General features: G+C 42.2%; 3 protein-coding genes and 1 long non-coding RNA gene across 17 annotated transcripts; 1 reads left to right on the top strand and 3 right to left on the bottom strand.

The window, feature by feature from the left end:
* Positions 1–10,514: 10,514 nt before the first annotated feature.
* Positions 10,515–27,523, bottom strand: ZBBX (zinc finger B-box domain containing). Of its 5 annotated transcripts, none has more exons than XM_088171064.1 (18): positions 27,201–27,523; positions 24,301–24,366; positions 23,518–23,605; positions 22,909–23,022; positions 21,624–21,723; positions 20,488–20,536; positions 20,249–20,358; positions 17,583–17,757; positions 16,615–16,735; positions 16,008–16,141; positions 15,700–15,803; positions 15,265–15,368; positions 14,649–14,680; positions 13,948–14,225; positions 13,137–13,296; positions 12,517–12,672; positions 11,466–11,598; positions 10,515–10,764 (listed from the first exon to the last, which is right to left on the bottom strand). In XM_088171064.1, the coding sequence occupies exons 3-18, from the start codon at positions 23,583–23,585 to the stop codon at positions 10,689–10,691; spliced, it is 1,914 nt and encodes a 637-aa protein (XP_088027190.1). In that variant the 5' UTR covers positions 23,586–23,605; positions 24,301–24,366; positions 27,201–27,523; the 3' UTR covers positions 10,515–10,688. The 5 variants fall into 5 exon arrangements, with proteins under 5 accessions (XP_088027190.1, XP_088027189.1, XP_088027193.1 ...); XM_088171063.1 differs by having other exon boundaries at positions 27,389–27,515; XM_088171067.1 differs by having other exon boundaries at positions 13,137–13,290; positions 27,389–27,513.
* Positions 27,524–29,255: 1,732 nt separating this feature from the next.
* On the bottom strand, positions 29,256–60,676 carry LOC148222705 (uncharacterized). Of its 2 annotated transcripts, XR_015805787.1 has the most exons (6): positions 60,543–60,676; positions 59,848–59,933; positions 58,575–58,673; positions 54,752–57,923; positions 34,230–34,313; positions 29,256–32,219 (listed from the first exon to the last, which is right to left on the bottom strand). It is a non-coding gene; the product is annotated as an uncharacterized LOC148222705 (long non-coding RNA). The 2 variants fall into 2 exon arrangements; XR_015805786.1 differs by lacking the exons at positions 29,256–32,219; positions 34,230–34,313 and adding an exon at positions 48,352–50,917.
* A 22,538-nt stretch (positions 60,677–83,214) lies between these two features.
* PDCD10 (programmed cell death 10) lies at positions 83,215–95,655 on the bottom strand. Of its 7 annotated transcripts, none has more exons than XM_088171060.1 (9): positions 95,554–95,655; positions 94,644–94,716; positions 88,895–89,101; positions 88,245–88,298; positions 86,850–86,967; positions 86,068–86,194; positions 85,659–85,737; positions 85,273–85,355; positions 83,215–83,700 (listed from the first exon to the last, which is right to left on the bottom strand). In XM_088171060.1, exons 3-9 carry the CDS (start codon positions 88,988–88,990, stop codon positions 83,619–83,621), a joined length of 639 nt encoding a protein of 212 aa, XP_088027186.1. In that variant the 5' UTR covers positions 88,991–89,101; positions 94,644–94,716; positions 95,554–95,655; the 3' UTR covers positions 83,215–83,618. The 7 variants fall into 7 exon arrangements, with proteins under 7 accessions (XP_088027186.1, XP_088027185.1, XP_014740044.1 ...); XM_088171059.1 differs by having other exon boundaries at positions 88,895–89,109; positions 95,554–95,652; XM_014884558.2 differs by lacking the exon at positions 94,644–94,716 and having other exon boundaries at positions 88,895–89,109.
* SERPINI1 (serpin family I member 1) lies at positions 95,625–140,152 on the top strand. 3 transcript variants are annotated; one of them, XM_014884550.2, is made up of 9 exons: positions 95,625–95,808; positions 119,429–119,697; positions 120,985–121,215; positions 123,678–123,872; positions 124,678–124,882; positions 131,826–131,923; positions 136,779–136,865; positions 138,057–138,146; positions 139,381–140,152. In XM_014884550.2, exons 2-9 carry the CDS (start codon positions 119,448–119,450, stop codon positions 139,455–139,457), a joined length of 1,233 nt encoding a protein of 410 aa, XP_014740036.1. In that variant the 5' UTR covers positions 95,625–95,808; positions 119,429–119,447; the 3' UTR covers positions 139,458–140,152. The 3 variants fall into 3 exon arrangements, with proteins under 3 accessions (XP_014740036.1, XP_014740035.1, XP_088027183.1); XM_014884549.2 differs by lacking the exon at positions 95,625–95,808 and adding an exon at positions 107,114–107,208; XM_088171057.1 differs by lacking the exon at positions 95,625–95,808 and adding an exon at positions 118,255–118,484.
* The last annotated feature ends 3,171 nt before the right edge of the window (positions 140,153–143,323 follow it).

Raw genomic sequence — 143,323 nt, 5'->3', positions numbered from 1 at the left:
ATTAAGCCATTTGCTTTAATACACACACCAGCTGAAAACACATGAACACAGGGTTAAGCATCTATAAATATATCCCTGCTCTTGCAATAGGTAATCTTCCCATTTTAAATCCACTTTCCCTATAAAAAATGCACAACAATCCTTCAGTTTCACAGTCACACATATTCTCTCTATCAGTACAATTAAACCTACTCTGATTTTCTCTCTATTTTTCCTTTCCCAGCTCCCCTCACCTTCTAAAAAATATCCTGAAACTCAAGTTTAGGGTTTTGTCTACTGGAGGCTGCATTTCTAATAATCCAAAATAAGTAAATCACCCTCATTGGATAGAAATGGACACACCTGAAGCTGGAATTGTACAGAATAGTGTTTTATGCATCCTGCAGGAGCTTTTAGTTCCTGGCTGCCACACACACACACCAAAGAGCAGCAATTGATTATTTGGGTTTGCTGACCTGAGCTGGATCCCAAGAATTTGGAAGGGAGCAGAAGGTGCCAGCCAAAGAGGGGCCCTGATGGACAAAACAAAGGCTGGAGCCAGGACCTGCTGAGGGACAGAGGCACTGCTGAAGAGCAGGGAATCCTGACACCATCAGGAGAACCTTCCCTGGCTGCAGCAAGGGCTGGGCTGGGGGAAAAGGCCTGGAGACCTCAGTGCTGGGGACCACAAATTTCTGTAACAAGTGCAAAAAACCAGAAAACTCACCATTAAAGTCCAACTCTGCTGTGCAATCAGCCACAGGCTTTTGTTGCCTCCTCTCCTCTCCCTCCACGTGTTCATTCCCAGTGCAGGACAAGAAGCAAAGTCTGAGGAGCAAGGACAAAATCCTCCCGTAACAGAGAGGAAAAGGAGAAGGAATTGCAAATGCTGATTTGCTTTACCTTGCAGCACACTGCACCTCGATGAGCACTGCTGGAGGGAAAGGGAGCCAGGCTGGTTGGAGAACATGGAAAGAGAGAACAGAAATGTGGGAGGAAACTGGGCCAGGTCTCAGCAGTGTCCAACACCCACAACAACACTTTGCAGAGCAGATTTTGGCAGCAGGAGTTTATTCAAAAACCAAGGTAAAACCATTTGGCTGTTTGCTGTCAAAGAGGATTCCTGAAAAAGCGTTTCTAATCAAACCAATACCTTCACTAAGCAAAACAAACAGAGCCAGCTACAACACTCCTCAGTTATCTTTATTTAATGTGAACCTCAGAATGGAGCAGCTGCCACGTTCAGGTGACAATCTGGTTGACGTTTTGACACATCATTCACACTCAGAGCATTGTTCTTCTCTTGGAAGCAAACAGATTTTTGCTTTAAATAACCCACTTCATGCAGTGATACTTGCAGGCACAAAGCCTTGGGTGTCATTCATGAAAAGAAATGCTTAGCTGAGTTGTAAATTACAAGACAATGGAATTTGAATCAAAATGAAGAGTCAAAGATTGAGTGGATGCCACCAAAAGGAGACATTAAACTATTTTTCTTTTTTTACTAAGAAATAGCCATGGCACCAACCAGGATAATTAGAATTTTCAGCATGTTTTTCCTCCAGCACTTGTTGAAGCCCTGGAAAAAGTCACTGGCATGAGTGAAATGGGCACCACCAGCAGCCTGTGCTCTGCATCCCGAGCTGCAGTGCTGCAGAACACTTGGAAACAGGAAAGCTCTGCCAGAGGAGGATTCACTCATGTCCCATTTAGCCTCACCATAAGAAAATAAATGCTGCCAGTACCAGGCATGCAGCTCCTTTATGCTATTTCTGTCAGGGAAAAAAAATTCTGAGAGTGTTTCTTTGTTAAATTTAATTTAAATTCGTGCCTATATCCATATTTAATGTCTCATTTTGACTCAAATCCTCCTGTCCAATACTGAAATCTTACTGTGCTTTTGAAAATCACTCCAAACTGACAAAGAGAACATTCTCACCTGAAACAAAGCTCATGCCAAGCCTCACCAGGCTTAGTTCCCTTCCTTTGCTTGTTTACATTCACACAGAGACAATTTAGGAAATCAGACATTTTTTGAAAGTGTTTCAAATGAAGGCCTGTTTCCCTTTGGAGAAATTGAGACTTGAAAGTCACACAACAACAGCACAGGCAACAATGCTGGGCACAGAATGGGGCTCTCAAGAGAAGAGAAACAAACCTGCTCAGCCCTTTTAGCCTTTCCAAGACCATTATCCAGAGAACCCCAGCATGGCTGGGGCTGGCAGGGAGCTGAAGCTCATCCCTGCCATGGCAGGAACACCTTCCACAGCCCAGGCTGCTCCAAGCTGGCCCTGCTGCCTGTCTGGGAGGAAGAATGCAAAGGAGATGCCATCAGGGATTCAGAGTTTTCCAATGGAGTTCTTCCCCATCCTTCCCAAGAGATTTTACCTGGGAAGGACACCTGGCCCTGCACATCCTCCCTCCCTGGGTGAGCTGTTAATGAACATCACTGCCCTTAGCTGATTCCTGCCTTTCCAGCCTGCAGGAGCAGAATCCCAACACGAGCAGGAATCCCTGCAGTGCTGTGACAGTGACGGGCTGTGCTTTGGCAGAGCATTTAACACCCTTAATACCTCGGGGTGAACCACAACTTTTGCTTTGTGTTTAAATTGATCAGCTCCTGAGGCTGCTCTGGCATCTGAGACCAGGGCTTTTTTGGATGACATGCTGAGAGCACAGCTGTCTGGGCAAGTAATCTGCAACTAATAAAAACTCTGCAGTTATTTCTTGTTCTGATATTTGACTAAATGAAGAAAAAAAAAAAGGCTTTTGTTGAGCAGCAAGCATTTTATTTTGTTTAGAAAATTGTCAGGAATGCAGCCTCATCATTCTTCAGCTGCCTTATTAAATGGAGATGCCATGCAAAACAGTCCTGATAAACACCCTGCAGCCAGATCAAAGTCCTGGAGTGAAAAATAACCCCCACTGCTGTAAATTGTCTGTCTGGTGTGATTTTCTAAGCACTCCCCACATGCTGTGCCACAAGCCTGCTCCTAGTGCTGCCTCCCAGTTCTTATTTCTGCAGCTCTACCTTGTAGGAACCATGCAAACACAAGGGATGTTAATGTTGGAGTCAAACATCCCAATTTTTACAGGTTCAGTAGCAAACGCTTGAGGGAAGAGGAAGGGAAATGGTTTACTTTGAGATGATTGGGATATTCAAAGCATTGTACACATAAGTTATATAAGCAAACTCATCAACTTTCACAGAATTACACTGCCAAATAAATTCAGGTAGAAAGATTAACATGAAAAATATTCTCTGGGAAGCTATTTTGACTTTCCAAACAGACATCATGCAGCATAAGAAATGTTATGTGATGATGCTTTTCCAGGAAAGTTCAGCAAGTTTTAATTTGTACTGCAGAAGGGAATTGCAGATCACTATAAAACACTGTCTTTTGAAGTGCTGTACATTATAAATGTCTGGTAAATTATGAAAAGATACTTCATGTCCCCAGTGCAATTCAGAAAAAAATAAAGGGTAACCATCACATTCCTGTATTGGTTTTTGATGAAGTGAACAACATTTGAAACTCCTCAGAACATTAAATCTTCTCTTTCACACAGTTTGTAAAACGTCAAGATGATTTCCAGTACCCTTTAAATCCAAGTTATGGTCTAATTTCAAAGTTTCTCCATGAAAACAGGTTCTTGCCAACCAAGCCTAAAAATTCTTTGTAAAATTCAAGCTGGCTCAGCAACAATAATATTCATAACTCTGAATGATATTTATCATTATTAATCTGTTTTAACTTTGGCCTGAGCACTGTTGTCGTGGTTGAGCCAGGCCTTAAACCTTCAGCCTGTTCCCTGATCTAAGTAGTTCTTATTCAGACAACAGAAAACAGCTGCAATTGCTCAAAAACCTCTGTTAACAATGAAAAAAAAAAAAAAAGCAGAAATATTCCACAGAAAGAAGGTTATTGGCTCTGTCATCCTACATTTCCTACAAACAGGATAAATGCTGATTTGTTTGATTTAGCAATGATTTAGGATTTTTTTTTTTTTTTTAGGATGTCTTTCCATATTGGCCATAAAGCTTTCCAGCTTAAAAACTAAAAAATCTCATCAGCTTGCTTAGTATTGCCAGGGAAATTGAAGTGTGGTGCTATGCTCCATCAAAATGGAAAATGTGGGGTTTGTATTTCCCCCATTCTCATCTCAAAGCCACACAAGGCACAAATCCAGAGGGGTTGTGGACTTCTCATCCCTGAAGTGTCCAGGGCCAGGCTGGATGGGGCTTGGAGCAGCCTGGGACAGTGGGAGGTGTCCCTGCCATGGCAGGGGTGGAAGGAAAAGGTTTTTAAAGTCCCTTCCAACCAAAAACACTCTGTGATTCCATGAAAATTCCATTTTAAAAGAGCCACATGAAGACCATTTTCACATCCAGTTTGAGTTTTCCAACTTTTGGCAAGAGGGAAGATTAATTTCCAATCAATCTCTTATTAAATACTGCATCTTCCTGCATAGGAAGTATTTATCTACCTACAACCAAGCTGAAGATTTTATTTCCACCCACAATAACCCTGCAAGCACTGCAAATAAGCACAGGGAATTTAGACAGCAAAATGTGAGAACTTTTGGCCTGACAATGACAATGCTTCCCAGCAATGAAATTTTGCACATCTGGGAAGTTATTTCAGTAGTTATATCATAACTTTAAACAAGAAAAGATGGACAGGGAGTTGTAAAATTTGGGTAATTTGAAAAGGTTTTAAAGCAGAATTCAAGCCAGCCACCAGCTCACCCTGGGCTCAGAGTCTGTTCCCTGTACCAGAACATTTGTTTGAAGATTATTTCCTCAGCTCTCTTTCTCAGGCAGTTTATTAGCCTGAACCCTGTGTCCTACACCTGAGGAAGTTTATAGCAGTTGAAAGATGTTGGAAATTATTTCCAGGAGCTCTTCTCTTAACAAACCATCCACAGGAGTGCAGCTCCTGGCACTCCAAGCCCCTCTTTCCAAATCCTGGCTGCTGCAGTGACTGAGCAGGGGCAGGCACTGGATCCATTACAGGGATGAGCAAAGACTCTGCATTAGAAAGGACATTTTCTAAAACGGATTCCAGAGTCATTTCAACAGTGACAACAACAATGTCACTGAGAACAGGATGTGCCTTTTCACTGGCAAGCCTCCCACAGGCTTTAGCAAGAGCAGATTGGGGCTGTCCCTGCATGTTCTGAAATTCCATCATCCACATTTCAGCCATTTGCATGATCTGTGCTGAAGGGGAGGCCAGGATATTTGCTTTTTACCAAGTAGTAAAAAAAAGGAAAATGAAATCAGAGCCCTTCTCCCTGCTCTCATTTTGACCTCCTTCTGAAAAAATACACAATAAAAGCAACTTGTCATCCTTTAAATGGATACAAGCCCTAAAAGTCACCTTAAAAATGCAAAAATACAGACAAGGAGATAAAAATGGGGAGGGATGTGCAGGAAAGGAAAGGTATCTAGACCTGCAGCTCTTTCTGATCTAAAAACTGTTGTCAGAACTGCGTTCTCTCCCTCCTTTCTCACCTGATTCTGAGGCCCAACATTTCTGAACACTGGGTCACCACACCTACTACAAAACAGCAGCAGAATGAAACTTTGACCTTTATTAACAGGTTGGCCAAGAGAGAAATAACCTGTGCAAGCCTAATGATTGGAATTAGGCCAGATGATGAAACCTCTCTGACTCAAAAGTTGCTGTTTTGTTTTTTTTAAAAAAAAGCTTTGTTCTTTCTATTTGTAGCCAGTGTTCTTACTGTGACCATAAAAACTGGTTTTACAGCACTAACAGGTAAATGCAAATAACAGCAGCTGTGTTTCAAGCAACATATGATGTATCTATTTGATAATTTAATAGTAACTCTAATGTAATATAAGTAGGAAAATTAAATATAGTCGAGGAGAAAGTAAATTTGTATTTGGCAAGCTCCAGCAGCCAGACAAAAATAATGCAACAGAGCATGATTTTTCCAGGCTGTTCCAGAGCACTTTAAGAAAAGTGTTCACATTTTTCAAACTGAGCCACATTCAATTAACTTCTCTTCAGGTTTCCCTATATAAATGATTCAAACTTACAATTAAAAAAAAAAAAAAAAAAAAAAAAAAAAAAAAAAAAAAAAAAACAACCCATAAAATAATTGTCAAGGCTTTGGTGCAGAAGCACCATTGGTAGAAATGGTTTGTGGGCATCACACCATGGGCCACTGTATTTTGATAACTTTCCATTCCTCTCAGCCATTGCCCAATTCACAGCATTTTAAGGTTATAAACAGAATTTTGGTAGATCCAAGCATTATTCCCAGCTCACAATGATCACTTCTCCATCATTATGCAGATGTTTGTTGAAGGGTTCTGCATCCACTGCCATTATTTTATGGCACAGAAAGCTGCCTACAGCAGGAAATTATGGAAGGCCTCTCCCAATGGAGGAAAGAGTTCCTTTAACCAAAAATCAGCACATCTGCAGTAAATTTAACACAGAGAAGAACCACAGCAGATAAAGGAAAACAAAATAAATTGATGGAGTTTTATACTACTTCATCTTGCAAAGTAAATATTACAACTAAAGTAGAAGTACCACAAGAAATGCTGCCCAAAAAAAATAACCAATTAAAATTATGTTTGCATCCTTCAACACAGACACTGGGTGATTTTTGTTGCATTATGTTCAGAGAAATAGATGATAGACACACACTGGGACAAATCCTGCAGGATTTGCTGAGGTGTTTTTGTTAGGTTTGGAGCTTATTTCCAGACTTTTTAGTTACACTAAAATAGAATCTAATTCATGTCTAACAAGGTTTCACAGCTCCTTCTGATGAATATTTGTTCCTTAACTCCTCTGTGGTAGTTCCTTTGGAAATCAGCATTTGAAATTCCTCAGTTTTACTGAACTAAATCACAGTTGTACTTTGAGGGTCTTTACATCCCTCAATATATCGAAAAATCAGTTTTGGTTTTGGAGGTTTCCATTCCTTGGGCTTGTTAACTGATCTGTATTATTAACACAAAATAGATTATTATGTTTCCATCCCTTACCAAAAGCATAAGCATATTAAACAACCTAATTAATCCTAATTAACTACAAAGTCACGGAACACTTCTCTTGACCAAAATAATTTAGAAATGCCCTTGTGTTGATGGCTTGCAATTTGCAGGATTCATTTTTGAAATGAAAAAGACAGATGTATTTGTCACTGATGCAAATGGTCTGGATAAATTAAAACTAATTGAGTTTATGTGTTCCTGATAATTAAATGAGATGCATGTAAGCTATATTATGATGGAGGAAAGAACAACTCTTAATTTTTATAAATGAGATGCAGCAAATGACAGCATCTTAAAGTCTATTAAAGGGTAAAATCAAAGGGTAAAATGGAGCTCTGCTCTGGAGCAGGGAGCAGAGACCTTTTCAGTGTTTTCAGTGGAATTCATCCCTTGCTGGTTGAAAAGAAACATCAACAGAAAAAACTCAATTTTCACTGTCCAATTTTTGCCCATCCCCATGTGCAAAGGCAGCTGAGAAAGGACTTTGTGGGGTTTCTCTGACTTGGAGGAGTGGCCCTTCTACATCAAAATAGCAAAGTCTGGCAGCCAGACAAACAGCTAAAATACTTCAAGGACTCCCTGGTAAGTTGGTCTGGATTTTGAGTACAAGAAACATTCATTTGACACCGTGAATCTGCTCATTAATGGGAATTTGATTGTTTGATGAGAAGCAACCACACAGACGTGGGTCAGGATCTGGCATCACAACACAGACCTGCACAGTGCCAGGCTGATAATTCAGCAGCCCCTCTGATCTCCCCTGAATGCACAAAGACAGCTTGGTGAACACAAAGGGAAAAGCACTTTGGGAATTCTAGTATTTGGAATCCTGGGGAATGTGTGTTGTTCCCCTTTACATCACTGTATGTTACACTGAGAACAGAAAATGGCCACATTCAAAAAGGCAGAGACATGAGCAGGTGGAGTCTCCCAGGCTGCTTAACAGGAATCCTAAAATACTTTCATATATAATGAATGTGATGTCCTCTCTCAAAATCCAAACTGATGGCCAAGTCATTTCCCAGGATTTCTGTTTGATACAATCACGTTACCAAAAGTCAATGTACACAAAAAGAAACTCATCCCAGAAGCTCCAAAAAATAAACTGGTCTTTAATTTTCCCCCTCCTTCTTTCTCTTTCTCTAAATGGACTGGAAGGATGATTTTTCAATGAAAATCCCTCAACACTTGGTACAGATCAGGAATCTCTATGACAGGCACAGGTAGAAGTAAAAATAAAATCTACAAGATAAAAGTTACCATTATCATCTGTACATTGCATTGGCATCAAGAAATCATAAAACGGTTTGGGTTGGAAGGGACCTTAAAGGTCATGAAGAGAATGACATTAAACCACATTCATCATAATAAACAGCTTTCAACACTAGATTTGTTCTGTTAGCAACAAATGTATCACAGAACTGCAGCAATTCAGATGCTCTTTTTGGTCTTCTGTTTGGGGTATCAGTTCCACCGCTATCACTTCGAGAGAAGGGGGAAAAAAAAACAACACAAAATATCTTCAAATGTTTTAAATCAGGAATAAAAAACTGAGATTGACTAAAATCACCACTGCCTAAACAGAGATCACTAATATATTGAAGGGAGCATATTTTTAGCCTAAATGTTGGAGGTGTTATCAGAAACATTTTTTTTTTCTTTCAAGCAAAAGGGATGGGAAGAGTAAACTTTGAAAATCAGATGTTGAAAGCACTCAGTGACTCTGGTTATCTCCAACAAGCCCAAATTTAAAGGATTACCCTGCCTGCTGAGGGCTTGAGGCACACACTGCAGCAGCAGCTGCTTCATCAGTTTTCCTGTTAAAAAAGGTTGGGAACAGCATGGAAGCAGTCAGGCTGTCTGTGCCAGTGAAATGAGTGTAATAGGAATATTTGGAAGAGTAACTGAAAAAGAAAGGTTACATTGATGAGAGAAAAGCACTGGCCTCCATCTCCAGAGTAGAACACCTGCTTTGTGATTTTATTCTCCCAATTTCTGGCAAAGAACTGCTGTAATAAAACATCAATATATGGTAAACTCTATAAAGAAAACTGAGGTGGAAAATATGCCCTCACCTTAAAGACAAGAAATGAGGCAGGAAATCAAATCAATGGTCTGTTCAGCCTGATGCCTCTAGTTTGTATGAATTAGGGTGGCTGAAGTACTTTTTCCTGTAAAAGAAATTGTTGCAAAGATTACAGTGTTGTCTGGTATTAGTGCAGAGCTGCTGGAGGGGCAGATAACACATCAGAGTCCTGGGGCATGGGGAGAATCCAAACCAGAGTGGGCTTAACTGCCAGAAACCAAATAAGAGACTGGAATGTTTCCACTGATCCATTAGTGAAGGGCACCTGCCTCCTCTGAACACAGAAAAGCAGAATTTAAAGCTTCTCTTCCTAAAGGAAAGTTCCTGTGGACACAAATTTCTATGAATCTTACAGCCCTGTCAGGCAGCTCACCCACAAACATTTAAGAATAATTGTCAGGCAAAAGCTTTTAATTAATCCCACTTTCATCATTTCCCACCACAAAAAGACAAATCTTTGTCCCTGCTGTTGATACACTTTTATTATCAAAACTAGGGAAGGAGGAGGAGGAAGTTTTCCTTAAAAACCACAATGGAGGAATGAATTAAAAAAAAGGAAAAAGTCAAGCACACAAAGGGAAAGAGAACTGTAAATCTAAGCAAGCTGCTGTGTCTGAGAATCCTAAAGATGTTAGCAAAAGATACCATTTAGGTAATTTCAAAGCCACTCAATTACTGGGTACAATTAAGCATCTCCTCAACAAGAGAGCAGAAAGTCCCCAAACCCTCCTTACATCAAAGCACCACATTGGCCAAATGACCTTTTACAGAATTATACTAATTGCATTAAACCTTACACTTTCTGGAGAGAAGAAAGAAAAAAGCTTTTTATACAACACAAATACAGCAAGTTCAAAAGGACAGTTGGGGCTGTTTGTTAAAATTAAAACCACACAGGATGATTTAAGCTGCATTTCCTCTTTGTTCTTTTCATTATCAAAGGCCTGTAAGGCAGTAACTTACAGCACAGCTGGATTTGCCTGGACACACTGACCTGGAACTGGAATTTTGGAGCAGGGAAAGAAAGAGAATTCACTCCCAATTGATTCTGAGCAAAAGCTGGCTGCTGGTCTGGGCTTCCTGCTGGAGTTAGGAAGAAAGGAGTGTGGCAGGAGAAGTTAAATGTACAATGGAAAGCTGGCAAATTCTATTCTGCAAGGTGCAAGTGCTTTCCAAAACATGTGACAAAGTGTACTTGACCTTAGAGACCCCTCCTGTGCTTCTCACCACAAACCTGATCATACAGAGACCCCCAATTTATCCCATTAATACCCCTGGGGTGGCACCCTCAGCTTGGCAACACAAAACCACATTTGGAGAAATAAAATTCCACCTGCAGGCAAGAAAACTTACATTGAATTAAAAATAATAAATAAAACAAGCCTTAAAAATAGCAGCACAAGAGCAGTTTTCTTTTATTTCTTCATAGTAATAAAAAAGCCAAATCAAGCTATTTTCAAGAAGTTTTAATGACAACTTTACAGAATATTCCTTAGTAAATGTCTTGAGCAGCATTTAAAACATTTCTTGATCTTCTTGGCTCTGAATCACACAAAGGTGGAGACTGAACTGAGCTCTCCATGTTCACTGCAATGCCAGAACCTGCTGTTTGTCCTCCAGAATTGCTTCCTCAGCATCCATTTGGCTTTCCTCCCAGTCCCTTGAAAGAAACACACCCCAGTGATTTCCAGCACCTCCAATTCCCCAAGGTCTCTGCTTTAAGCCTTGCTGACATATGTTCACATATGTTGAACTAAAAGGCACAAAAATAGCTTTTACTGGAGTGTTTGTCAGTACAAGCTACTCTCATTCAGCTTTTCCATCAGTTTTTGTCACAAATCTCTGAATCAGCTCTAATCACACAGCATGGAGTTCACTTCAGTGCTTCTCTGACTCTTGCTGGTTATGAGATCCCAGTAAAAAACCAGTGAGACACAGAACTTCAGGAACCTCCTTTTTTCCACTCATCTCCTCAGTGTCCAAGGCAAAATAAATATATGGTGAGCTAGAGGTTATTAGCCCACCTCCTCACAACCTTTCAAAGCTACCTCCCAACTCAAGAATGCAGATGATTTTTAAGAGATTTACCTCACAAATCTCAGAGCTAATGCATTAAAAAACCCACAATCCCCAAATTTATCATTTGGAGTGTGAACAAAAAAATGCATCTCTCAGTTCTGACTGAGCTGCCTGAGAAGGGGCTTGGAACACCAAGACACCACACACAGGCCATGCTGACATTTGTAATTAGCAGGTAATGCACAATTAGACAGTCGAGGCTGGTTTTATTTCAGTTCTGACATGGCTGGCATCTTTATAATCAAAAATATCATAAAAACACACCCAGCAAGTTGAACTTACCCAAAAATATCAAATGTGTCGTGATCTTTCAGCTCCAGGGTGTTCTGGAAATCTGCATTTCCAAAGATCTTCTCCCAGGCTCTGCTGGAGGAGGTTCCATCTTCACAAGTTAAGTCGGAATGATTTTCAGGGTCTGAAATGTTTTAGGAGCAAATATGAGCAAAAAGATGCAGTATCTCCACTATTAGCTGGAAAAAAAATTCACAGTATTGAGAAAAACTTGCCATTAAAAGTCTCAAATCAACTCTAGCCGATGAAAAAGATGACTACAAATTAAGATTGTACTTATCAATATATTTGTAACTTCTTTATTAACAGTTATCAATTCACCACCTCGTACCTTCAGAAGTACCTTTCAGAAAAGAAATACATGATTTAAGTATTCTGCACAATGCCACAAATTTTGTGTGAGTGGAGACACTGAATGATTGGAGAAAGCTCAAAAGTTTGGTTCCTTTTTTTTTTAAATTTAAACTAACATGAATAAAATATAGACCCTTTCCAATATTTTCCTGGGATTCAAAATTGACAGCTTCGATTTCTGCACACAGCATTATTTAAATTAAAATGTCAAGCCGGTTGCTCATGATGTGAGAAATAATGCAGAGCTACATTTCTTGGGTTGAAATTGAGAAAGGTAACACAAAAGTGCAGGTACAGTTATTACTTGTGTCCCTGTTTCTTGGACTTCATATAATCAGACCTGCTTCTGTAGCAGGAAGAAATCCTTTATTATATCACTCCCAAATTGTACCAGAGACTACCAACACACACAGATACAGAAACTTCTTCCACAGAGTTTATTCTCTAAATATTCAAGCCAAGAGGGGAGTAAAAGGGCAGCAGCAAAGCAGAAACCAAGACAAATAAAAGGAATTATTGGTGATAGCTGAAAAAAGGTAATTTTTAACTCCAAAGCCTATTCTCACCAAAAAAAACAAAATACAAATACACAAATTAAGATATAAAAATTACAAATTCAACAGAGTGTCTCCATTTCACACAAACAAAATTTACCTAATTAGGACCTGAGAACTGTGGCTGTCCCTACCTGGCCATGGCATCCATGCTGCCATCAGAGGAGAAAGTTTCTTTTGAGCCTGGACAGCATTTGCAGCTCTGTTCTGTTGACTTTCCAACACACCTTGGACTACAGAGTCATCAGCATATTCACTTAAGCTCCTTTCAGAAACCCACTGCCCATCTCCTGAAATCAAACATTATTAGAGGAAATTATTTACAGGTTTTGTGTTAATATGTATTTACTCTTCCTGTATTTGCTGCATTTAATATGTGAATTAAAGAAGCCATGCAACAAATTTTTTACAGGTATATAACAGACTAAAAGCTTGATTTCAAGATATGTATTTGATCAGATTAATCATGCTCACATGTTGTTTCATATACACCATGAAAAGCAATAGGAGCCTCATGGAACCCTATTCTCAGAGGATAGATTTACATAAATATTACAAATAATTATATAAATAATTATATACATGTATGGCACTCGATTCCCTCCAGGTAGGGATTTTATTTTATCCTTGCCCAGCACCACTTGTGTGACATGACTGTCACCCTGAAGTGACTCTTACAGCAAGATGAATGGAAGGGAACTGAAAAAAGATGCTAAATATGTCTAATTTTGAGGATTTATTCACACAGCAGTACCTGGAAAAGGGATCCTCCTGTCCCTAGGGCTGGAGGCAGCAGCCAGGGAAGAAGGTGCCTCCAGCTTTTCTTGTTTAGGGTTTGCACCTACAACAAAGAAACCTTCAAGTCCCTGATATGATGCAGAACCACATTTCTGTCTTTTGGCTGCATCCTGTAACTTGAATAAAACACAGAGATTAGAAACAAGAGAGGAAGCAGAAAACATTTTAAGTTGCCCCTGCAAATTTAGATTAATAAAATGTTCATTTCATAGAACTTGGACTGATTTTGACAGCTAGCTGTAATAGATATTCATGAGGATGATGTTTTTGCTCAAGATGTGATTTAAAATCCTAAAAACTTCTCATGTTCTGAGATTTTGAGTCTGTTCTTTCACTGGGGACATGAAAAGCAGATTTTCTTTGTGTTCACTTTTGGGTACATAAAGGAAGGTGATCATTGTTTAACTATGACTCCAAATCAATGTCCCAACCTCTTCTATCACTTTTTGTTTTTAATTTATTTTCACCACATGAGGATCTGAATAATTTGTTAGATATGATCACCATTTTTTGGTCATTCAGACAAGAGCTGAAGTACTGTTAATACAAACACGGGAAGAGCTGCTCCTCCAACACCTTTCTTTTAATGTCTGAGATGAGTTTGTTCTCTTTTCCTTTTTCTGAACATTAACAGAAAACTGGCAACACAAAGTAGAGGTTTTCATCCCCTACATACCAAATAGAGCAGGCAGTGACAATCCTCTAAATCTAAAGCAGATAAAGCAGCATCCTTCATCTATTTAGCAATTAAAGACATCAGAACTTACAGCTGAAGGTTTTGTAATTACAGGCAAGACCAAACTCTGGCTATTGCAGACACTGCCCAGTTCTTGTGGCTCTCTCCTGCTTTCCTGCAGCTCTGTCTCATGGAGATCTCTGTTGCTTTTTAGTTCAGTTCCAAGGAGATCTTTGCTCATTCCTTCAGTGAGGTCAGAGATCTCCTCAGGAAGTTCACAGGAGCTCAGTGATGTTCCCCCAGCCTTGGGTTCAATACTCTCCTCCTGCACTGCATTTACCTCAAGAACACTGCAGACAATTGGTTTTTCTATAAGAGTACAATAAAATCATGGAAATAGCAATATTCGTAATGGAAATGAATATTAATTATCACCTCCAAGTCCACTGTTTTCTTCATAAACTCAAAATACAAAATCACCATTAAAACTGAATAAAGGCAATTGTGGAAATTTAATAAAATTTCCTTAAGAGCATTAAAAGGTTTGAAATTCATCCTATCAGGCTGTGAATGAGTCTCTAAGTTGGTTTTCTTTGTTTTACATGCTCATCACAGTGCTCACACAGCACATCAAATTGTGAAAATTGTGATAGCCCAGAGAATAGTACATAATTTAATGACCTTTAATTATTTTTCAGACCACTTAGTTGACCACCCCATCCTATATGAGAATGATAAACTGAACACATTTATGTATTTCCAACAAAGAACTTAATAACTTTTCACATTTACCTTGAGAAATTTCTTTAGGAGAAACAGGATCACTGTTGAGAGGAAAAAGTAAAAACTATTAAGTGTCATCTGAGGAAGTTAAATGGAAAGACTTCCCCATTATCCTCATTTCTCTTTTAAGGGGCTAATTCTGTGTTGTTCTGGTCTACAAATGCTGAGCTTTGCTAGAGGAAGGGGAAAAGAGCAGAAGAACACAAAAAAGCAAACCAGGTCACAGTAACTCAACTAAATGTTGAGACATCAGAAGAATTGCAGGTGTATCAGTTATTGTTTTTGTCTGGAATTACAAGGTTAGTTAAGCAAGAGTATCTTCAGCACTGATCCATGGTACAGTCTGTATGTGAGTTCCTGCTCCTGCTGAGGTAAGAGCTCACAAAAGAGAAATTTTACTAAAATTCAGGACAAGCAAATGCAAAGAAATGCATTTTATGTGAATTAGGATTTCAAAGTGATGCCTCTCCAGTTACAAGCAATTAATATTCCTTAGTTGCTTTAAAACAGTGTACACCTAACTCAAATATAACTGCCTGCAAAGAACAGCCCCCATTGCTTAGGAACAAACCCCAAAATTGGGATTATTTCCTTTTCTCCCCCACAATCTCTGTATTTCTGATACCTTCCACACTCCAGTGGGTCAGCTTCTCCTTGCTTATTTAACCCCACAGCTCCAGTTTCCTCCACTGAAGAATGTGAAGATTCTTCCAAATCCTTGCTAGGAGACTGAATAAAAAAAACAAAAAAAAGAGACCCACGTGCAGCAACAGATTAAATTTTTTAAAATAAATAAATTTTAAAAGTGCTGAAAAGCTGCCAGACTTTATTTGGGTATAAATCCCATATAGTGCAGGTCCCCGGACACAACAGAAAAAAAACATTACAAGGAATTTTTGGAACAGTCAATTTTCCACATTTATATGGAAAACAAACAATGCAGCAGTATTTTTCCTTATTGGAAGTTATTTAACTCTTGCTACTTTAAATATTTAACAGATCAAGACTTGAACAAATCAGTTCAGCGCTGAGATTCATGAAGTCTTTTATCAGTACTCACATCATCAAGGAACTCAATTTTCAAAGAGGACTCTGCATTTTCAGAAACAGTGTTGGATTCTTCAACTCTATAAACAGATGCCCAGTATTTCTTCACCTCTTCATCTGTGAAATAGAAATTATTTCATGCATTTCAGTTTTTCCTGTTGAAAGCACACTCAAAAAAATGCAACATTTTTTTGCATTGTGAAAAACCACAAATTTCTCCTTTTATTATTGCTGCTTTTAGCAGAAACTGGTTAAGAGTGGAAACGTTCAGCAATCATGGCAAAGAAATCTCAAGGAAAAGGTATTTTAGATGGAATAAACCTGTTAACTCCTCAATGTCATCATCATCATCTTCTCCTTGTCCCCCTCCTCCAGCCCCAGCCTGATGAACACTCAGGACTTGCACAGGCTTTGAATCTTTCATGCAACTTGCAAAAAATTGATCGACAGGAGTTCTGAAACAGGAAAAAAAAATAAAAATCAATCTTAAAAAGTCATATTTTTTTTAATATATCACCAAAAAAATCCCCTAACTCCTCCTAATTTCATTGCGGTGACTTTGCTCCTCAAGAACTCATAAAACAACCCTATAATGCCCATAAAAGAATCCTGAATATTTCTTTTCTCTATAAAACTCCTGTAGCAAATGCCCCAAAATCAAGCAACCAAATATCAAAATCAGTCTTCAAATTCTACAATAACCTGTTAGCAAGGAGAATCTCTCTAAACACTCACTCTGCAGGAATTCTGAACTATGAAATGATCAAGTGATCTAATTAAAATAATTATTTTATTAAAAATAAAGCCCCTTGTATACACTCTCCTTAACCCTTGATGTTATATCTAATATCTTAAAAGTTTCATCTGGATTTTTGTTAATTCAGTATTTCTGAAATCTTTCATTAGGACCAGCAAATTCAACAAATACCTTCTGTATTTCTTGAGCAGGAGTTTCTCCATGTAGCTCAGGCCATCCTTCTGGAATTCCACATGGATGGGCTCCTTCAGAGCACCAACATTGGTCTGTACCTCACAAACCCCCACAGGCTCTGTCAGAATTATTTTAAAATATATATATACAGCTGTTCAGGCTTATAAACTTGATCTTTACCTACATTATTCTTGAATGAACATCACATTTGGGTCTGTGCTTAGCTCAGTCTTTGCATAACTCCAAAATTTAAATGGCCAGCAATATTATGTTTACAGAACACATGCAGTAATGGGGGCAGCCACAAAAACTTATTTATTACAGATTACTACACTGGAGCCATAGAAAGAGTGGGGGCATGGAAATCCATGACTCCACAGATCAAAATCCCACAGAACAGAAAAAAATCAGTTTAATATTATTTTGTACAAAAAGCCACAGGAAAAAAAAAACACCATCCGTGGACTAGAGAAACAAGACACAGATTGGATTTGCACAAATCCAATCAGACCAGAGGAATTTTCCATATTTTTCCATACATACTTCAGCTGATTGCAGCTTTTCATTGGGACAAAGAAATATTAAGAGCCTGTGGAAGGCAAGCAGAAAATGTACTTGGATAGAACACACAAAATCCTGAGCCCTGCACATTCCTTGCCTCAATTTAAAACTGGTTTTATGTTTGAGCACTGCTGTTCATGCTCAAGTGACACGTGAGACAAAAAGCTATGGGAAGGTACAGGGACATGGGCCAGAGATCATTACAAAAACTGAGCTAAATACTCTGCATATCATTAAAAAAAAAAAACCTCCAGAGATGATTGTAATTAATAAAGGCACACTGAGAAAGAATAAAATGGGTTTTCTTAGCTTCACATAATATCTGCCCTCACTAATCTATAATCTAACTTCCCCAAGTGGCTCCAACTGTGTTTAAAATGTCATTAAACCAGAACAAACCATACCTGATGGGACCCCACTGGCACATGGATCTCCTCCAGGATCACTTTTACCTTTCCTCCACTGAAGCAAAGCTTCCTGAAAAGACTTTGCAGACACCTCCTCATCAAAGGCACCACTCAGCAACAATCCTTTGTCCTGCTTTCCAAGGTTTGCACAGGCTGGTCCTGAGGCTGGTTCCTAAATCAGTTCCACAAAATTACTGATAAAGTATTTCTGACTAGCAGCAGCATTTTTAGCGTCAGTGTGGAACTGCAGCACTCAATTTTCTGGGCTCAGCTGAGATACCTGGTAATCAAGATCACTGCCAATTTATGTGATCTTGCTCACAATTAACTCCAAAGGTCTACCAAGAGCTAAATAAGAAAAAGTTTTTATTACCAGACACACAAACTCCCTACTTTTAAAGGTTTCTGGTATCAGAGAGCAGTGGCCATGGACACCCACATCCCATGTACAGGAGGGATTACATGAGGCATTTAATGCAGCATATCTCATTTAAAGGGATTTATGAGCTCTGTGCTTTACTAATGAAGAGCTGCTTATTGAAGCTTCTCAGTGGCCAGGGGCACATCTGGAGAGGTCAGCAAGAGGAAAATGGTCATTTAAGGGGCCAACTGGGATAGCCATTAAAACAGCAGTCCAGGGAAGTCCAAACTGTAATTGATGAGCTGGACTGAAAACAGCTACAAAACACTCCTACACTGGGACTTTAGTGATATTTCAACCTTTATTAGAACGAAGGAAATTACTGTGGAAGGTTTTCATTACCAACTCTTAGATGATTATCAAGCAAAACCACAAAATAATTTGTGTATTTATGGGAAAGATGCTTTGTCTACACATTCTCCACGTGAGGGACCTGTTCTTACCACAACAAAGCAGCAAAGGTACAGGCAGAGAGTAATGAGAGAGTAAAACATCAGCACACACAAAATCGGGATGTTTTCCCAACTCTTTCTTTCCACCTGCCCTATGCTTTAACTGATCCAGGGACTGATTGCCCATCCAATAGCTCTTGTGATTTGCACAAGCAGTAAATGGTGGCTGTTAAAGGTGTCTGCACGTCCAGGGCATTCCCCGATCGTCCCGCTGCAATGCGGGGTGACACCGTGTGAACACGGGATGAGCAGGGAGCAGCTCCAGCGCTCGGCTGCCCCTAAAACGGGGCCAGAGAACCGCAGTCCAACTGCTCCCAGCAGCAGGGATTTCCACTCCCGTTACCCATGGCTCGGGCTCCATCGTTCCCAGTTTCGGGATCCCCCAGGATTTCCACTCCCGTTATCCATGGCCCGGGCTCCGTCGTTCCCAGTGCCGGGATCCCCCGGGATTTCCACTCCCGTTACCCATGGCTCGGGCTCCATCGTTCCCAGTGCCGGGATCCCCCGGGATTTCCACTCCCGTTATCCATGGCCCGGGCTCCATCGTTCCCAGTGCCGGGATCCCCCGGGATTTCCACTCCCGTTATCCATGGCCCGGGCTCCATCGTTCCCAGTGCCGGGATCCCCCGGGATTTCCACTCCCGTTATCCATGGCCCGGGCTCCATCGTTCCCAGTGCCGGGATCCCCCGGGATGCGGGAGCGCTCCGGGATGCGGAGCGGCCGGAGCGTCCTGCGGGGCCGCAGCGCCCTCGGGCGGCGATTCCCGGCACTGCAGCGGCCCCCGAGCTCCGGGATCGCTCCAGGGCCGGGAGCGCTCCCCAAAAACCTCCGGGAAAAACAAAACACAGCGCACGGTCTGCGCCGTGTTCTCTGTTCCCTGAGCGTTAATGATATTGGGAGCACGGAAGCAAAATCCCCGTGGTTTTATTGGCAAGTTATTTTAAATTCCAAATCGGCACGTATTTTTTTCCCCAAAGACACACACAAAATATCAGTTCCTTTTGAGGGTTAGCAGCTGCAACTGGTTTAATAAAATAATGGAAATAAATCTCATCATGTATTACAGGATGGGGAGAGGCATGTCTCTAAGAGAGATGATACTTTTTTAAAATAAAAATGTTCTTCTCTTATTCAACAGTGGAACTTCTCTACTCACATTGGTTACTTTAAAAATTGAATTGTATGAGGCTACACCACACTTTGGACACGGGGTTGCCTATTTATTATTTTTTCCTGTTTGTAATTCCTATTTCCTACTTGCTAAAAGGCAAAATACTCTTATTAAATAGAAATCACCTCATACTTGATAATAGAAATTTCCACCCTAACACAGCCAACAAGGTGCCAGCTTGGAAAGCAGTCAGAATTCAACATGTGCCCTGAGCTTTATCTAAGGATTTAAAATTACAAAACCTTCATGGACCACTTAATTTTGCCCCCTTTTCTTGCAACCATACATCTTATTTTAATCACAGAGAAGTGTTCCTCAGTTAAGGATGAGATCAGCCTTCTTTAGTCATGCCCACATGCTGAGTAAATTAATAAAAATACAGTTTAAATAAATTCTGCAACTGCTACCAGTGGTCACAGATCTGATAAAAGAACCACTTATTCTGTTTCCTTGCACTCAAGGAGATCAGTCTGTAAAATTTCTCTTTACTTTATGGGCACTAAGTAATTATCAGAGAGAGAAAGAAAAATGTATGTCTACATACTGACACACACACACAAAAAATCTTCACACATTCAATGATGTTGCTTGAGAGTGATTTTTAAACCATTTACTTACCAGTAGCCCACCCTTAATTTTAGGTGGTCCACAGGCCATCCCCTTCACTCCCAATTTTTCATGAGCTACAACATTTCCTCTTTCAGGCTTAACTGTTTTTTTCACTGGCTCTGGAATAAAACAACAAAAAAATCTCAACTAATCCAGTGTTCCACTCTCTGATTTCTTCATTGTTTAATTGCAGCAACCTCTATCAGAAGTCTGTTCAAGTTTTATTTGGTTAACAAAAATGTCTTTACCTTGAACCTGGTTCTTGAGTACTTGCAGCTTCACTTTTTCTGGAGAAAACTAGAGGAAATAATAATTACACATAAGGTTCTAATGATAATGAAAAAAGAGTAACTTGTACAGAACGAAATGGTTTTAGGGAAATAGCAGGGCATGCATTTAAAGAGAAAATTTCATTTATTTCTCATGACAGATGTGAAGCCCAGGACAAGTTTCCCTCCCAAGACATGAACTATTGTCCACATGAGCCTTCCATGATCTAACATTGCAGCAATTGATAATTTTCAGCATTTTTGCTCCTCAGTTTTCCACTGCAAACAGAGTTCACCCCGCAGCCTCACTGCCCCTCAATCACCCCTTATTTTAATTTTGCCCCTTTTTAAATCCTGCCCCGTTCATCTCCTCAGCCACCCCAGCTGAAAGCTGAAGTCTTTGAGGCAGAAGCAGCTCTGAGTTCCTTGTCTGAGAGAAGGGGGAAGGGAAAGAGGTGGGTAAAGAAAACATTTTCATTCTGATCCTCTCCTCTCACAGGTAAGGAAGCAATTTTATTGAAGTTTTCATTTTCTGCCCGTTTAAGAAAAATTGCCACAGACTTTTCCAAAAGAAAATAAGTACCCCATTTGTACATACTGAAAAGAAAACAGATTTTTCGAACATTTAGCAGGAAATTTCTACATCACTTTTATTAGGTCTGAACAAGGATCTCATAGAACAAGAGGCAATAAAATTGAGTTAAAGAGAAGACTTTAACTGTGGTCTATTTTATCTGTGAAGGCAGAGAATTTGCACCCAAAGCCTTTCAAGTATTTCAGATCCAACATGAGCAGCAGCCAGCCAAAGGACAGGCTCCTGATGACTTCCACCACCACCAGTGCCTCTCTTACAGGATTAAATCTGTAGGAACAGTGATAATTTGCTGTTTATTGCAACTAAAACCCAAATAGATCACCCAACAAAACTTGATGTTCCTCCAGCTCAAAGGAAATCAGAAGCTTGGCATGGAAAAATAAGCAGTCAGGAATTTTACTCAGATGGGACTTAACCTTTTGGTTTTACAGTATTTGAAATTTTTCTGTTCTGCAGCATACATCCAGTTCTAAATCTTGTTTTATTTTAAATAGCTTTACTTGCAAATATGGTTTCCTACCTTTTTCCTGTTGTTGTCATTATTTTGTGCCACAGCTTGGGCTTGGGTGGTCCTTAGTGGTCCTGTCTGCCCAGATTTCCAGTGATAAGCACCTAACTTCCTACAAACCAAGGCAAGAAAAATATTCAAAATTAGGCCTTCTGCAAGCAAGAGAAGGAAAAATGGTTTTTCTTCAGCTTGTTAAATATGAATAAAACATCACAAAAATAAAATTCTTGTCTATAGAATCATCAATTCCCCAAAGCACAAGTAGTCCCTTCCAATGAAACCTGCTTCATGTCTACTTTAACAGCAGTAAATACAACAAATGTGTAAGAAAGTACTTCTTTTAAACCATTAAATTGGTACAAATATTAAATTTAAAAAAAAAAAATCTTATCAAGTCTCCAAGGCTGGTTTCAGAAGAATAAAAACACAAGTACATTTTGTGTGAGCCTTCATTGTCCAAATTTACTCCAGGACTTCATCCAGCACTGCTAAAAATGCAGGAATTTTCCTTTCCAGCCCAAACCACTCCATGATTCCAATGGTGCAAATGCCAAAGCCTCCTGTCCTCAGAACTCATTACAGCAACCCTATCAGGGTGTGCAGGTACAAGGCCTTGAGAAGAAACCAAGAGCAGCTCCACGAGAATAACATGGACACAAAAGTGCCACCCATCACCTGGAAAACACTGCCCCAGCAGTGCCAACAGCAGCACCCAGGGATCCAAATCCAAGGCATTTGCATTCCCAGTGACAAAGCACAGCAGCAGAAAGTCAAGGAAAAGGAAGCAGATGTTGCAGGATTTTGCCAACATTGAGAGTGACTCAGATTTAAACTTCACTCCAGCTTTTGCCTCATTACACCGTGCTCGGTTCCAAGCCTTGTTTGCCATCATGCAGAATTTGCCTCTCCAGGAAGCCACACAAATGTAAAAGGGGATTAAAGCCAAAATAAAGCATCCTCTGCAGAAACCTCAGAAATAAACAAGGGTGCAGGAGAAACTACTCTGTCTATTGCTTGAAAACTAAGGTGACAAATCCAGTCAAAAAAAAGGAGAGGAGGGAATAAATGAGGAAAACTGATCAAATATCATATGAGAGTTGAAAATTAACAAAGTTATAGGGCAGCAAGTTTATCATTGGGATGAAAGACTGTAGAGAAGAGACTGAACATAATTGTGAATCCCAAACTCTTCAAGAGATCCCATGTGGGGAGTTGGAGGTGTGGAGGGAGCATTTCATTGGATTCCTTTTTTCCAAAGGGAAATTGAACATATTTTCCAAAGAGAAACTGAACCCACCTCCTCTCTTCTTTTTCTCTGCTCATGTTTGACTGCAGCTGCCATAATCTCTTCTCCATCTCTTTGTTTTCTGTTTCTAACTGTGCTTTCTCCAACTGCAATTCCTTGACAGTTCTGGAGGAAAGAGTGAAATATTCATTACAAATCAACTGGAAGTAAGGCACCTGAAGAAGTTTAAAGCAGAAAAACAGAAGCTGGAAAACTTGTCATTACAGCCATGTCCCTCTTCTATCTCCCAGCAGGACTGAAAACAGCTCTGGAAAATTTAGGGCAGGTCAAGTGCAAATTCCAACACAAAACTGATATAACTGTGCCTGTGCTGTACTCAGAAAGGTTTGGGGTTTAATTGTATTAAAATAAACAATCTCCTGATTTCTTTAATATGTTTGTATTTTCCAGTAGATACACAGGGTTATAAAACCCCTAACTTAATCAGAACATAGACTACAGCCTGAAAAAAGAAAGGCTTGTGGATGAAAGCACAGGGAAAATGCCAGAAAAGAAACACATGATTTTTCTTGCTCTTGCACTCTTCTAGTTAACGTTGCATTAAAACTTATTAAAATTAGGAAAACGCATCTCAATCCCAATCAGATAGAATGCACTTACTTTGTTTTTAATCTCATTGAGGTTCCAGCTTTTGAGCCTGGGAGAATTACAAAATCATTGACATTCATGATGCCCAGTATAACTTTTCCTAGAAAAGAGAATTTCAATGATCTACAGTTAGAAACCTGTTGAAATGGGAATTTGATTGAAATTAAAACAGTAAAAAACTCATTACACATCCAAAAATATTCATATATAGAGGGAAATGGAGCACAAAACTTGTTTATATGAAGTGCCAATAAAATCCTAGAGCAACTCAAAATTAAATTTAACTGGGGAAAAAACCCTTTTTTATTACATTTATGATACCAGGGAAAAGATTTTCTTGGCTGTTTCATTTGGGCAATTCCCTAAAGTTCAGTGCAAGCAGATTAATATTAAAAACACAGCTTTCTTGAACCAAACCCATAGAAAGCACCAAGGAGGAGAAAATTGTACCAATGGCTATGAAGTCAAACCATCTCACCGGGTTTGGGAAGATGAATTCCTTCTGTAACAGACAAATTGATACAAAGGAACACAATAACTCAGCAGAGTTAATCCCTCCTCTCAAGACTTCAGTGGTATTTAGAATAATTTCTTTTTTTTTTTTTTTTACCCAGGTTGTAAAATAAAATACTCTTCCAAAAAGCAAATTCATACAAGGTTTAAACTGAAGGTGAACACCCAGACCCTTGCTGGGGTTTGTGAGATAACTACAGTTCAGTGCAAAACTGGGCATTTCCTGCTGCTGCTGGCATGCACATGGAAAAAGAAATAAAAGTTGACAGTCCAGAGACTCACAGCTGACAGGGTGCTTGGAAACTCCTCTGCAGCTCGTGGATCTCAGCTTCCTGGGGAGAGCAGCACCTAATGAATGATAAGGAGAAGCTTAGGATTGGAAATATCCTAAATGGAAAACTGCCTGCTCACAGGTAAACCTGAACTCGAGCATTAATACAGATAAAATGTGTCCAAATATCTCCACCCACGAGGCCAAACACCTCAATGGCACATGCAAGTTAACACACCTGGTGCCACAAAACCTAAAATGCAACACTTCAGTGCTGACAAAGCATCAGATTTGTGCAAAAAACAGATTTCTTAGAGTGTCAGAAAACCCAAGCACTCAATTCCAACATCATTTCAAAACAGTAATTTCTTTATCACGTTCCAGGATTAAAGAAGATTTCATTAATTTTGAATAGAAGAAAGCTTTTCTCTTGGCATATGTGGACTGGCAGGACCAGCACAGCTGGACAGGAGGAGGTCACACACTGGATTTGAGGTGGCCCAGAGGCTACTTAATAGTAAAAACAGAGGCAAATGACACAGGTCAGCTGAACAAGCTCAAGGAGGGAAAGTAGCTAATAAAAAAGTACCATTTATATGAGTTAACTTTAATATATTCCACTGAAAGCAAATATTTAAAGGGATAACTTAAAAATGCAGTAATATCAGAGATAAATATCAGAGATGCTGTGTGAGAATATCAGAGATAAAAAGCCCTACAAAGTTTCAGGAACATTGAGTGAGGAAAAAACAGCATCAAGTTGTAGATAACAGGGGATAGAGATACACAGTTATCAACCCCCTGAATTATTCTGAGAAAATACAGGAATTCACTGAACAGCATAATCCTGTGTGGAATAAAAACAACTGTTAAACACTGAGACTGGAAGAATCCAAGTTAAACAAACCCCAGGGTGAAATGCACACCAGAGCCTGAAGGGCATCCTGAAATATCCCTGAGCTGCCAGGGAAGTGCAGCAAAGGCAAGCCCAAACTCCTCAGAAACAGACTTGGAATTTAAATACACAGTGGAGTTTCCCCTTTCTGTCTGGTTTTTGTTTAATGAATCCCTTTTCTCTCTCTAATAGAGATCACAATTTGCCAGCGAGGCAAACACTAAAGCAGCTCATCAACATAAATAAATCAAGCACTAATTAGCCACATCCTTTCTGCCTGCTCCTCTGCCACACTGGTACTCAAATTTCATCATTCCAGCAGGTTCCTCTGTGCTCATAACGGATGTACAGTTAAAAGTAACAAACAAAAACTGCTGTTTGGGCTAAATGAAGTTTGAGTCAACTTTAAAGACTGCATAGCTAAATAAATCCAAATACCACATAGCCTGTACTTGAGCTTAGCTCAAATCTCTTCCTAATCAATTTAAAGACAGGTTTATAACTCACAGACAGCTGAAGATGGGTGTAGTTTATTTCACACGACAAGAGTTTAACTGGGGCAGACTAAATTCCAACAGCTTCCTCACATCAATAAATCCATAAAATCCAAGGGGATACTACTGTCTATGCAACAGCTCACATCCAATTATCAACACCATGAATGTGGATTTCACACTACACTAAGTTCCATCCACTTACCAATAATTCAAACCAAACTATTTCCTTTGAAGATTTAGTCCAAGTGCAATAAAGAGTTTGTCTAGCATCACTCCCCACCCATTTGCTGTTAATTACAATGACTGAGACTTCTGGTCCTTCCAAATATTTAACATTATGCTAACTACCTTAAAGAAAGAGGGAAAATAATTATGTTAAAAACATAAGAAATAAGAAAAAAACTATATCACATAAACTTTAATTCAGGTATGCTAAAATAATCCCAGCCTTTCAGAATAAAGTCATATTCTCCATGCCCCAACATCTGTGACATTTCATACTCCACTTTCTATTTTTAAGCCAATTATCCATTTCTATGTGTAATACCATACAGCACACAGAGAGTAAGACCAGGAAAACAACATGAAAACAGCTAAATACCACTTTCCCTAAGTCCTTTTACCATGTTTTGCCAATTTCATCATGCTTTGGAAAGATACATAACCCATAGAAATAGGTGTTCAGTTTACAGAGTTACCAAGATAACGGATCTTTACTGTTGTGGTGGTTTGAAATAGCTTGGTTTTCAGTTAAGGAAAAAAATTATAGCAATTGAGGAAAAAAAGCACAGTCAAGCCACTACAACTTAACCAAGAGCTGTAATTTCAGCTGCATTATAAATAACTTCAAACACAAAGGCCACGAGCAGGATGGTCCAAGCCTCTCCAGAAATCTACTAAAAAACCCAAACAAACAAAAAACAAAACACCAGGCAAAAAAAAAAAAAAAAAAAAAGAAAAAATAAAAAACCAAAATGCAAACCAAAAACCCTTACAAAGCATGTTCCTCAATAGAAAAATCTTCTTACCCACACTATGGAGCTACAGCCACTGCCCTGCGAGATGCAGCAGCTGTGCCCCAAGCAGATGGGGCTATAAATAATAAATGTGGTGATAAATAACAGGCGGGGCCATAAGTAACAGATAAGGGGATAAGTAACCTTAAAACAACAGGTGGATAATGGCAGCAGGGTCAGTGTTTGCCTTTAAATCCCTCTCCAGCCCCGGTGTGGGATGGGTTGTGGGTTGTACTCGGTCCCGATGGCAGCTCTGGGGAACAGAGCAGAGCACAGGGCAGACAGAAATAAAGGGGTAAAACAGTAAAGCCGAGGGGTTGTTCCCGTGTCTTTTCAAGCTTGATGAAAAGTCAGCGGCACAGGGAAGAATGAACTGCCCGGAACTGTAATTTAAAATCTGAAAGGTGTGAGAGGGGCAATAAAGAGAGCAGCGCCAGGGCGAGCACAATTGTGCGGGTGCGGGGCCAGGGCACAATTCGGGCACATGACACAACTTAACTTACACCTGCCCGGGTACTCTCAGCCCTCCTTGGGCACCGGACGCGCCTGCTGGGCCGGAGCCTCGGCTCCTGCGGGGAACTTATGGGGAACTCCAAGGGGAACACCCCGGCCGGAGCTGGGAACTGAGGGCTCAGCCCAGCCGGTGCTCGGGAAGAGCTAAGAGGGTGTTCTGGGGGAGCTGAGGGCTCACCCCGGCGGGGGCTGTCCCGGTCCCGGTCCCGATCCCGGTCCCGATCCCGGTCCCGGTCCCGATCCCGGTCCTGGTCCCGATCCCGGTCCCGCCGCTCCTCGGTCCCTGAGCGTGGCGCCGTTGCCATGGCAGCGCGGGAGAGACCATTGGGCGCGGGGGGACACGAGGGGAGAGACGATTCCGTGCGGGGGACGCGGAGCTCGGCTGAGGGCAGAGCTTCATTTATCACAGAACCACGGAATATTCTGGGTTGGGAGGGACATTAAAGATCGTCCAGTGCCAGCCCTGCCATGGCGGGGACACCTTCAACTTGTTGATGCAGCCCCGTCCAGCCTGGCCTTGGGCAGTGCCAGGGGTGGGGCAGCCACAGCTTCTGTGGGCAGGCTGGGCCAGGGCCTGCCCGCCCTCGGGGAAACAATTCCTTCATAACCTAAACCTGTCTTCCATGGCTTTAAAACCATTGCCCCTTGTCCTGTCACTCCGGGCCCTTCTAAAAAACCCCTCTCCCTCCTTTTAATGAGCTCCCTCCCATCTCATTCCAACCTTTATTCCCAAACTTCTCAAAACATCCCTCTGTTTGTCTTTGAATCCAGGTTTTCTATGGTTTCACTTTAGTGTATTATTTACTCACCACTCTGGAGGAAGCAATCTGTTCTTCTGCTCATTTAGTGCCGAGCTTTAAGTAGCTAAAATCTAAATCAACCTCGCTGAGCTTCAAATGGCTTTTTTTACAAGTTATCCCATTATCCACCTTAACCTGTAGTTAGTGCTCAGGACCCAGAGAGCTAAACACCCTTATGATGTTTAATTTTTCACAAAAGCTCTATTTATGCCTACCTCGTAGATTTGTGCAGTTGTAGGTCCATGCATCACACCTTGGCTCTTTCAGACCAGGTATTTATTTATGTTTCTGCCAATAAATGATAATTACCCTGCCACCCCCTCAAAGGAGAGCTGCAGTGCATGGCAATATTCAAGTTTTTATCAGCTATATTCTTGCAGTTTATTTGCTTCGAGTCTTGTCCTTCCAATTTTGGTGGCTTGACCATTATTTATAATTGATGCTCCTGGAGGGGATAAACAGCCTCCACAGGAAAGCTGGAGTTTCAGGAAAAAGCACTCCATGATCCAAGCCAGGATTTAATAAGGATAAAGTATTATCTGTTTCAAATTTATGCACTCTAAGCTGTATTTCATTTGGCAAATTTGCATTTGTCCCATATGTATTCAGGCTAGGAGGCACACAATAACTTACACAGTTTTTCTTCACTATATAATCTGTCTGGCAGTAATTTTCCTTCATCATCCTGGTTACAGCACAGTTTTCAAGATTTTTTTTTTTTTTTTACCCTGACAGGCAATTGGAGTGGAGAGCCTGTGGAAACACATATGGATTTATGGATTTTTTGATCTTGAGAAGGAACTCAAGTAGTTTGCATAATGTGTAATCAACCTGAAAATATTCTGTATTCTAGACCTTACCTGGAGTATTGTTTTGTAGCATTACAACATGTTCTTCCCTGTAGGAAAATCATGTTCTTAGCAGCCAGATGAATACAGTTTTTAATATTCTATAATAATGCCTTACTGAAAGGCATCCCATTGTACATGGGATACCTGTTATTTTCAAAGAAAATAGAGGCAGTACACTATTCTACATAAATTATGTTACAATACTCAAGACTAATTTTAATAATAAAGTTTCTGCTAGGAAAAATGTGATTTTAGATGTAAGATAATTTTCTGCAGAAAAACTGGCACTCAGCATCCAAAACTTAAATGATTCATACTGACTTTATGAGCTTTGGATCAAGTACTTCAGCTGGAAGAGCATCAAGAGCCTTTTTTGTTGAGGTTGTCCCCTTAGATTTCCATGCATGGGAGATGAAGTAATGCAGGATTTGATGCTGGCATTCTTTACATCATCGTATTTATAATTAGATTATTTGACTTTCAGCCATTTTATGTGTCTCTACCGATGCTCAGTTGTATTTGTTTGTTTCATTAACCAAGATCTGATTTTCATAAGCATAATTCCCTATTTTTGCAACCAGCTTTCACAAATGTAGATTACACAAAGAAGTCAGCGCTTGCCTGATTTCTCCTAGAATCACTTTTATTGGAAGTAAATGTAAAGTTTTTAAGGAAAATAAGAACTGAAATTCAACTCAGATCCATCTGGTGGAGTTGTACTGTAAGTTATAAACCTTCTGTGTTCCTGTTGCCATTCTCTTCCTTTGTTCTCATACTGCTCCTGACAAAAAAAATGAACCAGATTTATTAACTTTGTGGGGCTTTTCATCCCTATTAAAATATTTGTAACTGTTTTTGAAGCTCTGTATTTTCAGCCACTGTTAGAAAGAGCTCCTGAGCACGGAGGTGAGTGAGGAACCGAGGGACTGACCAAGGGTGACTTTTAGGGGCTTGTACCAACCCACATTCCTGCTTTGATTTGCAATCCCTTACGTTTGTTTCAGGCTTTAGATGAGCTTCCAGATCAAAATTTCTGAGCTTGCAGGGCTATGAGTTACATAAATACTGGGAATGAAGAATGATCAGGAAATACAATTTAATTTTCCCACAAGCTGCCTTGGATCACTTTCCACAAACTTTCATGCAGTTCAAATTCCACTTTCATGACCATTTACCAAAGGCCAGTTTTAAAATCTCATAAACCAGAATCTGCAGGAAATGAACTTTAAATTTGCTCTGGAACTTCTTGTTCTTATGACCAGTCAAGAAATAGAACTAACATCATTTTACTTACCTGATGACTTTCAATAAATACATTTTCAATAAAAGCAGGGTATTTTCAGTCCTCAGGAGGAGACTGTGTTACTTATTAGTTGTGAATTATTTGCTCCATTTTGTCCATACAGCAAGAACCTTGTTTTCTTTCTTCCTCCCCTGTTTTTGGCTGCAGAGGCACACGTGGAATGACAGCTACCAATCACATGGAGATGTTTTACCTTTAGTCCCTTCAGATCCCATTTAAGATGGTCTGGAGTATTAAAACTATTTAAATTTAGGGGAAACCCTGGACAGCTTAATCCTTTTTGCTTGATAGCAGAGGGCTAGTTAAGTCCATTGTGGAGAAAACCCAAGCAGGGTTTGATTTACTGCCAACATTTTCCTTCACACTTCCCAGAACAACACATGAAATTGCCATGTTCAGTAATTTTTTTAGCATTATTTATAAAAAAAAAAAAATATTTCCTTGCTCAGCCAAAGCTCTTGGTTTGATCACAAACCTTGGGCTCAGCCAAGCACAGGCAGAAATGAACTCAACACCTCCAAGCATCAGAGTTCCCCTGATGAAAAGAGATGATGTTCACCTCGAGGTGTGCAGTGCACACCAGGTCATTAATCTGTGCCTTGAGCTAAAAACACACAGTGACTTTATTGTCCCTGCTTGACCCAAAACTCGACCAAAAGTATCAAAACTGGAGCCAAGTTGGAAGCTTTTTGTGAGGCCAGGTGATTTTTCAGGTTTCATTGCCACGCTTCAGGCTCTGTGACCTGCAGCCTGCACATCTGAAGGCAAAACAGGCTGGCACTTCCAAGGAAAAGCACTTTTACAAGGAAAAGCAGTAATAAATGGGAGGATTATCTCCAGTGCTTCCAGTGAATACAGCTACTGGGTAGTGTTTTATTTGTTCACTTTATGAGGATAAAAAAAATGAACTTGTTTTAAGCCATTCAGGTTTAAGACAGGCTTTATCTCGCTGGTTGGAGGAAAAGATTAGCACTTGTTAGAGCCTAATCTGAATGATATCCATTTATAAATAGGGCTTCAAATTGTATAAAATATTTAAACACGATGAAATGTAAAGAATTAAGACAACTGAAGTCTTCAGAGAGAGAAAAAAAAATGAAAACCTGAAGATTTATCTACAAAGATTAAAGCAGCTTTAATGGCAAAGCCCTAAGAAAATAAAAGAAAGTATCAGGAGAAGGAAAACAGAAGCTTTTGCTGTGTCTGTACAAGGCAAATTAAGTTATAGATGTGGTAAAATGGCTTAAGAAATTATAAAAATGTAACCATTTAACTGCTGTTTCGTAGCCAAAGGCATCACAACCTTTTACCTTTGTCTAATCCTTTGTTTTTCTGCATCTTTAGACAGTCTTTGCTTTTCGTACAGAAGAGTGTTAATGCATGGAGGCATTCTCAAGTTTGTAAAACAGAAACGGCTTTTTAATTTTTTTCCCCTCCCGAAGAGTAGGAAAGAGATACCATAACATCGTTTGTGTTCAGGTGTTGTGGTGGAGCACAGGGGAGTTCCTGGCTGATCACAGGGTGAGGCAGGTTACAAACACTCTTTCCACACTTCAGCTCTGGAATTTCCACCTCTGCCCACGACCATCCTTCCCTTTGGCTCAAAGGCTTCCCCATCTTGAGTGAAATGGTGTTTTATGCCCAACTCTCAGAGGAACCTGGATTTTTTCCAGCATTGCAATTTTCCAGGTGTGCTTGTCAGGTGTCCCCACCAAGCTGAAGTCAGCATGGCAGCACTGAACTCAAAGAGAAGGATTTTTCCTGGACATGCAGGGACTGGCAGCTGGGTTTTTATGGGAGGCTGGGCTGAATTTGCTTTGCTTCTCCTGGCCTGATCCACGATGACACATTTGAAATGCCCAGGGTTATGCAGATGTGAGCCTGGACTCTCCTTGCATCCCTTCTGCTGCTGCCCAGGCTCACAGCCCTGCTGTTCTTTCCTGATATCCCGAATTCCTCAGTGCTGCTTTTCACACAGCCACTGCAAGACCTTTCCATGATTCGCTCTTAATTCAGCTCTCAGACAACTCCCGGCAGGATTAGGGCAGCTTTTACCTAAACACAACAGAGAATTGTGTAGTTTGAAGAGTCTAGTTACCTTCTCCTTCCATTTTCACAACTCTAGGACCTCAGTTTTTTCCCATTCCACAGTGAGAAAAACCAAGAATCAGGGATTTGTTTAAAATACCATGCACAAACTTCCTAGAAAGATTGAAACTGAGAAATCCTCAACTGAACTTTATCTATTGGCATTCACTTGGCATGGTTAGTGACTGCACCTCACTTTTGCAATTCATCTCTGTAATAGATTTTCAGGGCTTCTTCAAAGCCTTGCCAAGTTATTTCGGGTGTCATCATCAATATTTTCTTCAAAAATTGGATATGAGAAACAGTAAATGGGCAGTTTATATGTGAATAATGATTAGCTTGAGCAGCAATACCAAATCATTTCCCATAGCCCTGTAGAAATAGTTCAATGATTCCACATCTACTAAAGAGGGTAAGACACAAAAAAGGATACAGATCACAGCCAGTTTTACAGCCAGAATGCCAACAGATCATCTTTTAAAGAATTTTCACTGGAATTGCTTATAAATATGAGGAAATGTTGCTTATTTAGCACGTCTGCAGGAGAGAGAGAGAGATACTTCCCCCAAAAGGAGCTTTTTAATATAATCATTAAAATAATTCTGTCTTGCAAAAGTTTGCAGTTTTAGTAGAATGTGTACGAAATATGATAAGGATGGTTTGGTCTGCTTGTATTCAATTCCTTTTTGTAGCTAAACCACTGCAGTGGCTTCTTGAAACATGACAAATCAAAAGCTCAGATCCTGCTTTTCTGGGCTGGCAGGGATATCAGCCCCTAGAAGTGGCATTGCTGTCATTTGTGATTTGCTGAAAAACTGTGATCAACAGGAAAACCTTACTGGGGATGCAGGTGGGACAGAAAAGGGGTGGGAGCAAAAGTCTTTTGTGCATCCTCCAAATCTTTGTGGTGTTAAAAAAAGGACTCCTCATTTTTTGGTTTAAGTTGCTGGGAAACTTTCCATTATAAAACATCTTTGCAAGTTCTGTGATAAAGAAAGGAAGGTGAGAGGGGATGTTAAGGGAGAAATTGTTCCCTGGGAGGGTAGGGAGGGCTGGCACAGGGTGCCCAGAGCAGCTGTGGCTGCCCCTGGATCCCTGGAAGTATCCAAAGCCAGGTTGGACAGTGGGGCTTGGAGCAGCCTGGGACAGTGGGAGGTGTCCCTGCCATGGCAGGGTTGGAATGAGATGGTTTTTAATAACCCTTCCAAGCCATTCTGAGATTCTGTGAAATCCTTGAATTTCTTGCTGCAGGCCGTCAGAATTCCAAATGTCTGGAGAAATGAATGACTTTTATCAATTCTGTACAAGTTTGCAAAGTAAAAACTTTGAAAAGCTTTTTCTCCTCCATGAATTTAATAACAGAAATGCTCATTTCATGTAGGCACAGAGCTCCTTGAGTGGAACCTGCAGCTCTGGATAAGCCATTTAAAGGCAGTGACAATCGATGGCAGAGGAAAATATCTCAGGAAGCTCATCTGAAGCAATGACTGCAAATTCTTTCACTCTATGCAAGAATTCCTTCCTTGATTTCATTTTAAGAACTACAAGTGTCAATATATCCACCTCCCACATAGTCTGCTCTATATCCCTCCAAAATAGGGGGAAACTTTATCCCTGGATCATCTTAATGGAAGAGATCTCCCAGCAGTGCTGGGTTCCTATGATTTTACATTGTGATTTTGGCCTTAAAGTATCTCAGTTCTGTCTGAACTCTGCTGGAGATGCCCGAGCTCTTTCCCAGATGGAATTCCTGCTGTGCTTTTCACAGAAAACTCCTGACAGGATGCCATAATTGAATGTAATCATTGTAAACACTGGTACCCCACAGGTGAGCCCTCTTTCCATGTAAAATCCCACACAAAATCTACTCCTTGTCTCACAGCTACATAAGGGGTGTTTAAATGACATCCCTTGCTCGTGGCTCCATCAGAAGTTTAGGGAGAAATTAGCACATGGTCAATGTTTGAACAAAAATACCTTCATAGTGCAGATGTTGTAGCCTGGTTGTTGGGTCATTACCAGGCACAGGCAGAAATATCCATCAGGAAGTTGCTGACAACCCTGCAAATAATGAAGGAAAGGATTCACTTTGTGATACAGAAAAAAATCAACAAAAAAATCTCAAGCAAATAAAACCAGCTGCTGGATTAAGAACAAAAATGAGAAGGGGGGGGGGGTGGGGGGGTGGGGAATGCCTCCAATTTAGAAGAGCTTCACTGGAGTCCTTTTTCTTGTCCCAAAAAGCAATAGAAATTCATCATCTCTGCTGGCATGCCAGTGTTAGAGACTAAAACATTGGTCCTGCAAATAAATACAAGTGAAGGTCTTGCTGTTAAAATTTCATGTAAAAATCATTCCAGCAAAGGAATAAGATCAGATATTTTCTTCCAGTTCCAGCAAGCTGACAAAGGAAAGAATTAGATACCAAGTCACAGCATGCATGAATTAATCAATATGGATTTCAAATGCATCTCTGTGAGAGCTGCAATAAGAGGAGCAGACAATTATTGCATGGGCAAAACCAAGCTGCTACAGAAACAGAATTCTTATTCTGACATTTAAGTTTCTCATATTTTTTTACCACTTAATGAATAAAAATTGGACTTAACTATTAATAATGATATTTTAATTTCAGAAATTAGACTTTATAAGCTGTATATATCTTAAACCCAGTGATCTTTTTCAGCATTCCCAAAAAAACCATGGGGCCTACATATGCAAAGGAAAGGGGAATTTATTTAATGCTAATCATTACTGTGACCTTTGGGTTTTCATCAGTTGCTAAATGGCCTTGGCATTAGAAAATACCACAGTGATAGGTAATGTCACAGAACATTAACAATTCCATTTTTCTTATCAATTAAGCTGACCTTACCTACATTTACTATTTATTTGAACAAGAAAAATCTAAACACATCATGGATATTACAGTCCAACTACCACAGAGTTCTCTAAATGCTTTGTCTTACCCAAAGGCATTATGGATGAATTTCCATAATTCATTTCTGAAGACACTAATAAAAACAGCAATTATGTAATCACTAAAAGCAGGAAATTTTCTTTTCTTTTCTCTTTTCTTTTCTTTCTTTTCCTTTTCCCATATGCTACAAATGATCTGCCATTTATTCAAACCCATAATTCAAGAAATAGCTCAGTTTTCACTTCAGAAACCAGCAGATCTTTTTTCATTAAAGACATTTTGTCAATAATGGTAGTGTGGAAAGGTGTGGGGAATTTTCTGTCTCCTCTCAGCACCCCTTTGGCAAATGGAAAACATAAAATAATGGACATCTAAGTGACAGTGGAGATGTTCAAGAAGAGGGGTTCACAACTGAAAATGTGCTGGTTACAAATGAGAATTTGATACTGGCAAACTCTATCATAAAAATAAAGTTAAATTACCTCCAATTCCCTCCTAGCATCCTTGCTGGATGTAATAAATCATTGTTCAGCTTTAAAACAAGTTGAAAAGCAGATTAAGGACCAGAAAACTAAAACAGAAATGAACTTAAAGGCAAAATTTACATTTCCAAGGTGTAACACAAAAACAGAGACAACTGTCAGGGCCCAGCAGTCCTGGGTGTCCTGGAGTTGGAATTTCTTTCCATTCTTTATTTTTAATTAAATTATGAGAAACAACCATGGACATCCTTGCAACTTCTTTGTCAAGTCTTGTATTTTTACACTGACAAACAACAAAAGATATTGGAAAGAAGTAAAATTGAAAAATATATATTACTTAAGATTGTTTTTTTTCTCTTCTTCCTCCTGAACTTCATTAAGCCAGGCTCATCTGGACTGTAATTCCTTTGTCCTGCCACTTCCACAGCTGAAGTGTTTGGGCTAAGCTGAGCTCCTCCTCTTTTTGGGACTGCTGTAAAATCTGATCATTCCCATGATTGTGAGAAAAATGGCTCAAATAGAGGCAAAAAGGTTTGCCCATTGATAATGATGAAGGCAGTAATTAATATCTGATAAATGTGGAGAACCCCCATTTATATGAAAATAACAGTTCTTGTTCTCTGGGAAAAATGCAGCATCTCAGGAAAAAAAAAAAATGAGGTTGCAACATGGCCAGGTCCATCCTTCAAGCACTTTTCCAACACAGGGACTTTGCTTGGTGAATTCCCAAAGTCCCAATTCCCCCAGCTTTATAAAACATCATTCTGCATGGCAAGAAATGTATTTAAATGTAAAGAAAATCTCTGATGTTTTTGGAGCAGCTTGGAGTTCCTGTTCCTTCCCCATCAGCTGTTTGTGTGAACAAACCATGGTGCTGCTGACTTCCAGTTCCACTGGGCAGTGCCCTGAATCCGTCATGGATCAGAAATTCATTGCAAAGCAAATATTTAGGACGTGGGGGAAAGTGGAGAATGACTGGCAAAAAAAAAAAAATATTCTGAAAAAAATAAAAAATGTAGAGGATTTACCATCTGTTTTGTTTTCCATCCAGGTACTTCTGGGCTCTGAACAAGCTTTTGTGCCTTGGAAATTCACCAGTTTTCTGAAAAAAAATCCCTTGTTGCTATGGAAATACCATCCCTTCCCGATGAATCCTCCTTGAAGGTGGAGGACATTGGCAAGAGTAAATGTAAACTTTTTGGGTTTTGTTTTTTTTTAATGATGTGTCAGACAAGAGCGGCTGGAGCAGGGAGAATTCCTCACCTCCCCAAAAAATCACTCGTGGTATCATGAGCTGCGTGTGAGGAACATGAAGTGGCTGCGGGATGGGCTCGTTATCCATCCCCAAAACACACCCGGAGTCCCCTGGAGCTGCTGGCACGGCTGCTGTGGAGAGCAGGGCTGAGCTGAGGGCTGGCTCTGTGCCCAGAGCTCTGTTTTAATGAAACACGAAGTTGAGAGGGATCAATAACGCTCTCCCATCCCAAACAGCCCGTTCGAGCAAGCTTTGGGAAAGGTGATGGGCAAGGAAATTAGATGTCTGTGAAAACTGGCAGCATTCCTGTCAGGTTCACACCACGGAGGCTGCCTTGTCATTCCGTGGCAAACCCCAGCAGGGGGATGGAGAACAGAATGAAAGACAAGAGTGTGTGAAAAGAACATGAGAGAACACCACTCTTTTTTCCCCTTGCCCCTTGTTTTTTTCTCTCTGCCTGAATCCCAGCAGCCCCCAAATGAAATTCCCCCAGATGTGACCCAGCCAGAAAGACAGACCTGGTGATGTTCAAATGTTTTCCCCCAACTCAGAGCCCTCCCATAAACACAGCCTGATGGCTGCTGAGGCTGCTGTCCACCCTGCAGGAGTAAAGGGAGAAATAAAACGAAGCCACCCCTTCAGAATTAAGACCTAATCCATCCTCCTGCAGCTCAGACTCGTGCAGTGATTTATGACCAAATTCCTGCCGCCCCTACCATGCACTCACCATCACAAACAGGCTCAGGGACCACTCAAAAAAATTAAAACACAGCTCAGCATAAGCATGGCAAATCTGTCTGTTAACCTTATGAGTTTCTTCAAAGGGTAATACCCAATGAAAGTAATTCCAAAAACAACACATGGAAAAAAAGCAATTTAAAGATGGTGTGCCAGTGAGATCTTGTGGTTCTCTAATAAATTGATGTCAGAAGCTGAAATGTTCCCAGAATCCCAGAATCCCAGAATGGTTTGGATTGGGGCATTAAAGATAATACAGCTCTACCCCTGCCATGGCAGGGACACCTTCCACTGTCCCAGGCTGCTCCAAGCCCCACTGTCCAACCTGGCTTTGGACACTTCCAGGGATCCAGGGGCAGCCACAGCTGCTCTGGGCACCCTGTGCCAGCCCTGCCCACCCTCACAGGGAGGAATTTTTCCCTAATATCCCATCTAAACCTGCTCTCTGTCAGTGGGAAGCCATTCCCCCTGGTCCTATCACTCCAGGCCCTTGTAAATTGTCCTTTTCCATTTCAGCTCCTTCCAGGTACTGAGAGGCTGTGATGAAGTCACCTCAAAGATTTCTCCTCTCCAGGCTGATCAATCCCAATTCTCCCAGCCTTAGAGCAGAGCTTCTCATCCCTCTGATTATCCTGGTGCCTTTTCCCAATACTGGGAGCCAGAGCTGGGGGCAGCTCTGCAGGTGAGGTCTCACCTGAGCAGAGGGGCAGGATCAGTATGGGCAGCATGCTGGAGACACAGGTGGGGTTTTTAAATCACTTGCACGTTTGGCTGATTTTACTGAGAACATTCCTATTTTGAAATCTTCAGCTATTTCATTCTGATTTTTTCTTTGTGAAGCCTGAGCCAACTGCAGTTCCAGAGCACTCCCACTGATGTCACCAGCATTTCAGCTAAGCTGCTTTATGCCACTCCATCAGTTCAGTTTGTTACAGCTTATTTTCCCCCCTCTCTTCAGCTGCCTGCTCATCTTACTCCATTCTTCTGAGAGTCCTTTTTGCAACCTTTCCAGGCTGAATCCATTCAGTGTTTTTGGCTCCCTGCAGAGAGTGCTCTGCTCAGACCATCTTGTACCAACCTGAGGAGAGCCCTCAGTGCCAGGGACACCTGGCAGCACTCACAGCCCTGCTGCTTCCTGCAACTTGTTTATTCAAATATCTCTTATGATGGAGGAAACAAATTGTAACAGCTACAAATCACCTGCCAGAGTGACCAGACTTGCATCATAAACCTTTGCACAGTCAATACTTGAGAAGAGCCAAGTGGTCCCTTGGTAAGTTAATTTTTTTTGCAAGTTTAGAAGGAGCTGTGTAGGAAACAGTGGTTCAAACCAGCATTCAATGTGCTGAATACTTTTTATTCCAAGTCCAAATCAGTGACTGTACCTGACCTGTTAAGAGTGTATTTGAATGATAAAACCAATTAAAACAGATTTACTGCCTTTCTAAGATTCCCTTTTGAGATAGAAATAATCTTGCTTTTAAAACATGAATTCATCTGTTCCATACAGGTTGCACACACTGAAAAAGTATTATCAAAAACTGTAGGATTGCCTTTTGAAGTCATTTTTTAATCTTTCACTGTCTGCCTTACTTGGCTGAGATAAGTCAGTAGAGAACACTTTTTAGGGAAGGCTGAGAAGAAAGTGGAGCAACAGCAAATTTCTGACATGGGACCAGAATCTGACACCAGAAATCTCTTGTGGTAGGAACAAATCCTCCCAGGAATTTTAGTGAGGAGCTCATGGGTGCAGTTTGTACACGCAGCAGCCCAGGGCTCAGATCCTCCCCTGCCTGCTCATGCCTGGCCACAGAACACAGCCCGTGGGGACCAGGCTGGTTTGGGACATTTGGGATGCTCAGGGGAGCTCCACATCCCTGTGCAAGCTGGAGCTGAACTCATACCTTCCAATGCTTGACTGCCCTTCCCATGAAGAAATTCTGATGTCCCTCCTGACCCTCCCCTGCTGCTCCAGGTCGTTTCCTCTCACCCCATCACTGCTGGCCTGCAGGAAGAGCCAAACCCCTTTTCTTGAGTTATTTCCTACATTGATTTGTTGTTGTTACCATGTGAAAAACACTTTAAAATAATAATCTCCTTGCAATTTGTGGCAGTAGCAGGAAATCCTTCCCAGAGAGCAGCCAGCAGCAGGACAGGAGTTACTCACCATCATCTCACAGCTGCTTTAAGGCTTGTCCTTTGTCCCCACTGCCCCACTGGAGCACTGGAGCAGCACCAAGGGGGATGAAGAGCCCCATGGAGATCCAGCCCCAGCCCTGGCAGCACAGGGACAGAGCCAGTGTCCACAGGGACACCCCAACACCAGCAACAGCAGAGCTCTGCTGTCACACACTGGCATTGTCACACTGGTTATTGCACTTTTCCCCTGGCAGATGATTGAAACCAATTAAATTATTGGAACCAGGGAAGTGATTTATCTTCAAAGTAATGCTCTTGCCTGAGAAAATTAGATAAAACTACTGACTTTTCTGAAGTTTTATTGCTCCATGTCTTTACTCATGGAAGTTGCCTACGTCTTTTTGGGAGTTATCTCTGACCCAGAGCAGGGCTGGGTGTAAATCAGCCTTCTAATGAAAACTCCTGTATCTGAATGGGTGCCAGATCTAATCCCACAAAAATCCATGTCAAGGAAAGTTCAAATTCATGTTTAAGCCTTTTTCTTATCAGTATTATTTGGCTTAAGGAGCACATTCCTTTAAATGCCCCACTCATGGACACAATAAGAGAGTTCCTTTCCTCCTGAGAAAAAAGTTCATTGATTGTCTCATTTCCCTGATCTGAGTAGCAAATGTTGCATCACTCTTACACACAAAACCAAGCCCTTACATTATTTCAATTATTGAGAAACACTCTGTAGCAAGTAGAGAGTGGCTCTCATGGCAAATACAAACCTAGACTTTCAATTGTGTAGTGCCCCCCTTCAGAATTTCTAAGTCAAGATGACTAAAATTCTGTCAAAAATTTAAAGAATAAGAATTTTTTTTTTTTGGCTGATCCTTGGAAGGCCAAGTGAAACTTTCCTTTTGAAAGGCATTCAGATATTGACTTAGAATTCCACTTCAAAAGGATCACCAACACCCATACTCCCTTTTCTTCCATTCAAAGAACTGCCACAACATATTTATTTTCTTTCATGGGGATCTTATTTATTGCTGGACAAGCAGGATACAAAGAAATAGGATCTCTGTAATGCCTTAACCCAGAGTATAAACGTCAATCACTTCAGGGAGCTGAAAAGGGGATTTTAAAAGCATCTCAGCAGCTCTTGGGAGAATCCTGCCCCAAATCCATCCTGCTGTTTATCACCTGCACTGTCTGAAGGCATCAGCTGAAAAGGAATAAAACCAATGGGACTCTTCCCATTTGCTTTAATGGACTTTGGATCAGTGCCCAAGCACATTAAGTTTCAGAGATAAATATATTTTTAATTCAATCAAGTTTTCCAAAGGTTCTGCCGAGATCAATCAGGAACTCAGTGGTCTTGTGGGAAGGAGCTGAGTCCCACACACAGCTCTGCCTTCTCCTAAAGCTTAAGCAAAAGTAACCCAGATTTAGGCACTGGGAATACCAAACTCCACTTAAAATATTTAACTTTCCTCTGTTAATGGCTGTCTCTGGCTGCTGTTGCAGCACTGAATCCCCATCACTGACACATGAACTGTTCCCAAAAGCCTTGGGAAGGAATAAGGTGCACAACTGCCTGGAAAAGTGTCACACCTCTCCACTGGTCGGTGTTAAAGCAGGTTTGCCTTGAAAAATATAGACTAAAACAAGGACACAGATAAGCTTAACATGAAAAAAAAATTGATTAATGCACCAAGGGCCACAACAGGCAAGCAGCAAACACTGGGCTGTCAGGGCTGCCTTTGGAAGAAATTAATGGAAGGAGCAAGGTTTCAGTTTAATGGGATTACAAGACCTTAAGAAATGCTCATTTCTGTCTCAATTTACCTGACATTTTTGTTTACCTTGCAACCTCTTGCAGCAGAGTTCAGAGCTCTGCATTTATACCTGATACATTACACAGGGCTGGTGATAATCTTGTCCTGCGTGGCTCCCACCAGGAGCTGCTCTGTCCTGTGCCCTTTTCCTTCCTCCCCATGGAAGAAAAGCCAGAAGCAGCCTGTGAAATCCCCCTGAGTCAGCACAGGGCTGGGGCTCAGCCCAGCCTTTACCCTGCAAATGCAAACCCATCCCTCACTCCATCACCAGCTGAACGTGAACAAAACAGCTTTAGGCTAAAAGCAATCTAATCTGAACCAGAGAAATATTGTGACATTAAAAGCACTGGAAATATATGATAGAACATCTAGAAAGCTTTTACTCGGGATGGGTTGGAGATAAGGCTGTTGTCACTCACAGGAGGCACGACAAGCTCAGTGTGACTCAGTGATGGATGACCCAGCCTGTGAGTGCTGGGTCTGTACCAAAACATTATTTGTGGCCTTCTTGCAAACATTCATTGTCACTCTGCCTGTTTTAAATCTGAGCCCGCTCAAGCTTTAAAGGAAGAGAATGCCATAAATATTGGGTTAGAAACTTCTGAAATTGAGCAAAAAAGCTTTTCCGTGCATAAAGGTGGTGCTGGTTTAAAGTTCAATATATTGCCATCTCCTCGGAAAAGAAGTTGTGGGAGAGTAGGAGTTTTCTTTCTTCAAGAGCATAAAGGTTTAATTTTGAGCCCTGAGGACAGAAATAATCAGGCCTAAGCCCCAGGGTCAGGCAAAGCTGTGTCCCATTTGCACGTCAGCCCTGCACAGCTGCTCTGGGGCAGGTGTGTGACAATGGCTTTCCATTCCTGCCAGGCACGAAAGGCCATCACTACAGCAGATCAGTTTTTAAAAATTGGCCTCTGCCTGGAACTCCTCAGGTTTGAAATTAAGTTGAACTGATACAGAGGAAAATGTTCCGTGTGAGCATCAGGCAGTCAGGAGGGAAGGTTCCAGTGCTCTGCAGCAGTGGCAGATGCAGGTGACATCTTTCTGTCACCTCCAGAACAACCCTGGGACCCCACAGAGCTCAGCCAAGCCCCCCCTGTGCTCCCACCCTGCAGCTCTGCCACCTCAGTTACACACCTGGGGCTGGGAACTGCTGCTTTCATTTCCCTGTGCCATCGGATTATTTTAATTATCTGACTCAGAGTTAGAGTTTCTCAGAGCAAGGATAATTTTTCACCACTTAGAAAGCATCAAGCATCTACTCTGCCTGTAATTGAGGTCCTAAAGTCGTTAAGGCAATAGCACAGGAGAGCTGTAAAAAATGATCAGGGAAAATACAGACAGAAGAGATAAAATGCAGCTCTAGGAAAAGGAACAAAAGTACTTCAAAGTTCTATTCTTCGAGTCTTTGGCTTAATTCATTAACTCTCCTCAACTTGCTTTACTTCATATGAACTCCCCATGCCTGGCAGTGCCCAAGGCCAGGTTGGACACTGGGGCTTGGAGCAACCTGGGATAGTGAGAGGTGTCCCTGCCAAACCATTCCATGATTCCATGGCTCTCACATCCATGGCACTGATGCTAAAATGGCTCTGAATTAATGAACACATATTTGACATTACCCATTATCACATTATTCTGCAAATATGTTCTTGCAGGGGGAGATTTTATTTGCTTGGAAGTTTACATGATACTGGGAAAAAAACAAAACAACAGGCTTTGACCTTGTACACATTTCTGCACTAAGGATTTACTTTTTAAAAGCATATGTAAACCTGAATAGTCCTCCTGAATTCAGCGTGACTCAAATCTCTGCAGGATTTGGTCTGGCAAATTACACATGCAAATTATTCTACAAGAGGATATTTTGCAGATTGACTTAAACTTGAGAATGAGCCAATATAGTAACTATTGCAGTAAGATATGTAAATTGCTTTGAATAAAGCCCATTTTCGAGTAACAAAATATTTTCTAGGAGAAATGAGATGACAAACACTCAAGCAGATACTGCAGAGAGCAGCATCTCCTGAGCAAAAGCTGCCTCTGAGGTGGGAAAGCAGCTCATTGTTTTCTTCCTAAAATCTGACCTTGCTGCTTAATGAATAGCAAAGTTCCCGGCAGAGAAAGAATTAAAGCTGGAGTTTTTAGAGAAAGTACCTCTTAAAACATTTCTGTCAGTTTAGGCAAGCACTGAATCCCCAATTACTTTCCCCAAATTTATCCAGAACAGGTATTAAGGTGGAAAATGGAGGAAATGAGGTTGTCTACAGAGATTTCTTGCCCTTCAGATTCAAAGAGGAAATTAGAGTAAAACAGTGCCAGAATAGTGGGGTTTTTTTCATACTGAGAGACACACAAGTATTTTTTTCCTTTTTTTTTAATTTGAAAAGATCCATGATTGCCATGATTAATGTTTTGACACCACCTAATCCAATCAAGCATCCAGCTCAGCTAATTCCATTTGCATGTGGCTTCCCTGATGCACAGGGATGGGTTGGTACAAGTGGGGAGTCAGGCTGGGGGTCAGCACTTCCTTACTCTGAATTAATGACATCAAACCTTGGGGACAGCACAATCCTGGGAAGAAAAGCCCTGCAAACACCAGGTTCTTCTCTGGGCTCACACTTGCATTTGTTTTTTCAGGGTTAGAACAGGAAACTCAGGGGAAACCTTAAATTTGGAAGTGAATAACTGACGAGTAACTTCACTGCACTCCAACTATTTGGTTTAAATCAGATGAGGATTTGATCACTCACAGTTTTCAAATATTCCAAGAACATCTGAATGCCTGGAAACTTCAGCTGGATTTCAATCAGGGAAATTACTCAAACCACAAGAAAAAAATATAGAAGTGACCTGTCTGATTTTGGTTCCTTTGATGAAAAACCCAGAACAAGCTGTAGAGGGGATCCTAGTTAGGATCTAAGGGTTGTGTAAGGATGAGATCCCAAGTAATGGCTGAAAATGTTGCTCCCCCCAAAAAAAGGAAGCACATTGGAAAAAATTTAATGTCACACAGCAAAGACAATTTCCCTGGATCTGCATTCTGGGTACACACCTTCCTTTGGAAGGGGAGGTTTCTTCTTCTGCCAGCTCTGCTTGCTGCTTATTTCTTTTTATTTTTCCTCCACACTCACTGACAGAGTTGCTTCGCTTGTTTTGTTCAGGATCATGAATTTCTTTTGGGAACAGGCTCTTCTCATCAAATATTGCTTTCAAGGCTACAAAACAGGAGTGCATTCCACATCAAAACCAGGGGAACATTTGGTGAGGTGCACTGTGAAAATCAGGCTGCAGGAAGAATTTTAAAAAATGAGAGAGGCAGAGCTCAACCACTGCCCTGCTCCAAGAAAAACATTGGATTTTATGCTTCCACTTCTGTTGACAGGTTTAGATTTTTGGGGGTTTTCTCCCAGTTAGGGAACTGAGAACTGTTCAGCCCTAAGGGCCACAGTGTGTCCATCTCTGCCTTTGAATTCATTGGCCAGGTCTAGCAAATCTGATGGAATGGAGCCATGGAATTGTTAAAGTTGGAAAATACCTTTAAGGTCACAGAGCAAGCCTCATGTTCACCATTGGACATGGAAGGGTGAAGATCCCAGGGAGCAGAATTCCTGCAGCACAGGAGAGCAGGGGACTGGGTGGATGAGGAACATCCTTGGGGATGTTCCTGGGCAATCTTCAGCCAGAGCCAGCACCTTTATTGGGCACCCAAATCAAACCAGTCCATCTCAAGGGAGAAATCCCTGGCAATGTGCCTTCACCAGTGCTTTTGTTACTGCTGATTCCATTTTATTCCTTCCCCACTTAAACCTTTGCACTTAAATCAGCTGCAGATCCTGAAACACCCAAAGAGGGAGGCCTCCCACCCTGCATGTGCTACCCTTTCCAAAACTTCTCTGTATCCAGCAGAACTTTGCTTTTCACTTTTTCGCAGGGGCAAATTAATCTCCTGCTTAACTCAGGGAATGGCTTTTTCCCCCCCTCCTCCTCCTCCAAGTCTCCATTCCTTTAATTTATTAGAACTCCAATCCTGAAATTAAGTACTAAAAAAAAAAAAAAAATCAAATTATCCTCTACTGAAACAAGAGCTCTAAAACTATTCCCTGCAGGCCTGCGTGACTGAGCAGGTTTAGCCTGCAGCCATTTATTTACATGGATACAGCAGGATGATCTCCAAGGATTCCTCCAGTCCCGGACAAGATTCCTTCTGCTCACATGCACCAATCCCCCCTGCTAAAGCCAGACTAATTCATGAATAAGAATAAATGCTATTCACTGAGCTGTTCCAATGACACCTGGTAGTCTCTCAGGAGCAGTGTGGCTGCGAGGGCTGTGCTGCTTTCTTTGGGAAAGGAGCCCGAGGAGTCGGAATTTCACACACTCGGATATTGGGAACGAGATGATGAGCACAGATCTAAAATTGCTGCAGCCACTCCAGCTGAGAGTGCACTTGCATTTAACAAGCCAGGAAAGCAGTAGGCAAAGGCTGGGTTTGATGCCCCAGTGGTTGTTATCACTGCAGAGAGCATTAAATAAAATCAAATCAAAAGTACACAACGCTCCTGGAGTCCTGCTCATTACTGGCCAGGCAGGAAATGATGCCCTGAGTGCTGAGGGGAGAAACAGCCAGAAAAACATCGCAGACAACTTTTTGTCCACACTCTGGAATCTCACCTTCCAACTGTAATTACAGGCATTTAGCTCTTGGGAAAGCTACAGGACTTGATCTATTGATTTGTCTAAATTTAGGACGAAACTTGCAATGATTTAAAGGATTAGGATTTTAAATGTGTGAACTGTGTTTCTAGCTTCAGTTAATTAAAAGGTACATTAAACTAAAAAAAGGCTAATTAATACATTACCAAGGCTTAATACTTATTTTCAGATACAAGATAGCCATTTAAACACACCCTTAGATGAGAAAACTTTTGCCTGGGAGTTGTTGAAGTTAGCAGCAAGAAAAGAATCCGATACAGATTTACTGCTGCCCTGATCCTAAAGGCAGCAGGGTGGTTTTAATGAGCGATGGTTCAGAGCCTCAAAGAGCAAATCAGCTCCCAGTGCCCACATCTGCAGCACAGCCAGAGCAGGAAAAACCTCAGATTCAGTGTGCTGGAGCCAGGACTGGGGCCACAAGACTTTCAAATAAAAACTGGCCTGATGTGGGATTTGTGTGAACAATCCAGCTGTTCCCTCTCTGTAGAGGTCACTGAGAAGCCAAGGCCCTTTAGAACTGAAATTCAGATCTGCCAACAGCTGGGCTTATTTACTTTGGTAATGGGGATATTCACACACAACCATCACACTCCACTCGAGTTTGGCTTTTAAAATTGCACTGCCCACATAATTTTAATGGCTTTATCCCTCATTTATCTCTCATTTTGAGCAACTCTCAGTGACATAGAAGCGCCAGACCGATTTTTCTTTTGTTTGATGAGGGTGAGGTTTGGATAATTATAACTAAATTAGTGAAGAAGCTCTGAAATGCTGGAATTGTCTGCATAAAAATGAGACTGTTTACACCTGGCCTTGCACAGAAAAGCAGAGTGTTACTGCTATCATCCTTACAGAAAAATAACATCCCTTTGTCAGATAGAAATAGGCACTGATTAAAAAATTCACAGCTCATGTGACGATTAAATCAGCTTCAAAGTGTTTAATTTAGAGGTTGCACACTTGGCCTTGCTGAGTCAGCTGCAAAGTGTCCAACACAATCGGGTTCTTTCACCTCATTTCTTTCTGGGAGCTGAGCTATCGACCTTTGAAATCCATCTGAGCCAGAGTGGACGTGTCTCACAGCAAATCTCCAAATTCCTGACCCTGGGATCTGCAGCCCCTGATCACCTCAGCCCTGCAGGGTGGGCTGTGCTCGTATCCTTCATCCTTCCCACCATGGCAGCTGGCAGGTTTGGAGAGGAGCTTTTCTAAGGAATAGGAAGAGCCAAGCAAAACTCCAAAGGATGCAGAAAGCCTCCAGGAGGATGCAAGGACACTGATGAATGCACCAGTCAGGTACTTTAATGCATCCAATTAAGCAGCTGCACAGACCCTGTCAAGTGGTTTCCAAATGGACCGAGGGAAGTCTCTCACCTTATTAAACAGAAATCACCTGCTGCAATCCCCAGATGTAATTTTCCTCTCATACTCCCATGTATTTCACAAATTAAAATTCTTTTTCTTCGGTCAAACCCACTCAGGAGCCAGTGTCCCAGACTCACGTTTTCAATTAACCTGTGAAGTTTGATCCAGTGCCTGATGAAGGAAGTTCTGATGTTTCCATCAAATTCAGGGGGTTCTGGAACATGCCTTTACAAAATAAGGAAGTGTTGAGATAGGATTAAGAGTTTCACCACTTACTTGAAGCCTCAAATCAGCTGCTAAGCAATAAATCTTGGACTTCTCTATTACCTTCATCTCATTTTAGCACAGATGGTAAAAGCTAGTGACCTTTATATTTTTTGTCTTTCTGTGCTGAAAGCTGGAGTAATGAGAATATAATGAAGGTCTCTTTATTTTCCAGCAGCCTGGGAGGACACAGATTTTCCCAGCACTGCTCCCCTGTCTTTTCCCCAAAGTATTTCTCAGGGACAGGAATAAAGTCAGACTCATTCATGCCATCAGTCTCCTTGAGGGCTCCAGCACTCAGTGACCTAAACACACCCTTCAAATCCAGGAGAACCAAAGGGACTTGTGCTTCTGCAACTTAAATTATCTCACCTTTATAACACTGCTCTACCAGGCAGATAATGCAGTTACAGGCAAAAAAGTGTTCAGAAATTCTAAATAGAGTAAATACATGTTTTATTTGGGTTTTTTTTTCCTCCTTACTACCTTTTAGGGGAAATGAAATGTTCCATTTCTCTCCTAAAACCAGTGTCCACTTCAGTTAAAAAGCCCAAACTTCCTGCTCTGATGGGATTCTTCCCAGCTAAGATGAACACAGGTAAGTGCAGTAAGTGCTGGGAAACTGGGCCAGCCTCATGAAGATAATTAATTGTGTTAATTACTGCTTTGTTTTGTGCAAACAGTTCCATCCCGAGAAAAAATTCAGGTGCAACACATCATTTGTTGCTGAGATATTTGGATGCCACTTGAAACAGGGACACCAGGGCTCAGTTTGATCCCATAGCAGAAGCAGGGATGCTGTGAAATCAATTGTAGAACTGTCAGCTGAGCTAAAGCTCTGCTTCCTGTTGGTCACAGCCCTCGTGGAGTCCCCAAGGGCAGGAAAAGGAAGGCAGTGTGTCCCTCAAGGTCAGGCTGGGGAGGATCCATGGGGATGGATCCAGGGGCTGTCACCTCCCTGAGCCTGCCCTTGGCTGCAGTCAGGTCTTGCTGTCACCTTCAGTGTTTTCCTGAGCTTTAAACTGCAGAGATCCATCTGTATTTGCAGAGCATTTGTGGGGGGGAGACTGTTCATATATGCACAGTTTATATATTTATTTAAAATATTGATTTAGTTATAGACATACAGCTAGTTATAGAGAGATGTAGAAATACAGCTTGGAGCAGAGCTTGAGGAAAGATTGCAGGATAAAAGGATTCTTTTGCCTGCCAGCCAAGGAGGAGAGCCATGGAATGGTTTGGGTTGGAAAGGACTTTAAAACTCCTCTCATTCCAGGCAGGGACACCTTCCCCTATCCCAGGGTGCTCCCAGCCTGGCCTTGGACACTTCCAGGGATGGAGCATCCACAATTTCTCTGGGCAAGAAGTTTTCCCTCATCAGAGACAGCCTCTGCTTCCACAGGAGGATGCAGGGATGGGACACACAGCCATGCAGCTTTTGCCATCAAACACAAGCAACAAATCCAGTTGCAGCAATTCAAGGTCACACCAAGAACCTTTTAAATCCAAGAGAAAGTTTCTTCCCCATTTTGGAGGGTTTCAGACCAGGTGAGGGGCAATCTGCAGATCAGATGTGACACAACCTACTCCTACAAATACAAGATGTTTAGCAAGTCAGCCAGAAATCCAGATTACATAATAAGGCTTCTAATCATCTTTTTTTAATGAAATTTTAATTATGGAAAAATTAGTAACTGGTCTAGAGGTTTCTGCATTGCCATAAATGTCTCCAAAAAAAGCACATGCTCTAAGAAACACCTCACACTGCTGCAGAGCTGGAAAGTAGGACATGTTGATGGGATCCCAAAGCAATTTTTACTAAAAGCATTATTTCTGAGGAATCTGGCTCCAACAAAAGAGAGAATCCCTTGTGAGGCCACTTTCTAGTAAAATATTTACAAGAACACCCAAAACCTCGTTTCTTCCTCGTGTGCTTTTAGTAAAAAATGTGCCAAAAGTGGAACAAGTTCATCTATTTCTCTTCCAGGCACTCTGAAAACTCAGAGAAGAAACTTTCTGCCAAGGGCCCCCCTGTGCTGGGAGGTGGGAGAAGGGGATCACACCTCTGCTCCTGGCTGGGAACAGGCAAAAAATGGCAATTCCTTGGGAAAATGCACCTATTTGGCCATTTTCTGTTTTCATATCAGAATAATAAAAGCTACAGTGCTGGGCCCAATTCGGGTGTGATTTCTGACAGCTTTATAGAGTGAAATCAAGGGAGAATGCTCTGGAATTGCATTCTAGATTGAAAATATATGAAAAGTGCTTTTCACTCCACGTTCTTTTTACTACTGCTCAGTCTTCAGCAAATATCCCATAGAGAATTAACCCCATATACAACAAAATCACCTTCAATTTTAATTCATTTTAATGATTCAGATGATGGAGCTGGGAAATTCCATTTCCTCTTTGCCCATCACAAGATGGTTCAGTTCCTAACTAGAGAGTGGGAAAGCCAACCTAAGAAAGCAAGAATTTACTTAAAATCTAATTTCTGTCAGGTTAACAGACAAGTGGTTCAAATTGGAGGCAGCTTAAGTGTTTCCTTTTAACATCAATCTTGGCTTCTATCATCCTCAAAAAAAAATTGGTCTGAAACATCCTATTTTTTGGCTTTTTACCTAATTTTGATATGTCAAAGCTTACCCCTGCATAACCCCCCCTTGTATAAGTTACTTGCAAGTAAAATAACTATCTATCTCCAAAATTAGGAGATTTCTCATCAAAATAAAAGGAGTTGCTTTTCTTCTTGTCTTCATCCTCATCAGCCTTTGTTCTTGTACTTGTTTTTTGTAGCATCCTTCCTGTGAAAGACAAGCAAGATTTTCAATTTGCTGATTTTCTTCCAAAAAAAAAAAAAATACGGAGGAAATGTTTGCTTGAAGCTTGAATAATTTCTTGTAGTCTTCAAATAAAATCAGCAGACTCTCCTACAGATAAATATATCAGTTGTCATCCTTTTCCTGGAAGAAAAAAAGAGAGGAAGAAAACACATCTCTCCCCTGAGACATCTGCAGAGCCATAGTATTTATTTCTGCCAGAGAGGTTCTTAAAAGTGTTGTTTTTAGAAGTCAGGATAGCTCCCAGACCACAGCTGCCTTTTATTTATATTTCATCTTTCTACCCAACTACTGCTCAAGAGGGAGAAGCTGTTCCTGAGATATTCCAGCCTTTTACTGGAGCTGTACAGAGAGTGGGGCTGGGACCTTCTCACTGGGACCCAGAATGAAAAAACTTTTTTAGGGAGGAAATACCCAGGGGCAGCTTGGAAGCTTCCCAAGGTGCATAACTTGCTGTTATGATTGAGAAGGGAAAAATCTCCTCCTGCTCATTTTATGTGTGTGGGAGTGGGAAATAGATTTTGTTGAGCTGCCTGCTGGGCACTCATTGGAGTGAAAGGGATCCTGGACTTCCCTCAGCAGCTCAGACCTGGAGTTTGAAGCTTTGCTCCGTTTTTCCCTTTGCTAAAACCAAACCAAACGAAACGACACCAAAAATTAAAGCCACAAGTAAAACCTGATTGATTCGCCCTTGTCCTATAGGGAACAAAAATAAGTGGGCTGATTTCTTTGCACTCTAGCTGTACTTTCCATCATTTCACGTGCCTGATCCATCAGGACATCCTGACTGCCTTGCCCAGTGGCCATCCCAGACCCAGCTCCAGCCTGAGCATCCCACCCTGCCCTCAGCCCCCTCCCAGGAGTGCTCAGCTTCCATGGGAACACAGATTTCTGCTCCAGAGTCCCCCTCAAACACCAAATGGGCTGAGCAATTCTGCACTGCAGATTCCTGAATTCTGCCTCTGCTGTGCACATTGTTCGAGTCATTCCTTAAACATTGACTGGGACAAACCTGAAAATCAATTCCCTCCACAGGAAATACATCCTGCAGGTGGCTGCTGGAAGGATTCATTTCCCTGCACAGTGCAAAATGAGAGTTACAGCAGGAAAAAAAAGCTCCTTTCAGAACTGTTCCTTTATTTCCTATTCATGAATACAGTGCTCCAAAGTAAATCTCACTTTGTAAACAGTTTTCTTTACAGGACTAAAAGTACCTGGTGAAACTGAATGTAGATGGGGAGGGGGAAAACTATAAATCAGCAGCTTAATGGACAGATTTCTTTGAGCATAGTAAATAAATCTGCATGTTTTCCAATTGTTTTACAGACACATGGTGCAGGTTCAGAGAATGGCCAGGAGAAACAGCACAGGGTATATTTCACTTTCTCCAGACAGAAATCAGCTGCAGATCCCACACAAACCCAGAATGTGCTGTCACATACATCCTGTGCAACCCCAGTGACTTTAGGACAATTCCATGGGCTGGAAGCTGCACACATTAGGATTCTATGTTTGTTGCCAGGCTGGGTTTAGACTATTTAAATTCCCTGTCAGGATCAGTTATGGTCAAATCATTTCCCATAAAAAGAGAAATGGATCCATAACGAGACTTAATGCTTTGTTGTTTGAAAAACTATTTCAACACACTATTAAAAACTCCAAGGACTCTAATTGAACTGGTTTTTTAAGGAGGAGACAATTAAAGTTTGCTGCATAATTAATATATCACAGCCATTAATAACCCCTAAATGATCCCTAAATTTCATTTTATTCATTATGGACAAATTGAGCTGACTCATTGTACAGGAAATACTTTAAAACACCTGTCAGTGAAATATTCCTTCCACCATCTAGAAAGAAAAGGCTCCTAACAGCTCCCTGAAATTGGTGTCACTCATTAAAATCATCTTCAGACATTGTGTGCCTTCCACAAGTCCTCTAAGCAGGATCACGGGGCTGCTTTAGTCACTGCTTTATCTCCAGGAGATATTCCCAGCTTTTATCAAGGAGCTTGTGTTTGTAAATAGGCAGCACAAAAAGCCACAGCTCATTTCCCCACTTTTGTACTGAGCTGCTTCATGAATCCCAAGCTCTTTTGAGGAGAATTTGCACATTCACACGGTTTTATTTTAACGAGCTCAATCCTGCTGAAGAGATTCGGATCCCGGAGATGAATCAGGGAGTTTCATTCGCTGAGAGATGATCAAACTCCACAAACAGGGCAGCAGATGGTGGCCAGGGGAGCCTTCCAGGCCCTTCTCTAGCCAGCACAACGCTGGGATTTGCACATCCCAGCCACCACATCCAGGAGCTCTCTCCCCTCTCCTGTAAACTGGCCTGGCTCCTTTTGGAGAGATGGAGAATTCAAGGAGTGCTTGGGAAACACTCCCAGGCACGTGATGGGATGATGGGGATGCACAGCCCACCCTGTGATCCCTGCAGCTCCATTCCAGCCCAGGGTATTCACAGAGCCATGGAAGGGTTTGGAAGGGAATTTAAAGCTCATCCAGGGCCACCCCTGCCATGGGCAGGGACACCTTCCAGTGTCCCAGGCTGCTCCAAGTTCCATCCAAACTGGCCTTGAACCCTTCCAGGGATCCAGGGGCAGCCACAGCTGCTCTGGGCACCCTGTGCCAGGGTCTCACAACCCTCACAGGGAACAATTCCTTCCCAATATCCCATCTAAACCCATTTTGTCAGTGTGAAGCCATTCCCCCTTGTCCCGTCCTTGTAAAAATTCCTTTTCTATCTTTCTTGTTGACCCCTGCAGGCACTGGAGGGCCACAGTGAGGTTACCCTGAAGCTTCTCCTCTCCAGGTGAACAATCCCAGCTCTCTCCAGCAGCTCCAGCTCCTCCCTGTGCTGGGACAGGGCTGGGGCAGCTCTGCAGGTGAGATCTCACCTGAGCACAGGGGCACAATCCCCTCCCTCATTGCTCCCCACACTGGTGTGAATTTTGACGTTCTAGGATTCCACAAATCCCTATCACCCAAACGTTGTGCTCATGACCTCTGGAGAGGTTCTGTGGGCCTGCAGAGCCCCCAGCACTGGCAGCCCCTCTGCAGCAGCCCCCAGCAGCAGGGTGAAGAATAAAGCCCTAAAAGCTCCACAGGCTGATTGTTCCTTTGACATATCAGTGACATTCACAGCACCATAAACCTTCCTCATCTGAAATATTTAGCTCCTTAGCAGCAGTCAAACAGACAAGCATCCAGCCTGGCACATCCACACCATAGATCACTAATTTATTTCTTACAGCCCTCCTGGGTGCTGTATGTGCTGAGACAACTGCATTCCCAGAAATGGGCATAAATATCTGTATTTATTTTCTCATCATACTGGCTGGGGAGTTGGTGGGGGGAGAGAGAGAGAGCCAGAATAAGAATCAGACCGAGAAAATGGCCTGACAAACACTCTGGGTGCACTTCCTCCAGCAGAGTGCTCGACATTATTCCTCATCTGCTGTGCCACAGCTCAGAGTGGGCCCTAATTATGGATTTCCAACTGGCATTATGGTTATTATAGATTAGATGTTCGTCTGTAAAGACTGTCAAACCAATGAAATTTTCAGGTTTTTGAGTAGCCCCCAGGGCAGGGCTCTGCAAGGCTCGCTTTCCTGAGCCGTTAGTTTTATTTATAGTCCAGGACTAAACAAGGCAGGAATTAAGGGAATGCTCCTCGCTGAAGGTAATGGCATGGAAATGCTGATGTAGGTCTGTGACAGCAGACAGGAGCAATAGCCTTGAGGAAATATTGAAAGCGTGGAGCTGAGCAGAGCAAGCTGCACCTCAAGGCTGCTTTTTGTCACTCTGACAGGACAAAGTTGTAAATAATCCTCCCCACAGTCTGCACTCAATTATCAGTAATTTAGTGGCACCTAGGATATGATATGCACAGGAAAACACAGCACTCACCTCGAGTTCTCAACAAAATCTCATGCATGAGTCGCTTTCTCACCTGGTTTGGGTTGCAGAGGCTTTGGAGGATTGAAGCACAGATTAAAGGTTGGCATTTTCCAGGCTGCTATTCCAAACAGCTTCTCCACCATAGCTCCTAGGAGCAACATGAAGTTTAAATGAATCAGCCAATCTTGAGCTGAAATTACAGCATAAATAAATAAGTAAATAAATAAAATCTTATCATATACACATGCTCTATTAAAGTTCCCCTTTTTAGGGCAAAAAGAACTTGCAGATTCACATGGGTTTGATGCTGGTCACTGAGAAAAAAAATAGAGGGGGAAATGTGATTTTTATAAAGATAAGATTATTAAAATATTGCTAAAAGTTTTCTAAGGAAATGGGAAATGGGTCTTAAAGGCTTTGCCATCCTGTACATCACCAGGAAGTCCCACTGTGGGTGCCATTTCTCACTGCCCTGTTAGACCTGGAATAAAGAACAATTTCAACGCTCCCAAAAGTCAGGACAGCAGCTTTGACTGTGGCTCCTCTCAGTGCCTGTGTAATTGCCAACTCTATTAGCAAAAATTGAACTTGCAGTCATCAGGTTCACAAAGCATCTGAGTGAAAGGCTGGAATGCTTCAGCTGCTGCCTGTGCCACAAGGAGCTGCTAAGGAGGTGCCCCAGCTGAGCCAGGGGGTCACTGAAACACCTAAAACACCCCTGAACAAAGGGAAATCAGAGAGGGGGAAAGATTACACAGAGCACTGCGTTTGAAATAGTTTAAATTTTTTGTGTGTGTACGTTGCACTGCTGTGCACAATGTGCTACACCAAAATGTTGATGGCTGCAGTGATAGGCACCAACTGTCCCTGTTAGTCCCTGCACTGTAAATCACACACATCCCACACACCTCGGGGGAAAAATGCTTATATTGGGAAATAAAAAACAGAAAACAAACTCGATATCAATGTACATTTGTCCTTGATATTCCAAATGATCCAGGATCAATGCAGGCTGGGGAGTGGAGGGATGGGGAGTGGCCCTAAGGAGGATTTGGGGGTGCTGGTGGATAAAACCTGGCCATGACTTGGCCTGGCAGCCCAAACCCCTGCCCTGGGCTGACCCCCAGCCTGGGCAGCAGGAAAGGGGATTCTGCTCCTGTGCTCAGGTAAGACCTCACCTGCAGAGCTGCCCCAGCCCTGTCCCAGCACAGGGAGGAGCTGGAGCTGCTGCAGAGATCCAGGGGAGGCTCCAGGATGAGCAGAGGATGGAGCAGCTCTGCTGGGAGGAAAGGCTGGCACAGCTGGGATTGTTCACCTGGAGAGGAGAAGGCTCCAGGGACACCCCAGAACCCCTTGCAGTGCCTAAAGGGGCTCCAGGAGAGCTGGAGAGGGACTTTTTATCAGGGCTTGTGGCCACAGGGCAAGGGGCAATGGTTTTAAGCTAAAGGAGGAGAGATTCAGGCTAAATATAGAGAAGGAATTATTCTCTGTGAGAACTGGGATTGCCCAGAGCAGCTGTGGCTGCCCCTGGATCCCTGGAAGGGTTCAAGGCCAGTTTGGATGGAACTTGGAGCAGCCTGGGACACTGGAAGGTGTCCCTGCCCACAGCAGGAATGGGATGACCTTTAAAGCCCCTCCCAGCCCATCCTGGGGTTCTGTGATTTGCTCACACCTGGCCAGTCCCACCCTCAGTCCCAGCCAGGAGCTCCCTGAGAAAACAGGGACAGATTCCCACTGAGCCCTGGGGCACTGAACATCCTCCTCTCTGGAACCGTGGCAGCAAAATGCAGCACCCAGGGTACAAAAAACACAGATCCTGACCCCTCTTCCCCTCTCCAGCCTGGACAGACAATTGCTTCCCATTATTCAGCTGGAAGGCTGTAATTAGCCTCATAAAAGATGCACAAATAAACCAGTCACAAACAAATTAATCCGGTCACACATTACTACTTCACAGGAGTGTGTTATCTGTGCTGGTTTAAACACGATTATTATTTCTAACAGGTCGAGCTGAATTCTGAACAGAGTTGCCATAAAAGTTCTGCCTGCTGACAAATCAAAGGTAAAGCAGGAACTGCTCCAAACCCAGCACTGAACTGACCCCAGCACGTTCTTATCACATCATGGCTACAGGGACCCAAACAGACACAAAATTCATACCAATATCTCATAACAGCTATTACCAACAAAGCACAGTGACACCCTGACCTCAGAGAGACTCAGGTCTATGTCCTGGGACAGAAATCTTCCCCATTAGAAGAAGTGTGGGTGCTTTCCCAGTGATCCATGCCCAGGAGGATGCCAGCACTCACACAGAATTCTATGAAAGCCAAGGAATCTCCAGTGAAGCTTTTCAGTGATAAAATTCTTTCCACTCCTGTTTATCTATCGATTGGAAAGAGACAAACTGAAGCAGACAACAAAATTTATATCTCCCCAAGGAGTCCCAATAGCAGGATTATATCAGATACAGGTGGACATGGCACAGCTACAATCAGGGAAAACAGATGGCTGCCTTTCCACCAATGGGAATTTAATGCCTGATAGAAATAGGAAGCAGAAATAATCACTAACAAAACTCTTATCTTTAATTTCACCATTTGCTTTTAGGGAGAAAAAAGGGTGAGTCAGTGAAGTGATCCCAGCTGAAAAGTGACAGTGTTCAATAGCTTGGTAGGAGTAAAAATACACTGATCTTCACCAAAATAGAGACCTTTAGTCCTGTTTCGTGTGCAGAATACAAACAGAATTTAGTCTGTCTACAACAATATTTTACAGACTGCAACAGAGTTTTGGTGCCTTTACATCACCACTGCATTTCTACTCACCATGCCAAATAAAGCTTCACTTTAGGAGCCCAAAGAATAAAGAAAAAATATATCAAAACAAGCATTTAGATGATGCAGTTTGAACGAGGTGAAGTTTAGACCCAGCTCTCTGTTGAAAACAACATAATGATGAACGTTATTCTTGGTTCACTGCAAACATCACAGACCCAGAGGTTCAGAGGGAGTTTTGGCTACTCAGGATCCACAATTCCTGTGCAGGCACATGTGGACAGCTGCAGTTTGTTCCCATCCCTGGCAGCAAATGGGAGTTGTTCCATAAAACCAGTAAATACTCTAAGCACACACCTCTGGCACTAAAGGCATTTCCCTCCCCTCACAGTGCACTGCCAATACCTGGTGTTGAACCTTGGGTGTTTTCCTTCCTGAATTTCAATCCTAAAAGGCAAAGATATTTGTTTAGAGAGTTTGAAAATGGACAAGGACACAAAAGCAATTTATGCCTTTTTATTCCTCGTCTCACACTGAACAACTGCAGTGCAAGTCTTCCCCTTAGCCAGAGCAACATCTGCACTCGTGGAAATCCTAACTTTACAAATATAATGTTTGGAAATTATGCCTCAATATTTTTCATAAGAACGGCATAAAAACCTAGCAGAGAAGTGCTCTTTATCATTTCAGTGCTTTGATGATCCTGAACCATTTTAGAGTGCCCTTTCTTGTCTACTGCAAGGCAGAGAGAACAAAGCCTTAGGAAGTCAATACTGAGTCAATCCAGTGCAGTAAACACCTGAACATGGACAGATCCATGGCTTGAAATGGGATTTATTGAGGACAATGCTGCCTTAATTTGCAAGAGATCTGGGAAGGCATTTCTTCAGAGTGCTGCAGCTTTTAAAGCAATTTAGTGATGTGCAGCCAGACCCCAAATCTTCTCCCTGCACCAAGCTGCCAACCAGCCAAGGGAGTTACTCAGCTGAGAGGAAATCAGCCTTTGATAGATTTTTATATCTTAAAAAAACCCCTGCAGCAAACAATACATTTCAGCAATCTATCTTTGCCTGGTTTTTATTATAACATGTACAGTACCTGTACCAGCAGGTCACACTTTTCATCCTCTTTAGTGCCAGAATCCAATGGGTCTGTTCTTTCCAACACCAACTTTATGGTGACAATGACATCAAACTGCTAATTAAGAAACAAACAAAAACAAAAAAACCCCAAAAAAATTTAATTAGCATAGGCAGAGCAGAGAAATGCTCTGTTATATTCAGTCGATAAAGCAGTGAAAAAATAAAGCAAAAAGTGTATATATAAGCAAAGAAAACCAGGTAGCTGCTGTGGCTACATCACACCCTTCTCACCATGGATTTTTTAATCTGTATAACAATTTTCCCTGGACTAGTCCAACATCAAGCTAAAACCCAATAAAAATAAAGTCTGTGCCTTGCTCTGCACCAATATTTGCTTTTCCTAGGCTGTTTTTTTGGTTAATTTACAGTCTGGCTCCTGCAGATTAAAACAGCTTTTGAAAAGATAAGTGTGGGGAAACATTGGTAGCACATCTCATTTAAATGCAGTTTAATTCATGCAGTGATAATTTATATAGACAGGACTTTGAGATAGGAAGTATTTGCCATTGTAAGCTGGAATGCATTTCACCTGCTGGAATTCCAACATATGCATATTTCATGGCATGAATCGATTTCAAAGGTGTTGCACGTGTTTGTTTTATGTCTGTGAGGTTCAGGGAGGCTCCATCTTCAAGTTTTATTTACAGGACAGGAAAACTGAGATAAGGAATTCCCTTGCTGCACCATCCCTGCTGGATTCACTCAGCCTCAGCTTCTGGACAGAAATGTAAAATTCTGACTGTTCCTAAAATTTGAACTTCCAGATTATTCTTTGAAGAGCATCACCATTGCACCTGCTTTATCATTATTATTTAAAGCAGGGTTATGGTTTTGTAATGAGCTTTTTCAAAGTGGAACTGGAATGCAGGTATAATACTCAGAAGACCTGATGAGACCTAATGTTCTAAGGCAGAACTTTTGTATTTAGACAAGCCCTAATGGAGCACTAAGAGAAGCCTCTTTTCCAGGAAATGCATATTATTATTACCATTTATTAGGGCTTCTCTGAAACAACCTTCCTCTGAGAGCACTTCTAATTAGACAAAGCCAAGAGCTTAATTCACATTAACCTCAGCTCCAGCATCCTGGATAATGGGGAAAGGCAGAGGGGCACAGGCTGGGTCTTTGTACAACAAAGCAACGAGAATGGAACATTTTAAAAGAGTTTTCATTAGGGAGAGAAGATTCTGCCTGTGAGGCACGTCCAGAAGCAGAAATGCATTACCAACCTGTTAATTGTTGTTGTCTTTTAGCACACCAGCACCTGGCTGCAGCCAGGCAGGGGAGGCACAGAGCCCACTCCAAAACCTTCATCCTGCAGGGATAAATGTCTGAATTAATCCAGAGAGAGCCGCTGATGCCAGCTCCCTCTCACTGAGGATTCTCCCCCTAAAATCTCCTGCTGGGGTTTCCTAGAGTCTCAAACAATGCAGGGTTTTGTGGGGACTGCCAAAAAGGGCAGCAAAACCCACGGAGGTTTTGTAAGGTTTCTGGCACAGCCTCTCTCATTTAGCTGGAAATAACCGAGTTAAAATCAGCAGGATTTCTACCATATGTTACCCAGCCCTTGAATCGAGGATTGCAGGTCATGGTTTTTGTGAGTGACTTGGGGTTTAGATGAGTAATAAAATCAAACCCCATTTTCCCAACAGCATTACAGCTTCAACATTTTCCTGAGCAAGGCAGGGGAAAAACAAAACCCTGTGGTTTGGCCGTTTGGTACCGGTGTGGATGAAACTGTGAGACAGGAAAATACCTTGAAAGGCAGAAAGAGAAGGGATGGGGCTTTCCCACACCTTTGCAGCTCCACTGGTCCTGCTGGCACTGAGGTGCTGACCCTCAGCATCCCCATGACAACATCTCAGATTTCCTGCCCACTGCCAGGCAGCAAAGGCAGCAGCAGCTCTGAGCCTCAGCTAATTACCTGGGGGACAGCAGGAACTGCTGAAATAGAGACTCTGCCTCCATACATCTTCATTAAAATCCTCTCATCCATTTGTGCTCTGAACATGGGAAAGGCTAAAAGCTGAAATGCAAATCACGCAGCACTCAGCATTGATTTTTTATTTTTTTTTTTCCCCCCCCACCTTTTCAATTCATTGAAAAGATTTCTGATCCTGCAGTGTTGGAGCTTCCAAGGGGACAGCTGGGTCACTCCTTTGGAGCAGCAGCAGGGGCAAGCAGGGCAGCACCACAAGTACAGCCCCTGGAAAATGGAATTTAGGGAGACTGAGGAGACAGCAGCTGAATTGAGAATTCATTGAAAAGATCACCGTTAAAAATTAGGAGAAGTTTAATTTAAAATCCATCATTGGGGGTTTTTTTTCAGCGTTTTGGTGCCAGGACAACAAACTCCTCGTGTTGTTTGCTGCAAGCTCCCATCAGAGCTGGGCTTGCTGCTTTCCCTCAGTGCAAAGCCAAGGAATCATCATTAAAACGTGTGATTTTCAACTGCACCATCACAGCCATGATCCTTCCTTTATGATTTAAAACTGCCAGGCACTTGGTGCTCAAGAGCATCCCTGGAAGTGTCCAAACCCATGGGATGGGCTGGGAGCAGCCTGGGACAGTGGGAGGTGTCCCTGCCATGGCAGGGGTGGCACTGGGTGGGATTTAAGGTCCTTTCCAGCCCAAACCTTCCGTGGTTCTGTCATTACCTTCCAAATTCTCTTCACAAAAGCTTCTCACTATTTCTCGGGATTTTAAAATACCAAATTTAAATGTTGTATTTCTTCCCGGTGCCAGTCAAACCTGAGAGTTTATCCCAAGGTTTGCAGCCAGCACATAAAACAAAACTGCTGAGACCTCACAGCACAAACCAATATTTGCTCCTATCATTTAAAGCCATGAATAAAACACTGATCTATTCTAGCAAAAACTGGTCAAAGCCATCAGGAACCTCTTCTTATATCCTTGTAAAAATTCATTGAAGTGAGGCAGCATAATGCTGCCCTTTAGAAATTCTTATTTAATTACTGAAGCCCATTTGAGAAGGAATACACTTCATACTTGCCCAATTACAAAGTCTGCTTCTGCCCTTAGAAACAATCTCAAGCAGAGCCAAAAACTAAGCTCTGATTATAATTAAATTTCCTTTTTACATAAATGTTGGTATTTTCTGCATTTCTGTTGGTAGCTGCATTCTGAGCTCTCTGCTGATTATTATTGGATACTGAGAGGGCCCAGGGTGCTCAGAAATGAAAGGAAGAGGGGGAAAAAAGGAGAAAATATTATTTGATATACTAAGGAATCATGCACTTTTGCAAAAATATGCTGGAAAATTTATGGGGGATAAATATAAATATTTTTAAAATATAAAAAAAATCATGGGAGCTATCATAATATTCATAATTTCAGAAGGTTTAATACATACATCTATATAGAGATAAATTTTATGAGCAACTAGAAGAAATAAGAGCACTGAAAAGTACAATTGCACAAACATGAAAGGTTAAAAAATATTTTTTTTAAATTATAAAATAATGAAAAAACACATTGCAAGGCAAAGTAAAGCAAGAGCAAAGATAAGAGGAAAAGCAGGGGGGAATGTTGGTTCTTTGGAGAAAGATTTCAGCAACATCAAGGCCAGAATGCTCATTATTTAATTAGTCTCATTAAGGATGTCAAGCAGGGAGGTAAGACCAAGGCCAGGAGGGTGAGGGCTGTCCCTGGGATGGGCTGGAGCACAGTGGGAGAAGGGGAATGTTTGCAGATCTGAGCACTGAACCCCAAACCCCAACAGCTCCCACTGAGCCATGGTGGAAAACAGCCCAGGAGCAGGAAATTAAAAAAGACAATTGTTCTCCCTGCCTGCCAGAAAAGGGGGGGTAGAGCAACATGACAGCATTATTTCCATCCAGAAAAAAAAATAAATAAAATTATTAGGAATAACATAATGCTGGGAATAACATAATGCTGGGAATAACATAATGCTGGGAATTAAACCATGCTGTCAGGAGCTGCCAGCAGAGGGGATGGGAGGGGAGCAGTGGCCAGGACGCCTCAGCAAGAACAGAGCAGCACTGGGCATTTCATAAACCTGGGCTCTAGACTGGCATTCTGCCCATCTTTGCCAAGATTAAACTCTCTCAGGAGGGCAGCAGAGCAGGTGGGTGGTCAGGGCTTAGCCCCAAGGGCAGGGGCAGCTCAGCATCCTCTTGCCAGGCAGGTCCCTCTGGTGGTCCCAGGTGCCACCTGGGCCATGCACAGGGTCTGGTGGCACCACCTGCCAGCAGAGACAAAGTTAGAGATCAGGTGTAAAGGTGGTGTCTGCACCACCCAATCAGTGCCTTGTCTTCATTTTCTTCTGTCCTCACTCAGGGTCAGGATTTAAAACACAAAGCAGATGAATTTTCTCGTGTTTGGGCTGGGTTGTTTATTAAATTTTATCTAAAGTACAGAGAGTTCTGCAGCACTTCCAGCCACCAGCTAAAAGTGAGCAAAATGGAGCTGGATCCAGCTGGTTCCAAGGTCTTTGAAAGCCAAACAGTCCAATAGAGAATTAACACCTCTATTATTGATACTTTTGACCCAATAACCAAACTCCTGTGACCCTCAGGGCAGCACTGACTGTCCAACCAAAAACTGCCTGAAATCATGGAGAAGAGGGAAGATAAACACCAAAAGAGACAACACCCAAAATCCTCCACCTTGTCTCATACCTATTTCTATATTATAAAACCTCAAATTCCAAACCCTTCACCATGTGCAATCACACATTTCTATTTAACCACACACCCGTGATTTTAACTCCAGCACTCAGATTTGGAAGCTTCTCCAAGGCCTCAGGTCCAAAGCAGTGTTCTCCTGGGGGTCAGTGCCAGAAAGCACAGAAAGCTCAAAAATCCCAGATTTCAACAATCAGGATTGTTTTAAATGCTGTTCTTTCACAGAACACAGGAGTTAAGGATACATTTAAATATATAAACATGTACACACAAACATTCGTATTTACAGTGCTGGAAAGAGGTCCAGAAAATCTGTGGATCAGGGAGATCTGTGTGGTTATTTCAGCTCAGAGGGGACTGAGGGAAGCTGTGACAACAATCCCCAAGTACCTCCTGCAGTGCAAGGAGGGAATTACCCATTTCCTGTGTTTTGGGTTTTTTTTAAGAACATAAATCTAGAAGAAATGATTAGAGGAATTAATGAAGACTGCATTACCTGAAGTTTCTGATATGTTAGAACAACTTTTAATGGCCCAGGGCTGCCTCCTGAGAGCCACTTGTCCTCTGTGGCCAGCATCCAGAGGCTGAGGCAACTCACTCAAGATAATCTGAACAAGCAGTGTGAGAGGACAGTTCATCTCTAGCAATGAAAAAATGGGGAAAAATAAGGAAAAAATTCTAAATTCTAAGAAGTGGCATTGAGAAATGTAAATTGCTGTTGCAGGTAAAATGCACAACAGCCAGGAAATGTGGTTGTACCCCAATAAAAGTCAGAAAGGTTGGGAAATTTATTCATTAATGGACAGTTATGGTCACAGCACCAAAAAACTTCTGGAAACTAAAGTTTGATTATTGCTCTGGCGAGATTTAGTTACCAAAGCAGTAAAAGTCAAGATTTTCTTGCCCTAACAAACATTTCAGAGCCAAGTCACCAGGCTGGGCACTCCTGTGGGGGTTCTCCTACCCAAGCTCACACTCAGGATGCTGAAGGCAGCTTTGATTTGAGCACTAAACTCCAAACTTTTCTCCCCAGCAAACCCCATTTTCCTGGATGAGAGGTTGCACAAGGCTTTCCTCCCCCCTCTTAAGCAATTTCAAAGAGGTGTTTTTAGTAGCACATTTATTGGCAATTGCCACCCATTCAGTGTCCAGCTGCACAGTTAAACTCGCCTTTTAAACCTTGCAGGGAGTATCCCAAGTGAAAAAACTCAGATTTTTCAGATTTCTCTGAAATCTGCAGATTTTCCACGGGTTTCTGTGGGAAGGGAGCACATCACCCAGCTCTGGCTGAGCTCTGAGTGTGGTGGCATTCCCAGAAATGAACTTTGATAAAATCCAGCTCTGTGTCTAGCAATGGTTGGTGTTGAAAATGCCCAACTCAATAGATGGACAACAGACACTGCTCAGTTCAAGAAAATCAGCATTTAAAATAGGACTATTAAATAGCAGAGGAGAAAATAAAACACAGGACAAGGAATATCAAAGACCAATAGACCAGTGAGGGTGAAAAACACACATTTGCAGCCCAGAAAACACAGGTTTCACAGGTACCTGCCCTAGATGTATTTATCATCTTCACAACCATGGTTCCAGATACTAAAAAGCAAAAATAGCTTTAGTAATAAAAAGCACAGGCCACAGGGCAAGAAAATAGGTTTAAATCTAGATACTAAGAACTCTAAACCTCAGAGGGAAATAAATCTGTAATCTAAATCACATCCATTTATAGATGGGAGACAGATTTGCTCTATAGAAGGAGCTGATTCATCTAAATAAACTACCAGGCTTGTATTTACAGCTCTACTGAGATGACTCTGTTCTCCTTCACGTGGGTATTACTTTATTACCAGCTTTCTTGGAGCAATATTTCATTTCAGAAAAATGAACTGAAAGCCCAACATTTCATGTCAAACCCGGGGTGCTCATTCCAGACACGATTAGCTGTGGCATTTAAGCATCTCTTCCCAAACCAACATGAACCAACCTCTTGCCTTGTGAATCGTGGGGTCCTGGGATGGTTTGGGTTGGGAGGGACCTTGAAGATCACCCAGGGGTGGCCCTGCCATGGCAGGGACACCTCCCACTGTCCCAGGCTGCTCCAACCCCAATGTCCAGCCTGGCCTTGGACACTGCCAGGGATCCAGGGGCAGCCACAGCTGCTCTGGGCACCCTGTGCCAGCCCTGCCCACCCTGCCAGGGAACAATTCCTGCCCAAAATCCCATCCAGCCCTGCCCTCTGGCAGTGGAAGCCATTCCCTGTGTCCTGTCCCTCCATGCCTTGTCCCCAGTCCCTCTCCAGCTCTCCTGGAGCCCCTTCAGGCTCTGAGCTCTCCCTGGATCCTTCCCCTCTCCAGGTGAGCACCCCCAGCTCTCCCAGCCTGGCTCCAGCCCCGTGATCCCCATTAATGAAACAACAACATAACTCCCCATCATCAGAGTTTAAAGTAACCTTTTCTTAGAGTTTTGGGAGACCTATTCAAGAAACGTTTGTTTCTCTAACGTGAGAACTCTCTGTCCGGAGGGATCACATTCCCAGTTGTGCTCTCAGCCAGGAGGACACGGATGCTTTGACAGCAAACTCCATCCCCTGCTGCTTTTCTCCCCCGCTTTAATCAGACCGTGGCACTGCTGCCAAGCCCCCTTTGCACCAAAACCATGGCAAAGCCGCCATTCCCCATCCCAGCACGCCGGGTTTGCCTCTTGGAGAGGGGACGGGAGCTGCAGCAGCTGCTGTGAGCATCCCCTCATTGGGACGCGCATCCCGGAGCATCGCAGCACAAACTGCATCCCGAGAGGGACCGGAGCCCGGGGCTCACACAGCCTGCAGGCATCCTTCGCGACAGGGATTTCCCCAGGGACACCGAAATATGGGGGTAAAGCGGAGTTTTACACCTGGAATTCTGTACCTGGAATTTTGTAGCCGGCAGCCACGCGGAGGCTGGAGCTCCTCAGGGATAACCCGAGTCCCTTGAGGGGATTTGTTTGTGCTGGGGCACACGAAGGGTTTGTGTGGCTCTGAAACACCGAGCCTTGCTCAGAACTAAGCCCCGCTCAGGCAGGAGGAGGGTGCAGCTGCGGTGCCAATTCCGTCAGGAATGAGGGAAGCAAAGTCCCCACATTCCTCTGGGGGAGTGCCACAAAAACATCACAATTAGGACAGAGAGCAGCTGTGGCTGCCCCTGCATCCCTGGCAGTGCCCAAGGCCAGGCTGGACAGGGTTTGGAGCAGCCTGGGAAGGAGTCCCTGCCATGGCAGGGGTGGCACTTTAAATGGATGAGCTTTAAAGTCCCTTTGAACCCAATCCGGTCTATAATTTATGATTATGAGATAATTTCCCATTAAAGTAAGGGCTTGTTTATTTTCACCTCTCTGACATCTCTGAAATCCTTTCCATTGACACACTTTTTTTTATATTATTATTTTTTTTTCCCCAGGGAAATGCAGAAAAATCAGTTTGCCTTTTTTCCCCCCTCACCTGCTTCGAGACCGACCTGCCCAGGATCCAACCCCAGCTTTGCCTCTGACCTGCTGCCAGTTTCCTGCTCCATTTGCAGGAACATCAGTCCATTATTAGGGGAGATAAAGGGGCACCTCTGAGCTTCATTAGGATAGAGAGAAGAATGGGATTTCAGATCTCTGAGAAGAAACCAGCAATCTTCTGGGTGCACAGCTGATGCTGAATGCCCCCGATCCTCAGCACCTGTGAACATAACAAAGAAATCACCAATTATCTCCAGGTTTTGCCTCAGAATGGGATTCAGGAACAAATAGCTCACACAGCAGAAGGTCTGCCTTGCTTATTATTTTCCTCATTTGCAACTAAACACATTTTGGTAGGCTCTATAAAGAGTTGTTATTTGTTTTGTGTCAACAGCCAGGGTCCTGCTGTACTATTATTCATTGCATAAACACACATTTATTCCAGCAGTATCCTGCTCCTACTCCAGCACATTTTATTCTCTGACTTTCACGTTCCCTTACAAAAGCAGAAGGGAGCTGCAGAGAGGTTTGCAGCACTTGTGTATCTCAGCTCATCCATCACTCCCATTCCCTTCCCCACAGCCTGTGCCTTTCTCATGTGACGTGTCTGCATTAAAACCTATTTGTTTTATAATCAGGTGCATGAGAGGCAGCAAAGCCTTTGTGTCTGAACTCTCTGGCTCACACACTCAGAAGGAAATCAGAATTACCAGAGGGAAGCTGGAACATCAGCACTGGCAGAACTGATTTTGCAAGGGTCTCCAACAACCTGGGAATATCAGGCAGACCCCTTAGGAAGAGATCCAGTAAAAATCCCTGTGGGATCATCCAGGGTCTGATGCAGGAGGCTGGGGTGGGACTATCATGCTCTGCTGTGCACATAAATGAGCAGGCAGCTCTAAACCAATATTTACTGGGTATAATATTGTGAAGAGCTCTCAGTGAGCTGATGGATGACAGGAAATGTCCTGTTCTGCAGGGGATGGGATCTCTGCAGCATTCCTGGGACACGGGGCTGGCAGGGATCAATAGCTGGATACAGACAAGGAATGAACCTGTAATCAAAGAAATCAAGCAGGGTTTGCCACACACCTTCCCTGGATCACATTCTGCAGTCCAGAGGAGACAGAGATTTTCACCTCATGAAATATCCCATTTCTCAGGAAATGAGTGGATGACATCTTTCATTTATTATATAAATGTAACCATCTTTTACAGTGGTAATAATATATAATGTTTCTTTTCTTTTAATTCCACCTTCAATTATGTGTAATTTCACCCAGCTTATTTTCCAAACTCCATCTTCTTTTTTCTTCAAGGTGATTTATCAGATGAAATCACAGCCACCCTCTAACTGATGCAATAATTCACTCTGATGGGTGACACACACACAGGTGAAAAAATATTGGCACAGTACACAAAGTCATCTTAATAAATCACGGTAAATTAGTAGGGAGAACTCATTTTCAAGCTTTTAGCAGAACAATTAAGATGAGATGAGAGTGGAAAGCAAGAGCTCAGGGCCAGGTTGGATGGAGTTCAGAACAACCTGGTCTGGTGGAAGGTGTCCCTGTCCATGGAAGGGGTTAAATGAGGGGATATTTAGGTCTTTTCCAACCCAAACCATTGTGTGATTCTGTGAAACTCCTTGGGCAATCCTGAAAAACAATTCTTGTAAACAAGATTCTCTCCATACCAGCACGAGTACATTAATATCACTGGCTGCTCTTGGAATAAAGGCATTTAAGGAAGAACTAAGGGCAACTATAAAGCAATTCAAGAAATTGATCCATACAGAAGCAGGCACATAATTTTAAAAGATATCAAACTTCACCTGCAGGCTGGTAGCAAGGCCATTAAGGAATTTCCCCATGATGAACTGCACTCAGTGGGAATTAGACCTGGAGCTGTTGGATCCTGTGAGCTCCCCAGTGCTCCTGCTTCCATCCCAGGCTGCTCACAGCCTGCACTGTGCTCCTGGACACCTGCCAGCCATTTTTGCATGTATTGGGTGGCTTGGCAGAGAGCAAGGACATGAACTGGCCAATGCACAGGGTGATGGATGCTCAGTCCTGGAGGAGTCCAGTGGCATCAACACTCCAAGGAGTGGGAGCTCCTCTGTTCCTGAATGGACCAGGGAGGGATCCAGCGAGGGGAAACACTGCCCTGCCATGTAGCACACAGCTTCTGGAGCTGGGGTAAAGAGTGAATGCCTGGGAGCCACCACTTCAAACCATTCCTCATTCATACCATTCCCATTTCTGACAAATACAGCTCTGGAGGGATTTCTCCTCCATGACCTGAATTTTGTCCGTGCTACTGCACACTTCCCTCAGCACAGCAAACCTGGTACCAATGTTTACAGAAACACTTCCAATTCTCCCAGAAATGCACAGTTATTCTATGTATGATCACGACAGGTTCAAAATGCACTTTCCACTTAAAACAGCTTTCCACTTAAAACCCAAATGCATTTGTAATTTTTGCTCTGCAGCCTGTGCAGAAAGACAAATAAGGACGGGCTGAAGCCTGATTGTTGCTCTAGGACTCAAATCTGCAAGGCTGTAAGAGGCATTTATGAGAAGTGGTGTTTCATGAGCTTGGTAATTTGCAGTTTGTTACAAAGACAAATTCGTTTCTGACTAAATTGTATTGTAAGTCAGGCTCCTCAGGGAACATCTGACTAAAAGGTGATGTTAAAGTAATTTCCATAGCATCAAACTATGAGACAAATTATAAACTTCATAGAGGAGAAAAGTGGGGGAAAGGAGCAGGAGCTAAGATGGAACAAATTTCTTCATGGTAGAGCTCAGAATGGGGAGAGCTCAGATAATGCTGTGAAAACTGCAGTGCTAAGGCTGCTTGAAAAACAAGCACAGCCTTGGATTTTCAGCTGTTTGACAGTGACTGACTTCTTCCCTGAAACCATTTTTCAAACCATCCTGCAAAGCCAAGGAGGGGACTCCTGGCAGGGACAGCAGCTCAGCTCAGCTCGGGAATTTCCCTGCTCTGGGATCTGGCCCTGAAGCTTTCTCATCCTGAACAAGGCAAAAAGCAAATCTCAGTAAAGGATTCAATCTGCAAGGGATCAGCAAGCAAAACTGCTCCTGAGTAAGGGGGAGTTCTGAGGGGAAGGAGCATCTGATCCAGTGCAGCATTGCTCCAGGAGCTGTGATCCTAAAAGGAGACACAGCTCAGACCTGACACAGAAAGAGCTGGTTTAGAATCCCGGGATAGTTTGGGTTGGGAGAGACTTAAATCCCATCCAGTTCCCATTCCTGCCATGGCAGGGACACTTCCCACTGTCCCAGGCTGCTCCAAGCCCCAATGTCCAGCCTGGCCTTGGGCACTGCCAGGGATCCAGGGGCAGCCACAGCTGCTCTGGGAATTCCATCCCATCCATCTCCACCCTCCCAGGGAACAATTCCTGCCCAATATCCCATCCATCCCTGCCCTCTGGCAGTGGAAGCCATTCCCTGTGTCCTGTCCCTCCATGCCTTGTCCCCAGTCCCTCTCCAGCTCTCCTGGAGCCCCTTTAGGCTCTGAGCTCTCCCTGGATCCTTCCCCTCTCCAGGTGAGCACCCCCAGCTCTCCCAGCCTGGCTCCAGCTCCAGGAGTATCTCCATGGCCTCCTCTGGACTCATTCCAGCAGCCCCAGGTCTCTCTGGGGACTCAGAGACAGCACCACAGGTGAGGTCTCACCTGAACCCCCTCCCTCACCTGCTGCCCATGCTGCTTTGGACTTGAAGAGGAAAAACAGAACCTGGACTTTCCCATCAGGGCACTTATCAAGGCAACTGCAGCACAGAGATCCCATCCTATTAACAGTCCTCACCTGGCAGATTTTTGCATTTTAACATTCTAATATCCCTGCTGTGGCTGTTTTCCCTATGAGACAGAGGGGGCTTCTTCCAGGAGACTGAAAGGCCTCAGTGTGTCCAGCTTGGGTGTGACAAACAAGGGGGTGACAAAGTGTGGGAGTCATTGAAGGCAGCCAGCACAAATAGAGAAAAGCCTGTTTAGTGTAGTACAATGATTATAAATGTGAGGAATGGTATGCAGCAAGGATGAGGGCAATTTATCCTGAATATTAGAAACAGCTCGAGCAGCGAGACTGAATTCATGTTCTGAGTGCCAAGGGAAAGGACTAAATGACATGAGAGAGCTCCTTTTCCTCCTGTAATTCCCATCACCTCATGATTCAGTGATAAATTCCCTTCCTGCCTCTGCATTTCATTCAGGTCATGCACAGATACAAACCTCCAATGCCACTGCAGCCTCTGATGCTGGGAGCAGCAAAATACAGAGTCTTCTCCACAAGTTAATAATCTCTCACTTTGCTCCTGCATCAATTGGATGTTTTCTTGCTGTTTGGTAATTTCTATTTTCTTTTTACACCACTTCTTGCAGCTGCACCACTGACAAGCTGCTCTAATAAGAATTGCATATCTAAATTATTCAGGGCCAATTTATATTTATATATGTAACTGTACCACTACTGGACTTTTACCTGACTACATTTTCCCCACAACCTTTATTAGCCAAAAATATAAATGAGTGCCTTCATAACCTCCCTCAGCCTAGGAAAGATTTACCAAAAAACCTTTATGTTTACAAATAATACAAGAAAAAAGGGCAAGAAAATACAGTTTGTCTTCTGCTGCTCACAAAGCTAAAATTGCATTTACCAAGGAGCCAAACCAGCTTCTCTGAGAGTTACACCCATGCCATCAGGTCTTAAAGACCCTAAAATTATCTGGATTATTAGCAAATCTTAAAACACCCATATATTATTTTTAATTATCAGCACAAAATAAACTAAATTGAAATAATAGTTATTGTCAGGTTTTAAATCTAGAGTGAGAGCTTTGAAGTTGGCACAGAGGGGTTCAGACACAGAAGATCAGTCCTGATCTCACATTTAATACTGGTGCAATAAGATCAGTATTGGAAAAAAAATAAAAGAGTCACATAAATATTTAGAATTTTAGGCAGAACTGCCAGTTCTGGAGCTGTTCCTGACTTTCAGGGATGAAGCAGATCTGCCACTGCTCGCTGGAATCTACAGCTGGAGTGACAAGTGGGAATGTCATGTATTTTATTTAGCTCAAAAAAGGGTAATTCCAGCACTTTCAGTGCCATGGGGAATCCACAGTGGTTATTGCTTCCTCTGTGGGACAATCACTCCAAAATATCAATTAATTCCAGTTCTAACAACAGGGGTTGGGTTTTGTTTTGAGCTTTGGACACAAACTCGTTTCAGCCAATCCACTGAACAGAGCTTTGGTTCCTTGGTCCATCCTGGTCTGCTGAAACTGGCTGGAAACTTCCCTGTCTTTTCAGGAATGTCCTAGGGATTATTTGTTAGAGAATTATATCTGTTATTATATCTGTCCTTCTGCACACATTTGACCACAATTTCTGCAGTTATTCTTTACCAGCAATTTTTGTGAGTGCTTGCTTTGGGCAGAGGACAAGGGGGCAGTGGGGAATGAAGTCAGGAACACAATCCCAGCTCTTCAGGAAAAGTTCCTACCTATCCTCTTAAATGCTGACTCATTTTTCTGCTAAATACCAATGAGAAATAAAGTGCAATTCAGCTCCATAATACTTGTCTAGAAAAATCAGAGCTAATTCTTGTATAAATCCATGACTATTTTCTTATTGCTGTTTCTACAAGTCTGTGTTTTACATTATCAAGTTACTTTAGACTGCAAATGATATATTTGAGAATAACTTTTTTTACTCATAACACAGAGGATCTCTGCTTTATAAAATGTAGATACACCCTGATTTTTGAAGGTGCTGAGCAATCCCTGCTAAGTGCTTTGCTCTCTGTAAGAGCAGAGGGAACAACTCAAGAGTCAGAAGGAAACAGATCAAAATCACTTTTCTCATCACAATGTATAAAAAAATCTTCAAGCTGAATCAGGAGTTTTCTTCTATTAGGTATATTTTAATTCAAATTTAATGAAATGAAACCCAATGCCTAAAATTTAATTGTTTTTTAAAAAGGATAAAACTTTTTTTGCAAATGCTGAGCTAAGTAATCCTGATTTTTAAATAATTTTCTCCCCGTATACACACTTCTATTTTTCTAGTTAACTACAAGCTTTGATCCATTTTTAGAGCTAGATGCAATCTGTCCAAAGTGACACTTTTTATTCCAAGAGAATTTTGTGCTGAAGAAGCTCCCTTAGCTCTGCACCAGAGTGGAGCTTCAATTGATCCCTACATTATATCAGCACTCCCCCAGCCCCCCTCTGAGCAATTTACAATTTCCAGGAGCTCTGTAGGGGGATGAAGGGAACTGCTGCTGTCTCACAGCACCATGTGCACACACAAAATGAGTTTATTTTACCCAAGTGCTTAAGCACTGGCTCCACTTGTTCCCCCCAGCCCTGACTCCTGCGGCCAAATCTGTCCCTGAGGAGGTGAGAAAAGCCCAGACATCCCCCCTGCCACACACACACACACCCCTAAAATAAATAAAAAATCAATTACAGCAGTCAAGGAGGGGAGAAGCAGATTCCTGGCCCCAGCCAGTGCCCAGCCAAGGCACAGTGAAAATATTTGCAGTGCCTCGGCTGCCTTTAAACCTCCTCCCTTAGGTAGAGATAAGCCCCAGGTATTTATAGACTTGATCTCATTTCCTGTCCCCACTGAGTTACACAACGCTTCCCAAGGACTCACATTCCACCTTAAGGCCTTTTGGGCTCTTTTTCCCTGCCAGGTGTCCAGCAGAGCACAGAATTCCTCCTGGGCAAGGAGGATGTGCCAGTGGCAGGAGCCAGCACAGCTCTGAGCATCACTCGGCCACCACAGCTCCATCCCACAGCCCCAGCAGCTCCTGGCCCCAGCAAATCCTCCTTTTGTCTACCCCAAATATTGAAGGAGAGATTCATGATCTCTCTTCTGACCTTGAATAGGTTTTGAGTGAGCCAAAGACTTAATCTCTCATCACAAAAAGATTAATCAATGCCCCTGATCTCCTTAGCAGCGCTTCTCTGGTTCCAGTTCCAGTCACGACATTCCTGCTGAGCCACACCTCCACTGCTCCATAAAACATTCCCCTAACTCTGCCGAGGGTGCTCCATGGGCTCTGATCCAGAGGAAAACCACGGGAAGCTTTTCACAGCTCTCACACCAGTGACCACCATCGTTCTTTGACCAATCCATCCCTGACATGTTCCGTGTGTACCCAGCCAGGTATGGGACAAAATCAGCCCCTTTTCCAGCATGGGACTCTCAAAGTCTCATCCTGAGGTGCACCACAGTCAGGCTGCTTAGAAGTATTACTTAGGAGTGCCTGTAGTAAAGAGAAAAATACAGTAATTGCTAATTACTACATATTAGGACAATGATTTGCCAAGATAGGGACCACATTTTCATTTTTTATGTTCAATAAACAAGCCTTAAAATCAAGAAGAATGCTAAAGAATGCTGTTGTAACACCTGATCTTTAGAAAAAAAACTACAAAGCTCAGAAATTCTATCTCTGAGGTAAATAAAACTCTTTTAACCATATAGAGGATGGGCAAGACCCCTTTTTGGGTTCCCATTCCTCTCTCTGGCAAAAGGGAGCTAAAACATCACAGAGCACCTGGAATAAAGCAGACCTGAGCCAGCGTTGCCTATGGGGAGGATTTGTGTGCAGGTCAGGATGCCACTGCTCTGGCCCAGCAGAGGAAGGAGCAGGTTAAGGTACCTGAGCATTTTCCTGCTCCAGGAAGAAAACATTCAGCAGACAGATGATTGAAACATTTAATATTTTCGCCTTCCACACAACCATTTTCTACAAATTATGACTATTTTCCTCCAGTATTTGCTGTTCTGATTTTCTCCTGGCAATATAATCCATGCAGAAAATTCTCTGAGCTCTTTAGCTAAAAAGATACTGACTTATTTATTTTACCTCAATTCTGAAATATTTAGAGGATACCATCTAATTCTGGAGTGTTCCCACTCTGTAAGTGATTTGCCTTTGCTCACATTAAATGTTTCTCATTCCAAACACTGCAGCACTCTAAAGTGTGACATTCCCTGCCTGCAAGGCTTTCCTTTGTGCTTGGGGAATGACATTACTATTATTATTATTATTATTATTATTATTATTATTATTATCATCATCATAATTATTATTAATAATATAACGATAATAATGATGATAATAATAATAATAATACACAGCAATGTAGTTGAAATCAGGGCCCCGTTGAGTGCAATCCTTAAATGAGGAGCAGGGAGGTTGAGGCACAGAAAATCCAGCAGGCTGATAAAGGTCAGGGGAAGTTTGGGATGGTGGAACCAGGTTCCTTTTGGGACAAAGCCACCTTTGTCCTCTGCCAGTGGGGGATAACAGATGTGAAAGGGGCTGGGTATTTATTTCTGAAGTGCCAAACTGATGAGCACTGGAGCACAGAGGATGGATTTTTCACAATAAGGTGATCCGTGAGAAAAGGAAAATTAGTCCTCTCTGAAACTGCAAATTACAATTTTATTTTTTTTTTCAACGTAGCATTGCCTTTTGGGGGATGTTCTGCCTCTTGGGAAGGGGTGGACACAGCAAAGATACAGCTTTAGGCACCACAGGCACATCAGTGCTCTGCTGAACTCCAGCCTAGGGAGACACTGTGGGCAAGCAAGAGCAGCAGCTCCAGGGCCACCAAAGCCAGAGCAGATTTCCCCACACACTCTCCTGCAGGAGCATCCTCTAGCCCTGCTGGAAACAGCTGGAAATCTTTTCACACCAACAGCAGCAGCTCTCAGGAATGATGTTCCAGTGCCACACTTGGTCTAAGGAAAATTTCAAACCTCATTTCAGTACTTAATTACACCATTTCCAACACTGTCCTTCTGGTTTTCATGCTCCATCCCCCATAGTGTGAGTTCTCCTGTCCAGTTTTAAGTTATTTCATGAAGATAAATCAGCCTAAAAGCAGCTTTTTACCATGGAGACTGACAGAGAATTGTAAGTGTATTATGTGTGAGAGATGTAGATTGAGTGTTGGCTTTTCTAGCTCTAACAGCTCAGGGATAAAATTCATATAAAATGATCCCTCTGCTTTCTGCTGCTAATTCAGCTACAAAAATCTGAGGGAAGCAGCAGCTTTTACAACTCCTTTGCTCCATGGGAAGGGGAGATTTCAGCAAAGCAGGGACAGTCTTGCAGCAATACCATCCCAACAACAGGAACCACATATAATCTGTATAAAACCAAAGTTCTTACTCAGCTTCCACTGTGGTGAGTGACCCCAGGTTTATGGATTAATATGGGCACATCTTGAGACATTATTTAAAGGTTTAACTAATTTGTAATCATCATCCCCTGGCCCCCCACCAAAAAACAAACCCCACAAGACTAACACTCACCACTTGGAATCGTTTTCAGAGGTCAAGAAAATAAATGTTAAGTCCATGTTTTTCATTAATTTCTATCACGTAATTCTCTTCCAAATGGGTTTTGGAAAAAGAGAAGTAACAAGCCTTGCCTGTGAGGCACACAAGCAGCAGGAGGTACAAGGTTTTGAATTGGCTTTTAAGAAGTCAGAAAACCCACAAAGCTGCCAGCTGGTAAAATTTAGTTCCAGGTCCTGGACTCAGAGAGACAAACAATCTAGAGATGCACAGGAGCAACAGCAGTTTGCAGCTGAACCGTTCCTAGCAAAACCCATTTACTTCAGGCATTTTTGATGATGAACTTTCCCACTTGCTCCTGAAGCTGGGCCCGAAGGACAGTGACTGAGAGCTTGGGCAAGAGCTGGAATTGGAGCTGGCAGAGCACAGAACACAGCCCAGTGGCTGCTGCAGTGGAAATAAATGTGTGTGGAGGTGTTCCTGTGCAAACCAGCCCCATCTATCCTCTGCAGCCTCCAAGGCTGCAGCAGGAGGCTTTGGAAATAAACACAAAGTCTGGGCTGGAAGCTCTCCCCTGAGCTAAGGCTGGGACACAGGGCACTCCCCAAACCCAGAGAGCCCAGAGCTCTGCTCAGGGACAATAAAGGATGAAAAACTAGAAATAAAGGATGATTTGTACCAAATTCATTAAATGACCTGTCAGGAGGGGTTTTTGCACCTGATCCTTCTCTACCACTAAGAATTGCAGCCCACATGACGTGGAGGAGGATGTGGATGGTGTTGTTTTGGTCCAAGAATTGGGTAAACAAAGCAAGACCAGCTCACTCTGGGGGCTTCTGCTGCCCTCCCTCTCTGGAGACAGCACAATGACACCAGGAATGTCCCCCTGGGCTCCACATCCCTGAGGAGCAAGCCCTGGGACAGGGTCACACATCACACCTGGCACCTCAGGAAACGAGAACTGGCCAAGGAGCAGCTTTGATCTTTAATGACTGCAGCATGCCAGCCTTGCTGGTTAATTCCTGTCTGACAGACACGGGTACAACAGGTGCTTTCACACTCAGCTCTATTTTCCTCATGCATTACTCTGCCTTCTATTGGCAGGGAATTACAGAACCATTATTGCATGTTCATGAGAAAAAGCTCCAGATAGCAAGAGGTCAACAGGTTGAACTTCACTTACTTTGGCACTGTCAGCAGTTGGTATTGCTCCTATTTCATGATAAAAAAAGTCTCTCCTTATTCTGGAAGGAAAAAGAAACTAAACCCATACTTTGCTTTTATGTCTTGGTAATGCAGAAATTTGGTTTTGAAAAGAACAGCTCAGTTCTCATTCAAATAAAAAATACTGACTTGCACAAGGCCTTACTGTTAAACGTTTGCTTTGGGTTTTATATTTAAAGTCATGTAAAAAAGGCAGGCAAAGCTCAGCTACAATTACATTTTCTTTGCCCCTTACACTTTGTAATTCTTACTGAATAGAAATAAGGTGGGATTTTTTTTTCCCCCATTACCTGCAGCAACCACAGCTTTTTGTGGGGCTTCAGAGTGCAATAAATTTGTGTCTGACAAGATTCTACCCAGGCTCCCTAAATCCTGGGGCTGGGCTAAAGGATCACAGGGGAATTTTACTTAGATGTGGCTATTGCAGAGATTGTCCAGATCCAGAGGATTGAGGGGAGTCCCCATCCCTGGAGGTGGGGCTCAGTGCACTCAGGGCTGGTGGGGATCAAAGACTGAGTCCAATCTTGGAGTTCTTTTCCAGCCCCATCACCTCTGTGATTCTGGGAGGTTTTCTTCTTAACCTTCACAGGCAATATTTATTATCCTTCCTGCATTACAGCCTCAGAAGGAATTTCTGCTCTCCCATTCCAAACCACTTAAGAAAATTCTGTTTGTCACTCATTAAGCAGCTGTAGAGAACCACACAAAATTATTAATACCACACGGCTGTGCAAACAGCAGGGAAAAAATGGTTAGCACATTTTCCTCAACAAGCAAGGCAAAATCCTTCCAATTAACATTTTAGTTAAGAAATTCACTCACCATGAAAGCGTCTGTGTTTTCTTAAAGGTTGGAGCTCAGTCTTTTGAGCTCAGTTTTTTTTCACAGCATTTTTCACTGTGGCTCTATTGGAGATTAGATACCCAGCAGCAAGAAGGGAGACTAAGTGAATTATACTTTTAGCTCATACTTTATTCTCTTTACTTTAAAACTTTAGGAACTCAGGCATCTATTTCACCCATCATTTATCCTTGGAGACTAAGGCAGCTTCAGGGAAAAAAGCAATTACCTACTATGGAAAGTCTAGGAGTTACAATTATGAAATAATAAAATGTCAAAGACACATCTAATTTAGATACAGGGTTTTATACTTCTTAGCTTAGTGAAATAGTACAAAATATTCTCTGAAATTTTTCTATCCATCAGGTGGAATCACTCCTCTGACTGTGATACCAAATGCAAATTCACAAGTGTTTATACAGCAGATCTGAGCATGCATTAGAAACCAGCAATTGAAAATCTATTTTGCTTACCTGGTCACCAATAATGGAATTACAGCACTAAAAAGCACTTCTCCTTCTTGGGTACACTAAGAACACTTCTGTCTCTAAGGTGAGAAGAATTCAACTTCCACCTGGCTCTTGGAGGAATTTAATGTCTCTTCCTCTCATGCTTGAAGTGTCAAAAAGACAACTCAGCCTCCCCCCATGGCCACCTCTGGTTACTGCTCAACAAAGGAATCCTCATGATTTATAAACCTTTAATAGCAAGAAACAAATTCCAAAGGAACAGCAATAGCAGTGTAACCTCACTTTCCACTGAAGCTGTCTGAGCAAAGTGATCTTTACCCAACAACACAACGTTCTCTGGGATGCTCAACTCCTGAACTGCAGATTCTGGCTGCTGTGCTGCCAGGAAAAGCCTTTCTGATCTTTACATGCTGATAAGCAGCACTGCAAGGTGGCAGTGGAGGGAGAAGGAGGAGATAAAACCCTTTATCATCTAATCACAGGCTCTGATAGTGCCCAAGTGTGGCAGTGCAGCCCAAATTCACAGCCTTGCACCTCAAGTGCTGCTGAGCTCCACTCCTGGCCCTTCAATGAACATTAAAGACATGAACTTGCCCAAGTCTGGTGAAAATAATTGTGAGGATGCCAGACTAGAGTGGGGAAGAGATCCCAGGCCCTGGGATCTGTCCCTGCCCTGCAGGAGTCCTTGATGTGACAATGTGCTGCCTCAGCCCCTTCTGCTTCCCCAGCAGCCAGGCCTGGATGGGGCAAGGGGACAAGGTGCAGAATAAGAAATCAGGGAGAAAATGCTCAGGCAATCCAGCGAGCAGAGCTGGGGGGAAGCACCCTGCATTGTCTCAGACATCAAGGTCTGTGTCACAGCCAGGCTGTGGGGCAGGAGAGGGACAGAGACATCTCCAGGTGAGCCAAATCCTTCTCCTCTGCCTTGGAGACACCAGCACCAATGAGTTTTGTAGCAAAATTCAAGATTGTGCTATAGCATGAGGAAAAAATTGTTTTGTCTCAGCCTCAAAGGAGCAAACTTAGCATTGCCCAACACCTTGTCCTGTTTAGAGGTCCAAACCCTTGGGATTGTGGATCTGTAAGAAGTAAAGCCCACGGTGGTACAAAATTCATCCCAGGACTCCCAAGTGGAGAGAAGAGGGAAAAAGAACAGTTGGTTGTGGCCAAGGTTAGTGAATTCTTCATCATAAATTAAATTTATGCAGCATATTAAACTTCAATATTTGAAAGGTTTTTTTTTTATTCTTTCAGACTGCTTTAAAATGACATCTAACAAGAGGAATGAGGACAAAGAGGCTGGCTTTAAAATAGAACTGGGCAGATTTAGGGCCAACATTCTACAGTACCTTTCAACTTCTGTAAGAGAAGCCAAATGACCCAGGAGCATCTTTCCAGTCCTATTTTTTTAGAACTAAAGCTGCTGCTAGGCTGTGCCTCTGTTCCTGACCCACGTTCCCTACTGTTCTCTTTCAAAAGCTACATCTGCCCAGATGTGTATGAGGAAAAGCAAAGGAATGGAGTGAAAAATGACAAAGTGCAGCAATGCCCAGGATGATTATGCACAGCTCAGGGAGTTCCCACAGCTCCCAGCACAAATGCTTCCCCAGAAGGGGAGGCCTGGGGGAAGATGAGCCAGGCTGAGCATGGCAAAGCAAGATTCTCAGGCAGAACTGCCAGGGCCTCCTCCAAAGGCAAGGGATAATCACTGCTGTGCCCAATCCAGTTATTACCATTGCACACATTACTCCAGTCTGAAGGGGAAATCAAATAAATGTAGCAATCTAAAGCTTAGAGTTGTGGCAAGTTTGTCTTGACAACCTCCTTTTCCTTCCCCACCCAAGTGAGAGAGGCAGAGGCTCTGTGAAATGAAGAGATAACACCTGCAGAAAAACAAGGCTTCCCTGGACACACAGTGTGAGAGCTGAAAAGCACTTTGGTGGTAATCTAGATAAGATCATAAGAAAAGATAAAGTTTAATCCAGACTGACACTATCTGCTCCTGCTGGCTGGAGACAAGGAAGGTCTGACACCAGGACATTGTGAGATTTCATACTCACCACTTCCTGTCAGCTCAAGATAAAACCTCGCTCTGAGCTGGGCACCTGGCACAGCTCACAGACTTGGACACAAATCTGTGATCAGTATTAAAGCTTCCAGCCAGAAACAAGTCAGCTCTAAGCTTTTCTTCACTTCTTTACAGGCTGAGGAAAATCAAAACAAGTGATTAAGACGGTTCTTTGCTTCATTAACAAATATACAAAGTTTTATTTTGTTTATTAGATTGGTTTTCCGTATGTTAACATTATCATAGCAGTTATAACCCACATTCACAGCAGAAATTTTCTAAGAGCATTTTGCAACACTAACTGCTGTATCAGAAATCCTTAAGAGAAACTTATCTTTTAGCTACTCAGGTAACTTGAATAATAAAGTGCAAAACCACAATAAAATTTGACAGACATATGTCCCAGCTCATATTCAGTGGAAAAGAAAGGTTTGTAAGACCACTAGATATGGATTCACTGCACACAACAGAAGAGTGTGACCTGAAGACACCAGTTTTCAAGTTTTCCCATTACCAGACATTAATTACAATGAATAATTTTCCATTACTTTTAAGGGTAACATATAGAAATCACAATGAGGTTATAAATAAAACAAAACACATTGGCCAGACAACCTGAAGCTTAGCCCTGTATTTGGTACCTTTTACCCAATAAAGGTTTTGGGAAGAACTGATGAACAGGAACAGTTCATTTCTTGATGAAATAGCCTCTGATTTGACAAGGAACCAGCTGGCAGGACATAACAGAGCAGCTTGTTTGGGACACAAGTCATAAATGGATTTTTTTAATGTATTTTTTACCACCCATAGACATAAACGTGGTCTCATTCAACTAATGATTGCCAGCACTAGTTACTGTCCTGCTCAATCCAAGAAAATAGAGAAATCTCAGAGTATTATGGGAATCAGGCCAAATCCATAAAACATAACCCAATCTTTTGTGTTTCTCTCTCCCTACAGCCACCCCAGTACCAAACACTCTCTCCAAGGCAGATGAAGTATCACAAACTCCAGGGGCCTTTCCCTTCCTTCTCCCTGACTCATGGATTTTCATGAAGCGCTTTGGAGCTATGACTTAAGTGAGCATCATCCACAAGGAGATTTCTCAACCCTTTTGCTTACAGAATGCAAAGATGCAAATTAAAGATTACTCTAATTTTGCCAGTTCTAACATCGCTGCTCTTCTATCACGTGCCAAAAAAATGACAGTTCAGCAGGCCAAGCTTTAAGAAACACCAGAAAGTTTGAACTATAAATTGATTCAGCATCCCTTTAGTAGGCTCACTTTGCTAAGGACACAAGACACCACTGCCAGAACAGAGAACAGGCTGACCAGCGAGCTTTAAGGACCACGTCCTGCTTACAGCTCTGTGTGTAACCAAACATTGCACAACATACATTCCCAAAGAACTCATTTGTACACAATACTCTCCTTCACATTGCTCTATTTCACTACAGTCAGTGCTCTCATCGAGGAAACAATTCCATGCACAAATAGACAGCAGAACATCCAGTGCTATTTGGGGGGGGGCTGCAGTTTGCATTTCCCCCCTTTTTGATCCTTTCAGATCAGCAAATGCAAGGACCCAGCTGTTGTACCTGGGATAAGGCACTTGCCCCAGATGAGCAGTACAGCACCAGGCCAGTGTGCCAGACAATCTGGAGGGACCTTTCCTTCACCATTTAGAACAAGGAATAGTTCTGTAGCAATTGTGATCTTTCAGCCTGGAGTGCTCCTCCTGCAGCTTCAGAAGCTGCTTCACATCCTCCCCTAAACTTCCTAGTAATGGCCACAGATTTTGCAAACTTCCAGAGGTTTATTCTATTTCCAAATCAGCTCGAGGTGCACTTCCAAGGGATTCACCAGAACTTGTGAAACATCACCAGGAAATCACAAAGAGAAAATTTCCACCTGTCCAGCAGCAGCTCTTAATCACCTACACAGCCAAGGTTTGTCAGTCGAGGTCTCACGTGATTTCAATTCCCTGAAAAAACAAAGTTGCCTTATGGCATGCATAGTATAGATATCACTAGTGCTACCTGGAAGAGTTCTAGCTCCAATCCTCCTCCCTCCCAAAGGGGACAAATTCAAACCCACTGATCTGAATAGCTTAAATGCAATCTTTGCTGCATATATTTCAAATAATTCTGTGCTCCAAACCTTGGAATAGCCTAGGAGTAAAAAAACCTGTTAACTCGCCACTAACAGAAGACTAAGAAAGAAGTGAGATCTAGTTTCTATCAAAAACAAAAGCACATCTCACTTCTGGGTTGATTGATTACTTTCTCAAAGACATTTTAATATAGTTGTTCTGGTCTAGATAATAGCCAAAATCTCAGTTTTAAGGAAAACCCCTCATTTTACACTGATTTGAACTCCCGGTAGCTTTAAGCACCCAAATAATTTATTTTTTTTTTTCTATTGAATGAATGTTCTGCAGTTCTAGAAAGATGAGTTATGCACTTTTGTTCACATACAAAAAGACAGTCTAACAGATGTAAACTATTTATTGAATATTTGCCACCAATATTGTTAAATACATAATCTTGCAGTTTTCCGCTTTCAAGTTAAAATGTCAGAAACAGAACACCAAATATTTACAATTCTTGTAAGGAATGTTACATAATGACACATTAAGGCGTAAATTCTTTTGGCTTATAATTCTGAAAAGAATGATAATAGCAAAAAAGTGATGCAAAATCTTTCTTGTGAGATTATGATTAAGCTACAATGTTTTACAAAAATATGGTGTAAGATGGCAATAATCCCATTCAAAATCCTGCATTAGGCCCCTTGAGAGGGGCTGATAATTTATACAGTCAAAACTTTAAAATTTACATATAAAGGTACCCTATCCACCATTGAAAAGTACAACTCTCAACATATACAGTTTTCAGGCCACAGTTTTGAAGGTCTGGAGTATCAAGTTGGTTTGATGAATTAGTCGGTTGGCACTTATGAACACATTTATTGCCCTGTGGAAAGAGAAGAATATTGCTTCAGACTCTTCTAGAAACGTGGCATTGGAGCACTATTGGCACCTAGGCTTTGAGAATTGGTAGCACAGGGATGTTCCATCCTGTGCTGACCTGCTGGCAGCCAGCCAGCTTCATTTGCATAGCTAATCCCAGAAAGGCTGTGCTGATTTGGCAGGAATTTAAAAAGAATTTGGCTCTCTATCATCACTGACATCTCAATCCTTTGCTTCTGGGATTCACATAACCAAAGGAAAAGCGTGGAGCAGATGACTGGGGCTTGGAACCAGATGATCTTTAAGGTCACAGCCATTTTCTGACTCTGTGCTTGTTAAACACCTTTCCAAAGCTGAGCTCTTCACCCCCCAGGAATTCCAGAATTGGCAACTCTTCCCTCAAGGAATACTAAACGTGCACACATGTGCCAGCAGCACGCTATTTTAGTTACCTTTCTGCTGAGAAAGGTGTGGGGTCATGGAATTTTTCAGCTCAGTAATGACGTCTGAGCATGGCTTTGTTTAGTGCTGTTCCATCCTGGGGGGAGCAGGGATCTCACTCCATGTGCAGCTCAGACAGACTGAAATCCCTCCTGACTTCCCAAGGATAGGAAATTCAGGCCTTAAGGAATTTCTTACACTACTGCAAATAATTAACATACTTTAAGCTTAAGCCCACAGCACACAGGACTTCTGTCCAGGAATCAAAGCTACCAAAGACTGAACTTCTCATTTTGGCATCAAATTTAGCCCCAATTTCAGGAAAAGGAGAGAAAAAGAAGAATGCTTTGATGGGAGGAGGATTGTACTCCCAGCTGGTCTCAAGACTTTTCTCTCCTTCAGTAATGCACCATCTCCTGGGTGCCCTCAGCCTTTGCCAAGCTCAACAAGAGCTGACATCAAAGTTGGTTCCATCTTTAAAACAGAACACTTCGGCACTGTCAGAATCTGAGGGGGATCCACTCATCCTCCAAAAGAATCACTACAGTGAATTATACAGGAATTGTGACTTCAAAACCCAAGGTGAAGACCTGGAAAAAGCCTCAGTTTGTTTGAAGGCTAAAATGTTTAGCTAGAAGAAAAATCAGCTGAATCATTCCAGATACTGCAGAGCACTGTGAGGGTCTATAAAGAAAGGCCAATAAAAATGTAAATCAAAGAGAACCCTGCACAGATGTTTTTCTATTTGCAAATGATATTTCAAACAGGTAAATTATTTTTCTCAATAAAAAAAATCCATTATTTCTTTGCCCTTGTATATGCACTGAGAAAACCCACACAGGGCCAGGAAATTTAACTTCTCATATTCAAATTCAAAGCTAACACTGCACACGGGTGTTACACGGTGGTGTATTCAACAAATTTCCCTTTCCTCAAAGGCATTACAAAAGAAACAGCATTTTAAAGCAGCCATGGTAATGAGAGGACATAGGTAAGGAAATAATTAGGCAACTCCTAAAAAAGGCAGCTTACACCCCAAAGCTTGTCCTGTTTTCCTGTAGGTCAACAAAGCCTTTCTTTATATGTAAATCATCAAAACAACAGGACAAAACCAACAAGACAAAAGGATACTTACTTTCCATCTTTAAAATAGGTTTTCAGAGTATCACTGAAACTTTTGGAGTATTTTACAAACTCTTTCTTTTGGTGCTCAAGTGCCTACAAAAACAAAAACACCAGGAGCAGAGTCTTAGTTCACATATTTCTGGGTACAGTGAGAACCTTAAGGTTAAACTGATCAGAAAATTAATTAACGTTACATTGGGAATAAATATTTTGAGGGGTTTTTTTTCTTTAGAAGAAACAAAGAAATTTTTTTTTCTCTAAAACTCCTGAGACTTATCATTTCGTAGTTGAAGCATGGTGTCATTGACCAGCTAAGCTCTCCTATTCATCCTTTGATCCCAAGGATGACTCCTCCCTTGCTATCAGAAATATTGGATGAAGAGCTGGTGCACGTACCCGCCGGTTCTGGTACTGGTATTTCTTGAAGACATTATTTACTGTGTCAAGAAGTTCCTTTATTGCACTTGCAATGTCCCTGTTGGGCAAGAAAAAGAGAATTTCAATATCCTTAGGAGATCCCACGAAATGCTGGAATTTAATCCCTTTCTAGCAGCCAAGTATTTCTTAGGGCAGTCTCTACAGAGGAAGTGTCAGACAAGATGGAGGAGACCAAAAGCAGAGCAGCATCCTGGGAACTCAGCCTTGGAACCAGCAAGTTTGCTCAAGTAACATCCTCATCATTTCTGAGTGGGATCAGGCTCCTTTGCAATGGGAACAAAGCTGCTACATCTACAGAATTTCAACTTTCAGGCTTAAATAAATCTGACCTCTCCATCTGCAGCAAAGCCCATCATATTGTACTTACTTGATTGTCTGAAGAAACCTCACTCTGTCATTGATCTCATCTGGAATCTTACTAAGAATCTGTTTAAGTGCTCGTGCCTTTTCATTAAGATCTTGGAATTCAGGTTCAGGTCTTTCAATCATATACTCTGGCAAAAAGAACATATTCAAAATCATCATTAGTTTGTCCTGAAGTCTGGAGTGACAGCTAAAAACACAACACAAAATGCACCAGGATTGCCAGGGTGAATTTGAAGGAGAGCAGCACAGAAAGAGCCATGGGCAGAGAAGTGCAGTGAATAACCCCTGTGTGAATCAGGACAGTGCAACAATCACCTTTATTACTGCATGGTGGAAAAAGAGCCCATCTTACTTTATTTGAGACATTAAAGTCATCAAATTCAGTATTAAAATAACTTAAAGCCTGCAGTATATTCTCCTTCTGTGACAGTGTAACTGCTGCTTTTAATTTGACGCAGGGGAAAAAAAAGAGGATATTATACTCCATATTTGCCTTTTCCTGGTGGTTAGCATTGCAAAAGGTGAACTGTGCACCCATAAAAACATAGTTCTAAACATTCATTTTCTTTCTTTCCTGCTCTTATTAGTCAAGCATGGCTTTCAGGGAGATTTAATTTATCCAACAGTGGTATTCAAAAATACAAATTTTCTTCTACCATGCTGTTCTTCTACAAAGAAACAAATAATCTCTTCTGAAAAACAGAAAAAAAAGAAACAGAGAATTGCATGCTCCTAGTTAACAGTGTAATTAAAAATACAGTTATTCAACATAGGATTTCTTACCTTCTACATCATCAGCTGCCATACGCAGAAGAGATTCTGTGAAATTCACATCCACACTTTTTTTCTCCAGAATTTTCATGATGATATCCTGTGTAAGACCTGGATTTTCTTTTTCAGCCTGCATAGCAGAGAAATTTTATATTCTTAAATATGCAAGACCTGGATATTGTAAATACAAAGATTTTCATGTCTTTTGCTTCAGACACTGCAGGAGTTTGCTAGGAACTTTGAAAGTCTAATGGCTTTAGACAAGTAGATTACATTAAAAATATTTTTCCACTACAAAATCCATTTTTCTTGGACTACATCAATGATTTTGTATAAGCAACTTTTCCAATAAGCCCTTGCATTCATTTTAATTTGAGTAAGAAAGGTTTTAATAAATGTCTCTATCCTGTTATATTTTCATAAACTCCAAGCTTTGAGACAAAGATATTGTATCCCCTGGAATTTAATTCACTCCAACACAGGTGCTACTCCCCCACCTTCCCCATGACATTTATAAATGTGCCTCTCATGAATCACATCATATGCTCAGACACCGTCTGGGAATTGCTCTTTCAGAAAAAACCCAGTTTTGATTGATGACATATCTAAGTACAGAGCTGGATTAACACTGGAACTGTTCACATCACCTGTGCTGCTACCAAAAAACTGCTCAGTGTGGAAGAAAAATGAGCCTGCCTGGGCTTTTTAGCTGGCACTACCATTTTTGCCAACATCTCAGTTTAACATTATTTGCATCCAGCTTAGCTCCTTACCACCAATTGTGAAAACACACAAAACCAAGGCAGGCTTGTAAGAGCTCAGTTTGAGGCTTCAGACCATCAAGGCACATTTAGATTTAAGGGCAGGAGCAGGGAAGTATCCCAGAGCTGCACAGCTCTTTGTTTCAGTATTTCAAAAGATCACCACTTCAATGAAGCAGTGTAAAGGAGTATCTGTATTTTCACTCTTTAGGAATACGTGAAAAAGTCAGAAGAATCTTTCTTCCATTTACTGCTGGCTTTCTACACAAACACTGAACTTCATCCACAAAACCTATTACCACTCACTTTGTAAACCAATTTCAAAGTCTGCTATGTGCCTATTGCTCATGAGCACCTATTCTGTAAATCTTGTAGGTTTTAGATTATTATTTATTCACTGACTGCTCTCTCATTTAATGGGCAAGAGAAGAGTCTGTTTAAAATTGCTCATTCACATTTCCACTCATGACATCTGCAGACATCCCAAACTTCCAGTTCATGCAATTGTCCACTTTATTTTTAGACTAGTGGATCAAGGATGAAGTCTTAGATAAAAAGACAAGGAAACAAGAGAGCTGACCTTTTAGCTCTATCATATACAGCTTACTTTTGAAATAACCATTTTTCAATGCAATTTACTTCTCACCTTAATAAAAGCTGCTCTCAGTGTTTGAGCTGCAGACAGATTTACTCTTTCTAGCTGCAATAAAAGTTTAGAATTAATTATTAGCATGCTGTTGTTATCAGAACAAAACAAGTCAAGTAATCACACCTTGGCCTATAAAGCAGAAAGGAAAGGGGGATTGACAGAAGCTTTAGAATTGCTGTTCTCACTTCAGAGATCCTATAAATTTAATCCCAAAGGAGAGAGTTCCCCCCACAAATGAAAACAAAAATCACTGGATGTATTTTGCAGCAAAAGTCTGACAGAAGATTTTAAGAACATCTTGGCAATCTCTGACACTCAGAGAAAAACAAATATCCTATTAAATTACAACCATCAGCAGTAAAATTAAAATTCATCAAGCTGTTCACAGGTTCGACTGCATGCTATTTCCTACCAGGGAATACCAGAGCTGGCATTTTTGTGAAAATCCTTGTTAAAGGTAAGAGAAAAGCTCAGGACCAAGACAACCAGCAACCTCTGATGAGCATGAAACTATTCATGGCAAGAAGGGTGAAACAATGCAGAGAGAGAAGATGTGTTTAGACAAAGCTTTCACAAGATGAACAACACGGGGGCACATTTCCCAAAATAAAGGGGATTATTGCATTCCAAGGCAAACTGGAGCTCACCTCATTAAAGACAGGGTACATGACAGCATAGAGAGGCATGGAAACCATAGAAGTGGTCTCTGCTTCATTCTTCATCTCTTCCATTGTCATCCTCATTCAAAGAGCCACTTCTCAAGGAAAACACTATAGAAGCAAAAAACTCCTCATTCACTGAAATGTCTCTTCTTTTTCCTCGTTGTGCAAGAATACTTGAAGAACTTGGAAAATCTATTGTCCTTAGAGTGTGTGAGAAAAGAGAAAGCAAACACACAATTACAAATTCTCGTGAGGGACAGGCTCTAAAAATGACATGGCACAGATCAACCTGAGTTTCACTGCTTAGAAACCAGAGATTTCTTTTTACATGAGTCAAGTAATCATGGAACGATCAATTAGTGTAACTTCAAAACCTGAACTGAAATCTATTAAGTGAATATTTTAAAGAAAAAGTGCTATCACAACTGTTTTTCCCTTCAAGTTCTTATGGAATCAATTCTCCTGAAAGCAGGGATTTTATGGGATATTTACAAAAATCTTGCCACCATTCATAAGCAGCAGCATAGGGTTCCTGACAACTCCCATCCAGAAAAAGCTTGGAAAACACTGCATGCTGCAACCCCAAACCTCATCCAGATGCACTGTGACTATTAAACTACCTTTAAATACTCCAGATATTTGCACATGCATCAGGCTGTGATTCTGCTGGAGATCAGTGCCTGCTTTCCACCCATCTGAATGTGAACACTACATCTTTGGTTTTATATAAGCTGAAGTCATGTTTCCACTCAGGGTGTGTCACCAGCTATGCTAACTCAATGGAAAATTATTGTTCCAGTAACTGAACCTCTGTCTTGGAAGTTCTCCACCCAGCCCAGCTCATCGTACCCAACATGGAAGGATCACTGCTCAGATCCACAAATTATGTGGAAAAGAAAAAAGGTCACCTTACAGCTGATAAAAACCCTTTGTTCCAGCCCGCTGTATTTTCTATTCATCAGATTCTTTTAAAATATTTTATATGACATGATTGAGTTTAAAGACCGAAAATCCAAGTCAGAAATAAAGATAGAAAGAAAGATATTAAGAGTTTTAATTTTTAGATTTGCTTGGAGAATTTAATGCACTAGAGGAGGGATTTTTTTTTCCTCCTAGCAAGCTCCAGACACCAAGCATTTATTTGCATGTCTGTGTAATTTACTGACAGGAAGGTAAGTGAAGAAGTGAAAAAGAGTGAAATTATAAGAAACAGCTGCAGCAATCAATATCACTTCCTGATATGAACAGGTTAAAAACATGCCAAGACATTTCTTCAAGCCATGTTCCTCATTATGCTCTGCACTGGCTAAAGATCTTCAGGCAGTTTAAACAGAAGAACAGGTATTTTTTGTCCAGAGCAGAGATATGATTGTTTAGCTATAATTATACAAGTGAAATTTGTTACTGGCTACAGTCAGCACAGAGTAGAAACTGGATGAATACAAATACTGTAAATATCTGATGTGAGCTTGTGAACAGTAAAAGTTGAAGAAAAATTAAACATGACTACAATAAAAACTTTATACAAGTCTGCTTATTTATACACGGGCTGCTTATTGCAAAACCTCACTTTGTTTCTCTTGCTGTTCCAACCTCAAAGTGCCACAGATGAGCTGATTCCACCAACCCCAGAAAAAGATTCCTGAGACTTTTGGAAGGGCTCTGGATGGAACTGCAATAATCAGGGGTGTCACAGATTTATCACCCACCTCTGGTATTTTACACTGTCAAGAGCATGGAAGAATACAAGTGAATATTCATCATTCCTTAGAAAATTGAGTGTTTTCCCAAGAACTTGTTTCAGTTACATAAATTCATGCAAGGTCTGCTCACAGGGGGGAGGGAACTTGTCTGAACAAGTTTTCACTCCCTTCTGCAGGTACAAACTGTCCCATTTATTATCCATGTGTATTCCCTGCAGGATGGAGATCTGTTTGTTTTGCTGTTTAATTCCTCCTTTCTGGAAGTTCAGTAAATATCCACTCACATATCTGACAAGCACCACCTGTATTCAGGGATTAATTTATAGCAAGTTTTTATCTGTATTCTCAGAGTAAATTTTTAAAATGTTAAATCAGGTCACTGAACATTGTTCTACTCTACCCAAAAGATTTTTATCACAGTAAGAAGGGCAAAAAAGGACAAAATTGCCATTAGATATAATTACTTTGTTTTTATGGGTTAGCAGGATCCACACACACACAAAAGGAAATACTAAGTGAAATGATGGATTTTTATGATGATGAAAACCTATTACACTGTGAGCTACCATGAAGAACTCATTTTCTCCTGAAGAACCATAAGCTACTGTTACTAATCCATGGTACAGTTAAATCTCTCATATAAAAACAATTATACATTATCTGTTACCCCTTTTCCAGACACTGACATTCTTAAGAAAAAAAATACAACACTTGCATTTATATTAACACAAAGGACACCAATTTTGCAACTGAAGAGGTGGGTTTATATATATACACATGTACACAAGAAATATTTAAAACCATCAAATGCTTTTGTTGCCAAGGTATGGAGAGAAATATATTCAATTTATCACACTGCTTGCTCATTATTTCAGAAATCTTTCTGTTTTCCAGAAGATACATTAGGAAGCATCACAGTGTCATGAAGTACCTGACTGCTAAAATTCTCAAACTATTTATTTTTATAGTTAGGAATGAACTTCACATCTTTTGGATGTAACTTACTCACTTCAGTCTTTGCTAGTGTTAAATACAAAGAATAATCATCTTCACAAAAACTCTGTGTTCATTGTGTTACTCAAAGTCAGTTTGTCATAGCTGCATTAAACCACATCCAAATAACCTTCAAGAAGGTCTCAATCCTGACTAGGGACCAAATCCTCCTCAAAACTGAAGTTGCTGTTCTATTTAGATCAACTATCAGCAAGTCCACTAACCTTCAAAAGGGCCTGACTCAAGCCCAAGTTTAATGCACATTATCACACAGCAAGGAGGAGCTTTCAGCATTTCTTTTAGGATGTGATCAAAAGCAGCTCTGCACAGCTGCCAGACTTCATGACAGTGCCTTGGAACAGCTTAACTTCAGTTCCTCCAATCTCAAAAGAGCCTTTTCTTTGAGAGGAGTTTACCCTAGTTTCATCTGTCGTCTGGTTTTTTTTACATTGTCAAAAAAGGTGGAATAAGATTCCATGAGGAGGTGATTTATTAGGACAGCACAGTGGAGTGGTAGAGTTGAGGAAATCCTGGAAAACTCCAAGATGTATAAAAGGTGTTACTCTGCTGGCAAACTCGTTAATTGGTCTGAGGGGGCAGACGAGGAGAAGACAGCAGGACACTGGCAAATCCTAAACTGAGTGTCAGCCTGATCTTCCTTTTTGTTACAGAGACCCCACAGACCCAAATCTATGGGTGTTCAATGAGAATCCTGGGAGACAAAGTCCAGAACGATACAGGGAATTTAAAAAGAATCTAGACTTGTCAACTGTGCTAAAATGCCAGTTAATACAACCCTGACTACCCAGTCCTGACCCACCAAACACATCAGGCTGTATTCCAAGAGATGCACTAACATGGAATACGTGCTTCCACTCTCAGGATAAATCTTACATCCTAACCTTTAAGTCTCAGCACTAAAATATGATCCCAGCCAGTCAGCAAACACGGAGAGAGCTGGTGTATTTTAGATGAGGAATAGATTTGGAAAGGTTCTTTGACAGACCTAGCTCCCCATAGCCACCCAATGACATTTTAAATCATTCAACTCAACTTTAGCAGAAAAAAACCCAAAACCCAGCACCTCCAAAGAGGGCGAAAAGCACAAACCACCACACTTCAACCACCATTGTCAGTGTCCAAGGTGACAATTTGCTTTCTCTAATGTGTGCCATTTACTAACAGACTTTTGGTAATGCACTTAAATCAAGCAGAGCTGCTTAATGAGAACACAACCATGACCATGTAACTACAGCAGGCAGGATCTTCCCCAAATCCACTGCTGCTCCTAGGCCAGGCTGAAGATGAGTGAGGTTTCCATCAAAGAAAGCTGTTTGTGTAACACAATCTTCTGAAGCAGTGCTTAAAGCAAAGAGAGCAGACTCTCATGATTTCAACTTTTCAAGTTTTAAACCAACAGAAACATTTGGTATCAATTGGCAGGGTTTCAGCTCTGTCATCAGCAGATCTACCTCTGCACTGATGTTGTCTCTATTCCCTTCTCCAGGCTCCATCTAGCCTAGATCTGGTAAGTGCTTAGACATTAATATTCTTTTTTAGAAAAGTACTACAGAGGAACAAGGCCCAAGGCAGTGATTACAAATATTATTATTTTAATGGTTGGCTCCAAGCAAAAATCACAGCCCCATTCCTGCTAGAAAAGACTACCTTACTGCCAAGAGGTTCTGCTCCACTTTTTGCAGTGAGGATTCAAGAACAGGTCTCACCTTTAATCTGATCTGAGATCCCTGAGTTATCAGAAAAACTCATTCAAGTCCAGGAAGAAAGAGTGGGGGAAGGGAAATAACAGCATAAATTCCATCTGAATTCAGAGGCAGAGCTTGAATCGAAATGTAAGACCAATGTGCATGGGAGGAGGGAGTGTAGGTAATTTACTACTGCTGTAAAGTTTATGGAAGTAAAAAAAGCCTGCAGAATATGCTCTTTTAACTATATACACACTCCATAGCTGTCTTGGTAACTCTTTTTCTGCCATTAATCGTCACTTGAATAAAAAAAAAACCTAACTCACATATCATCTTTTTTTTTTTTTTTTTGGTCAGATGTTACTTTACCTGTCACTGTATTTTAATTATCATTTGCAATTATTTCCCATTGTATAACTCAGATTATTTGATACAAAGCTTCAAAGCTTTGTGTTTCAGATACAAAATTACTCTCATTTTTAAAACTGAGTCTGGGTGTATTCACTAGGATTAGCATACAGATCAAGTATTAGGATAACAATCTGTATTTTAAAATCAGCAATGATAACAAGAGACTTAAAAGGCAGCCTACTGAACTGATTCCATATCCTACTGATTCTCACACCAAATAATTTCACTGAAGAGTTAATAAAAGGAATGTCACCACCAAATAGCATTGAAGTTTTAAAAGTGTCTTCAAATGCCTCTCAATAGAACAGAAATACAGTTTTCAAACATCTCCACACATGTGTAGCAGTCACCTGCAGTGAAATTCACTCTGGCAAAGCAGAGCTGCTTATGCACTTGGTTACAGTAAGAGCAGTTCTATGACTAATTCAGAAATGACACAGACCTGTGATAAATCCAAGATGTCTATTTTTAGAACCGTATCAACTTAAAAAATAAAAACCAAGCCTAGCCTGAAGTCAGGCTTATAATTAGTCCGTGTTCTTTTGCTGGACTTGAAAATGGAAGTGATTTAATCTGTCCCAATACAGCAGTCTGTGTCTCACATGAGACCCCATAGCCCGTGCTCCAGTTCCACCAGTCAGCAATACCAAAACTGTTACACAGCATCACTGAAACAGGTTGTGAATGCCGGAATAAATAACCACAACAACATACCCCTACTTCTCTTTCTTTTTCACCTCTTTGGGAATGTGAAAGTGAAGCCATTACTTTATCAAAACAGGTATGACACAGCTCCAAAGGGACAAAAATACATTCCAACGTGTAAACAAATACCAGAGGAGAATTAGTTCCTCTGATAACAGGAACAGCCACCAAAACCAAGTATGTGCAAGCTACAGGAAAAACACCAACCCAACTCACCAGTTCAGTGAGCAACTTAATGGGACACCCCAGCCCTGAACACTCCCCTGGCTGCTCAGTCCCCAAGGGGACCCTGCAGAAAAGGAATCACAGAATCGATTACTCTGGAAAAGATCACAGAGGCCAACCTTTGAACAAACACCACCTTGTCAACCAGACCATGGCCACGTCCAGCCTCTCCTCCCACACCTCCAGCAACGCTGTCTCCACCACCTCCCAGGGCAGCCCACTCCGATGTCTGATCACTCCTGCAGTGAATAATTTCTCCCTAATGTCCAACCTACACCTCCCCTGGCGCAGGAATAGGGAAAGGAGCCCAGGCGCCCTTTCTCCCGTGCCCGCCGCAGCCACCTGACAGCGCTCCGCTGCGAGAGGACGAGCTAAAAATAATACACACAAAAATAAAACCCATCCGGGCCTGCGCCTGCCGGGCCCGGGCCGAGCGAACCAGCACCAGGCCGGGAACCCCGGAGCGGGGCCAGGCCCCAAGCCCCGCGGCCGCGGGAAGGGCGGCGAGAAGGACAAGCCCTCGGCGGTGCCTCCGGGCCGGAGGACAGAGGTCACCGCCCGGCCGGGAGGGGAAGGGACGCCCCGCAGCACCTTCCCCGCACGGCCAGGCCGCCCTCAGCCGCTTCCTCAGCCCGGGGGCGGCTTCGACCGCTCCTCTCGCAGCCCCGGAGGGCGCGGCGGGCCCCGCGTCCAGCCCGCGGAGAGCCGGGCAGGGCAGGGCTCGGCACCTCACCTGCCCCGGCCCGCCGGGCCCCCGCTGCTCCCGAGGGGCTTCGCCGCCGCCGCCGCCGCGCCGGAAGCGCCCGCGAGGAGCAGGAGGAGGAGGAGGAGGAGGAGGAGGAGGAGGAGGAGGAGGAGGAGGAGGAGAAGGAGGAGGAAGATCCGCGGTGTTACCACACACCAGGCGTTGTCCGGAACCGCGCGCGGGGCCCTGGGGCTCGTAGTCCGCCCTCCGCGACCACAAGCCCCACAATGCCGAGCGGAGAGGGGGCGGGAGCGCTCTGCGGGGCGGGCCGGGGCGGGGACAGTGCCCGGGCGGAGCGGAGCGGGCTGAGAAGAGGCGAGCTCAGCCCTGCACGGCAGAGCCGCGGCGGAGCGCGGAGCGGTGGCAGCAGTAGCACCGCCGGGCAGCGGGCGGGGCAGTAGCAGGAGTGCGGTGAGTGTGCTCGTCCCTTCGCGGGGCTGTGTGACCGAATATGCCGGCGGCTCCGGCGTGTTGGTTACACCGAGCGGAGCTCCGTGCCGGAGTGGCGGCGGCGCGGAGGAGCCGCTGCCCGTGCGGGGGTCGCCGGCGTTCCCTTAGCGCCTAAGGGAGGGGCGGACAGGCTGCGCCCGCTGCGGTGGGAGAGGAGGCGTTCGGGATCTGAGCTGCTTCTCCAGGGTGGGATACCCGGCGGGGAGCGGCAGGCGAGCCCAGAAGCCGCTCCGGTGCTCGCTCGGCTCCTACGGGCGGCCGGCGGAGGGACGCGCTTCTCTCCGGCCCCGCGGAGCTCCGGCGCGCTCAGCCCGCGCCCCGGCGGGAGCGTTCAGGCGGAGTTGTGCTCGGGTGAGCGAAGTGTCGCCGTGCCGTGCCCCACAACCCGCCCGCCGTGTCCCGCGGGTTCCTGCGGCCGTTCCGGCCGTTCCCAGCCCGTAGCTGGGCTCCCGGAGCCGCCGGTGAGCGGCTGCTCCCGCCTGTGCCAGCCCCGTCCTGCCCGCTTGCTCGGCGCGCCCCGCGCTGTCCGTGCGCCCCGAGTGCTGGCCGGTACAAGAACTAAACTTGTGCGTTATTTGTCGAGGTGATTCTGCTCCTAGCAAGCGTTGAGGTTTGAAGTTTCGAGTTACGTTGCAGGAAGAGCTCAGTGATTAATATTTGCTATTAATATCAAAGCATCAGCTCGTTTCTGGATTCGAATTTGCATTCCTGATGTGTCGCTGTTAACGCTCCCTTTTTTAAAGCGCTGATCGCTGTCACCTAATGTTAAGGCACACGGATTCCGCAATGTGAACAGCTAGAGCATTAAACTTGGCAGGCATTGGCGGTAACTTCTTGCAGTGCTGGTGGCAAGGTGGGAAGAGTTCCTGCGGGAACAGAGGGACAATGTGCAGGTGCCCGTGTGTGTTACCCATCCACATCTCCTTAGGGGTGAGCAAGGGCACTGGGTGGGGGGAAATTAGGGAAAAAAGGCACCTGGATTGCTACACATTATAACATGTATGAATTTTCCCGTTCTCACGCCACCTTGGTTTGTTTTAATCAGATCGATGGGTGATTTCTCGCATATCAAACACTCTACACATCCTGGTATTAAAGGGCTGCTTAAAACCTGCATCGCGTGTATGAATTTTGTGCTGTTAATCACCTTTGAGCTCAGATTCTTCAATTTTCCCCTCATTTTTGATGCGATCTGGTGATTTAGTCTAATGGAAAATTGCGCCCTTCTTTGTAGGAGAGAGGTGTTTACCAAAATGTAGCATAAATTGAGCCAAATGTCTGTTTAATGGTATTTTATCCTGTCAGTGAAATTAGTATATGCTTTAAATAAAGCTGCAAAGCTGCAGTCGTAGAGCTGCTAAAACTTAAGATAGTTACATCTTCTGTCAATTTCGTGATACTTTTCCAGATTTTGACAGGTCTTGGTTGGAGTTTTTGGGCTTGGACTAGATTCACCCTTTGTTATTTTCCACCCATTGTATTTTTTTAGAATTACCCTGGCTTGGTTGAGTGTGGTGAGGAATTATTGCCAAGGGAAGGGAGGGAGCAGGAATGGTTGATGTTTTTTATTTTTAAGGTGTGGGTTGTCTACAGAATTACGCAGGGCAGTCTAGGATGTAATACAATGTGAAGGCTTGTAGCAGTGTAAAGTTCCCTGTTAAAGGCAGTCATGAGTTCCAAAATTTGATCTCATGAAACTGTCTATCCTGTGTTTTCACATCCTCTAGTCCAATTTGAGTTGGGATTTTAAAATTTGCTTTGAGTTTGTCTCTTCATCTGCCACTGTCAGCGATTTGCTCACATGTAGATGAAAGTTATTCATGAACGTGTCTGTCACCTCCTTTCATATTCAGGGGTGAACAGAATGCTATTGTTGTAAAATCTCTCTTGAAGTTTATTCTGTTGCTGTAAATGTTGTATTTATGTGGAGTAGCTTAGTTCAGTTTATAACCTTGCATATCACAACACATAGCAATGAAAATGGCTTAGTGCTGGCAGACTTCTTCACAACAAGATCTGGCTACTCCCTGCTCTTTAAAGGCTTTTTCAACTAATGCTTTACTTCTTCAAATTTCAAATTTGTCTTTTGGGCTGCTCATCATCAGCGAAGACACGTTGTTGGCGTGCCTGAATACCTTTTAAAATAATTTCTAGCAATTTGTGCTCTGTGTGGGCAATACATTACTCTGTCTATGTAAAGCACAGGATGAATTAATATAGGGTACATCTGTCCTGTACTCAGTTTTCAGGCTGTCATTATCTGAATTAAGCTGTGTGTTCAAAATAACGTTAAAAATTGGTGTGTAAGCATGGTTTTCAAAGTTAATGTTTGGTTCTCTATTTTATATACACTTGCATTTCTCTGATACAGTATAATGGGCAGATGGTAGGGAAAGATGTCTGTATAGTCAGCTGTAATTAGTGATAAATGTGTCTTTATGAATATATACATACTTTATATGTATGAAAAAGCAGATTAGCTAAATTTGGAAATCCCTTTTAAAAATTTGGGTTTAATTTGTGTCTTCTCAGCATGGTCTTGTGAACTGGATGACTAAACATTAACAGAACTTAGAGGTGGGGAAATAATATCCATGTATTCCTGCAGGAGCAAAGGAAATACTTTCTGCATCTTGAATTACTGAACTGACACATTTTCTGTAAACTTCTTAGTGAAATAGTCCTGGACATAAAGCTGTAGCCACTTCAAGACAAAAAAATTAATCCCATAGTTCAGTAACAAATGTGAAGTTTTTGGTACTTACTTTCCCTCCGTACTTGGCATTTAAAGCAGTACAAAATGCCAGGGACGCAAGGATGCATTGATCTCATTAAAAATGAGTTTATTTCTGGTGCAAGTACCTTAGTGCAGTCACTAGAAGGGTTGTGTTGGAGAAACTATAAAGTAATGTGAGAACAGTTCCCTGCCTGCTTGTGGCTTGGGTAGTTCTCAGTAGCATCTCGTTTGGTGGCCTTAATGAAGTATCTGTGATAAAGAATTGTTCTTATGTGGTGTGATTAAAATATCAGCTCTAAGGTCGTGTTCTGGTTTGTTTAATACACTTCAAAGCTAATGATTATGAGAACTGCAGACCGTGGCTAATGGGATAAAAGCTGCGTGAGTTATCCATGTCCTTTTTGGGCTTTTGGAGTCATTGCAGAGCAGCTGTAGCTGTGAGATGGGAAAAGAGGAAATTTCTTATTCATACAAGCTAATGAGTTAAATGTGTGTATGGCTTTTGGGTTAATGAGATTTGACCTCGTGTGTTGTGAAGGATTTTTTTCGTTTAGTTCACTGTTTAAATATTATGATAATTCTTGAGAAATATTTTTGCAGACCTTGAGACTCTTCTTTCAGGAAGAATCAATAATGACAAGTAATTTACTGTCCAGAGGAGGAAAGTTAAAACAACGTGGTTGTATTTAGTTTTATCCAACTAGCTTCCAATTTATAGGCTGGCTGTCTTTGCACCAATTTATGTACTTTGTGTACCTCAGCCCTGAAGTCTTTCATCATTAAAGATAAAGAAATAATTGCTTAATAATGCTGTCTGTTCCTGCTCTGCTGTGTGTCTGACAGTTCCAACCTCGTGATGCCTTGATGGGCCTAATGGACAATCTGCTGCTTCTAGAAAAATCTATTCTGTCTGAATCAAAACTGAAACTGTGCCATATGTGCAAGGGACTGTCAGATGTACCAACCAAACACTTGTTAGCCAGCAATGATCTCCCCAGACCACGGAAGAGCTGCAGTTCCTGTGTTTTTCTTTTTCCCCCTCTATTTTTGTTGTGCACGTTTCTGCGTGAGCAGTAAGTTTGGGGGGATTTCCTATCTTAGACAAGAGACCTCTCATTTCCTTTTTAACTTTTCTGCACAACACGCTAAAGGCTTTGTTTTGCTTTTGCAGTTCTGAGAACTCTGCTCAGATACCACGGAAAGCAAAGGCTTTAATTCCCTTTGCAGCAGGACAAAACGCCCAAACATTGCTCACCTGTTGCATTTTTCATCTGGTGCTGTTTGAGCAGCAAAGCCATCCCAGCCCTGATTCTCCCGTGGAAGTTTGGAGTGAGCTGGAGGGCTTGGACATCTCCTTTTCACAGTGATTTTTTTTTTTAACTGCCCTTGGCATGTCAAAGTAGTGTTAAGAGCGTGGGTACTTTGCCAAAGCCAGCCTGTCAGAGCTGCTCAGCATCACTCAGCCACTGGAGGTTGCCTCCTTCCCTGGCAGAGCAGCACAGTGCCAGGCTTTGGGGACTGTCTCCATGGCTGAGGTGATGTTTGCTGCCCTAGTTTTCCCCATACATCTCAGTTATGTAAGTTGGAAAGGAAGGTCTAAAGATTTTAAGACATCATTATTTAATTGGTACACCAAAACTGCCCTTTTCCAATCCTTTTTTTCCCCCTCACGTTTAAATTAAAGCAGTTCCTGGAGCATTTAATGACTGTGTACTTCACACAGCAATTGGAGTTCACTGAAGCAACTCATGTTTTCTCTCTCAGATATCTTTTTCTCAAAAGAAGCATTTGCTCCAGTTCCTAAACTATTTAAAGCAATTAATCAAAACCTAAGACGACAGGAACAGCTTCTGTAATATCAGGTCTTCAGCTTGAGATGAGGTTGATGCAAAGGGAAAGTGCCCAAGTCCCCACGAGTGTGTGTAAAGCCTGTAGGTGAACGATGACCTTTTCATCTGCTAAGAGATATGGGAAGTGGGAGGGAGAAGACAGGGGAGCCGAGTTATTTTTACTGTAAATATGTCAGTTTATTGACTTGTTAATTTCAGATTTATTCAAAAAAGCAGGAGGAGGAAACACTAATGTCTGCCAAAAACAAAGTAATTAGTGGGAGTTGAAAGATGTCTAATGACACTTACAAGTACTAAAGAGGAATAAACTAGTCTCTTATTAAACTGGATATGGACTTCTAAAACACTGTAGTAATTCTATTTTATCTTTAAAACATGTGTAGTTGCATATGGTAAATAAAAACCTCTTTATTGAAGTAACATTGTTTATTCATAGTAACATTACAGGCAGAAGGTGGGATTTTGATTTAAAAAAAAATTTAAAAACCAAGGCTGATTCCTCCCTTCTAAATTAAGGGTTCAGATAACACTTGACAAAGCTGCTGTTTGACTTGAAGATGACAGAAGAGTTATAGATTAATGCTTAATGTGCCTGCTACACCTCCGTGGTCTAGAGTGACAAACAAGATCTTATTTCATGACTGCATGTGCTATGGAGCAGCTTCTTTTTTCTGTGCCCAGGGACTCTGGTTGGGATTAGTCCAGTCACAGGATTCGTCAGCACATCTGCTCTCCTGCTTCTGTCTGTCCAAGGCTGGGGAGCTGGGAAGAGGAGGGGACAGCAGGACCTGAGAACCTGAAGAGAAGTGAGCCAAGGGTTAGGAAGAGCAGCCATCCAGCAGCCTGGAATGAGACCTGGGAGATTCAGAGCTGAACCCTTTAATTCAGCCCTGCTCTGCTCTGTGGTTGCTGTGATCTCATTTCCATGCTGCAGTAATGCTGATTTAAGTGTGACTGATAGGGATTATGTGTTGTCCCCAACTGGTAATAGTGAAAGTCTGGGAGGGCTCTTTTGCCTTTGCCTCAGGTCATTCCTCTGCCTCTGAACTGGGCCTTTCCCCTCGGTCCCCTGGCCTGTTTTATCCAGCTCCCTCCATGCCCAGCCTGTGCTCAGGGATCTCCCTTTCCATGCCCTGCTTTCCTCTGCTGTGCCCACAGTGCTCTGTGCCCCTGCAGTGTGTGCTCACAAATCTCTGCTGCTTTTAACCCCCAAGGCTCCTGATTTCTGCCACCTGAAAATGCTGCTGCAAGGATGCAGAACTGTGTTTGTGCTACTTTGTAGCTGTAATTATTCCTGTTCTTCCTGGTGTCCTGTGCTGTGCATGCCTGGCTGCAGCTCCCCAGCTCACTGTCACCTGTGTGGCCACTGCAGGCAGCAGCTCTGCTTGCTCTGAGTTGGCTGCAGAGAGTGACTTGGATTAGTCCTCCCCACATCTGAGGCATGGGGAATGTCCTGGTGTCACCAAACCCCACGGGGATTTTGGAGCTGTTGGAGTCTCCACTTGCTCAGAAGCTACTTGGCATCATCTGTAGCTGACAGTTCCCATCTGCTCTTCCTACCGTGCCTCTGTTAAAATACTAAAGAAAGCAGGATATTAGATATAGGGGAAGATACCAAGGAAAACAAATATCAGAAAAAAAGCAAGCAGAAATATTTAATTACAGGGGATATGGAGCAGCGGGGCATCTAAGATACCCATGACAGTGAGTAAGAATCAAATTGACTGTAAGTAGATCTATTTTGAGGGGATGATATGCATGAAGCAAAAAAATGCCATTAGTAGTTTATCACATAGAAATGTGAGGGAGGAAAATGTGCATGCAATATTAGAATACAGTGCACTTGTGGATTTGACATAACAGATAGCAGGTCCCCATATATGAAGTGACAGCAAAATACCCTTCAGCTGCAAGGGGACAAGCTTTCACTCAGTGACAATGCAAACAAGTTCTTGAAGTGATGGAAACATATTTCCCAAGAACAGCATGAGGACATCTCGTATTTGGAAGGGGAGAGAAGCAGCAGAAATTCGAATCTGAACCTAAGAGTTGTTACAAGGAGCTGTCTCATAAGGATCTTTGTTACCTTGAGAGAAAGCCCTATGAGATAAAGGTATGAAAATGTGTTCCCTCTATTTGTCATCTCAGCATTGATAGGGACTAATGGAATTGATTTGTACCATCCTCTCCTAATCCTTATCCACGTAACTATCCTATCCTGGAGTTATTACTTAATTCCTTAGGAAGTGTAGGGCTTTGGAAGAATCCTTGGAAATATTGCTGAAGCACTGAGAGAACAATGACAAAATTAATTTTTTGCTTTCAAAGGCTCTGGGATTATCCCAGGAGCTCAGAGAAGGTAACACCAATGGATTGGATAGTTTTAAGGGAAGAAGTGAAAGAGCTTCCTTGTTTTTAGATCTTTTGGTAGTGGACAAGTCACTTAATATTTACTTAACCTACACTTCTCCAGTATAAAATGAAAATAGACTCTTCATGCTCATAAAAGCTAGGAATGGCTGTGAAGCATTTGGGGTTAATTTGTTAAAGGTAAAGATCTATCTGTCTGTGATTAACACTGAAAACAGCTTCAGTCTGTATAAACCATGTCAGTGACTACTGGGCAAACCATTCATCAGCCATGGTGATCTTTGCTGCCTCACAGCAGCCTGGTATAGATTTTTAGAGACACTGGATCGTTCCTATTACTTACTTGAAGGATAAATTGCAACATTTTTCATGGCATTCCCATTTTTATTTTGTAAATCTTTCAATACCGTGATTGAAGAGCACTTTGAAAGCCAATGAGTGCAAATCCCAGATATTGTTGGACTTGTAAGGGTATTTTGCACCATCCTGATCAAAGTAACAAATAGCATCGATGGACTTGCACAACACATAAATGTTATGTATTTTCAAGGAGGCCATTAGGACACAGAATTAATTTAGAAAATATTTGGAATAGTATCATTCACTCATAGAAGATTTTAGTTTTCAGTTGTGTTTCAGTCAAGAACATGCTTGATATCCTTTAGAAACAAGAAATTGTGCCATCACTGAAGCCTTGCAAGGTTGTGCAGAGGCAGGAAGCAGCATATTAATGTGAAATTTCCATCTTTTTCACGCTTAAATGGAGCAGATCTAAAGTCAGTTCATTCAACAAAATGGCAATTTGGATCTATTTTACAGAGCTCACTTGAGGCAATGTGCTCTTGTTAGTTCACTTAAAATATGGATTCTGAGACTCTGGAAGATTTTTTGCATATTTCAGTTACCATTAGTTCTGTTTGCTCACATTTTACCTGGTTGACTAGAGAAAGAAAGTTTTTCTGGGTATCTTTTGGCATATACAAAATCTAGTTAATTAAGACATGCTATACTTTCTCCCCAGAGTCAAAGTATAATGTTCAGCTGGCCGACTTGCATGAATAATCCATCACTGTGAATCATTAATTTAGAAGACAAGCTATGGTAATTGATGTCTTTATGCAAGCTATGGAAATGCTTGGGGAAATTGCTTATTTTTTTCCTTTTTTTTTTTTTTAGTTCCTTTTTTTTCTTTTTTTTTCATTTGCTTTGGAATATTTCTAGGCCTGAGTAGTGTGGGTTCTGAAATGGATTCACCTGAGATTAAGGTTCCTGTGGGACTGGGATCTCTTTCTTGGGTTTGAGTAAAAAATATGAATATTTTTCATCTGAAAAGCTTAAAATCATAAGACTTAACCATGAGCTAATCTTGTGTGCACACACTGGATGAACCACTTTAAGTTTTGGAAGCTTCTAGGAAAAGGACCTAGCATGGTGGTCTAGCAATGGCTTTAATGTGGTAAAAATGCCTTTAAAAATCCCTGTCATAATCTGGTAATGTAAATAAGCACTACCTACTGCTAAATTGGTATTTAGACCTTGCTTTATTACCCTGAGTTTCCATCATGTATCAAACTGAGCATATAAAAGGCTGATGAGGTGTGTATTTTGTTGGAATATATATATTTGTATTTTGTTGGTGTGTATATATATATTGCTGGAATATATATAAATTTTGTTGGAATATATACATTTGAAGATAAATTATCACATAATTCATCAAGATCACCTATATGTTACATTATACTGTAACCATGATGTCTCTGTGGCATGAAAAGTTACTAATTTTGTTTCCTTTCTGGGAATCTCTTCACTTTCACTCATAATTGAAATATCAGGGTTTGCTACCAACTTGCAATTATTTTGTCTGCCTTCAGAACAAGGAAGAGGCAGTTGGTTGGTATTGAATGGGAGCCAACAGCTTGGTGGCATTTCAAAAGTGGGATATCAATAACCCATTTATGACTTAAAGCATATGTATATTATATAATAATGTCATATATGCAAAATATTATAAAGTCTTTCCATTGATGCTAATGGGATTTGGACTATAACTACATAGTACTATAATAGTTTTTATTCCATAGAGGAAACTTCCTAAATATTTCTTGTGTGTTCTGTAGCTGAAATGCAAAGTGGACCATTTCTACAGATAGATTTAAAATGTAGCAATTCTGAAAATGAGAAGGCATTATTTTGTGGTGGTTTTTTTTTTTTTTTCACCCTTGAATATTTACTTCCCATTTAGGCATCAAACTAGAGGCTTATTTGATCTCGTGTGCTTGGCTGCTCCTGTTTGTTCCCAGCTGAGCCCTGATGTGCTGCACTTTGAGAAATCCAGCCCTGAATTTTGACATTTTACACAGGAGCAAAAAGAGAACACGTTGCCAATGAATTCACATTTGAACTGAATTCAAATAGGTTTTGCTGTTTGGGTTCAGTTTCATAAGGTAGGAGAGGTGAAATGCTGCTGATAGCTGCAGTTATTGAAAAATGGTAATCACAACTTTCATAAAGTGAGATAAGCCATGTTTATTAATGCTTTCTGTGGACGTAGTGACTTGGCCCTGGGACATTAAATGCCTAAATGGGTTGTGTAATTAGCTTTTTTCCACTTACAGATCAAGCAACTAAACACACAACATTTTCTGAGCAGCTTAAATTATTTTTGTCGTGTTAGCTTACACCAAGGGAAAACAATTCTTATTTTTCAGATTTTTTGAATAAAATCAGAGCTGAACAGTGAACAGACCTGGGGTCCTGAGAAGGTTTCTATGCCAGCCATAAAATTCATAAACAGGGATGACTTCTGTGTTCCCATCCCTGACACAGAACAGAGGTTTGAACCATACTGGCCTGCTCTGGCAGAGAATTCCAAAATCACTGAGCCAAAACCATGGCATGTAGAGCCTGTGGGAAGAGACCTCCCCAGGCAACCTTTCCCAGAGCTTTCTTGTGTTTGCCAGCAAAATTCTATTGTTTAGATCGAGCCTGATTCTTTCTTAGTACAGTTTGAAACTCTGCTTGTCCCATCCACTGTGTGTACACAATCAGAATAATATTTTAGTGCCTTTTTTTTCTTCTCCTTCCATGATTGATATCAAAGAGAGACTGAAATAAAACGTCCCCAAACTGGCCAAGTTTGAGCTTTTAAATCCATATTAATTTCATACTTGGCTACCTCAACTGGCATCATTGTTAGTCCAATTAAAAAAATAAACACCCACCCTAAAGAATTTGCAGCCAGGCTGTGTCACACTCAGTCCTAAGGGAGAATTACTTAGCATAGGGAATACTCCTGATTTTTGAAAGGCTCTGCTTGAGTGCCTGCCAAATGTGAGCTTTTTTCCCCACAGTAACCACTGTGACCTCTCTGACAGTATCATAAACCAAATAAATACAACAAAATCCCCAGTTTGATCAGGACATTGCAGGGAAATTTTCTAGTCTGGATTTCTGGATAAACTAATCTCAACAGTTCTGGAGGGAGTGAGTGGGGAGTTGCCAGTGTCAAATAGGAGGTAAATATTTATCTCCCTGAAACAATTCGGCAAAAAACCTCTGAAAATCTGAACAACCTGAGGACTTTGAGGTAGTTAAGCTCTAATTTTGTAATGTCATGGTTTGACTCTTTCTGTATAAGACAGGTTAAACAAGTAGGACCTTTAAAATGAGAACAAGGAAATGTTTGTTTAATAAGGCCCCAGTAAAGATTTTTTTTTTTTCCCTAATGCAAACTCACTGAATGGGAGTGCAAAAGTGTTTGAGGTTAGGGATCAGCTGTGGCCATTCAGGCTTGTAATTACAGCTGTGATAAGTGTGTTTTCAAGTCTTGCTGTATTAGGAGTTTTCTTAATCCATTATGTTACTGGGCCTTTCATTGCTCCTCCTAGTACATTGTAACAATTCATGGAAACTTCTGAATCATGGGAAACCGAGTGTTAGGCTATTAATTTCTGCCTCTGTAGAGACATAAACTTGAGTCTTGCCTGGGCAAGTGCTTGGCCATGTCTGACATCACTAATATTGTATTTGGGAGCCACAGTGAGCACACAAATATTACAGCTCTGAGTGGTGAAGACTGGACTGTTTAAAGTCAAGCTTTTTAATGTAGCACTGGGGGAAAAGTGTAATGAACTTGTGGTCCTTTATTAGTACCCTTGGTTACTGTGGGCTTTGGGAGCTGGAAAAGAGATGTCTCCTGGTGAAGGCTGGATGTCTTCTGCTCCCTACCCTATATATTTGTGGAAACAAGCACTGATGTCTCAGCTGGTTGCTCCTTGTGCAGAAATTCATGCCACTGAATGTCCCACAGTTTTGGACACTCCATCCAGTGGAGCTGCTGTCACCTCTGCACAGGCACTTCACTGCTTTAAACAGCAAGTCTGTGTTGTCCTTCACTTCAAGGTGGTATAACTCTGTATATTCTGCCATGGATGAATTTGAACAAAGACAAAATAAACCTAAAAGTAGCTTTAGGTGGATGATTTCATGCTCTGAAGTGAGCCTGCTGTAATTTTCGTGTCTCATGTATCCCAGTGATAAACTCTGAGACAGAGGTGGCTGTGCTCCACTGTCCCCACGTGTACAGCTGATCTTTGTGTGCTGCCTCAAGGATTAGCAGAGTCTTGGTTGGTCAAGGATTAGCAGAGCAGTGAGAGATGAGCTGTTGCCCATTTACACCTGGGGGTGTACGTGGATCCAGTGGAATAGCTGTCCTGTGGTAACTAACTAAAAAATGTGTGTAATTTGGGCACTGCTTCTCATGCAGCTGCACCAGCTCCAGGAGGTCTGTGTGAGGCAAGGTGTTCTGCCTGCTTCTTGCCTAATGAGTTTGCTGCTGAGACAGATTGACTGAAAATTAAAATATTTTTTTTTCTGTGACTACATTGATGGAACTGCTTGGCACAAACTGGGTCTGAATTCCTTGCTTTGAGGTGGAGCTGTCCACCTTGCCTATTTGACAACTTAATCTAGACATAAAAATCAGATAGCCCATGTCAAGCTTGAAAATTGGGATCTTATTTATAGGCACAAGAATTCAGGTTAACCTACTTAGTTTTGAAAGCCACGCTAATTAAAAAGATTAACCTAATTTTAAATAAGTGTGTGTGTTACCCACCAATGGAAAACATTGGATGCACATGAATCATAGCTCATCATATAAAAACTGGGAGTAGTGTCACAGTCTTTCTAGCAAAAGGTAGAATTAATATTAACTTGCCATAAAAAAAGATCTGAGACTTGCTGGGAAACAGGCACTTGGGTTTGGGGAGGGGAGACAATGAAGTTTCAACCTTCAGTTTTCATTCTGGGTGTTGGAAATGTTTCGATTCCTTTAAGGCATTGGAGTTTTCAATTTACAAAAGTTTTAAAGGAAAACAAAACCAAAACCAAACCACCCAACCAGAAAAAAAAAAAAAAAAAAACAAAAAACCCAGACATCCTCTGAAACAGCACAGCACGAGCCTGTTGCTGGAGCCTCAGGGAGGATGTGTAGATGTGAGCCAGCAGAGCTCAGCACAAGTGGTCTGTTCCTCCAGTGCTCTGTGATTGCTCTTGTTCATGGGAATTGCTGCAGCAGTTACAGTCAGGTCTAATGTGATGCAAACTCCTCTGTGTGGGAGAATAAGCAAGATTAAGACAAATTCAGCTCCCTCCATGTGGTGTTTAAATGGCTCATCATGGAGTGGGTACTTGGAACAGCGTCAGTTCCCATAAACACAAACCAATGAGGCTTGAACAGTGAGCACAGAAGTGAGCTCCAAGGCCAGATTCCACCTTCCAGGCACAGCTTGAGTGCTGGACTCTGAACTGAGCTGTTTTGTCCATGGTGAGCCAAGAGTGATGTTTCAATAGCCACGAGCCTCCAAGGCCAGGATAAACGAAACTATCGGAACAAAAATGCCAATATTTTATTCCCCCCGGTAAAATGAGGCTTGTCTTTTGCCTCTCACTGGAAACATTATTTGGTTGTTGTGTATCTTGTGTTGTGGGTAAGATGCCTGAACAGCAGGAAGTAGTTTTTCCTCCCTGCCTTTCTGTTTATAACTTTTTTCCCTTAAAGCTGCTGTTGTTCCACATATTCTCTCTGAACAATTCAGAAACACATGCAGAGCACCAAGTTTACTTCTTGTTTTCATGCCCTGCCAGCTCTCCCAGCTGGAACAGCATGAGGCTGCTGCTGTCCCATTTGTTGGCTATTGGGTTTTTTTCCTGGAGTTGCTAAGTTCATGGATGCTTGTGAAGAAACAAGAGGGAGGAAGGACGTGAGTGATGATGTGGAGATAAAAGCATGAGGATTTTAGTGGCAATTCTGTCCACTGTGCCATACTGGGTGATTCATTCCTCCTGTCTAGATCTGACTTGTCTATAATGGGGCAGATGTCCTGGTTGGTTGCTTGCTTTTTTTAGATATTTGCAGAGCTGCTTTCAAGTGCAAGCAATATAAAACCAGAGTTGTGGAGTTGTAGAAACCATGGAGATAAGAGACAACTGAAAATATTTGAGAATATATGAAAAATACCAGCAAAGCAAGGTAAATAACAGTGATGCTGAGACCTGAGAGGCAAGAATTGGAACTGGCCTTAGGGTAGGAGGAAAGAGGACTTTAATTTTCTTCATGTGGAATTCCCATGTTTATCACTCCTTTGGGAAGATCAATGATCAACATCCTTCAGATCAAAAAGAAATTCGTATGGAATGCCTTGTTGGTTTTCCACTGTGAAAAATACAAAGTGAAAAAACCCTGCTACTGGCTGAATTTGGCATCAAGATTATTCTGTAGTTTTTAGGAAAAAAAGAAGTCTGTACTTTGTAACAGATGTTATTCTGCTATGTTAGAGAAATATTTGGAGAAGCTTAATGCTAAATTTTTCCCTCAGTTACTGATTTTGCTGAAATGTCCTTGCTCAGTGACTCCATTTTGTTAGTTCAGAACTGAACCCCCTTTGAGCAACTCTCTCACCCTTTTGTCTCTGCAGACTTTGTGCTAGACCAGCTTTAGAGCCTCTTTTTGATTTTCATTTTGTGCCTCAGCCGTGGCTCTGCTGGTCAGGCTGGGTGCACTTGCCAAGACAGCTCTTTCAGCTGGTTTTAAACCTGGGCTTTCCTAGGTTCTGCCTGACTCCTGGTCATGCCAGGACTGCTCTTTCAGCTGGTTTTAAACTAAACCTGGGCTTTCCTAGATTCTGTCTGGCTCCTGGCCATGCCAGGACTGCTCTTTCAGCTGGTGGCCATGTCCTGGGCACTGATGCCCGGGCTGCTGGGGGGCTCAGCACTGAGCTGGTGCTGCTGTCAGCCCTGGGGCTGTCAGCAGAGGCTCTCTGAGATGTGCAGCTGCTCCCAGCAGTGATTAGGGCTGGCTGGAAGCTCAGCAGTGGCTGCTGCAATCCTGAATTTTCCATGGAGAAAGGGACCATGCAGCAGAGAAGCACTGGAGGAATGGTATCTGTGCATTAGAAGCAGCAGTCCTGGTAATGATGAATTGCTGCTGGTAATTAATCAGGGTATAACATCTACTTTGGATACTGGGGTTAATTGTTTTGGGGTTTTTTTCCTAAAGCAATCTCTGTCTTATTACTGTACTGTAAGAAAGTAATTCTGATCTCAGAAGTGTTACCAGAAGTGAATAATACTCTCCTGGCAAAAGGGACGTTGTGTGTTGATTGCAAGGCTGAAGCCAATATTATTTTGTAGGAAAACAAGCTGGTTTGTATGTCATGCTTGCTTTCAGTTCATGCACTGACAGACTCCTCTTCTGAAATCCTGTTGCATTTTAATTAACTTTCTTCATCATCTTGACATAGCTATACCATAGCCTGATCTTTTTTCTTCTGCAGCCCTTGTGAAGGGAGCTGGACAAGGTATGGAAGAATTAACTTCTACTTTGATCTTTTGAAATGGTGTTTCACACTGCATACCTTTTCTATTTAGTTATTCTGGGATGATTTAAAGGTTGTCGTTGTTCATTGTGTTTTGTTAAGGAAGACTTTCCTGGGTTGGTTGATGGGCTTTTAAAAGACAGTCAGCAAAATCTCCTCCAGAGATGCACAATTTCTAGGCACTTCTCGTGCAGTTTTCCCCTATTCTTACCCCTAAGCAGTGAAAGGTTCCTGTTCTGTTTTTGTTTCTCCTTAATTAGTTGTGTCTTTTAGTCCTCCTACTTTGAAAGGTTTAAAATTGGCTGTGAGAGCTTGTATAATGCCAGGCAAAGTACACAGACTAATGTAATGTATCTGAAGTGACTTAATGTATAAATAGGGAGTTGCAAGAAAAATGCTTGAAACACTGTATTCCAAACTGACTTGCTGGAAATGCTTCCAGAGGATGTATTATTAATATATTTTGGTGCTGCTGAAACTGTAATATCATCGTGCATTACAGCAATATCTGTGACATAAGTGACAGCTTTCATCACTTATAAAACTACGCTCCAGTACATGCAGGAATCTCGCCTTTAGACTCCAACTGCACTGATTGCATCTGGCAGTTGCATATGGTGAAACTTAGCTACTGCCCTTTTAATTAAATTATAGTGGGAGCTTGCCACTGGGAGCTTGATGATCAACTGAGGGAAATAACAGAAATGGGACTTAGTGTAAGTAAGGAAATTTGTGGTATGTGCAAGAGCAGGAAAGAAGTGTTCTTGTGTCTAAAATAACTGATTGCAGTGTTCTATCTCTGCTGCTTCTGATGGGAAGAGACTGTTACAGAATTAGATCTCACCCTTCCTTTCCCAGATTGCCCTAAGGAAATCTGAGGGAGAAAAAGGAATGCTGCTGTCTCATTTGGGGTGTCTTCCCTAGATGGTTGCACCTTGAGTGAAATACTGCATTGGCCTTTTCACTGAAAAGTCATTGCAGAGGTAGAATGTGTCACAACTGGTTCTTGAGAGCCTCTGAGACCCAACTTCCCCTCCTGTGTCTGGGCATTGTCCCTCCTTCACAGCAGTCAGGTCAAGGTCTTCCCCACCAGACCGGGGAACATGAGACAGACCTCACTGAGAGAGCTGTGCAGGGCTGGCAGCCCTCACTGGGCCACGAATGGATGGGAAAAATCACCAAAAACCAAACAATCTGTGCCTAACTAAGATGATTCTAAGGAACTTGCCGGGTAGATCCCCCCTTTTGGTCTGCTGAGAGCAGATCCTGTGTAGTATTTCAGTCTCAAGCCTTGAAGCTCTCCCCAGTCACACTGTGACTTTCTCAGATGAGCCACAGGCACGCCCCCAGTTCTCAACCTTTTAGAATCCCCAAGTTCCAAAATGCTTCAAATTCTCTCCTTCACAGAGCCTTGTGGGTTTTGTGTTCTCTTATTTATAGCTCTTACTTTGTGGGGCACACTGGAGCTGTCAAAAATAAGGCACTCTGCCAAAGTATTTCTAAAAATTTGTTTCTCCTAGACAGGAGAAACAAACAGAAATTGCATGAGTCCTCCCAATTGCAGACCTTAGAGCAGTAGATTTGGAAACAAGACCACCTTTTTTAATTGTCTAGACATGTATTTAGATGTTTGCTTTAGGCTATTCAAATTTAAGTATTTTGGACATGGCTTCTCAGCATCTCTTTTTATTTTTTAATTAGAGCTGAGGGAATATGCTTGAGGAAGTGCAATTAAGACAACTTTGGCTTGCATAATTGCCTCAGCAGGTTAGTGACTCAGTGCCAAGCTCCATGAAAGTTTAAAAACATTTGGGATTCAATGGCAAAAATTGTCAATATGAAATTTTTCAGTGTACTATTTGCCTTTCAGGTTTTCTCAATGCTCCTGGTGCCATGGAGTCATTTAAAAAAACAGAAATAAAGAATCCTGAAGGGCATGACTTGGCTGTGTGTTGGAGAGCAAGGTTTTAGTGTGATCCAAACATTTCCTATGGAATGACTCTTCCTTGTCTTAGTCACTCCATACTGGAGGTTTAAATGCCCCACTATTTCCTATATCATTATTGTACAGCTCTCTAATGAAACTAACCTCAAGGTTTCCTGCTCCAGAAGGCAATGACACCATAATTGACAGATGGTGATGAAATCCTTTGATTTATTAATGTTTGTGCAGATTGAGATATTGATGTCATTGCACTGAGACAAACTGATCCCAACAAACTCGGTGGTTCTTCATGTGTCTGTAGAATCTCTGCTTGACAAGGTCAGACGCTCACACAGGTGAAGGGTACACGTTCTTTAGGGATAAACATTTCTTTTGCAGCACAGAATATGTAAGTGCATCCCCTAACACGAAGGAGCTGCCTTGCTGTAAGTGGAACACATGTCACAGTGAGCAGTGATGTGTCTGCCTGCTGCCCAAGAAATGTAGAATTTCCCAGAGTTGTCACTTCCAGAGACTGCACTGCTGATACCCAAAGTACTTTGTAGATCCCTTCATGTGCTTCTTTCACTGTCCTCGGTAGCCAGTTATCTATCAAGTTGTAGCTTAAAGCATTTAATGGATATTTAGTTATTTTCCCATTTCCTTGGCTGTATTCTGCTGGTTCTAAGCAATAACACCTCCTGAATTGTGTATCTGTTGCTGTGAGGATTGGTATTTGATTTGCCTGCTCTCACCTCCGGGACACCTGGCTGTGCAAAATAAATTATTTCTCAGGTGGAGCCAGCTCAGGTTTGAGCTTCATTTTGCAGTCCCTGTGTTGGAGGGAAAGAGGGGCTGAGTGCTGAGGAGGAAAAGGGTAATAAATGAACACAGTGAGCAGCTGATGGGAGGCAGTGTCACATCACTTCTGTGGGCTTTTCCTGTGGTAAAACCACAACGTTCTGGAGGTGAGAATGCTTTTGCTCCAGTAGTGCTGGCTGGAGGTGCAGTTTTTGCCCAATCTTCAAATAAAAACGATAGGCTGCATTGGTGGACAAAGCAGAAGGGACTGGAAAGGCTGTTCTCGCAGTGGATCAGGTGGGTTTGTAAGCAGCTGGAGGTTTGTGGTAGCAGCCACATTTCCCTGTTGTTGTAGGGCCTGAGGCAAGCCTGAACTAGCTGGGAGCAAATCGTGGACTTCAGTGGGAGCCTCCTCTGCACATCCTTCAGGGTAGCCATGACAACCATTCCTGGTCTGGGGAGCTGCTGGGGATGTCACACTGCTCCTGCATCCCCTGTGCTCGGCTGGGCTCGGGTTCTTTGTGGAGGGGAGGTTGGGGCTCACGGTCCGAGTTCATTTGCTGGGCTGTTGTTATGGGTTGGGTGGTGCCTGTCTCTGGTGTTTATTGGTAGATGTGATTGCCAACAAGAAATCATTCGGAGTAAAGGTGCCTGCAGCAATTGTTGTATTTACCAAACTTACATCCTTGTGTGATTCACCTGCCACAAGCATGATACTGTTCTGCCTGGGTTTGGGGGGAAGGAGAATCCCCAGGTTCCTCCCTGGATCCACAGTGGGGTTTTTCCCCTGACCCAGCAGGTCTTGTTCCCTGAGCAAATCCGTCTGTTGCTTTATCAAATTGTTCTGCCAGACTTCTGTCTGCTCCTGCAGCTGCTCTTTACAGGAGACAATGTAATCAGTGCTGTTACCACACTTGTTTTCCTCCCGGGTTTTTTTTTTTTTTTAACATACTGATCAGGAATCAGCAGTTTTTCTCATTTGTACTTCCCACACCTTTGGTGTTTAGCTTGCAGGTAGCCAAGAGTAATCTCGAAGGCAACTAATCTTAGTTTAGTCTGTGTGCTGAGGAACCAAAGCAATGTATCACAGCTTTATTTTGTAGGTTTTTAAAGCCATAAATTAGTTTCTTTATAAAACCCTCTGTAAAGGTGTAAAAGAAAAGGAAATTATAACCCATTTTTTCAACCAGTCTGACAAGTACAAGGTACTAGAATTCAACCCTTAATTGAATTTTTGGCACCTTCCTACGCCGAGTCCAGGTCTCGCTGTTTCAAAATTCGTGGTACCTCATGTCTGTGAACTCAGAGTTTGTTGATAGGATATCTCAAAATATCTCAAAATATCTCTGCTTACAGAGAGCTCCTGCCCCTTCTGCATTTTACTGGAACCGAATAGTTCAGGGTTTGTGGGTGTGAGGGGGCGAATTTGTTCTGCTTCCTCTTAGTCATCCCAGCCTTATGCTGGGGAGAGGCAAGAGCTGGATAAGCAGTCCTGTATTTATCAGATTCATGTTTTCCTTCAGACATCACAAGATTGGGTGTCCCTTGTGCCCATGCACAGCAGCACATCTGGCCTGGCCCCAGGGCAGGTGAGCAGCAGCACTGAGCTGGTTGTGGCCACTTGGGGAAATGATGGGCTGAGTTTTGGGACTGATGATGTCTTGCCAGGTGTTTTCTGAAATGCTGAATAAAAAAGTTTCCTGGGAATTGAACCAGGTGTGGCCTCAATAGATAACTCCAACCTGCTAAAGGATGGATATCTGGAATCTCGTTGGTTTTAGTGTTCCATCACTGCTTTTTTTTTCCCCTGAGAACAGTTGCAAGCCAGAACAAAACTGGTACACTCTGACAGACCTCTGGAGCAAGTGAGGATTTGTGATACACAACTGTTTTTCAAGAAGGGGCTGTGGCCAAGAGTTTGTTTGCATTGATTGCTTGATTGCCTGGTAAGAGAGATGTTCGTGTGTCAATTGATGAAATCAGACAAAACCCAGAATCTGTCTGACACGCCCTCAAATGAGAAGTTTATACCTTTGGCCTTAATAACTGTATGGCTGAGGAGTGAAAGCATTTTTAACAGCTTTTGTTATTCTTGTATTTAGCCAATGAAAGCAAAATGTACACAGTAACAGTTGAAACGGATGATTCTTGATTTTTAAACATTGTTCAGTGGGGACACTGACTCCTTTCCCACTGCTGCAGGATTATTTAACCAGATTGCATTGATGTAAATCAGCAGTGACAGACTTGTACTGGGAATATCTGAGGAAGACAGAAAAGACTGAGTAAAATTTTGATGATACTCCCAGGGACTGTTTAAGTTCCTGGATGTGCATTATATAATGTTCAGCTCCATTTCCTTCACTTGAAGTGTGTTTTGTGAGTAGGGCCCAGGTAATTTAAAGATGCTCTCAGTGCTGCTGCAGGGACAATCGAGGATGCCCTGGGCTCTGACTGGAGAGAGATGCTGGGAGGATGCTGCACCAGCATCAGTCTCAATCTTGCTCAGACCCAGCCCTTCTGCCTGAGGAAGCTCAAACCCCAAAGTCATCCATCCTGAAGTGAGGCAGGATCAGAGGAGCAGGAACTGCTCTGGCTGGAATGATAATTAAGAGCTGGATTCCCAGTTGTCAGCAGAGCCGTGTGTGCATGAACCAGAAGTGTGAGAGGAATTGAACTGAGGAATTTACCACGGACATTTCCCATTAGATGGATGAGATGAGACCATTTTCACACTGGCTGGCAGGGATTGATCAGGTGTCTGTGGTGTTTTACAGCCTCCTCCCCACTGACCAGCACCCACCAGATCTTTAGTTTGCTTTAAAGCATCTTCCCTGGCACTGGACTCACTCATTCTTGTATTTTCACTTTAGAGAGCATTGCCAGCAAACGAGCTGATAAATTCTGTCTGTATCCATGTGTTCGTTCCTGCCTCCCTGTCTTCCTTTCCCCTTGCTGTCTGTATGGGGAGCTTCACTGTGAATTTCATTAGAAAACCTCTCTGGACTAAAATGATGTGGAAGGGCAGGGGAGGAAATCTAAATTGTTTGGTTTTAATTCATTCCTACTGGGAACTTCTGTTCTGCACAGTTCAGCCTCTTGTGTTGCCATCAGTGGGATTTGGCTTGTAGTTAAAAACCTAAGTTTGGGACTTTGTCTTTTTAAGAGCATTTCAGTATAAATTTTGTCTCCATCTATGTAATTACTCTATTTTCTGTCCAACTAAATAATGAAAAGTAATGCAACTTAATTATTCCACATGAGGAGCTTTTGGTGAGTGGTCACAAAGAAATATGATTTTGATTTGTATGTAATGTTGGGGTTCCAGCACTGTCTAATAACAAATATTTTATTAGCTTTCAGACAGTCTGACCTGCATGTTAAACACTTAATTAAGATGTATAAATTTCTCCCCTCCTTCCCCTGTGCAATTATTTAAGCCTGTCTGGCAATAGTACATAGGACAGAGATCAGTGCTGGAGTGCTGAACAGCTGCCTCTGCCACTGCAAGGCTGGGGAACTTCTCTTTTTGAAATTGCAGATTATTTCACATCTGTTTTAACCACGTCAGGTCTCCAAGTGAGCTCAAGCTGTTCTTGATCCAGGAGTGGAAAGCTTTAGCTCTCAGGCTAATTGCATCCACACTGAGCTGCACAACTTGTTTGTATAGATTAGGGTGGGAGAGCTCCCAAATTTGGGCTCATCCTCAACAAAAGAAAGATGAGCTCCTGCTTATCTATTTCCTGAGTACTGTTTTTGGTGCCACTATAGACCCGTGTGGTGGAGGTTTGTTATGCTTTTCTTGCCTCGTGCAGCTTTTGGGATAAGAGAATAATACCTGGGCTCAGTCTATCATGATGATTTGCTGGCTGAAGTCTTATGTAACCCTGGCAGAGGCATGCTCCAGAGCTTTTAAATAAAGAAACCTACAATGCCCATGATCACAGAGAAATACACTTATTTTCCATAACAGAAATCTTAATAGCCTTAAGTCAGTAATTTATAAATGGGGAGGTTAAAAAAATGAGCTGCTATTAAGCAGTTGTTGGGGAGGTTTGTGGTGTGTTGATAATGTTTGGGGTTATAAATAATGTCTCAGTGCTTCTGAAATAAACAATTATGATCAGACTGGTGCTTTGCACTGGGCAGCAGTGAAGTGCTGGGTAGTTCTGGCAGTGCACTGGAACATGCAAGGAAGGATTAAAGCTGGTGCTTTAGGCTTCTGGGACTGATCTGTGCTGTTCTTAAATAGAATAAGAGCCTTCAGTGGGCATTTTTGCGATTTTACTGAGAATCAGAGGAAGATTGATCAAGTAATCCACAGAAGAGAAGTGACGCCACCGTAGATATCTTATTGGGAATTTAGAAAGGGGAATATTTCTTACATATGTGGGAAGAATCAGGAGAAAGGAGATGGGGAGCAGGGGAGAGGCCAGCTCTCCTTTTCCCCTGAACCATGGGGGATTGCTGCACTGGCTCATCTCTTCAATTTTCTCCGTTCAGGACTGAACAAAAGGCTGCTGGAGGCTGGGGGACAGGAGGAATCTTAACTAGTGCTGGCACCAGTGGCTGCCAAGGCACGTGTGTGTGCCCTGTTGTTCTTTGTATTTTCTCAGCTATAAAATGCGAGTAATAACACTTAAATTATGGATCATTCAGTGCCGTGTGAGTGAATTAGATAATGCTACATAGGCCTTTGAAGATGAAATGCAGAATATAAATGTTGTATAAAGCTTACTTTGTGTCATGTCTATAAAACCCCTGGTAATGCAGCCCCAGGATTGCTGGGAAGCATAAGGAGAGGCACTTGGGCTGGCTGCATGCAAATGGATTCGGTGGAGCAGCAGCATTCACACAAACGTGTGCTGTGCTACGAGCCCTGCAGCCTGGCACAGCAACTTGTAAACACTTGTGGATAAAGCTCTGAGCCTTGTCCTGTCCAGCCCCCTGCTTCAGGAGGATTTGCCGTGCTGTGTCTTGGAGGCAGAGTGGCAGAGGGAAGGGATTGAAACGCGAGCTCTGCTGGTTGCTGTTTCTCACTCAAGACTTGCAGCAGGAGTGGGTCGCATGCCAAGGTAGCACAGAGTTGAAATAAAAATGGAAGGATGAAGTTACACATTCCTTGCTCCAGGAGCTGGAATTCTACTATCAGTAGTTGTGTGAGGAGCTAAACTGGGGTAGAGTGAGAACTGTTACCCCAGAGCATTTCAGCAGAGCTTGGAGGATGGATTAGTCAGAGGCATCGGTGCTAACCCTTTTTTAAATTTAGTTTCCTTCCTTGTTGCCACTGTTGGATCTTCCTCACTGCACAGTACCTTTGTCCTCTGAGTGGGGGTTGACTCCCAGCTAGCAGAGCTCCCCAACTTCTCACTGCTGTTTACTAACAAAAAGGGGTTTATTTGGTAACTGAGGCATGATTGATGTGGGTTTTTTTTTTCTTTCGAAGAATTTCTGGCTGCTTGCCATGTGTTTTGCAACTGAGCAACATCACGGAACAGTAACTTTGTCACAGGTGTCAGTGAGCTCTCTTACAGTGTTTGAAACAGTTTTACCTGTTGGAGGCTTAGAGTGACTTAGATAAATAAGTTGCATTTTACTAGAAGGTCAAATAAAAGAAATGGGTGATTTGAGTCTCCTTGGTGGAAAAGTGCAGAAACACAAACCAATTCCAGGTCAGCACTGCTAAACAGCCACAACTCCAAATGGAAGTAGGGAAGGGGTTTTTATCTTTGGGGTTTTTATCCTTGGGGTTTTTTTCAGTAGCCGTGAGTGTTTTGTTGGTGTGGGGCTGGAAGATTTCACAAACATACCATTACATAAGGGAGGAGGTTATTTTAGTGTGAAAATACAACATTATTTATGTTTTAGTGCTGTCTCCTCCAAATAACTGCATTGTGCATTGAACTCTAGGGATTTTCTTCTCCCACAGATTTAGGATTAAAAAGTTGACTATTCTTTCTCTCGACTTGAATTTTATATTATTCAAACCATCTTATTTTGTCTCAAATTCATCTTGCAGACCTTAAAAATCTCAAGACATGTATTTCCTTGGACTGCTGTCTTTGCTTGCTTTGCAAAGTGAAGCCTTCAAGACCAATTTTCCTGATGAAACCATTGCTGAGCTGTCTGTGAACGTTTACAACCAGCTGCGAGCCACGAGGGAGGATGAGAACATCCTGTTCTCCCCTCTGAGCATGGCCATAGCCATGGGAATGGTGGAGCTGGGAGCCCATGGAACCACCTTGAAGGAAATCCGACATTCCTTGGGGTTTGACAGCTTGAAAAACGGTGAGGCCTTTTCATCCTGTCTTACTTTTTGTCTCAGAGGAACAGGAGCAAGGCTGGGAGTGGGCTGTCCATGTCCATGGGGTGTTGATCCCATTTTGATTTCTTGGTGTCCTTGATGGCCTGGGCAGGCTCAAACGTGTGGGAGAGATGCTGACATAAAAACCCAGCTGGGGTACCTGAATCTTCAACAATTGCAGCTCGCCCTGCTTATCTTGGTTTCTGCTGCAAAGTAAACTTGCCTTGGCTTCTAGAAAAGAGAAGATTTTTTTTTTGGAACAATCCTTTTTAAGGCATTATAGTGAAAGCTGGTAAGGAAAGCAATAGTTTCAGCAAAATTGCTTCTATTGATATCCAAGTAACTGGTTTGAAACCTGAATGGAGTTTCTTGCTCATGCAATGTGCTGGACCTTGGAGTCTTCATTGAAAGGAACTTGGGGAAAAATTTCTGAACACAGACATCAAATTGTATTTGCCAGAACCACTGCAGAGCTGCTGCCTCTCTGTGGAGACTGCAGCACCAATTGGGATCTACATTTTGTCTCTATAACAATAATAAATTATCCCTTAGCTGTAATGGAGGGAGTTGTGCAGTTGATATTTTTTCTGGGCTGTTCACTATTCTGGGGTGTGAGTGGCATTCAGTGAAAGTGTTCCCATGATTTCTGCTTGGAATACATCATTGCAATCAGTTTAAGGTTTATTTTGTTGGGTTTTAATTTAAAATTTCACCTTTAGGCATATGATGCAGTAGTACAAGCTTCCTATTTTAAAGCAGACTGCTTTAATCCTGTCCAGGATTCCTCATTACCCACCAAGGATCCTGGGAATTTCCAGACCTTCTTTTAGCATAGAAAAGGCTGTGGGATGTCCTTAGCTTCAAGACTTGAAGTTCATTTTTCCTTAAACAACTGGCATTTGGGATGGAGCAAAAGTTCTGTTAAGAACTTGTAGTTGCAAGATTTAGAAATGGGACCTGTAAGAAATCTTTTTAATTGCTCTTTTGGTGTAGAAAGGATTTCCATTGATTTTTTTTTTCCATTTTGCCTCTGGTGGGACTCAAATGTCTCATTAATTGGACTCATGATAGCAAGTGAAAACAACAGGGTCTAAGTAATGTTTTTGGAGATAATTCCTTCAGATCTGAAGGTGTGTGTAGGTTTAGAAACAAGTTGGTTTAAAAAAGATGACTTTCCTTCACATAAAACATTTTTGTGAATTTTCAGCAGAAAAGCCATGGAATAATTTCCCTTTCTGAACCACCAAAGCTGTTTTTTTTTCTTTCCCCAGGTGAGGAGTTTGCCTTCCTGAAGGACCTTTCTGACATGGCCACTGCTGAAGAAAGTCACTACGTGCTGGACATGGCCAACTCCCTCTACGTGCAGAACGGGTTTCATGTCAGTGACAAATTCCTGCAGCTGGTGAAAAAATACTTTAAAGCTGAAGTAGAGAATGTAGATTTCAGCCAAAGTGCAGCTGTTGCTACTCAGATCAATAAATGGGTGGAGAATCACACAAATAGTAAGTCCATGTGATCCTTTTGTACACTTCTTGCAGGAAGTGTTTCTGCTTCCAGGCTTGTGCAGTGATGTTGGGTTGGTGCTTTGGCTTTTATCTGTTCTGAGACTGAAGTTTCTTCTCCCAAGAAAAGAATTCTAGTATTTCTATTTTTTTCCTGTGTAGGAATGATCTGTCATAAGTAATATTAGTCATTGTTAATCATGTGACATTTATTTGAATATTTGTTCTCTGGTCTTACCATCTGTAACATCTATTGAATGAGGCTGTTTTAATGATAGGCATTTTAATAGTATTTTAAATTATTTTAAAAATGATAAGTATTATTGCTAATGGCAGAAAAGCTGTCTGCATAGGGGTTATTGGCTTGTGCTTTGGATGTGTAGAGTATCACTCCTCCTCTGAGGAACTCATACTCACAAGGTACTGAGAAATAGAATAGTGGGGAATAGAAAGATAATTTTGAACCACAAAATGGGAGTGTGTAGTGTAGTATTTTGCAATGTGAGGAAATGAGATAGCATGTTGAGAGGGTAGTTGATTTTTAGGAACGCTGTCAACAGTTTCACAACACAAATTTTCAGCAGGGGAGTTAAGCACAAAATTACTGTTGTAAATATGCACATTGAGAGCTGCAGGATGCTGGCTTGGCTTGGCAGCTCCCAGAGAGGTGGCATTTCCTGGATCCCTGCAGAATCCCAATATCTGGGAGTCTCCTGGTGCAGAGGTCAAAGCATGTTCTGGTTCCTCTGGCCCACTCTGAAGGTTGATATTTTGAGAGCAATTCCTGGAGGTCTGGCTCTGACACAGTTGTACCTTTGGGAATTTTAGGGGATTGGAGTGACCTGGAAGGAATTAACACATCCCCATGTAGTCTGAGCACTTAAGGAATCCAGAATGCTTTATGAAGAAGCATGGCTCCAAAGTGGAAAAGCACCTTCTGTAATGCTTTTATTCCATTTTAAAAATGGTCTGGCTTATTCCAAAGGAACACAGCAGCCATTCTGTTCCTAACAAACTGCCCTGCCTCTCAGATGCACAAATAGCTGGGTGCAAGTGATGCAGCAGATTGCAGAGTGTTCCCATGGATGTGGTGTCTGGCTGAGGGAAAAAGAAAATCAGAGCCCACTGGGGCAGCTGAGGGGCTCTTGGGGTCAGCTTGGGGTGGTTCCAGTCCCTCAGCTGCTCCCTGCCTACTCCCTCTGGTTTCCCCTTAGGACAGGAGCACAGCACAGGCAGGTTTCCAGTTCCAGTGTGTTCAGCAGGATGGGAGGCTCAGAGCAGAAAACAGAACCATCAAAGGTTTCTCTGGGCAGCAAAATTCTTAACAGTTCATTAATGTATTAGCAAGATATGGCTGGAAAAACATAAAGAAATGCGAATGCCAAATAGAAATCTGGAAATGTTTTCCTTCTTAATTTCCCTTTTGTGTTTTTCCAACTCCAAGTGAGTGTTGGTCACACCTCCCTCCTTAGAATATTCGAGATAAAATGAAGTACAAACAGCAACCCGGAAGAAATCCAGTCCTGTGATACACAAATTTCACACCAGTTAGTCAGGATCATGTGCTCCAGAAAGCAGAATTAATTTGTTTTTTAAACCACGGATTAAGGAGTAATAATCAGACAGAGGAATGTGTTTATTTTAACACTTTGCATTGCAATGTCAGCTAAATATAGAAGTGAACAAAAAGGCGATCTGAAGGAGGCTGTAATTCCTGAAGAACAGTGACAGATCTGATCAGTGCACCCAGTTTACCAAACTGGGAATGATTTTGGTGAAATGCACGGCGTTTGAGATGAGCTGCAGCAGGTACCAGACTGCATTCTGATGTAAATGACTTATTCAGGAATAGGAGCTAAGCAGCTGCCATGCTCAGCTGCTGTACCTCCCATGAATAGAGCAGATGCTAGATGGTTTTCCTCTTTTGCTTTTCAAGAGCTAATGCCACTGGAACAAATGCTGGGAATTTATGTGGGTTTTTGATGCTTAGTCCTGGCCTTGAATTCAACAGAACATCACTGAAGCTCCTTCAGAGCTGGCCCAGGTGAAGCTGCAATGGGTGCACTTTGTCCCTTTAAATCAGGCACCCATTTAAGTGCTTCTCTGGATTGGAGCCAAAATTTGTACAAGTTCTGACCTTAAGATGAAAGTGCTGAACTGTTTCATAGCAGCAGGGTAAACATTCAAATGTGACCCTTTTTCCACATGGCTTCCTTGTAGGATATGTTTAGTAGTGATCAAGAAACAGTTGCCTAACACATACTTGATGGAAGGGTTTCCACACCTACACTGTGATTTAGGTTTACAAAACACTGGCACTTTAATTGGAGATTTAATGAAACATCTGAATTGGAAATTACATGTTAACACTGCTTTTTATTTTCTTGCATTTTTCAAGCTGCCTTAAGTTTGGATTTAATGCTCACTTTGACATGCAGACTGACAGCTGGGTTTCTTTTTAGGTATGATCAAAGATTTTGTGTCTTCAAGAGACTTTGGTGCTCTAACTCATTTGGCTCTCATCAATGCAATCTACTTTAAAGGCAACTGGAAGTCACAGTTCAGGCCTGAAAACACCAGAACTTTTTCTTTCACTAAAGATGATGAAAGTGAAGTTCAAATTCCAATGATGTACCAACAGGGAGAGTTCTACTACGGTGAGTTAGACCTTTGGCAATTTAGAGCTACTAAATCTTCACTTAATGGGTTTGTTGCAGTAATATCCATTTGTACTGTTGTCTCTTCTTCCACCTGGAATTTTTAATGTGCTATTTGCCCAAAGAAGGGACTGAGAGTTTGTTTTTTGGTGTTTTTTTTCCTAATGTGTGTATTATAGCTGGTAGCAACATTTATAATGACTTGCTTGGTGCCACAGGATGGATTTCAGAATATTTATCCATTGGATTTAAGTTCTTTGCAATTCTTGAGCTAGTCCTGCTTATCACAAAAATATTTTTCTTGCGCTGTGCTAAACATTCAAATGAATAATGTTTGCTCATTACTGTTGGACTGGTAAAATAGAGGTTCTTTGAACAACAGAACTAATGATCATTTTTAGTTGGAGCTTGAGCTCCAAGTGGGTTCTAAAATGTCTGGCTGTGGCAGCATTTTGCTCAATCTCATAGCTGAAAAAATCCTCTCTCCTGAATAAAAAACTCTGCCCACATCCCTGGAAGTCTCAGCAGCCTTAAATTTTAGGCTCTTCTCTGCCTAACCACTGAAAGTTATGTCCCAGAATAATGATTATCTCCAAACTGGGTGATAGCTTAAGCTTGTATTCTTTAAGAAATCTAATGTAAGCCTCAAATTTTGTGATGAAGAAACCAATATAAATTTTATATAGAATAGAAAGGGTCATTTTTAGTTCCAGTATCTAATAAATACTGCCTAGGATTAGGCCTATTTGAACTAAAGACAAAAGAAGATAGTTCTAACAGGGGTTTTGTTGTTTTCCTCCTGTAGGAGAGTTCAGTGATGGTTCCAACGAAGCAGGAGGGATCTACCAGGTCCTGGAAATACCCTATGAGGGGGATGAGATCAGCATGATGATTGTCCTCTCCAGGCAGGAGGTTCCCCTGGCCACACTGGAACCCCTGGTCAAGGCCTCTTTGATCAATGAATGGGCTAATTCTGTGAAGAAGCAAAAAGTGGAAGTGTATTTGCCAAGGTGAGAGCGTGCTGCCATGTCACTGGAAAGGGGGAATTGCATCCAAATTGATGGAGGAGCAGAATAGGGAAAAGTTGAAGGAGGGTGGCTTTGGCAGCAGGGGCTGGGAGGATGCAGTGCAGACTGATGTCATTTCAGCAACACATCTGCATCCCTTGCAGAGGAGAGCTCTCCAGAAAGGAAAGTTCCCTCATCAGGAGCACATCCACTTGGAATGATGCTCATAGTGCAGAACTCGTTATGGATGAGTTCCATTTAGACAGGAGCCACAGAAATATTGGAAGTCTGCACTACCAAATGTTTCATTTAGGTGCTAATTAGGTTTCTACGTGCTGCTATTTTCAGGAATTCTAGTGGTGTGTGTCTGTGCAGATACAAATGGTTGAGTATTGAGGGGTAATTCCAGTCAATTTTGGGTTTTGGTTTTTTTTCCCCAGTAAGAAGTGCTGCTTTTTTCCCTTAGAACAGCAAAGAATAATGAGACATCACTACCAGAAGGGCTGAAATTTCTGTCAGTGCATTTGCAGACACAAGGCTGTGTGCTCAGTGCAGATTTGCCCCCATGCACCATTAGGATCTTTCCTGGAATCCTGCTCCTTCCACCTTTAGGTATTTGTCATGGCTGTGCTCTGCCTGGCTTGGTAGCAGAGTTGTTTACTACTAAATGTCACTACTAATGTACAGCTGGATCACACTGTCCTTCAAGTGATTCATGATGATTTCATGGAAGTGTTTATGTAATAATAGAGCCCACCTCTGAAAGGAATCACTTCCACTTATTCTATTTTTGTGGCACTGTGTAGTGTGCACGTGGCTTCAGAAAAAAAAAACTCAAGTGAATCCTTTAATCATTCAACCAGTTCTTTGATTTCAGGTGCCTTGGAGATCTGAACCTGTTCCATTTCACAGGTTCAGACTCCCTGCAGTCCATCAGCTCCTTTCCAAAGCAGACACCACTGTCCAGGAGCTGAGCACAACAAACAAGGCCAGGCAGGATAAATTAGGTTGAGATGGACTGGTGCTGTCAGCGTGCCCTGATCCCAAATTGAGATGGAATCCACTTCTCTGTAGAGCTTAAAGGCAGAGTGCTGAGGGTCCAGCAGCATTTTGGGGCTCTTTCTCACTCCCCAGAGTAAAATTTTCTCTCCTATTTTAAGCCTCAGTTCCTTTGGAGCAGCACAGAGCTGCACTGCAGGTTTTATACAGACTGAACCTGCTGTACTCTCTTCCTGGCATTTGTTTCTTGTTTGTTTTCTCTTGGAGCTTCAGGTCCCAGAGGCCTCAGGAAGTCCACTAAGATAAATGGGAGGGGAGTTCTGTCTTAGGCTGCTTTTCCTACAGGCTTGGGCAAAGCTGGATGTTTGAGAAGAGAAATCTGAGGATTCTTCCATCCTTAAGCTTTCCTTTTGTACCTGGGACAGCAGCCTGTGCACCAAGTGCTGAAGTTGGGCATCTTCTCTGCAAGAATTTCTGGAGTGGGAGATCCACTGCAGATTATGGAGATCCTCCACTGATTATGGAGAAAATCTGTAAAAACCGGTTTCCATATTTAAGTATCTTGGGTATCTAAACACATGAATGGCATTGAAAACATATTAATTATGTTTAAGACTTGGATTCAGTGCATATTGGTGATTTGGGGTTTTGTTTGCAGAGGTTCCAGGGTTCTCTGGAGCCAAGTTCTCAGATGGGAATTCGAGGCCTGGGGTTTGTGTGATCATAAAAAGTCCTTATTTATTCTGCCCTCAGGCTGCTTGGTTCTTATTCATGAACCTCAAAGAATGGGATAAACACCTGCAAATTCAGGCTATACAGAGGCAAACCAGGTAGAAACACAGGCTAATCACCCTCAGTGTTTTCACATTACAAAAGATAACTATCCTGAGCTTGGAATTCAGTGTAGAAATGCTGCAGTCTCCTTACAAAAAATCCAGAGATTAATTGCATGCTCCCAAGGTGTTGGATTTCCATTAGGGATTCAGAGGTGATCTACAAGATTTTGTCAATGCTCTAAATAAACACTTCATAAATATTTGATGCTGTGACTCAGAAAGGCATGTTATGAAATGTGGCCTCCAGGCTCTGTCCACTGAGAAATTGAAAGCAGCAGTGGAATAAAATTAAATTTTTATATCTTGAAAGATGCTATCCAATTATAAAGTGAACATTTTTTAAACTTATACATTTGTAATGGGACTGAATGACTTGCCAAAGCAGAGTTAATCACAACTTTGCAATTTCTGTCTGCATTATCTGTGTGCAAATGAAATTGTGTATTATTCCTCTTAATGGCAAAGGAGAGATTTGTACAGAATTGTTAAATTATACTTCCTCATTTTCATTTCCAAATCATTGTTTCCAGCTTAACCTAGACTCAAATGATCAACATTTTAATCCACTTTTTGCATAGGAGTGAAACAGACCATGAATCTCATTTACAAAGCTGCTTTTCCAACATAAATTACTTGAAGAGCATGGGAGGAACTGGTACCTAATAGTGGTGCCACAGTTTGCAGGTCTCCTCTTAAGGATCGTTCCACTGTGCCCAAGTCCCTGTAAAAACGTTCTTGCCTTTTTTTTATGTATTTAAAATAGCTTTAAAATCTTTAGATGGTGCCAAAATGATAAGTGTTGTTAGCCAAAGGTTGTTTTCTTTAAAAGAAAAAAGCAGCAAGCACTGAAAACACCCCACAAAACCCAGTAAAAATCCAAACCAAAACGAAAAAAAAAAATCCTTGAGCTTTCTGGTTTTGCTTTTTAACCTGCTGTCTTAACTCCTGTTTTGCTGAGGAATGGGCCAGTGCTGATTGTCTTTAAGATACAACCACAGAAGAGGCACAGAGCTGTCCACTGGAACACATTCCCACCCAGCTCCTGCAGACTGAGCCCTGGAAGGAAGGATCAAAAAAAAAAAAGAAAAGAAAAAGAAAAATCCACAACCTGCTTTGCTTCTCCTGCCCAGAGCAGCTGAATGGGGTTTTTGCCTGGTTTTGCTGTTAGTGGGTTGCTTTTTGTTTGGTTGTTTTTTTTGCTCTCTTGCTTGTTTGTTTTCAGAGTATTAAATCCTGAAGGTTGCTTCTGGCACCTGGGGACAACCTGGCTGAAATTCCAGCTGGGATGCTGGAACTGATGGCAGCTGGGTCTGGGTGCAGACAGTGCCTCAGTCCCCAGGGCCTGTTCCCCAAGCAGGAATATTGATGGCAGGCAATGAATGCAGCCATCCCTCTGTTTGCCTGGCCTTCTGCAGGATTTCTGCCATTGGAACCTGTCTGAAAACCTGGGATTTTCTTGCTTTGGCTCACTCAGAACTCTTAGGAATTTTTGAAACGATGGCATTTGGGATGAATCACTGCAGGCTGCAGTTCTCTTCTCCTGGATGAGTAGACCCTGTACCCTCATCCTCCTTGGCTCTGTGCATCCTGAGCATCTAAAAATCTTAAAATCACAGAAAATTCACTGTTTTAAGGATTGCATGACACCATAGAAGATGAACACATCTTTTTTTTCTGTCTTAAAAGGCTCTAAAATAGAAGAAAGATGGCCTGATGGTGGAGTGTTAATGCATAACTACAGAATGTCAGTGACATAAATGCATCATTTTATTCTAATGCTGTTGCAAGTTTTAAATTTCATTAAAATGTCCTGATTCTTGCTAAAATCTCCAGAGAATTGCTGGTTTTTCAGCCTAATCTTCAGTCTCTCTCAGATTTCTCGTTGTGGTTTTTAAAGGTCTCAGTTGCGACTCTTCCATCATTTTTGATACTGAAGTATTTAAATCCGTTTTTCAGAGTATTCTTAGCATCAGGAGTACCTAAAAGATTGTGGGAGAAATAAAAAATGGCCATCTGGTTCATTATGTGCAACAAGCAGTGCAAATAACCAAGTGTCAGGGGTGGTATCAACATTCCCAAAGCCTGGGCACTGGGATGCAATGTCAGTTCTGTGCTCGAGGTTGTCAGCTTTGATTTTGGAGCACCGTCCTCACTGCCTGTAAGGAGTGCACAGAAATCCAAATCTGACTGAGGGCTAACTCCTGCTGAATGTTTATGTCAAACTGCAGAGCCTGAAATTAAATTTCAGAGTGTGGAAGCTGCCCTGTAACTTTGGAGAAAAGACTGGTTCTCATGTCAGCTAAAATATTGGAAATCTCATTAATAATTGCTCTGTAACTCTCACTGCTTTTCTCAAAGCATGTGAGGAAAGAGGGGAGATCTGTTTGGAGTGGGGCTTTATACAAGACAAAACTCCAAGAAGGGAAGTTAATTAGGTTTATTTTCCTCAAGGCATCATTTGATATTTGTACAGCTGATGTGGTATTTTTGGTCTGTTTGGTTGGCCATAAAAAGCAGGAAGTGACCTGTGCAGATACTGGGCAGCCCTTCACTCCTCCTCCTGCTCAGGATTTGCCTTTCCAGAGGTTCTGGGCAGGGATGGAGCCTCTGTCTCCAGCAGTGCCTGCTGCTGTCCTTCCCCCAGGCATTCTTTGGCATTGTAGCCACTCTGTTTGCTTTCCCTTTGCTCAGATCCGTGTTCAGTGAGGCTTTCCAGCTTTATCTTTTCCCTGAACCTCTCCCAAGCCTCCCCCTTGCTCAGAGTGCAGGAGCATCCTGTGCCACAGCTGATTTCTGGGTCAGGCTGCATCCCTGAGCAGATGTTTGCTGCCTCATGGTCCAGAGACTGAAACCCACCTGATTTCCATTTCTGTCTTACTCTGGTACTCTGCAGTTGGAAAAAGATGCTTTTTTGCAGTTATTTTTCTTATTTTTTACCTCGAAGTTTGCTTTCCATCCACACTTTTCTTGCTGATATTCCTTACTCATTTGGCACTGCTGGCTCCTACCTAAATTGTGTTGAAAGCTTGATGCATTTAATATTGGGGTGAAATAAAAACCAAAAAGGGAAACAGACAGCACTGAAGTTTTTATAAAATGCATTTTAACATTCATTTGCATTCTCTGTAAAGTAGATAAAGCTGGAAGTGCTTTTCAAAACCTTTAAATGTAAATATAATATAGAAGGAAATAATTCTGAATTTATTTTCTGTGGGCTTCTTTAGTGTGCACAGACAGGATCACAGGACTGTCCTAACTCTAGCATTGGGAATCAAGTCTCAATTCATCTTTTTTGGTGTTTTTACCAAAGTCTCTAAAGTAGATCTGGACATGTTTTACAAGTGTGTTGAGAGAGTAGAAGTGGTTTTAGTTTTGGAGCCTAAAGGTCAGGGAAATTTGATTGAATGAACAACTTGTAGCCTTGTTACCACAGTAACTGATGCAGAATCTGCCAGAACACCATGAGAAGCTTCTTCAGCTCTTGAATTTTTTGTTGGTCTCATGTGATTCTTTTGAGACCTTCCAAGGCAATAAAACCACAAGAATAATTTCCTGTGCTTTTATTCCATGCATGCCCTGGAATTGGTCTGGACAGCGTGCATATGAGCACTGCTGATGCCACCAGTGATTTATCAGTCCTGAGCTATCTCCAGATCCTTTTTTAAGTCCTAAAATTCTTCTCTGGATAATGATAATTCTGGATAATATCCATTCCACCCCAGATTTTTGGCTTCTAATGACATTTTTAAGTTCATTATGAAAGTAGATTATGTACTGGATTTTTTTCAGGTTTGTGTAAGTGAGGAAGATGCACTTGGCTCTTCCCCAGTTCTGTTTGATGTCCAGATGATTCTTTTTCAAGTTGCCAAGGCTGGAGCATGCCAAGGTGTTGGACATGTCAGCTTTTCATCAGCTGTGCCCTGCCCACATCTCTGAGCCAGCCTTTCACCTGAAAAGAACAAATTGTTCTTCCATGGAGCTGGGGAGTTTAATCCCAAAAAAGGAGATTGCAGAGGAGCACATTTATTTGGTTCTAACACTCCTTTGCCCTGTCACCAAGGACTGAGCTGTGGCTGTGTGTGACTCAGTGGCTGCAGAAGCCAGAACAGCATCCTACAGCCCATGCTTTGTGTAGGACATCACAGGCACTGCCAGCATATTGTAACTCACTAATAATTTATTTGTTCATTCTCCAGAGCACCCAGAGCTCACCCCTACAGGCACTTATAGTCAGCCTCGTGTGTTTGAAGACATCTGCTATTTTCTGGTTGGACCTGCTATTACTATTCTTTTTCTACCATATTTCTCTGTTCCTCCAGCTGTCCAGTTTCTTTCTGGCCACACATAAAAGTCTTTTTTTTGTTGTTTTACTGACACCAGGTATAGCTTTTACAGTGTTTGAAAATCAGTCTGTAAATGGAACAAGGTTTTGTTTGTTTTCCACTATCCCGGGTTGCCCAAAATTTTGCCCTCAGGATAGATCTCATTTTGTCCTTCCAATGCACTAACCCAGCCTAGAACAGGGTTTTTGCCAGGTTATACTCGGTGCATTTACATTAACAACTATTTGTTTTCCTTGCTCTTTACTCACAATCAAAACCCAATTACAATTGTGCCACCACACGAATTAGAAGCTGAATCAGAAATGCTTTATATTCATATTCATAGCTGGTCTTTCTTATACCATCGAAGTGAAAATGGAGCATCTTTCTTACTCCTCCTTTGCCAGCAGCTCTCTGGGAAGTTCTGCTGTCCTTTGCCTCATTTGATATTCTGTTCTAGTATCTGCACAATTAAATTCAGGTTTTAGAGAAAACCTCTTGTGTAAAAAGTAAGCATTTCTATTAGCTGCTGCATAATTTTGCACTGCAGTTTTATGAGCAGGGGCTGCACATACCATTAGCATATTTTTGATTGCTTCTGTATTAGAAGAAATCCAGCTGTGAGTAAACTCATTTGTTTATAAGCATTTTTTGGGAGGTGTCACTAGCTCTGGATCTCCTACTTTGCATTATTTATCTTGGTGTTTTCACCTAGAAAAATTTAATCTTCTAATAACAGTAAGTAGTGCTTACATCTGGCTTTTTGTAATTTTCTCTTCCATTCTCCAGGTTCACAGTAGAACAGGAAATTGATCTGAAGGATGTCTGGAGAGGTCTGGGAATTACAGAGCTGTTCAGCAGCAGTGCTGACCTCACTGCCATGTCTGGTAAGAACTTCTCTCGTCTCTCAAGGTAGATGAGGAAAGACATTTCTCACCTGGCAGAGTTCACTCTGAGTGTTTCAGAACTGGGTCTCATTAGAACAGGAGACAAAGTGTGATCCCCTGCAAGAGGCAGATGCTCATTGGAGCAGTGCAGGGCTGCAGTGCCTGGGTGGCAGATGGGATTCACACCCCAGAGGGGTCACTCTGTGTCTCCAGTGCTCTTTGTTCCCAGCAGGAGGAGCATTAAGCTGGTGCACAATTAATTCCTCTCCCCAGGTTCCTGGAAGCAGCACAGGAAGGGAGAGTTTGGAGATAAAAGCAATTTAGTCATAAATGCCACCTGCATTCAACAGAAGTTGAAATAGCCAATACCCTTAAAAATCCATGTGGAAATGAGATATTTATGCTTTTAATATCTCCTAAAGCTGTTCATAGAGCCACAGAATGGTTTGGGTTGGAAGAGATCTTAAAGAACATCTCACCCACCCCCTGCCATGGGCAGGGACACCTTCCACTGTCCCAGGCTGCTCCAAGCCCTGTCCAACCTGGCCTTGGACACTTCCATGGATGTGGCAGCCACTGCTGCTCTGTATTGAGGTGCCACACTGCCACCTGTGTGGTTTTTGGGGTTTTTTTAGCTCCATGTGTTACTCCCCAGCAGGTGGGAAATCTCAGTTCTCCATTGTCTGAGCCTGGGACAGTCACACCTGTGAGCCTGAGTCAGAGTTCTGGTAATAAAGACAAACCTTCCTCTCCCATTCACACAGCAACGTTTGTGATGTTCACAGCCTTTCATTATTCCTAAATTTGAAATATTCTTTATTGTGTATCATGTCTCTTTTTCCACTGGTTTGCCACTTTCACTTTTTCTGGGGAAACTGGGGAAAAGCTGGCTTGAGCTAATATGAGGAGAAATAAAGGAAAAAAAACCCTTTTTCAAAGAAATAGTGTTTTTCTGAAGAAAAGCACCTTCAATTTCTCTGCCAGCTCAAAGAAAAGTCAGCTTTCCACTAAATTCTGGTCTATTTATAGGAAATTATTTACTTGAGAAAAAGCTCCAAGGAGAATGGAAAATGCACAGGGAACCACAAAGGCAGCACCTGGCTTTTATTTAGTTCCATGTAAAATTCATTTATATATCAGGGGCATTTATTCATCAAGAGGTTGGCAGAAAGAATCACGTGCTTGTCTCAATCCATGTGCCTAATGATTTGTTTAAAGTTTTATATTTCTGACAATGGTACTGTACAAAATCAAAACTCCACGTTCTGCATGACTGAATTAACTCCTCTGCCATTTAAAGATTTACTTGTTATTTAAGTATAGAGCAGTCTATAGAGAAAATTCATGAGAATTTTACTGTAGCTTTCCTGCTTTTCACTGAAAATAGGTTGTTCAACCTGGGCATGAAAAGGTTCTTTGTAAATTAAGAATGAAAAAATGGTTTTGAAGTAATGCATTTAATGAAAACCCCACAGTTGATGCTGTCTAAATGAACTTTTAAGTAATTAAAATGCAGAATACTTTCCCTCTTTTTAATTTTCATAATTTAAAAGATGGATGGAGGAAGGGAAAAAAAGTCATTAAGAGAAATTATTTAAAGCTGGCTTTTACAGACACCTGAATGGGACATCAGTAGCAGGGAAGTGGAAGTTGGAAGTTTATGTCCATCTCAGGGTCAGCCCTCTGGAACATCTGGCACTTCGTGAGGAATTAAATGCAGATATTTCAACAAAATCTTTAACTGGACACTTAATTTAGGAAGATATAAATCAAATTAAATCTAAAGAGATTTTTGAGAAATGTGGTTGGGTTTAAAAATCCTCTCTTCCTCCTCTGGCTGCCAGGGAAAGTCTCCTGCAATTTCAGCAGTGACCCTAATCCTGTCATCAGATGCAGGCAGAGTGGTGAGCTCAGCAAAATTCTATGTGGCTTTAGTGGATATAAAACAAACTGCAGGATTTTTTTTTTCAATATTCAGAATTTTTTGCTGTTTCCCCTCAATCTGAAAAATGGAAGCAGAAGGACCAGCTTTACCTTCTGGAATGTCTGGATTCTGAGCCACCAAAGAGAAAGTGTTAATCCAGGTGCACTCTCTTGCAGAAATTTAAGTTCTTTGACAATTGCTGTAGGTGAGTGGGAGGACATTCCTGTTGGGCTGTCAGCTCCTCTGTATTCTGACTCTCACTTTCAGGAAAGACTTTGACAGTGTTTACTTGCATCTGGTTCCATCAGGTGTCCAAAATAATCTTGAAACAACTTCTGCTATTTGAGATATTATCATTGCAATTTTATCATATCACATAAATTTGCTACTTGAGTGTTTTAACACCACTCAAGACTTAGAGATGAACTAATTTCAATACTAAACCTCCCCTTCTCCTTCAAATGATTATAATATTTCTGGCTGTTTTATAGAGCCTGAAAAGCAGCTACATTTAATGCAAGGTGACCTGGGTGACAGTGAGCAATGAGGGGATCTCAGTGACTTCCTTTCACAATATAAAATAGGTAGAAGAGCATAAGTCCAGTAAATAACTCTTGGAAGCCTTGACTGACATCCATATAATTTTTCTGGGACAGCCTAAGCAAGAAGAGCCAATAAACCCACATGGTATTTTTTTTTTTTTTTTTTAAATGAGACTTGCCGAGCAGCCAGTTGGCAGCTGAGTGGGAGGTTGCAGCCATATGGAGAGTAGTGACAGATGCAGTGTGCTGCCAGCAGAGTCGTGTTCACTGGGGGGCAGCTCCAGCTCCCTCCCACTCCCCACGGGTCAGCCTCAGACCTGCACAAAGCTGAAACTTGGCCACCAAATCCCCGGGGGACTTCCCTGAGATGTTCACAACCAAGTCAGGTTGGTTCTTGTGGAAATGCACGTTCAGAGAAGCTCCTGGAGAGAAGTGAAGTGATGGGAGATGCTCAGGTGAGCCCCACCTGGTCCTGGTGAAAGCTGTAAGGGAAGGTGGGTAAACCTGAGGGGATGGTGTGAGATGGGAGCATTGCAGCCAGGGATGTGGCAGTCACAGCCTGGATCAAAGGAAAAGCTGCCTGAACTCTCAGGGACAGGATTATGCTTTCACAGGAAAATGTTCATTCACTGCAGGGAGAGATGAATGAGAAGGATGTGATAGTAGCAATATAAAGAGAAGAATCTAGAGAAGGTAATTTGGGATGTGGAATTGCTCTTTTCATCATCCAAGGACAAAGATATCCAATGAAGTGAAAGGCAACAAATGGAAAACAAATAGGAAGTGTTTCTCTCCTGAAAAACTTAACGACAGGAATCTTTGCTGGGTGTTCTTTGGGATTGGCAGGACTGAAAAAACCGAAATTGCTCCAGAGCAATCAGAACTCTCAATACTACATTGAATAAAGGCACTCTGTGTATAGAAACTTGGGTTAGGGTATAAAGCACATGCTGGGTGAGAGGATATTTTTCTCTCTGCAGCTTTCATCTACAAGTGAAATGGGCTTTTTGTATCTTCTTCTGAAGCAACAATTCCATAGCTGGTACAGTGGACTGGCCTGAGTGTACTGATCTCATCTGCAGTGGCAATCTTTGTGCTCTGTCAACATAAAATGTTGGTTTTAATACTCAGATCTTGAAAGCGTTCACAAGTAAGCAACCTTTTGTACCTGATGGCAAATGTTAGCAGTGTTTGTGCTCTCAGAATTAGGGGCTCTGAGCCCATCAGGTGGAGACCAATCTTCTGAGGTGCTGGTCCTCATCAGGAATACACCTTGGAGTTCCATAAGCACCAAATTATGAAAAGTAAAACACTGAAAGCAAAAACGTGGAATATTTCTGTGAATGTTACAGAGCACAGGATCAGGCTTCAGTGCTGCAGTAATCAAGAAGTGATAGAAATATGTGATTAGGCTTAGTGGGCATTTCCTTGTTATTGAACATAAAAATGTATTTAGGTTTAAGACTTTTGCCTAATGTTAAAGGCAGGTGGTGCTGCATGTCCCATGCTTTGAAGGAACAGGGTGGAAACTCGATCCCAGCTTTCAGGACAGCATTGCTGAAGGCTTGGGACTGAAATCCAGAACTGGTGCCAGTTTTAGCAGCCTTGTGTGTGTTTTATTGCACACAGTCCCAGAGGAAATGATTTGGGGCTCTTGTTGGTGTGATTGAAGTGCAGCAGCTGAACTGGGAGGTTTAATTCAGTGCTGAGTGTACAGAGCAGCAAATGAGATCTGCTGGGAAAGACTTTTCCAACTGCTGCTCCTCCTGGCTTTGGTGTTACAGCTAGTGAATATTCCAATAGAGCTGATCCTTCAGCATCCCACAAAAACCAGTGAAACATTGACTGACTTCAGCAGGAGCAGGCTGGGACTGAAATTAAAATACTGACAAAGAAGGATGGAAAACAAACAAGACTGAAAAAAAAGCTAGCTCTGTGGTGGTTCTTGCAATAAATATTTATCTTCAGCTTCTTGTAATATAATAGAAAAAGAAAAGACCTCATTTTCCCATGTTGTACCTAGTGTAGAATTTTTTTTTTCCATCTAAGTATTTGCCTATAATGTCATAATCTTTTTTCCCACTAATTGTATTTAAAATCTTGTGTCCAAGGGCCGTTTTTACCCCCTCTCCTATACTGGGCTCTGGGCAGTGCTGAGCTATTTTAATATCCATGGTGGAGGAGGGCACTACAAATGTGAGTGAGGTAAATGGTGCTGTTAAAAGGAATTGGCAGAAGGTGTTTTAATACAAGAAATCTCTTCTCCTTCCCTGCCTGCTGTAGGAGGTGGATAATTGTGTTGGGTTTTTGGCTGTGTTTGGGGTGGGTTCTTTAAATGCTTCAATCTTTTTGTTGAGCCACTTGAAATATGTTCCCCTTTCCTCTGCAGATAACAAGGAACTTTACCTTGCAAAGGCATTACACAAGGCATTTCTAGAAGTTAATGAGGAAGGATCAGAAGCTGCTGCTGCCTCAGGTACCTGACTGAAAAGCAGAATTAAATCAAATGTCTGGGTATTCTGTGCTAATTAATTTTTTACAACTGATTTGCTGTACAGCCAGGAAAGCTAAATAGCAGCGTGGAGACACAGCAGAGCAAGTGTGCTGCTTGCAGAAGAGAATTCTGCAAATCAGAAGTGCTGGCATTTTTGTAACATATTTTACAAAGAATTTTGAGCATCCTGTGAAAAACTTCTTTATTTTTTTCCTGATTTTTAGGAGAGTACAGACTGCAACTGATGTTTCCTTTATGGAACTTGAGCATTCATCATTTTTCACCTGCTAATTGAGATGGTCAGAGGCATTTGATGCAGGAGAGTTAGGAGGAGAGGGTTTGTTGTGGAAGCTGCATTTTATTAAGCTCATATTCAGAGACACAAGATGGGAAGTGCTGAATTCACAACTAGAGCTGTCCCCTATTAATGGTGTTTGGTTTACAAGATTGTCACATGAAGATAAGTTAAATTTGTTGCCCATATGTATCAGTAGGTGATTTCTAATTGCCTCTACTTTGCCAGTCCTTAAGGAAAGGAAGAATTACTTGCCAGGTTTGGGTTGAATTGTGCCCAGCTGTCTCTGTGGACATGCTCCAGTCTTTATGAACAGTGGAGTGAAAATTTAGAAGTAAATGAACCACTAGGAATTAGTAATAATATCCTGGAGAAATCCATACACTTCCAAATAAAAATAACAAAGGGCCAAATTCTGCCCAATTCACAGTTAATTTTACCTTTAGCTCTGCATTATTTAAAAACACCAGCCAAAAGCTGCAGGATCAGCCTATTCTATTCAATTTTTGCATGTTTCCAAGTAATTAAGGGTTCCCTTTCCCTGTGCACTGTGTAAAACAGGTCAGCAGTGCTGGTTAATGCAGTGCACTTCCCTCTGTGAGTGAGCAGGACTCATAACTCCTCTGAAGGTTCTGGATCTTAAAATTTATATGCTGCTCCCTCAACCTGGGAAATTGCAGCACTCTGCATTGTTAATCATTCTTAAAGCCAGAATAGGCAATTACTCTGCAGGTCTCTTTCCTTTTCAGTGAATATTTCCCTGCTGTGTTTTGGTGTTGAGTGTGGGACTCCAGTGGCTGCACAAAGGTCTCTGCTGAAGAGCAGGAGAAGGGGCAGAGCTGTTTGACAAGTTGTGTTCTGTGTTCTGTTTCCTCTAGGAATGATTGCCATCAGCAGAATGGCAGTGCTCTATCCCCAAGTCATAGTGGACCATCCCTTCTTCTTTTTGGTCAGAAATAGAAGAACAGGTGAGAATATTGCAGAATCCTCTGGGTTTTTCACAGCATTTCTTCAAGAGGTCAAAGGAAAATTGCATGTTTTGACCAATGCATTGGGCTTGTATTACGAATTTCCCTTAGTTTGTTTTAAAATACTTAATATTGAAAGACTCACCTTTTCCATGGCCCTGACTCTTTCTCCAAATAAAACACCAGCATCTGACATAACCCTGAAAAACGCTCACAGAAAAGAAAAATTCACCATTTCTGTTGTGAGAACAGAGTGTTACTGCCCCGAGTATCCATTATCATTGCACTGCCTGAGAGCTTGGCTGCAGTCAGACCAGTGAAATATGTTCCCAGTCCCAAATGATTTGCATAATGGAGGGACATTACAGCTGGGAATAATTCTGGTGTGCTCTCCAAGGGCTCTGTGGCAGGTGAGGGATGAGAGCAGCACTCACCAGCAAAAGGGGCAAGGATTAAATAATTCCTGAGTCTTGTATTTGTAATTTGCTGTAATGATGTGGATGTGACTGGGTGATAAAACATTGCTGTGCACTCAGAGTTTTTATGGGTCTGTGTTTGTGCTCCCACCACAGGATCAGTGTTTACTAAACTATTCAGTGGCAGTGATGTTCAGTCTGGTGAGGTAGAGTCACTTTGGGACTTCATTCAAGCACAGCACTGAACGAGCCACTGAGAAGAGAGTAAACTCCATCCCGGCTGAAAGCAGGCCAGCAAGGCAGGATGCCAGCTCTTAGGGGATTTTTAACCATGATAAAATTAAATATTCTTACTGTTGTAGACACATTATACAGAAAATATATCTGGAGGCAGATATCTGGCCTTTATTGCTATTCAGTATCCAAAAATCTCCCCAAAAAGAAGAGTTCAAATCAGGACAGAGTGAAACTTGCTCACTTTGGGGCAGTTCTTAAAATTGCAGAACCCTTGTGTGTAGAAAGAGGGGTTGCCAACAGCTGTAGCTAAAACCTCAAAGCTTGTTACTAATCCAGAAATCTGAGGTTGGAAACCTTTTGAGAAAACCCTGTTGGTTGCCCTTCCTCTCCCGACAAGCCCAAGTGCTCAGGTTTGGTTGCTGTCTCCAAACAAGGAGCCATTTCCTGTGCCATTTGTTCTGTAACCATCACACAGCACTGCTCTAGGGGTTATTGTTGGTATTCATCATCTTAAATCCTCAGCTTCTCCTCCTGCTTCTGACACCTTTCCCTCCCTTCCTCCTTCCCCCCTTTCTCCACAGGTACCGTGTTATTCATGGGAAGGGTGATGCACCCTGAGGCAATGAATTCAAGTGGCCACGACTTTGAAAAGCTTTAACTGCCACCAGCTACCAAAAGGAGGAGATAAGCACATAAAGTTTGAAGTTAATATATTTAAGGTTTGCTGTGTTTTCCCCCCAAGATACTGTTTCAAAACGCTTTCAGATCTAACTGTGTGCAAGTCAGTTCCCAGAGGAAAGCTTACAGTATTAATGGTTCTGTTTCTGTCATTGTGATTGCTGTGTCCTTAAAATAAAGTTGTGTACATGTCAACAATTGTTTCTTGTTCTAGTGAGTTGTAAAGCAGAAAACTGCAAATCCATTATTTGTAATTTTTTTACAGTCCAAAGACTGACTTGATCAATGAGACAGGAGCAGAACGTGTGCAGCTCTGAACAATGCAAATGGCAGAGCTTGGTGGGCATTTGTAGAGCTGAAGAAGCACATGTGGACACTGAGATCTCCTCCTGTCCCTGACGAGGCAGAGCAGGGACATCACAGCCCGTGCTGCACTGCTTGAGCAGAGAAAATGGAACGAGCTGAGCCCAGTGGATTTGATTCTCTGACTGTGGTAGACTTTGTGTGAACTGTCCCACGTGATTCTCAAGTGCTGCTTTTCTGGATGCTCCTGCATGTGACTCTGCCACTGACCTCCCCTAAGTGTTGATGCCAATAAAACGCTCGCATGAATATCTGAGACCTGTCAGTGTAGAAAGCTCTGTGTGTGACTGAAGTAAAGGAGTTCAGTAGTAATGCCATTTGTGTGGACATATTTTTTCTCCTCCCCCCCCCCACAGCAGTTCTACTCTTCAATATCTCATTTCAGGGCTCTAGAATGTTCTTTATTAAAAAAAACCTCCACCCCAACTTAATTTTAAGTATCTAAAAATGTTCATAAATAAATATCTAAAGGAACAATATCATCCTTTTCATTTCATAACTTTTTCTTGAGAATAGACAGAGAGGAGAATGACACATAGCACAGGAAATTTTAGCAGGGGCATTAGCTGCTGTTTCCATTTGGAAGAGGAGGAGCAGTGCCCACTGTCAGCAGAGACACATAATTATTTCCTCCCTCATTGTGCAAAATACAAAAAGGACAGAGGTTATGAAAAAGGTGAGACAGAGGGAGGAGCTCCTTTGAAACAGATCCTAAACACAAACCTTTGGATAATAAAGGGGTTTTTCTCAGTCAATAGGAGTTTTCTCTTTGGAATTCTCTGGGAACAGGTGCATCTTGGCTGAAGTGCAGTTATTGGCTTCCCTGGCATTCACTCACTTCAGAACAGCAGAGATATTGCTCCCAAAGTTATTCATGCAAGGAGAACTTCCAAAATCTGTCACATTGTTCACTGTTTTTGTGCTGCTGGGGCAGCTCCTGCAGGCCAGCCCAGCACCTCAGGGATGTTCTCTGTGGAGCTGCTGGGCTCCCTTGGAAAAGGGGATCTTGACCACGTTTCCAGCCCTGCCTCCTTGAATGGTTTCACAAATGGGGTTCCTGAGTGTATTGCTGGTGCTTTTTACCTTTCTGTATTATAGTCTGGACTTGGTAAGGCAGCTTTTGTATTCAAATTTAGATGAAAATGGTAATTTTAGCTTTGTGTAGCTAAAAATGTTATGCTGGGGAGGGAGAAGGGAGTGCTGCTCAGAAGGAACAGGGGCTGATTTTACCAAGACAAGAACTGTCTCACTGCAGGTAAAATGAGCTTTGATCTGGGTTACACATGGGCTGGTTCTTCACATTTCAATAGTTCTGTGAACATCCCCTCATGTCTGTAAAAGTTACCCTATGCTGAGGATCTCCTGTGGGATTAATCTTAGGGGAGCCTGGTTTTTAAGCTTTTGAACATTTTTGATATTTTTTTCAGGCTAATTTTTGTGGTGTTCACCGTGAGAAATGTCATGTTCATTTTCAGTCATGTTTATTTTCAGTCCATCAAAATTTCAATTCCTGACCAATTTTCTTTGTATCAGTTCCTTGCAACATAAATATTCCTTACTAAGGGAAGGGTTGAAAACAGATTTGAGTTAAAGCTTTGAATTTTGGAAGGACAGCTGCCAGGCAGAAGGGTTTATAGAAGATATCAAGTAAATGCACAGAATTCCCCTGCAGCTGGATTAAGCAAAAGTACGATGGAATGATGCAGAATCACAAATTCCAAATCAAATTCCCAGAATTGCCTGAGTGGGCACACAGGACCAGCAGCAGGAACAGAAATGCAAACACTTGTGGTTTCTCTTGCTGCTCTCCCAGACCTTACAGATGCAAAATGACCTTTTTGTGTTTCTTGAAAATTGAGAATTACCTGGTTAACAACAACATGAATTTATTTATTTATATAGTTTTCAGTAGTAATAATATCTTAACTATTATTGCCAGTTAATAGGTACACGAATGCTGTTCCATGATGGTTTTTGCTTCAAATTTTATATGATGTTCCTTTCAAAGATGCTGCTGCTTTTTCACTACAAAACCAGCAAAATCATTTTGTCTTTTCTTGACCTTTTTTTTTTTCTTTTTTTTTTTTTTTTTGGTAAGGGGAATTTGTCAGTTGTAGCTCATCTACGAATTTAGATATGTAGTCTTCAATTTAAAACTGTTTTGTGTTGGAGGCTCTATCAGAAAATAAATCACTGAAACTTCTCTAATTGTGCTGATCAAGTGACCCATGGTGTCAGTGCTGAGTCGTGCTGGGATGCAGCTGGAGTTGAAGCCTGAGGTGCAGTTGCCTGATGGGATCATCTCCTTTTCCCTGGGCACATTTCCTGTAGCAGCTTCCAGAGCTGCCCTTGGAAAGGTTTTCCCCAGGAATCCCTTCAGTACTGGGGCTGCTACTGAAGATGGATTTATTTGACTGCCAGGATCCCACTTGTACATGACCTTGAGCACCTGAGTGTTTTTGCAAAGTCTGTATTCAACCAAAATTTGTCATGTTGTGTGAGTTAGAATGGCTTTGTTTGAATTTTCACTCTCCTTCCACAAGCCTTGATAGTGGCAGGGTGAACTTTCCTATCAGTGTGTGGGAATCAAGGACATGAGATTCCTCTAAGAAATAACATCTTGGTGTTGTACCAGAGACAGACAAACCCAAACTTGGTCTTTTGGCTAATTTTTATTTGTCAGTGGTGGACAAAAGAAGAAACCACAAGATGTCACTCTATCCTAAGGAGCTGAGAAGGACTTTCCTTTTGACAGGAATCCTGTGGGAGTGTTGCAGAGCTGGATATCCTGAACAAAGCTCGAGTGCAGGTAGATCTCAGCAAGTTAATGAGAGATGCTGAGTTGGGAGCATTGTTAGCCCCAGGTTTCTGGGATTAATAATCACAGGTGGGGAGAACAAATCCCCAGATACCTGTTTTGTGTTGCAAACCTCACTCTGATCCTTGGTAAGGGGTTCCTGGATGAAGTTCGTTGCTCCCAGGGGAAATTTTTGTCCTGTGTGATGTCTCCTGTGCTCAGTGTGGGGTGGAATAGCAGGAATGGGTTGTTCTTTAACCTGTCCCCATGAACGGCCCCAGAGCTGCACTGGGGTTATTTCAGAGAGCCACTGCTGCCACAGGACCCAGGGTTTCTTTTCTACAGGAGGGAAATAACTGGGATTGACTCATTGGTGTGCTGCACCTGTTTGTTCTCTTTTGAGTGTGTCTCAGATGTTCCCCTTCCCTCTCTGCCTACACAGTCCCTGGAATTCCTGCACGAGCAGATTCCCTGGCACACTGAGGTCCCACCATTGTCACGGCTTCTCCCTGCCTGGGCAGGAGGCAATGTTGTCCCTACAAGGTTTTTTTAAAATAACAAATGCTGTTTACCAGCTCATTCTTGAGTTGTTCTTGTCCCTTTTATTGGGCAATCCGTGCTTTTGTCCCTGCAGTGGATAACAGGAATACATGGATTAGACAGAGATGTCTGATATAATCTGGGGA

This window comes from Sturnus vulgaris, chromosome 10, assembly GCF_052056855.1.
Source record: "Sturnus vulgaris isolate bStuVul1 chromosome 10, bStuVul1.hap1, whole genome shotgun sequence".
Classification (NCBI taxonomy): Eukaryota; Metazoa; Chordata; class Aves; order Passeriformes; family Sturnidae; genus Sturnus; species Sturnus vulgaris.
The sequence above is the reverse complement of the archived record's forward strand: the minus strand, read 5'-3'. Positions and strand labels throughout refer to the sequence as shown.

Excerpts from the sequence above, each read along its gene's own strand:
- ZBBX (XM_088171064.1), bottom strand. The coding sequence starts at position 23,585 with ATGAATGTCAATGATTTTGTAATTCTCCCAGGCTCAAAAGCTGGAACC. Across the intron at positions 23,023-23,517 it reads TCAATGAGATTAAAAACAAA|AACTGTCAAGGAATTGCAGT; the intron begins GTAAGTGCATTC and ends TCTTTCCTCCAG. Across the intron at positions 11,599-12,516 it reads AGCATGGATGCCATGGCCAG|ACCCTGAAAATCATTCCGAC; the intron begins GTAGGGACAGCC and ends AAAACATTTCAG.
- PDCD10 (XM_088171060.1), bottom strand. The coding sequence starts at position 88,990 with ATGAGGATGACAATGGAAGAGATGAAGAATGAAGCAGAGACCACTTCT. Across the intron at positions 86,195-86,849 it reads GGCAGCTGATGATGTAGAAG|AGTATATGATTGAAAGACCT; the intron begins GTAAGAAATCCT and ends TCTTTTTGCCAG. Across the intron at positions 85,356-85,658 it reads ACCAGTACCAGAACCGGCGG|GCACTTGAGCACCAAAAGAA; the intron begins GTACGTGCACCA and ends TTGTTTTTGTAG.
- SERPINI1 (XM_014884550.2), top strand. The coding sequence starts at position 119,448 with ATGTATTTCCTTGGACTGCTGTCTTTGCTTGCTTTGCAAAGTGAAGCC. Across the intron at positions 124,883-131,825 it reads GTGGAAGTGTATTTGCCAAG|GTTCACAGTAGAACAGGAAA; the intron begins GTGAGAGCGTGC and ends TCCATTCTCCAG. Across the intron at positions 136,866-138,056 it reads AGAAGCTGCTGCTGCCTCAG|GAATGATTGCCATCAGCAGA; the intron begins GTACCTGACTGA and ends TGTTTCCTCTAG.